The 141,151-nt window shown below is 33.8% G+C and overlaps 16 protein-coding genes, 1 long non-coding RNA gene and 1 pseudogene across 28 annotated transcripts; 10 read left to right on the plus strand and 8 right to left on the minus strand.

Annotated features, from left to right (window-relative positions):
- The first annotated feature begins 3,534 nt into the window (after positions 1 to 3,534).
- LOC107936034 (uncharacterized) lies at positions 3,535 to 4,176 on the plus strand. The gene is made up of 2 exons (XR_001694313.2): positions 3,535 to 3,743; positions 3,822 to 4,176. It is a non-coding gene; the product is annotated as an uncharacterized lncRNA (long non-coding RNA).
- A 4,107-nt stretch (positions 4,177 to 8,283) lies between these two features.
- On the plus strand, positions 8,284 to 15,124 carry LOC107936023 (glycine-rich cell wall structural protein-like). The gene is made up of 2 exons (XM_041108681.1): positions 8,284 to 8,448; positions 14,141 to 15,124. The coding sequence occupies exons 1-2, from the start codon at positions 8,284 to 8,286 to the stop codon at positions 15,122 to 15,124; spliced, it is 1,149 nt and encodes a 382-aa protein (XP_040964615.1).
- A 4,846-nt stretch (positions 15,125 to 19,970) lies between these two features.
- LOC107936019 (ABC transporter G family member 28) lies at positions 19,971 to 26,400 on the plus strand. Its single transcript, XM_016868664.2, has 14 exons — positions 19,971 to 20,297; positions 21,258 to 21,334; positions 21,437 to 21,718; positions 21,835 to 21,898; positions 21,986 to 22,132; positions 22,254 to 22,288; positions 22,543 to 22,616; positions 22,827 to 23,719; positions 23,901 to 24,197; positions 24,290 to 24,784; positions 25,088 to 25,236; positions 25,317 to 25,606; positions 25,682 to 25,815; positions 25,898 to 26,400. The coding sequence occupies exons 1-14, from the start codon at positions 20,065 to 20,067 to the stop codon at positions 26,052 to 26,054; spliced, it is 3,327 nt and encodes a 1,108-aa protein (XP_016724153.2). The 5' UTR covers positions 19,971 to 20,064; the 3' UTR covers positions 26,055 to 26,400.
- Positions 26,401 to 27,495: 1,095 nt separating this feature from the next.
- LOC107936017 (uncharacterized) lies at positions 27,496 to 31,881 on the plus strand. 3 transcript variants are annotated; one of them, XM_016868659.2, is made up of 10 exons: positions 27,497 to 27,666; positions 27,762 to 27,812; positions 28,347 to 28,463; positions 28,766 to 29,086; positions 29,488 to 29,921; positions 30,005 to 30,104; positions 30,587 to 30,646; positions 30,732 to 30,824; positions 30,905 to 31,018; positions 31,484 to 31,881. In XM_016868659.2, exons 1-10 carry the CDS (start codon positions 27,586 to 27,588, stop codon positions 31,796 to 31,798), a joined length of 1,686 nt encoding a protein of 561 aa, XP_016724148.1. In that variant the 5' UTR covers positions 27,497 to 27,585; the 3' UTR covers positions 31,799 to 31,881. The 3 variants fall into 3 exon arrangements, with proteins under 3 accessions (XP_016724152.1, XP_016724148.1, XP_016724150.1); XM_016868663.2 differs by lacking the exon at positions 31,484 to 31,881 and having other exon boundaries at positions 27,496 to 27,666; positions 30,910 to 31,018; XM_016868661.2 differs by lacking the exon at positions 27,762 to 27,812.
- A 343-nt stretch (positions 31,882 to 32,224) lies between these two features.
- On the minus strand, positions 32,225 to 34,023 carry LOC107936013 (lysM domain receptor-like kinase 3). Its single transcript, XM_016868649.2, has one exon. The coding sequence runs from the start codon at positions 33,775 to 33,777 to the stop codon at positions 32,434 to 32,436; it is 1,344 nt and encodes a 447-aa protein (XP_016724138.2). The 5' UTR covers positions 33,778 to 34,023; the 3' UTR covers positions 32,225 to 32,433.
- Positions 34,024 to 46,067: 12,044 nt separating this feature from the next.
- Positions 46,068 to 47,592, minus strand: LOC107936020 (uncharacterized). Its single transcript, XM_041109679.1, has 2 exons — positions 46,848 to 47,592; positions 46,068 to 46,760 (listed from the first exon to the last, which is right to left on the minus strand). The coding sequence occupies exons 1-2, from the start codon at positions 47,160 to 47,162 to the stop codon at positions 46,302 to 46,304; spliced, it is 774 nt and encodes a 257-aa protein (XP_040965613.1). The 5' UTR covers positions 47,163 to 47,592; the 3' UTR covers positions 46,068 to 46,301.
- Positions 47,593 to 50,865: 3,273 nt separating this feature from the next.
- On the plus strand, positions 50,866 to 55,815 carry LOC107936011 (OVARIAN TUMOR DOMAIN-containing deubiquitinating enzyme 9). Of its 7 annotated transcripts, none has more exons than XM_041109684.1 (13): positions 50,869 to 51,118; positions 51,390 to 51,743; positions 51,842 to 52,014; positions 52,106 to 52,179; positions 52,284 to 52,338; positions 52,637 to 52,711; positions 52,853 to 52,910; positions 52,992 to 53,040; positions 53,297 to 53,381; positions 53,823 to 53,880; positions 54,274 to 54,380; positions 54,478 to 54,592; positions 54,994 to 55,815. In XM_041109684.1, the coding sequence occupies exons 2-8, from the start codon at positions 51,440 to 51,442 to the stop codon at positions 53,015 to 53,017; spliced, it is 765 nt and encodes a 254-aa protein (XP_040965618.1). In that variant the 5' UTR covers positions 50,869 to 51,118; positions 51,390 to 51,439; the 3' UTR covers positions 53,018 to 53,040; positions 53,297 to 53,381; positions 53,823 to 53,880; positions 54,274 to 54,380; positions 54,478 to 54,592; positions 54,994 to 55,815. The 7 variants fall into 7 exon arrangements, with proteins under 7 accessions (XP_040965615.1, XP_040965617.1, XP_040965618.1 ...); XM_041109680.1 differs by lacking the exon at positions 54,274 to 54,380 and having other exon boundaries at positions 54,994 to 55,383; positions 55,477 to 55,815; XM_041109681.1 differs by lacking the exon at positions 54,274 to 54,380 and having other exon boundaries at positions 50,866 to 51,118; positions 51,437 to 51,743.
- A 12,452-nt stretch (positions 55,816 to 68,267) lies between these two features.
- On the minus strand, positions 68,268 to 69,437 carry LOC107892584 (uncharacterized). The gene is made up of 2 exons (XM_016817649.1): positions 68,986 to 69,437; positions 68,268 to 68,880 (listed from the first exon to the last, which is right to left on the minus strand). The coding sequence occupies exons 1-2, from the start codon at positions 69,435 to 69,437 to the stop codon at positions 68,268 to 68,270; spliced, it is 1,065 nt and encodes a 354-aa protein (XP_016673138.1).
- Positions 69,438 to 70,845: 1,408 nt separating this feature from the next.
- LOC107891665 (cyclin-D-binding Myb-like transcription factor 1) lies at positions 70,846 to 74,480 on the minus strand. Its single transcript, XM_016816516.2, has 3 exons — positions 74,326 to 74,480; positions 74,138 to 74,222; positions 70,846 to 73,227 (listed from the first exon to the last, which is right to left on the minus strand). Exon 3 carries the CDS (start codon positions 72,687 to 72,689, stop codon positions 71,085 to 71,087), a length of 1,605 nt encoding a protein of 534 aa, XP_016672005.1. The 5' UTR covers positions 72,690 to 73,227; positions 74,138 to 74,222; positions 74,326 to 74,480; the 3' UTR covers positions 70,846 to 71,084.
- On the minus strand, positions 72,753 to 73,169 carry LOC107892583 (protein PXR1-like). The gene has a single exon (XM_016817648.1). It carries the CDS (start codon positions 73,167 to 73,169, stop codon positions 72,753 to 72,755), a length of 417 nt encoding a protein of 138 aa, XP_016673137.1.
- Positions 74,481 to 76,445: 1,965 nt separating the features above from the next.
- Positions 76,446 to 79,907, plus strand: LOC107891664 (ruBisCO large subunit-binding protein subunit alpha). The gene is made up of 8 exons (XM_016816515.2): positions 76,446 to 76,787; positions 76,888 to 77,071; positions 77,759 to 77,880; positions 78,003 to 78,210; positions 78,292 to 78,437; positions 78,520 to 78,826; positions 78,915 to 79,366; positions 79,449 to 79,907. The coding sequence occupies exons 1-8, from the start codon at positions 76,734 to 76,736 to the stop codon at positions 79,734 to 79,736; spliced, it is 1,761 nt and encodes a 586-aa protein (XP_016672004.1). The 5' UTR covers positions 76,446 to 76,733; the 3' UTR covers positions 79,737 to 79,907.
- A 10,353-nt stretch (positions 79,908 to 90,260) lies between these two features.
- On the plus strand, positions 90,261 to 95,147 carry LOC107936015 (P-loop NTPase domain-containing protein LPA1 homolog 2). 2 transcript variants are annotated; one of them, XM_016868654.2, is made up of 8 exons: positions 90,261 to 90,523; positions 90,624 to 90,768; positions 91,514 to 91,842; positions 92,340 to 92,421; positions 92,519 to 92,944; positions 93,026 to 93,760; positions 93,843 to 93,953; positions 94,532 to 95,147. In XM_016868654.2, exons 2-8 carry the CDS (start codon positions 90,625 to 90,627, stop codon positions 94,841 to 94,843), a joined length of 2,139 nt encoding a protein of 712 aa, XP_016724143.2. In that variant the 5' UTR covers positions 90,261 to 90,523; position 90,624; the 3' UTR covers positions 94,844 to 95,147. The 2 variants fall into 2 exon arrangements, with proteins under 2 accessions (XP_016724143.2, XP_016724145.2); XM_016868656.2 differs by having other exon boundaries at positions 90,273 to 90,523; positions 93,843 to 93,982; positions 94,532 to 94,662.
- A 598-nt stretch (positions 95,148 to 95,745) lies between these two features.
- Positions 95,746 to 98,490, plus strand: LOC107957645 (SNF1-related protein kinase regulatory subunit beta-3). Of its 2 annotated transcripts, XM_016893193.2 has the most exons (4): positions 95,817 to 96,041; positions 96,262 to 96,289; positions 97,805 to 97,893; positions 97,979 to 98,490. In XM_016893193.2, exons 3-4 carry the CDS (start codon positions 97,867 to 97,869, stop codon positions 98,303 to 98,305), a joined length of 354 nt encoding a protein of 117 aa, XP_016748682.2. In that variant the 5' UTR covers positions 95,817 to 96,041; positions 96,262 to 96,289; positions 97,805 to 97,866; the 3' UTR covers positions 98,306 to 98,490. The 2 variants fall into 2 exon arrangements, with proteins under 2 accessions (XP_016748683.2, XP_016748682.2); XM_016893194.2 differs by lacking the exon at positions 96,262 to 96,289 and having other exon boundaries at positions 95,746 to 96,041.
- Positions 98,491 to 99,462: 972 nt separating this feature from the next.
- On the plus strand, positions 99,463 to 104,068 carry LOC107891661 (dolichol kinase EVAN). 2 transcript variants are annotated; one of them, XM_016816508.2, is made up of 14 exons: positions 99,463 to 99,746; positions 99,875 to 99,987; positions 100,087 to 100,293; positions 100,425 to 100,529; positions 100,619 to 100,689; positions 100,786 to 100,866; positions 100,942 to 101,156; positions 101,294 to 101,483; positions 101,606 to 101,671; positions 101,934 to 102,022; positions 102,107 to 102,221; positions 102,960 to 103,011; positions 103,118 to 103,218; positions 103,533 to 104,068. In XM_016816508.2, exons 1-14 carry the CDS (start codon positions 99,562 to 99,564, stop codon positions 103,644 to 103,646), a joined length of 1,704 nt encoding a protein of 567 aa, XP_016671997.1. In that variant the 5' UTR covers positions 99,463 to 99,561; the 3' UTR covers positions 103,647 to 104,068. The 2 variants fall into 2 exon arrangements, with proteins under 2 accessions (XP_016671997.1, XP_016671998.1); XM_016816509.2 differs by lacking the exon at positions 101,606 to 101,671 and having other exon boundaries at positions 99,473 to 99,746.
- Positions 104,069 to 107,214: 3,146 nt separating this feature from the next.
- On the minus strand, positions 107,215 to 108,808 carry LOC107936030 (auxin-responsive protein SAUR50). The gene has a single exon (XM_041109685.1). The coding sequence runs from the start codon at positions 107,766 to 107,768 to the stop codon at positions 107,346 to 107,348; it is 423 nt and encodes a 140-aa protein (XP_040965619.1). The 5' UTR covers positions 107,769 to 108,808; the 3' UTR covers positions 107,215 to 107,345.
- A 6,291-nt stretch (positions 108,809 to 115,099) lies between these two features.
- LOC107936018 (ABC transporter F family member 1-like) lies at positions 115,100 to 118,548 on the minus strand (annotated as a pseudogene).
- Positions 118,549 to 133,441: 14,893 nt separating this feature from the next.
- Positions 133,442 to 136,554, minus strand: LOC107936009 (4-coumarate--CoA ligase-like 7). The gene is made up of 6 exons (XM_016868641.2): positions 135,233 to 136,554; positions 134,703 to 134,892; positions 134,331 to 134,476; positions 133,964 to 134,031; positions 133,770 to 133,872; positions 133,442 to 133,700 (listed from the first exon to the last, which is right to left on the minus strand). The coding sequence occupies exons 1-6, from the start codon at positions 136,247 to 136,249 to the stop codon at positions 133,587 to 133,589; spliced, it is 1,638 nt and encodes a 545-aa protein (XP_016724130.1). The 5' UTR covers positions 136,250 to 136,554; the 3' UTR covers positions 133,442 to 133,586.
- Positions 136,555 to 137,001: 447 nt separating this feature from the next.
- On the plus strand, positions 137,002 to 140,223 carry LOC107891656 (lactoylglutathione lyase). The gene is made up of 9 exons (XM_016816503.2): positions 137,002 to 137,272; positions 137,358 to 137,480; positions 137,571 to 137,632; positions 137,787 to 137,847; positions 138,011 to 138,090; positions 138,195 to 138,265; positions 138,982 to 139,071; positions 139,184 to 139,311; positions 139,990 to 140,223. Exons 1-8 carry the CDS (start codon positions 137,150 to 137,152, stop codon positions 139,282 to 139,284), a joined length of 711 nt encoding a protein of 236 aa, XP_016671992.1. The 5' UTR covers positions 137,002 to 137,149; the 3' UTR covers positions 139,285 to 139,311; positions 139,990 to 140,223.
- Positions 140,224 to 141,151: the final 928 nt, after the last annotated feature.

Here is a 141,151-nt window from a genome sequence, read left to right on the forward strand (position 1 = left end):
AGAAACTTAAATACATTTCACCACTCCTTTATATATCATATGAATAATTTGACATCATTAGGCAACTTAAATAGAATAACCCACTCCCTCGTGTGTGTGTGTATATATATATATATATATATATATAGAGAGAGAGAGAGAGAGAGAGAGAGAGAGAGAGAGAGAGAATTGCACTAGGCATCCTTAACCTACGGCCCTAATTTTAAATTGGTCTTTAAACTTCAAAATATTCTAATTACATTATTAGATTATCAATGTTATATCAATCAGGTCCTTTCATTATTAAAACATTTAATTTAACTGTTACTACCGCTTGCTCCACTCCACATGCACCACATTTACCAGAAAAAAGAGCCGAGACCACTCCCTTTTAGTCCCTCAACACCCCTTCACAGCCCGCAACCTCCTCCACAACTACTCCAGCAACGTTAAATTTCAACCAACCCTTAGAAGGAGGATCCCAAACACAATCCCTATCCCTCCCCAATTTTCTACCCGACCTGCAATTTAATAATTAAATTAATGATTTTAATAACGAAATGACCTAATTGATATAACATATGAGAATTTAACATCACTAGACAACTTAAACAGAGTACCCCACTCCCTTATATATATAAATATATATATGCTTCATTGACGTTTGCATCGACTAAATAAATCCACTTTTTGGGTGGAACTTCCTAATTATAGCTAATACTAATATCTCGTTCAATTTCATCATTTTCTAACTTTCCAAATCAAAATTTTCATGATATAATACGATGATCCCACTAAACCTTGCCTCATTTGGTGGGGTTCCATCCCATCATCAAATATTAAAATATTATATCGATACAAGTTAATACGTATCCGTATAGATCGATATTGATAGAAACGGATTAAAACGTATTAGTATAACCGATATTGATCAAAATTTACATTGAAACGGAAACTATAATTTATTGTTTCAATTTATTATTGAAATACGTTTCGGTTGGTATAAAATTGACTTTCTCGATAAATTCTCTTTAATATCCATCCACATAAACCCTTCCCTAATCCCTTGTATATATAAGACTTAAGTACTCTTCACAATATCATTAACCCGATCCTTAAATTTCATTCTCTCAACTATAGGGTAAGTAATTTTGATTAAATTTCTAAATAACTTTGATATTTTTTGTTCCAAAGTTTTGATTAATTTGACTTATTGTAGATATAGAATGGGCGAAAAAATGAGGTTTCTGGTTCTTGTTTTGGCAATATCAATGATGGCGGCGAGATCTTGCTCGGCTGCAAATAAGCTGAAGCTCGAAGATGCCGCCATCGTTAATGGCCGTCGGTTGCTTTGACGACAGTTCAGAAAAACACGACTATCCGCCGAGCAGTGTCAACAACTACCATGTCATGCCAAGGAAGGATTTCGGCAAATATGAGAATGGGGGCGATGGACGTGGGTAAAATAATTAATGACATCATAAATAATTATCGATTGTTAATAAATAATACTTTTACTCTATGTTTAATATATTATAAATAATCAGCTTATGTATTGTAGTGTGTTCCTTTGTACGATTGTTTCTGGTTTTAGTGTTTTATATATATATATGTTGTTGTTATGTGTATGAACGATATAACGATAATTTGCATGCATGCATGGCCAGCTCCGTTGCATGAGAAAAGTTATTTTATGGCAAAACTCCATTAAACCCCGCCTTGCAGGGCAGAGCAAAGAAACTGAGAAACTAAAAAAATTTTGGTTTTAATCGATGAATTCGGTTTGGTTCGATCCAAATTTTGTATTTTTAATTTGATTTCGGGTTAGTGTATCACCAAAACTGTACAATTTGATTTGGGTTTGATTTTTCCACATATAACCCGTTTTATCTAAATCAAACCAAATGAAAACAAGTATATATTTAAAGGAATAGTCCTAATATAGAATAGTAAATTAACCATTTCAATTTAAATTTCTATATAGACTATAAAATAATATAAAATATTTAAATTTAAATTTAATTACAAAATATATAAATATTAATATAAAGTATATTTTTAATGTTTTATTAATTTTTGAACAATGAAACAGATTGATGGATAACATCGACTTAACTCGAAAACAAAACTAAGCTTAAAAACTTTTAAAACTTGATTACAATTCGATTCAATTCGTCCCATGAAATTCAAGAAACTTAAATAGATTTCACCACTCCCTTATATATCATATGAATAATTTGAATTCACTAGGCAGCTTAAATAGAATACCCCACTCCCTCGTGTGTGTATATATATATAGAGTTAATTGCACTAGGCATCCATAACTTATGGCCTTAATTCTAAATTGGTCTTTAAACTTCAAAATATTCTAATTACATCCTTAGATTATCAATGTTATATCAATTAGATCCTTTCATTATTAAAACATTTAATTTAACCGTTAAATAACACTTAAAATCTTATGTAGCTAAAATTAAAATGAAAATTCAAAGAGAAATAGAACGTTATTGTATAACATTTAAAAGTAAAAACTGAACAAAAAATAAAGAGTGGAATATAAAACTTATGTCTAAGGTTTGAAAACCTCAAAACTAAAATTTTTATTTTTTTTTAGCTCAATCAATTGATTACAAGCAAAATGGAGTAATAAAAACTCCCAGCTCATGTCTGATCGACAGAGCTGCAAAAAAACAGCAGTACAACCTAACAACAAGCAGACTGCACTAATACAAATCACCAAAAAGCTTTAAAAAAGTAGCGTTTGCCAATGAATTGGCCATACCATTCTTCTGACTATTTGTGACCACAAACTTTATCTCCACCAAATGCCGTAATCCTCCTTCAGTATCCGCAAATAATTTTCTTATCGACCATGGTCGTAAACGTCTATTCAAACTCTACAATCAGTGGAACATTTACCTTCCGCATCAAATCAATAAAAATCTCTGTTGCAACTTTAATAGCCATTACTACCGCTTGCTCTACTCCACATGCACCACATTTACCAGAAAAAAGAGCCGAGACCACTCCCTTTTCGTCCCTCAACACCCCTCCACAACTACTCCAGCCATGTTAAATTTCAACCAACCCGTAGGAGGAGGATCCCAAACACAATCCCTATCCCTCCCCAATTTTCTACCCGACCTGTAATTTAATAGTAAAATTAACTATTTTAATAACAAAGTTACCTAAATATAACAAATGATAATTTAACATCACTAGGCAACTTAAATAGAATACCCCACTCCCTTATATATATAAATATATATATGCTTCATTTACTTTTGCATCGACTGAATAAATCCACTCTTTGGGTGGAACTTCCTAATTATAGCTAATACTAATATTTCTTTCAATTTCATCATTTTCTAACTTTCCAAATCAAAATTTTCATGATATAATACGATGATCCCACTAAACCTTGCCTCATTTGGTGGGGTTCCATCCCATCATCAAATATTAAAATATTATATCGATACAAGTTAATACATATCGGTATAAATCGATATTGATCGAAATGGATCAAATTAAACGTATTGATATAATCGATACCAATCAAAATTTACATCGAAATAGAAACTATAATTTATTGTTTCGATTTACTATCGAAACACGTTTCGGTTGGTATAAAATTGACTTTCTCGATAAATTCTCTTTAATATCGACCCACATACACCCTTCCCTAATCCCTTATATATATAAGACTCAAGTACTCTTCACAATATCATTAGCCTGATCCTTAAATTCATTCTCTCAACTAGAGGGTAAGTAATTTTGATTAAATTTCTAAATAACTTTGATATTTTTTGTTCCAAAGTTTTGATTAATTTGATTTATTGTAGATATAGAATGGGTGAAAAAATGAGGTTTCTGGTTCTTGTTTTGGCAATATCAATGATGGCGGCGAGATATTGCTCGGCTGCGAATAAGCTGAAGCTCGAAGATGCCGCCATCGTTAATGGCCGTCGGTTGCTTGATGACAGTTCAGAAAAATACGACTCTCCGCCGAGCAGTGTCAACAACCACCATTACATTCCAAGGAAGGAATTCGGCAAATATGAGAATGGGGGCGATGGACGTGGGTAAACTAATTAATGGCATCATAAATAATTATCGATTGTTAATAAATAATAATTTTACTCTATGTTTAATATATTATAAATAATCAGCTTATGTATTGTAGTGTGTTCCTTTGTACGATTGTTTCTGGTTTTAGTGTTTTATATATATATATATATGTTGTTGTTATGTGTATGAACGATATAACGATAATTTGCATGCATGCATGGCCAGCTCCATTGCATGAGAAATATTATTTTAAGGCAAAACTCCATTAAACCCCGCCTTGCAGGGCAGAGCAAAGAAACTGAGAAACTAAAAAAATTCGGTTTTAATAGATGAATTCGGTTTGGTTCGATCCAAATTTTGTACTTTTTAATTTGATTTCGGGTTAGTGTTATTACCAAAACTATACAATTTGGTTTGGGTTTGATTTTTTCACATAAAACCCGTTTTATCTAAATTAAACCAAATGAAAACAAATATATATTTATAGGAGTAGTCCTAATAGAATAATAAATTAACCATTTCAATATCTATATATGGATTAATTCATTTACTTTATTATTATTATTATTATTATTATTATTATTATTATTATTAACAACAACAACAACTAGATAAGATCATGCAAAAAGATAAAGTTATGAGAATATTTCATAAAAAAAGCTATAAAAGTGTAGTTTTATATTAGAGTAAGTGAACCATTTCTCAAATATAATAATTGTTATACTATATGTCGATAATGACAATTGGAATGATCGCAAAGTAATAAAAAAAATAAGATCACATAGATTTTATGTGAAAACCCTTATCGGGAAAATCCATGGCAGAGGAGGAGAAATTCACTAATGTTGAAAAAAAACAATACAATAGGTTTTCGACTACATACATTTTAAGGATTAAACAACGCTATTATAATCAATGTCTAATAGAAGAAGTATAGTCCTATATGGATTCAACTTGTGCGCCATGGTACGTTTTATTAGTAACCCTCGGTCCTTCGCCCTTAAAGATTCCCTATTTTGCCTCTCTATTTTGTTTTTTTAACAAGTGATCAGTTGCACATCGAACTTTTCAGGTCAGATCAAACGAGACTCGAGTCACGCAACTCTAACAATAATTATAACTATAAGCATAATTATAATTTTAAGAAAATAGTTTATTCAACTTTATAATATTTTATTTATAAAAGAAACAAATTTTCGCAATTTTTATGTTTGATAATTATGAATTTAATCAATTATATGATATATTGTAATCACTCAGTTATAACTAATTAAACTAACTAAAATAATAACACATAAAAACATTAGGTATACTGATGATTTATGTATTAGCTTAACTTAAAATGACTTTTTAAATAATCTTATTGATGATTATGGTATTAATTTAATTATTTTATTAACTTTGTAAATGTATAAATGAATCTAGAGTATGTATTATGATTGTTGTGAAAAAAAAAGAAATTGCAATATTATATTTTTTTTGAGTCCAATCGAATTTGGTAAAAACTATCAAACTGAACCGCGATTACCGATTTCGGAAATATCAATTTCGGTTTCAAAAGTAGAAAACCGAATGGAGCAGGTCAATTCAATTTTTGTCCAAAAATCAAACCAAATCAAATACACCCCAAATTGCAAGCTTATCTATAATATCCAAGCTATGTATAGCCACATATCTTGGAGATTGATTTTATTTGGATTAAGAAAAATAAATTTCTAATTTCAGTGAGATTGAATTGAACAGGTAAAACCAACCTGAAAGCATATTGTTAAGCTCTTTGAATATTACATTTTTTATGCATTGTAGGGACCAAGTTTTATGTTTTATTTCAATGTATCTATTGGACCACAATTAAATAAAACCTTTGGCCCGTGGATCAGGTGACATATATGATCCCTAGATATTTTTATTCAACCTTTAAAGACAGCTACCTTAATTTCCTACTACAATAGCAGACCCCTCCATCAACTATATTGTTCTTACAAGGTGTCTCTAATACATGCATCAGTATCATCGAAGAGGTGCTGCTGGTGACCGAAAGATCGGAGCCCTAAACGATGGAGGAGCCAGGCTGTTTCCTCGGGGGTAGCACCGGCATTAGGATCATCCAAACATCTACCTCTAAGACAGAGCATTTGAGAACAAAACATGAGACAAGACAATTATGGTAATGAACATAAAAGAAAAAGAATTACGAAATATTTTTGCCATGTTTCTTTGTTTAATGTTACTTAATTATCTTGTTATATCGATCAATTTCCAAAGTGCTGCTATTTATATTTTAAATTAATTGCTGGTGATTGCAAGTTGCAGCTAAACTAATATAGGGTTTGGCAAAAAAATTTATATAGGGTTGGCAAATCTGGCTTTACCCGCCAAGGGTTTTTTATTCTATCTATTTTGTCCCTTCTTTTGCACATAAAGATTGATTTTTTCGAGGTTCGTGACTATTCCTTTCGACAAATCATTTCTAACGTTAGAACTTGTGTGAAATTAAGGTTTGTTGTGCTCTATTCAAGTGATACCATGATTGTATGTAAGAGCCTTATAAACTTCAGGTCGGTGGTTCAAGTCCTCCTTCGCACACAAGTCAAGCTATTTACATAGTTACGCTCACGCCCTATACTAACACTTATCCTGTAAGTCTTGTAGGTACTACCAACCGAAACACTCCCAGCTTTGTGAACTATGCCTTCCGGGTCACAGCTTGCTAGTTCTTGACAGAGACGGGAAACAACCCCTCGCCCCCTGGATAATACCTTTGGTTGTTGAGGAACAAGTCGACTGCCCAATAGATGACACTTCAAAGGCTTCTCCCGATAAAGTCAACCCTCGTTAACAATAAAAGTGTTACCATGGTTGCTTGTAAGTGGGCTATAAACCTCAAGTTAGTGGTTCAAGTCCTCCCTTATGCACAGGTCAGATTATTTACATAATTACTCTCACACCCTATATTAATATCTATCCCGTGAGTCTTGTAGGTACCACCAATTGAAGGGCTTCCGACTTTGTGAACCAAGCCCTCTAGGCAACTGCTCATGACATACTAGCTCTTAACAAAGTATGAGAGATAAAACTTCCATCAAAAGGCAATACCTTCAATTGTTAGGGGATTGGTTGACTACCCTGCAAACAATGTTTCAAAAACTTCTCTTTTAAAATAATTAATTAAGAATTAAATAATTTTTATAATATATATCTATAATAATATTCGTCCCAATTAATAATTTTTATGACGGAAAAAAGCATTAATATTATTATTTGCATCTATAATATAAATAAGTGTACTATTACTTACAAAATATTATTTATTTTAAGTATTATTTACATTAAATATAGTTTTTTTAATTTTTATTAATTTAATAAATAAACGTGTTTATCCACGTGTGGTCCGAAAAACTAGTCTAAAAGAAAAGAGAGGAGTTTGTTAAATTAATTAATGGAAATTAAATTTTAACTACAAACTATTAATTAGTTACCAAAAACTTTAAAACGTTTCCTTGTTAGAGGCAAGGGAACAACTTATAACGTAGGCACTTAGATGGGGACTAAACTGTAATTAATTAATTTATTTTATTAATTATCACTAGAATTTGTTGCACATTTAAAAATATATATTAATGTTGAACCCCTCCCCATGTGATGATTTGATGGTCGGGTGTTCATCGCCTCAGGTGTGGTCTGGGTTCGAATCACATTTGTTGTTCGGGTTTTACACGTTATTGTGATTCACCAAATAAATATATATATTAATATCAATTAAGTTTTAGTTCAATTTATATCTTTGTTGTTACAACAATTAAGAAGACGTGAATTTAAAGGCGTTTAAAGGGTTTTGGGTTATGAATAGTAACAGTAGAAATTGTATCCATATATATTAATTTTTATATTTAAAAATAAATTTTACATTTTGAAAAATAATAATATTTTAAAAAAGTGTAGATAATTTTTTTGTAATGACGAGGGGTTAGGGAATTTAAAACAAAAAAATTTGGGTAATTTTAATTAAGAATTTGATTTTTTCCTAGTTAGTTTTAGAGTAATGGGTAAATTTAAAAATATATAATTTTATAAAAAGCTTAGATGACATAATGATCTCTATATTCTGATTTTTCATATTTTCATAAGTTAATTGATATCATTTAACTCGTGACATTCAACTTAGTCATAGAATTTATATACATATTAATTATTATGGTCCAAAAGTCTTGATGATAAAAAGTTATTTTCAATGCGATGCTTATAGATACCATCCGTAATGGGTTTGCATCAATTAGTAACATTGCAAAAGTCCGGTTAATCCATGAATGGTGTAACAAGGATTGGAAGGTGAAGTTTAAGCATGTCTTACGAGGAAGCAACAATGTAGCTGATTGTTTGGCAAATGCGACAATAGGAAAGGTAAACCACGTAGTTCCCTTCCCAGTTCCACCACTATGTGTTATATGACTGGTTGAAGAGGATGCTCATAATTCCTTATATGAAGGGACCACTGTTTTTATTCATTCCTAGTTACTAGGAGTGTTATTTTTCTCTACAAAAAAAATATTTTAAGTTAGTAGTTTGAGATCATGTAAATGTTTTATCATTATTAAATAAAATAATATTTTTTCTCATTTTATTAAAAAATTATAAATAAAATTTTCAATCATTATATTTATTAGCAAAACTCAAAATATATAAATATTTAGGCCTAACAAAATGAATTGATTAAACTTGCCTAATAATTCATTGCTTTGTATAGTTTGATGAGAAGTAGATCATTAAGTAAAAATTATTGGGTTTTATTTCTTTCCAAAACTATTGAAAATGGAAAATATATATTATTATTTAAGTTTGTGATTGAGCTGATGTCACGAGTCAACTTGACACTAACTCAGGCAATAAAAATACTAAAAGACCACCTACATCAAGTTGTATGTACCTATAACCTATATAATTTTGTTCATATTTTGCACACTCATACGTGTGTAATATAATTATCAGTATTATTTAAGATATTATTTTAATGAGAATAAGCATTTTTAGTGACGACGAAATTGGTCACTGAAAGCAGTGGCGAATCTAAAGGGGGTTGGCATGGGCCCCGACCCCCCTAAAATGTAAAATTATTATTTAATCCCTTAAATTTTTTAAAAAATTTTAAATTAGTAAAAGTAAAATTGTACTTTGACCCTCCTAAAATTATAAAAATTCAATTTGACCCTACTAAAAGATTGTTCTGGCTTCACTCCTGATTGAAAGCATTTTATTTAGTCAAAGAATTCGCTCAAGCCATCACAAATAACATGGTTATCATTTTCAATGGTACTTTCACAAAAATGACACAATTTCTAAAACTTTTTAGTGACCACTTCTTTTACACAAAAAAGATTAATAATGGTGACAATAATATTCGTCACTATAGCATTTTTTGTAACACCCCTTACCCATATTCAATACTGGAATAGGGTACGAGGCATTACCAAAACACATGCACTTGTAAACGTATTTAACCGAGTTATAAAATTTCAACTAAATTAAAACTTTCAAAATAATTAACATGCTTCTATAACTTTTCACAGTATATCCTCAAAATGTTATAATCATAATAATTAGGGCTTACGAGACCCGATACATACTCATGCAATTCAATGCTTCATTTCCATTTCCTTCAATTAGCAATTTCTCATGCTCTTGATTTAGATCATATCACTAGCAATTTCCATTTAATTCACGTACAATTCAATGACATCAAGTTCAACACTAATACGTATTTACCATTTAACTCAATGTTTATTAATTATACCATTCAATAACACATTTATGAAATCCTCAATTTTGCAATGAAAATATCATTTTAGCTTGAATAACAACATCGTCCTGATATAAATACACTACCACTTAACCATTTACTTTAATTCTTTTGGGCCCATTTGTCACTTACCATTCTTAATCAAATTAGGGAACGGTTACGGAAAATTGAGTACTTCACTTTCACCTTGCCATAGTATAACTATGGTCTTACATATGATCACTTATCACTTGTCCCTGATCAGATAAGTGTAGCTAGGCTACCACTTATCACTTTCTCACTTGATCAGATAAGTGTAGCTAAGGCTAACACTTATCACTTTGTCACTTGATCAGATAAGTATAGCACTTATCACTTTTTCACTTGATCAGATAAGTGTAGCTAAAGCTACCACTTATCACTTTGTCTCTTGATCAGATAAGTATAGCCGAAGCTATCATTTATCACTTTTCACTTGTCACTTGATCAGATAAGTGTAGCCGAAGCTATCACTTATCACTTTCCACTTGTCACTTGATCAGATAAGTGTAGCTAAAGCTACCACTTATCACTTTGTCACTTGATCAGAAGTACTCAAATCCGGCGTTCCGCTCAATTTGATCATTTATTCATATATCAGGCTTACCAACATGTGTTAATTCATAAACCATTCATGATATTATTTCATGCCAAATCATATACTGAATATACCATACACACATACTATGAAACTTTATTTTCACACATGCCATGACCAATAATGCACAAATATAAGTATAATTCATATTTCATCTTTTATCAATTAAAATCAAGTATATGACCAATTATACACAAATCATTCATATATTTCCCAATTTTCCTCCTCCTCCTCTCCATTCCACATCCTTAATGTGTATAACACACTTAAACAATATTAGCTATAATTTCACTATTCACTCACATGTATATTCAAAACTGTTTATCCGAGTCAGAGTCACTAAATTATTTTTATCCGGAGCTCCAGAGCTCCAAATTAAGATCCGTTAATTTTCCCTGAAGCTAGACTCACATATATTCATACCATAAAATTTTCAGAATTTTTGGTTCAGCCAAATAGTACAGTTTATTCTTTAAAATTTCCCCTGTTTCGCTGTCTGATAGTTCCGACCACTCTTCACTAAAAATTAATTATCTCATTGTAAAAAATTCAGATGATGTTTTCGTTTGTTTTTTCTAAAAATAGACTCATTAAGAATTCTAACCATATAAATTATAACTCATAATAATTTTTTTACGATTTTTAATGATTTTCCAAAGTCAGAACAGGGGAACCCGAATTCATTCTGACCTTGTCTCACAAAATCTATTATATCTCATGATTTACAATTCCATTGCTCACACCATTTCTTTTATAAGAAACTAGACTCAATAAGCTTTAGTTTCATATTTTATTCATCCTCTAATTCAATCTCTACAATTTTTGGTGATTTTTAAAAGTTACACTACTGCTGCTGTCAAAAACTGCTTTAGTGCAAAATGTTGATTTCCATTTTGCCCCAAATTTCACAGTTTATACAATTCGGTCCTTTCTCAATTAACCCCTCAATTAATCTAAATTTCTCAATTAATACTTTACCTAGACATTATAAGTTGTTACTAAACTATTGAAATTCAGAATTTCCACATATAACTCTAACTTCAAACTCTTTTACTATTAGGTCCCAAACATTCACTTTCTATTTAATTCTTTCAATAAAATCAGCATATGAACAATTTAAAGCTCTAATTTCATGATAAATCATCATATAATTCCATCACATTTTCATATCAACTTTCAAATTCTTTCATAAAATCAAAAACTAATGAATTTAACAAGTGGGCCTAGTTGTAAAAGTCATAAAAATACAAAAAGTTTAAGAAATAGTCAAGAATTGAACTTACTTGTAATAAAAATATGAAGAACCAGCTTGAAGAAGCCCTTACATGGTGTTTTAGCTGACGAGAATTCAGAAAAATGAAGAGAAATCTAGATAATTCCACTTGGGTCCTAACTTTATTAAGCAAATTTTGCAATATTCCAATTTTGCCCTTAATTCTTCTCACTTTCTTGCTGATTTCATGCCTTTGCCGTCCAGCCCAAATAGACCTTGGGTCTATTTTCCTTTTAAGCCCTCTTCCTTTTATCATTTAAGCTATTTAATCATTTCCCAAAATTTTGCATTTGTTACAATTTAGTCCTTTTTGTTCAATTAATTATCGGAACTTTAAAATTTCTTAACGAAACTTTAATACTAACTTTTTAACACTCCATAAATATTTATAAAAATATTTATGGCTCGGTTTAAAATCCCCGAGGTCTTGATACCTCATTTCGATTCTAATTATTTTAATATTTATTTCTAGTGCACTATTCACTATTTCAAAAATTTTCCTAACTTCACATTTAACTTATACTTACTAAATTAATAATATTTTCTACCCATTTGTCGAATTTAGTGATCTTGAATCACCGTTCCGACACCTCTGAAAATTCAGGCCATTACATTTTTTTTTCTCGTCGGATTTGTGGTCCCGAAACCACTGTTCTGACTAGGCCTAAAATCGGGCTATTACATTTTTCTTATTATGTCACAATCAATATTATCTTCTAGCGATGCATATATTGTCACTAAAAAACTTTCAATATATGTTATAATAATTACAACTATAATATTCAAACTAAATAACATAAAAGGATGTTTGGGTTCGATCTCAAGTAGCCTCATACATAATTATATATAAAAAAAACCATAAAAGGATGTGCAAAATTAATTTCCAAATATTTCATATGTATTAGCATGACATGGCATCAAGAAGTGCAACAAATATTAATAGTTGACTTGCTTTAACAAGCCACTGTTAAAATATATTAGCATGCTCCTATTTTCGTTACCTAACTCTAAAATTTTTCGACTTTGTTACTAACATCAACGAGATTTGGTATTTTAGTCATTCCTTTGATAATGATTTAATTAATTAAAACACGTATTTAACGCTTAAATTTGACTAAATTGAAAATTTTTAGAGTTGGGTGACCAAAATAGAAATATACTAATAGTCGAGTGACTACCGATATAGTTTACCCAAAGTAATATCGTCACATGCATGGGACGCAAATGATAGTTTGTGGTTATTGGTGTGGAAATTCAAAGGGCCCCAAAGGGTTAGGCAATTTTATCATTAGTGACTAAAGCGTTATCTAAAGAAATGAATAGTCACCTGGTGTATAGAGGAATACAAGAGTTGATCCGTTATGCGATTGCCATGATGCGACAGTTATTTGGTCGAAGCTTGTACCATCCCAACTTCAACAAAAGGTTCTTTTCTATTGCCTTTATTCCTTAACTAAATAGCAAAATTAAAAATGTGCTAAACATTCTAACTGATGGTGTGAAATGGGGTAATTTGTTTGGGATGACATGTTGGAATATGCGGAAAACAAAATTGGTTTGTCTTTAGGTAGGTAGATTACTCTTTGGAGAGTGTCATTCTTAAAGCTTGAGCTCGACTAGGCATTGGTCTACTACAGAAGAGTTAGGGGTTCATGGCTTGAATAAAGATTAATAGATGGAGCCCTAAACACTACCACCATAAAGGCGTTAGTTGAAGATGTTAAGAGATGCACAAGGAGCATTGGCATTAGTATGGTTGTACAAGTAGAACTTTGGGCAATACTCATTCTACGAAAAGTTTAGAATTTTGTCTTATGGTTGATGCATCCACCATGGCTAATGAATCGGGTTTGTAATTTGGATCCTTGGTTTATTTTATGGCATGCTTAAGTTTGTGTTATGGTGTCTTTTAAGTTTTTGGATGTCTATCTTTATTTTGGCATAGGAAAAAAAAGTCTTGAGAACAAGGATCCATGCAAGTATTTTTTTTTATTTGTTAGTTGCCATATATTTTTATTTTTCAAAACTTAATTTTTATTTTTTTAAGCTAATACTTTTTTAGTATTTCCCATTTTCCAAACTTTATTCTCTAAAACCAAACACATTGTAATATTGTGATAGGATAAATACTACTTCATTATATAAATATAAATTTAAAAAGACATAAAACTCATTTACTTATTATTAGTATGTAGAAGCTTACATATGAGATTGTTACATAAGCTAGAAACTCAAATTCCATTGTCCAAATCTTACGTAGAGGTTTCCTTAAAACTATTTTAAGCATATTTAAGGATCTGTATTAATGCCATGAATACATCATGGTCTTTATTGCTGTGAACTTTAGATAGCGCGAAACCTTATTAGGTTATAGATCAAGTGACACTCATGAAGTGATTATCATCTTTAGCTAGTTTTAGCACTTCGTGGTGGTCTCTTAGGTGACGGAGGTGGAGGTGGTGGTCTCTTAGGTGACGGAGGTGGAGGTGGTGGTCTCCTAGGTGACGGGGGTGGAGGTGGTGGTCTCCTAGGTGACGGGGGTGGAGGTGGTGGTCTCTTAGGTGACGGAGGTGGAGGTGGTGGTCTCTTAGGTGACGGGGGTGGAGGTGGTGGTCTCCTTGGTGACGAAGGTGGAGGTGGTAGTCTCTTAGGTGACGGAGGTGGAGGTGGAGGTGGTGGTCTCTTAGGTGACGGAGGTGGAGGTGGTGGTCTCTTAGGTGACGGGGGTGGAGGTGGTGGTCTCTTAGGTGACGGGGGTGGAGGTGGTGGTCTCCTTGGTGACGAAGGTGGAGGTGGTGGTCTCTTAGGTGACGGAGGTGGAGGTGGTGGTCTCTTAGGTGACGGAGGTGGAGGTGGTGGTCTCCTAGGTGACGGAGGTGGAGGTGGAGGTGGTGGTCTCCTTGGTGACGGAGGTGGAGGTGATGGTCTCTTAGGTGACGGAGGTGGAGGTGGTGGTGATCCCCGTGGTGGTGGAGGTGGTGGTGTCTTTGGTGACGGAGGTGGGGGTGGTGGTCCCCTAGGTGACGGAGGTGGAGGTGGTGGTGTCCTTGGTGACGGAGGTGGAGGTGGTGGTTCCCGTGGTGACAGAGGTGGAGGTGGTGGTTCCCGTGGTGACAGAGGTGGAGGTGGTGGTCCCCTAGGTGACGGAGGTGGAGGTGGTGGTTCCCGTGGTGACAGAGGTGGAGGTGGTGGTCCCCTAGGTGACGGAGGTGGAGGTGGTGGTGATCCACGTGGTGATGGAGGTGGTGGTGTCCTTGGTGATGGAGGTGGAGGTGGTGGTCCCCTTGGTGACGGATGTAGAGGTGGTGGTGGTGGAGGTCTTCTTATCAAAGTACATAATTTGATTCTAGCGTCAGGTTTATCAACACATTGTCCATTTAAACAAAAGAGTTGACCACTGCATTCCTACTGCGTTTGACATGGCTTATAGCAATCAACGAGAGCATTAGTAGGTAATGAAGAAAATATGATTGATAACAAAGCAACAAGAATGCTAAACACCAATGCTTTTGCCATGGTGAAAATATAAGTTTATACCATCTAGATTGTTAATGGTATGCATCACACAATAACTTATGCTGCTATTTATAGACAACATCTCTCCATTAACTTAATTCACTTACCATTCAACTTCTTTTTCCTTTAAAATATAATTTATCATTAAAGTATAAATTTAATAAAACTAAATGACATGATTAATAATACAATTCATAAAATATTAATAAAAAAATTTATGTCAAGAGTCAACTTTTCTTAATAAAATTTTATTCAAATACCATTAATTTCATTTTTTTTATTATGACTTTTATGTATTTTTTAAATTGAGTTTATGTAATTTTATGTTTTATTTCGGGTACAATTTTAATGTATTTTAGTTCGTTTCGATCATTACTAATATATGTATTGGCTCATATTAGTCAATACAAAATTTTAATATTTGAAATCGAGTTTAAATATTTTTGTTAAGTGTTTTATTTTTTATAATTAAATTTAAAAATAAATTTTAATAATTTAATCAAACTTAATTAATATGTATCAATATTAGAATAAAAACAACTCATCTATTAATACGATGCTAACTATCTTATTTTTTACGCTAATTCAATTAGCTAAATTATATACGATTAGATTATGACTCACCCACAAGAAACAATTAATTGGAGTTGTTTTCACTTTAAAGTTACGTTTGTTTCAATGAAAATAGTTTTTGAAAAATGAAATGATTTTTTGAAAAAAAAAATGTTTACTTTTATTGACTTGTAAGTTGTTTTCCATTGATCAGATTTTTTTTCCATGAAACTCTACGAGTAGGATTAGAATGATGGCAATTGAATGTAAGGGTATAGTAAAAAACTAAAGAGATATCAATATATAAAATAAATGGGACACAGAATTTTTTTAACTCTGCTTATAGAGTTAAATCGAACCAATGATTTTATTGGCTACAATACTCTTATGCCTCGTTTGGTTACTAGCGTAATAACATAAGGAAAAAACTTATTTATTATATTGGTATTTCAATAATTAGACATAAAATAAAGAATAATTGGTACAGATTTAAAATTGGAATTAGAAAAAATGAGTATAAACTATTATAAGAAATAAGATCTTTTCAAAATAAACGAAATTTTTTTCTTCTATCAAACGTAGCATTATTGAGTTAGGTATCATGAGTCAAAAATGATAGGTTCTTATTATATCTACTCTTTTTTTTATAATGTCTAAAACTATCTATAGTCCCCTCTTTAATCCTTAAATAAGAGAATAATGCACTTCAGCGCAGTCGAACCCACATCCTCCTACATTGACAACAATGTTGATACCAATTAAGCTAAGACTCAATCTTTGATTAAGTTAATGTTACGAGTCAATTGAACATTAGTTTAATTGAGAAATTATTAATTTTTTTACAAAGTTATATTATTATAAAAGTATTTTATCTTTTTAAAATATTTTCTATAAAATCAATAAAATAACACAATCATAATATTTCAACCTTAGACATTGTGAATTAAAACCATTAACTTTACTCTTTTAATCAAAATTTTATTTAATTTTTGTATAATTTTTTTTCATAAAATTTTATATAAATATATTTATATATATAATTTTGAAAAAAAAATTTATAGTTTTTAGTTGACATTAATAATATGGGTTGGGCTTAAATCAATTTAAGACCTTTTTAAATTTTATAAAGCCTCAAATTAAAGGCTTTGTAGGTCCATGCATAGTTAGGTTTTGAGTTGGGCGGACATTAACAACGATTAATTGAAGCACATAACTCGAACGTATGCATGCAAAATTACGGCTATAATGATAGAATTTAATTTTTAATATTTATATTTTTATTAATTTCATCTTTAATTTTTTAAGCTAAATTCAGTCATTTGTATTTTAGTCAGTATATTTTAATTTTTTTAAAAAATTAATGATCAAATCTGACTCTTTTTAAAAAATTTAAAAATCAAATTTAATTCAAAAAAATTAAATTGGTAAAAAATATAAACCTTAAAGATTAAATTTATCGTTATTTCCAAATAAATTCGTGAATTAATAAATTTAAATGAACATTTAAATTTTAAATGAGAAAATGCCGAAACTAGAAAATTTTAAAACATACCAAATTAGGCCTATTACATTTGAACATACGTGTCATAGTACATTTGCCTAACTTGCATTAACCAGAATCCATAAAAGCCCATTCATTCATTTATTATTATTATTATTAGGATTGAATCTCAAAATATAATGAGTTTTGATTTTGTATAATTTTATATATGATATATTAATTTAAGTTAATTTTCACAAATTATCAATACAAAATTTTCGATATAGCACCATTTTGAGTATTTATATTGCAATAATACAAATAACTATATATATATCTAATATAAAATAAATTGATGTATATATTTCTTTGAATGTGTATAATTGAATCAAAATTAAAATTTCATATATTTGTACCACAACCAAAGTTCCATGCATATAATTACATAAAATCAAAGTTTATGTATTAAAATGCATATAGAATCAAAGTTCATGTGTAGTTTTGTGTTTTATTACTTATTATTGACTTAAAATGCCTGATCGAGCTAGTTTCCTAAATTAACTGTCACCAATTTATTAGGAAAACATTCAAAAATATTCTTTCATTTAAAAAGTAACAAATATTATTACGAGAGGATGCCTCTAACAGTTGGAGGAATGGATGATAGAAAGCTCAAGCCTTAAAGAAATATATTTATATTTGGTTGGTTTGTTTATTGTTTATAAATAAAAATTTAGTTGTTTGTTATCACCTTGATTTGATGTTGGTGAAAATTTTTAACGAATTCCAACACACACGAACAAAAAAATAAAAAATCAAAACAAACAAAATTATGAATAAAAATTTGTTTATTTAAGTTTGGTTTAATTTGGGTAGGAAAAACATAACTATATTAGTAATCACTTAAATATTAGTAAATTAGTTTTTTATTATGAAAAATTATAAAATAATTACTCAATTATTTAATTTTGTTTTGTAGTCACCAGCCAGTTAGCGACAGCAATTTCTAAAATTGACATAATAACAATTTTAATATTTAATATTTATATATTATATCAATTTAATCTTAATTTTAAAAATAAAATAATATGGAAGCTCAAATCCCACAGTATTTTCGTTTGTACAAATGAAATCCCGACATTTCTACTACACTCTCCTACATAAAAAGCTTAGAAAAAGTTTATAGGTTGCGGGTTAAAAAAAAAAATTTAAGGGTTTAATTTCACCAGCTTCACACCACCTTCATCCTAACCCAAACATTTTATGATTCAAATTCAGTTTCTGGCAGCTAGTCATTGCCTCTACATGTTTTCCGGTAAGTTTTAGCTCCTTTTGCCATTCACTATCACTGTGATTTTTGCTGAGTGTTTCATCTTCATGTCGTCGTCTTCCTCAGTTCCTCTATTTACCTGTACCTGGCAAAATAAAATAAAATTCTGGGTAAGAGAGCTTCGTCCATTCATCCTTTTAAACTTCTTCTGTTCTTCTACAAAAATTCCTTCTCTGTCTCTATTCTTCTCTGCTATTTTCAGGACACCATTGATTTCATTTTGGCTCGCATCAGTTCTTTTGGCGGAAAGGAAACTAATAAAAATGAAAAAAACAAAGTGATTTTTATAGTTGACTATCCATGTTAGGGATGAAAAAGCTTCAACCAATACATTTTAAATATTTATTTGACTTTAAAAAATTAAAAAATATTATAAATGACTACAAAAATTAAATTATAATAGAACGAGTAAAGTGGGAATGGATAAATTCAAAATACATGAATTTTTTTTTAAAGATTATATATTCATAGTGAAACAAGACAGATGAAAAAATAAAAGTGTGTCAACTTTAAAACAATAGTGATAGATTTCGTAACATCCACCTTTGCCTCGTTCGATCACCACCTCTAATCTACAAACTGTAGTTACTATTTTATTTTTTTATTTTTAATTTTATTTATTTTATTTTTTCCTTTTTATCCAGGATCGGAAATGCAATTGAGACTAGAAACCCTAACCTCATGAGAGAAAAATGGTGACCGTATATGTGAGGGAGAAGGATTAAATCCTGGTATTTTTAAAAATTGACATGATAAATTTATTATCGTATTTGTAATGTTATGTCAGTTTACTATTATCAAACATTATTTATAAAAGAACAAATTAAAAGATTTAACGGCGGTTGTTTACATTAAAATTGAAATTTTGAAATTAGAAAAATATGGCAACTAAAGAACATTGACTAAATATATGATTTTACGCGTAGTATAGGACTAATAACAAAATTTAACCAATTAGATTTAACTGCTACCATTTGGTTAGGACTATAATTTCAAAATTTAAAATTATACAATTCAAAAAGTAGAGGAACTAAAATTGGTCAATTTAAACTATTGAGACTAAATCTACAACTTATGCATATTATAAGGACTAAAAGGTAAATTTGACACGTATGGAACACTGATGACACAGTTTCAACGGCTTCTTCTTCAAACTTTGTTTGACTTTGACTTTGAGTTGTAAATTTTATTTTTCTTTATTTTTAACAAAAATAATAATTATATTTAAAAAATTGTTGGTGAAATTCTTCCTGTTTTAACGGTTTTAACGGTTTCATCCCACTATTTTCTCCCTACCATTTCTTCCCCTTGAAAAAATTCCAAACAAAACATATTTTCCATTTTCCCCATCTCTCTTTCATCTAAAAAATGATTGTTTATTTTTATTTTTTCAATTCATCTCATGTAAATAAATAAATATTTTTTTCTTTTTTTTTCTGCAAAATAAGTCATTGAAATGACCAAAAATAAGATCCAAACATGGAAATTTCTTTACGTTTTAATATTGATATCCAGCTTTTTGGTTCATGTTGTATGTCAAGAAGAAGATGAAGCTAGCGGTGATAAGTTCGGAAACAGCGCTGCCGCTACTGAAATGTTCTCTCAATACGCTTCTAGTCGATTTACTAATCTTTCTTCTAGCTTGAAAGACGATATACGGGCCAAATTCAGCTTTTGCATTACTGATGTGTACGCTCTAATTTCTCTATTTTTTGAAAAGTTTTCTAGTCCAGTCGATTTTGTTGTCTTTTGAATGCTTGCCGGCTCTTCATATTTGAATAATATCGATTTGTGCTCACGAAGCTGCGCTTAGAAAAGTAGTAGCTTATTTTTAGTTGTAAATTCAGCTTTTGAATTACTAATGTCTACGTTTCCTTTTTTTAAATGATCCGTCACCGCAAGTCGATATTGTTATCTTTTGAATGCTTGCCGGCTCTTCAGATTCGAACAATATCGATTTGTGCTCACGAAGGTTCGCTTAGAAAATTTGTAGTTTATTTTTAGTTGTAAATTCAGCTTTTGAATTACTGATGCGTACGTTTTGATTTCTCTGTTTTTTTCCTTCCTTTTTAATGATCCATCACCGCAAGTCGATATTGTCGTCTTTTGAATGCTTACCGGCTCTTCAGATTCGAAGAATATCGATTTGTGCTCACGAAGCTGCGCTTAGAAATATTGTAGTTTATTTTTACTTGTAAATTCAGCTTTTGCATTACTGATGTGTACGTTCTAATTTCTCTATTCTTTTTTGAAATATTTTTTCTTTTTTCTTTTTTAATGATCCGTCACCGCAAGTCGATATTGTTGTCTTTTGAATGCTTGCCGGCTCTTCAGATTCGAACAATACCGATTTGCGCTCACGAAACTGCGCCTCAAAAAGTTGTAGTTTATTTTAGTTGTAAATTCAGCTTTTGAATTACTGATGCGTACGTTGTAATTTCTCAGTTTATTATTATTATTTTTTAATGATCCGTTGCCATATTGTGCTTTTTGAATGCTCGCTACCTCCTACATTCGAGCTTAGAATATCATTTGATTACTTATGAGAGAGTATTTGAGTAGTTGCTGAGAATTAGAAAGAACAATTTGTGCTCACGATAGTTATTTTTAGTTTTGAATTCTTATTTCATTGTTTTTCTTGGATTGCAGGGAAACTGATTGGAATGCAGCATTTAATTTCTCAAAAAACCCGAAATTCTTGTCCGAATGTGCCAGATCAACTAAAGGTTGAGATCAGTAATTTAAGGGTTTTTGTTTTAAATGTTAAATCAATAAGATGAGATTATTGGATTTAATGAATTTTGTTTTGGGGTTCTTTTTTTCAATAGGAGACATGATGAAACGCGTATGTACAGCAGCAGAAGTCAAATTCTACTTTAGTAGTTTCTATCAGAGTGGAGGTGAAGCAAAGAAGTCCAGTTTTTTGAAGCCTAATAAGAACTGTAATTTAACATCTTGGGTTTCTGGGTGTGAGCCTGGATGGGCTTGTAGTGCTGGTAAACAACAGAAAATTAATCTAAAAAACTCCACTGAGATACCTTACAGGGTTCAAAATTGTTCAGCTTGTTGCGAAGGATTCTTCTGCCCTCGTGGAATTACTTGTATGATACGTAAGCGTTCGTTGTTTTGCTGCTAAGAAACCAAGGAACATGATTTTTTTTTTAATGCCTGCCAATATCTCAATAAAGATGGCTGATTTTGTTTTGTTTTTGGTTCATCACTGAAGCTTGTCCATTGGGTGCTTACTGTCCACTTGCGAACCTCAATACGAGTACCGGCGTATGTGACCCGTAAGTTCATTCTTGTTTTAAACATTGATTCCGTGGCTTTGTTCTGCTTTAGCATACACTAATATCAGTAGCAGAACTCCTTTGCAGATACCGTTATCAACTACCTCCTGATAATCCAGATCATACATGTGGAGGAGCTGATACTTGGGCCGATGTTATGAGTAGCAGTGAGGTGTTCTGTTCAGGTGGATCATACTGTCCGTCTACCATCCAAAAAATTCCTTGCAGCAAGGGGTATTGATATTATCCCACAACTTTTCATACTTATTTGTTTTTCCTTGAATGCATCAATACCATCTGCTTCATACTTTCAGAAATGCCATTATTTGTTTGTTTGATTGTTTGTTCCTTCCAGGCATTACTGTAGGACAGGTTCTACATCTGAACTCTGTAAGTTTTTCCTCAAATAATTTACTGCTAAATTGAGTCTTGTTCCTTCAAAAATAACAATGCTTTCGAGTGAAATTTACTCGATTTTCACGAGCATGGTCAATACAAAGAAACTATACCCTGTGATATATGTTCCTATGACAGTCTGACTCGTGTTACGGTTTTATCTGTCATATTCATCTGTTGCTTTCTTTTGTGTCATTTCACAACGTGTGAAAGAGGTAACCAACCTTTTTACCAACTGAACTTTGCAGTGTGCTTCCGTTTTGCAACTTGTAATCCAAAGTCAGCAAATCAAAACATCACTGCATATGGCCTCATGCTTTTTGTGAGTGAGAAGCTTACATTTTGATTATAAACAATATGGCATATCATTCATTGGAACATGTCATTCTTTTTAAAATTAAAATTTCAAAGTTCCTTTGCTCTTTCTGAATGTTATCTTCATTAGTGGCTAATTTCTTCAGTGAAGTATTAACCAAAAATCAAGCCAGACACAATGGTGAGGAATTTCTGAATCTTGAATTTGCCAATGTAGGCTGGACTAGGATTCCTAATTGTCATTATATACAACTGTTCTGATCAAGTTATTGCAACTCGAGAGAAGAAAAAAGAGCTATCCAGGGAGAAGGCAGTTCAAAGTGTAAGAGAAACTGCCCAAGCACGCGAAAAATGGACTTCGGCGAAAGAAATTGCTAAGAAGCATGCAATTGGGCTGCAAACATCGTTTTCACGTACATTTTCCAGAAGAAAGTCTCAAAAGCATCCAGCAAGCCAAGCTAAACCTGCAGCAGCAGATGCTGCTGGATTAACTGTATCTACGGGTACATCTCAGCAGCCAAAAAAGAAGGAAAAAGGGAATCTCACAAAGATGTTACATGAAATAGAAGATAACCCTGAAAGTCATGAAGGGATTAATATAGAAATTGGAGATAAACAAGGGAAGAAGAATCCACCAAAGGGCAAAGATTTGCATACCCAGAGCCAAATGTTCAGATATGCTTATGGTCAAATCGAGAAAGAGAAAGCTCTCCAGGAGCAGAACAAGAACTTGACCTTCTCAGGTGTAATTTCAATGGCTAATGAGGTTGATGACCTTATTAGGAAGAGGTTTACAATTGAGATTGTCTTCAAAGATTTAACCATCACTTTGAAAGGAAAAAACATACATCTAATGAGGAGCGTATCTGGGAAATTATCTCCCGGTCGGGTTTCAGCTGTTATGGGTCCATCTGGAGCTGGAAAAACAACTTTTCTTTCAGCTTTAACTGGAAAAGCTCCAGGTTGTGTCATGACTGGTTCGGTTCAAATAAATGGGAAGGATGAGTCTATCCAAGCTTTTAAGAAAATAATTGGTTTTGTTCCACAAGATGATATTGTGCATGGAAACTTGACAGTGGCAGAAAATTTATGGTTCAGTGCTAGGTGCAGGTATGCCACACTTATTTCAGCCATGTAGGAGACCTTTACTTTTTCATTCATTGATGGTGTTACTTTTTTTGGTGTGTGATTTTCTACTTGCGAATTGTTGCATTACATTACATAGCATTCTACACTAAAAAGCAGTTTCTTGGTTTCCCCTCATCACTAACTGGATTCCTAATTATTTTAGACTCCCTGCCGATCTGGCAAAACCAGAAAAGGTTCTAGTTGTTGAAAGAGTCATTGAGTCCTTGGGACTGCAGGCTGTGAGGGATTCTTTAGTAGGGACAGTGGAGAAGAGAGGAATCTCAGGGGGTCAAAGGAAACGAGTAAACGTTGGGCTGGAAATGGTCATGGAACCTTCTCTTTTAATATTAGATGAACCAACATCTGGTTTAGACAGTTCATCTTCCCAATTACTACTTCGAGCTCTTCGGCGTGAAGCTCTTGAAGGTGTAAACATTTGCATGGTCGTTCACCAGCCAAGGTAAGTTTATTATCATGGCAATTATGTTAGTACGCCAATATTACTCAGTAGCTGAAATTCATGGATGCCAATTTTCTTTTGTTGCATTTCAGCTATACCTTGTACAGGATGTTTGATGATTTGATACTTCTAGCAAAGGGTGGACTTACTGTATATCATGGGCCAGTGAAGAAAGCTGAAGAGTATTTTGCTGGCCTTGGAATTAATCTACCTGATCGTGCTAATCCTCCAGACTACTTCATTGACATTTTGGAAGGTATTACAAAGCTAAACACAGGCACAGGTTTAACGGTTAAACAGCTGCCGGTAAGATGGATGCTTCATAATGGCTATTCCGTTCCCATGGATATGCTGAATTCTATTGAGGGAATGTCCGGAAAATCTGCTGAAAATTCATCACATGGAGGCAGTAGTGCTCATGCCACCGGATCGGAACAAAATTCCTTTGCTGGCGAGTTGTGGCAGGATGTGAAATGTTCTGTTGAGACAAAGAAGGACCGCTTGCAACATAATATCTTCAAGTCAGCTGATTTGTCAGAAAGGAAAACGCCTGGTGTATTCACACAGTACAGATACTATCTTGGAAGGTAGATGTTCAAGTTCTTATGTGCTATGTACCTGGATGCTTCATTTTTCCTAAAAGATTCATGTCCGACACCTGTGTCCAACACATATCAGGACATTGGTCTCAAGGTATGATCGCACAAGTTTATGGCTTAAGAAAAAAAGAAGAAAAAAAGAGCATAACCCTGTCGGTACATACCTTTATCCGACACACACCCGAAGTCTGGGTTACATAGCATATATATGCTCATATCTCTTTCAAATTTGATTAAATAGTGAATACTCATGTTTTTTTTAACCTGTTATAATGTCTGGATTCTTTGCAGGCTCCTAAAGCAACGATTACGAGAAGTTAGGACACAAGTGGTAGATTATTTAATTTTATTGCTTGCTGGAATTTGCTTAGGAACACTAGCTGAAGTAAGCGATGAAACATTTGGTGCAATGGGTTATACATATACAGTTATTGGAGTTTGTAAGTTAAATTTCCCCTTTAATTCACCTTCTTAATGATTTAAACCATTTCTCACCGATCCGAAACTCGATTGCTTTCAGCTCTCCTATGCAAGATTGCAGCTTTGAGAAGCTTTGGTTTAGATAAGCTGCACTACTGGAGAGAACGTTCATCCGGTATGAGCAGCCTAGCTTACTTTCTAGCTAAGGATACGATCGACCATTTCAATACTGTTATCAAGCCTTTAGTGTATCTCTCCATGTTCTACTTCTTCAACAATCCAAGATCATCTGTTTACGACAATTACTTCGTTTTAGTCTGTCTGGTATATTGCGTAACAGGCATAGCCTATATACTCTCCATCCTTTTCGATCCAGGTCAAGCTCAACTGGTAAGAACTATGGATTATAATGTTAACATTACTACAAGGTATATGAATTCACCTCTCACATTTCTTTCAATACAGTGGTCAGTGCTTCTTCCAGTTGTTTTGACTCTAATAGCAACTCAAGGTGGTGACAGCAAGACTGTTGATTTTATAGGCGACTTATGCTACACTAAGTGGGCATTAGAAGCCTTTGTGGTCTCGAACGCTAAAATGTTAGTTTTACTCATTGAGAATGTTGCTCCGACCCTTTCATTTTTCTCGAAAGTTGATCAAACATTTCATTTCGGGTTTCAGGTATTCCGGAGTGTGGGTGATAACACGATGCGGTTCGCTTTTGCAATACGGATACGCTCTGAAGAATTTCGGTCGTTGTTTGGTCTTGCTTGTCCTAACCGGTATACTTACCCGTATTGTTGCTTTCTTTAGTATGGTAACCTTCCAAAAACGATAAACTCCATCATCAAGCTAACCTTACTTTCATACTGTATTTATCATTATTCCTTAGTTCATACATACATACATACATACATACATATATATACATTATACATATGGTAGCTTTGTGTTTTCTTCTCTCTCTTTTGTTAAAGAAACTACAGTGAGAACAGCTGAGTGGAAGCTATAGATCAGTTTTGTTTAGCTTTTTTTTTAATAATAATAATAAAAAGAAACTGCTGAGATGTGCAAAATGATTGCAGTTAGATCTTCCTTTTTTTTTAAAAAAAATTCATTGCTTGTTTATATATGTATGATTCAATTACAATGAAAATATAGTCACCACCAATTTTAGGGGGACTTGGATCAATCCCTTTTACTTTGTTATATTTTGTTTCTGTTGTGTATTTAAGCTGAGTTTCTGCTGCTAGTTCTTTGGATAATAAATAATAAATGATATAAGATAAAACAGATCTATATATATATTTGTTATACTTTATACTTGGGTTAATTCGCAATCCACAGAACTAGAGCTCATTCTATGGCGCTTGCGAGTTATGGACCCGTGCGAACGAGATTCTCTAAAAATCTCTTACCTCGCGGACCCAACAGTGAGGTGGGCACCCAGTATGAGAACCGCTTCTTTGATAGGCGTATGACGGCTGTCATGTACATGTTATATTCATCTATTATTTTAATGTGACAACTCATATTTACGAGAAAAGGACATCAGTAAATCAACTAAGGTCTCGGAGCTAATAATGAGACGACGCATGGTACCTAGGATAAGAGCGAAACAAAAGAAGGCAGGTAGTGACATTGGCACTTTAAAAATATACTAAATGATTATCCTATTTTCTATAAAAATAATTTATTTTTCAAATACATTTTAATGGCACTTTAAAAATATAATTTTCACAAAAAATATATGATATTTTCATGAGAATATTTAATACAGCTCCACGCATAAATTTCATGCATTGTCAATCAATAATAATATAATATTTCATCCTAAAAGAATAATATAATATTTGAAAATTTATAAATAAATACTAATAAATTTATTTAAGATAAATTCAAATTTTAAAATTTAAATTTAAAATTTAACACTCAATACAAACCCTAAACGCAAAATCCAATAGTGAATGGTAGAAAATTTTTTATTTCTAACCAAAAAATCACCTAAATTTTAAGCCAACAATTAAAGCAAAATGGATTAGAATGATAGCTTTGCATGAATTTATATAAAAATTATGGAAACAAATCTCAAATAGTAATTGTATAACCTCAAAGTAATCCTTAAATAGATCCCAATATTGTAAGCAACGTTAATGGCTTCTTTTTGCATGATGTCCCATTCACATACCAAGAGACGGTTAGTCCTCCCCAATACCTTTAAACCAACCTTCACCCATTGAAAGCTCCTCGCCATCTTCAATTCTTCATATTAATATGTTCTCAAATATATACAGCAACAACAAAAGAACCCAACAACCTCAACACTCTTCCTTTAGTTTTAAGCTTTGGGGGTCTCTTTTTTCTTTTAAATGTTTTCAACCATGGCATTTGATGGTGGGGTGGGTTTCAAGTTGTTCATGGACAGCCAAGCTGATTTGTCATTGGAGATTGTAAGTTCTGAAAAACCATATAATGTTTATGGTGCCTTCTGGTTTTTGGCTATGGGTTTTTTTTATATGTCAATTTTTTTTATTATAAATTCTAGAGGAAGAAGAAGCTTAGTGGATTGCAAAAGAGAGAGGCACTTGAAAAAGAGGTATCGTTTTATTACGAGTACCGTGCATTTGTAAGAATGAAGATGTGTATATGTTTTTTAACCATTGATGTTAGAAGTAACATGATATTTTATGGGTAATTGTATTAAGGAGGTGTTTATATTAGGAGTTATGTTGTATTTTATTTCTTTTTATTTAAAAAATGAGTAAATTAATCTTTATATATTAGATCAAAAAGTAAATTGGTTCTTTCTATTAAAAAAATCATCAATTTTTAGTGTTAAAGATTGACGTGGCTGATGAAATAACCAGATAGTTACATGTGACGTGCCACGTGCATCTCATGCTGATGTAAAGAGACCGGCTTTAACAGTAGAAATAAATAGAATTCTTAACACAAGGACTGATTTGCCTTTTAATATTACGTAGAATGATTAATTTATCTTTTTTTAATAGAGAACAAAATGTAATATGATTCATAATAGAAATGGTATTTTTTAATTACTTTTTGAAATTTTTATTTATGGGTTTAAAGATGATTATATGTTATATTTTTTGAATTCATTATTATATAGGTTTCCATGCTTCAAAATATGCTAAATCAAGAAGAAAAAATGCATGAGATTCTTACACAATTTCAGCTTCAAGAGGATGGCTCTTCCATCTCTATCCCAGATTTCCTCCCTCCGAAAGTAAGCCTTTTCTCTCTCATTTTATTCTCTATACATACATACATACAAGCATGCATATATATATATATATATGGAAGCAGCATATTAGCATAGTAGAATTTCTTAGGATCACTAGAAGAGATTGGGTTCTACCCTAAATTCCTTGTCACATTATTCGGATTCTTTATTTTCTTTAATTTATTGGCGCTTTAAAGATCAAGCATACTCGTATATACGATACATATTCAACGTGTTATGGACAAAAAATAACAGTGACTAACCATGCACTTGTGTTATATATCCATATTGTTTGAATATTGTAGATGAAGGAGCTATTAACAGAGCTGGCTATGGTAGAAAGTGAGATAGCTCATTTAGAAACCCAAATAAGCCAGCTTAAACATGGTCTAAACCAAGAACATGAAGTCATCATCACAAAGGAAAAGACACCATCAAAACAAAAGAATCCCATAATGCAAGATCAACAAGAAAATGTGGTTTTTGAGACCAAGGCTTTGCATTTCATTAGCAAAGCTATGAAAGGTGATTATACTCTTAGTGACTTCATGAGCCTAAATGAGACAATGGGGAATTCAGGAGCACTATTCCAAGAGAAGATCCTGAAGAAAAGTGGTTACTTCAAGGTAAGGCTTCTTACATATGAAGGTCCTTCCATTACTAAAATCATAAGCGAGACCTTAGATATTAAGTAACATAATTTAAAATAAAAAAAATAAAGAAAATGAATATTGTAAAAATCTTGGTTTTGAGATTTTCAAAACGTTTACATAAACTATAGTTCTATCTCTTTTTCTTGGAAACATTTTATTTTTCTTTAAAATTTTTATTTTAAATTATGTCACATAAGATTTCACGTGTCATTTAATGGTTAAATTAACGGTTTCAATAGTGGAAGGATCTAGTTGATATAACATCAATAGTTTAGAGATGTAATCATAACATTCAGAAGTTAAGAGGCCAACTTAGAATTAAGCCATAATTTGAAGATATCTGATGCAATTAACCCTTTTTGTTCTTTTTTCAGGCAAGGGAAAGTATTGTAGAGGCCAACTTGGACCTACCACCAAAATCACCATCTAGCGCACTTATTGTAGAAAAGAATACCCAAAATTGGCATCCCAACAAGTTATCAGAGAACATCATGAAATGTTTGCACTTCATTTTTGTGAGGTTACTTAGAACATCAAGAGCAATGGAGCTAGAGAAGTCAAGCAATGTTACTAGGTCTATGAACACTCCATTAAGCTCAAGAAGCTTTAGGGTAGAAAATACCTTGAATCCCAAATCAAATCCACAAAAGAAATTAAGGCAACAAGATCCTTATGGTATTTTCAATATGGAAGGGTCTATTCCAAGGGACATTGGTCCTTATAAGAACCTTGCCATGTTCACATCAAGCTCTATGGACCCGAACTGCATTTCGACTTCGAGTTCTATTCCTTTACTTAAAAAGCTAAGGTAATATTACTTGGACTCGAGTCCAAGTGTTTGAATTTGTGTTTTTGTTTACACAAATTTTGATATTGTTTTTCCATCTCCAGGGTCTTGATGAGCAATCTCCAGAAAGTGGATTTAAGGGTATTAACTTACCAGCAGAAACTGGCATTTTGGATCAACATGTACAACGCCTGTATTATGCATGTATAGTATGGAAATGAACCTTCCTTTTATTTATCAGTAAAAGTATCATAGAGACATTGTGACTGAGAGTTAGATTACATTTTACCCTTTTTTACTTAAAAAATAGACAAATTAATAGTTCATGTACGTTAGATCAAAGAGCAAACTAGTCATTTCTGTTAAAAAATTCATCCATCTACTATTATAAATTGACGTGACTGATGAAGTAACCTGACAGTTACATGTGGCATGCTATGTGTACCTCATACTGACATATAAAGACTGGTTTTTAACAATAAAATTTGATGAATTTTTTAATAGAAGGATCCGTTTTTTCTTTGATCTAACATATATGGACTAATTTACTCCTTTTTTAGTAAAATGGATAAAATATAATTTGACTCCTAGTACATAATTCTCTATGGTGCTTTTACCTTTGTTTATGTCATTTTGAGAGAGGTCATTGCATTATGTGTGCTTAAATGATCATTTCGTTATTATAGGGATACCTCCAATATGGTCTACCTGATACTTCTGAAGATCTCTTGGCTATGACGAACAAGGTACATCTTCCAATTTAGTTTCTTGGGGTATTAAAAGTAGTGTTATCCCACATCGGTTAAGTAATAATGTCTTATCGAATTCCAGGCAACTCTCGATGTCAGAGGTAACAAAATAAGTGCTCAAGCAATGGAACATCACATTTTGGGGAAACAATCAACAGGTTTAAAGATACAAGAGGTAATTTTTTTTAGTACTGTCTCTATACATATATAAGTTCTGGTTTTTGGCTATATCCTAAAACAAGATCATATCCAAAGGGTAGTGACAAAGAAGACGACAGAGAAGCCACCATTCGGAAGCTTTACGGACTTGAATTAACCGACCGAAACGTCATGTTCGCTCTATGTTGCGGAACTCGATCTTCACCAGCAGTAAGTTCCATGGCAAAAATCTACCTATAATCTTAAACAAACTATGCAAATAAATTGCTATATCCTCGTATTAGGACTCAATCTTTTAAGGGTTGCTCGCATATAAAGATCATATAAGGGCCTAATTTTTACAAAAATCTCAATTAAGGGCTTTTTATGCACTTTAGCCCAATTTGTAATAAAAATTAGGTGAATATTGATGTGTTTAGAACAAAATACATAACAATTGAATCAGAAAATGCTTGAAAATTAAAGAACGGCCCTTATTTGAGCAATACATTAGAAAAAGTTTGACCCTTATTTAACTATTTTGAAAGGTATAAGTTTCATTTGAACACTTGTAATGTTAAGCCTTTATACGATCATTTTAAAAGATTTAGTCCTTATATGAGCAACCTCTAAAAGGTTAGGCCCCAATTCGAGGATTTAGCCAAAATAAATCAATAAGGTAGCCCTTTTTTTCAGGTGAGAATATACACCGGTGATGGAGTTTCAGCTGAGTTAGAGAAATTAAAACAAGAGTACTTGCAAGCATCAATAGTGGTGAGCAATACAAAAAAGATTGCATTCCCAGAACTGTTGCTGAACAACATGTTTGATTTTGCTGTGGATATGAACTCATTGGTTCAATGGGTTTGCCAGCAATTACCCACTTCTGGTTCGTTAAGGAAATCAATGGTGGATTGTTATAGGAACCATAATGCTGGCAAAACATCATCTTCCATTAGTGTTGAGAAAATACCATATGACTTTGAATTCCAATATCTGCTAGCTATGTAAACAAATTTTCCTTTCGTTTGTTTGGCATGAAAGAAAATATGAGATTATTTATCTGAGAAAATTTAAGCTTCTTGTTGGCGCCATTGTTATGGAGTGGTAAGCATAGCTTTTTAGTCTCTGCTTCTTTTTCTTTCCCTTTATCTTGCAATTTAAGATATTAAACGAACCCCCCCGCGTGTGTAAAGTCTTTAGACTTTGAAATAGCCAAACCTTTTTAAGTACTTAATTATAAAAAATTATAAAATAGTCCCTAAACTATTCAATTTTATTACTTATTTAGATAATGAATACAGTTTCAGATATTTAAATCATTAATTATAAAATACTTATAACTTTGATTATATATAAAAGATTTTTTATATATTTAAATCTTGAAAATCTTGAAATTGGTTTTTTGTGGATATGAATATTTAATTCAAATATCAATTAAAAATTTGAAAATTTAACTGAGATTATGTATTTCCAATAAATTAATCACAAAAAATTACAGTAATTATGTTAAAGACTTTTTGTTGTTGCTGTTGAATACGGAGAAAAAATAATTAAAAAATTGGTAATTTTGCACTTGTTTCAAAATCAACAAAGAAATACAAATTAAAATTAAACTAAGAAAGCCGCCATTTTTCCAGCTCATCTCATCTGGGCGCCAGTGAGACAGAAATGCCTGTCGGAATATTTACATTATCCGACCACTTTTTAGATTCCAAGTAAAGTTTCGAAATTTTCCCCGCCACGCGTCCCATATCTGGCCGTTTATCTGGATCCACGTGTACGCAATCCAACGCTAGACGTACCATCTTCTGCGCCACGTCGACCGGAAATGAATCGTTCAACCGTCTATCAATCCACCTCCTCAGCCCATCACTTCCCTCCGCCGTCGCTGCCTCCGCAGTATCCATCAAAGACGTTCGTACGAAATTACCTGTCTTTTTATCGAACCGGTATTTTAACGCCTCCTCACCTGAAAACAGCTCCAAAACCACCACTCCGAAGGAGAAGACATCGGATTTCTGCGTCGCGACGCCGCTAGATCTGAACTCCGGTGACATGTAACCTCTTACGCCTTCGAATTGTCTATCTCCGCTATCAGATCTCTTCAATTTCCTTAAACTCGTGGCGTTAGCTTCTTCCGTTATTTCTTCGATTTCCGTGTCGCGTTTCGAGGTATCAGTTTCCACCGCTACTTCCTCTTCCGTTTCGCCGCAAAGCTGTGCGGTTCCAAAATGGCAAATCTTTGCATTGAAAGAGGGCTCCGTAACGATAATGCTGCTGCTTTTAATGTGATTATGAACGATACTGAGATTCAATCCGGTTTTGTTATGAACATAATCAATGCCGTGAGCGAGATCAGTAGCAATCTGCATTCTTGACATCCAATTCGAAAGAACAGTAAAGCTTGGATTTCTAGGGTTTCTCAAACAATCAACAAGATTCGATCCTTCGACGAACTCATAAACAAGGTAAATATGATCTCCGGAAACGGAAGCACCAAGGAGTTTAATTATGCTCATGTGATGGCTTCTACAAATGACGGATAATCGTTCTTTTAGCTGAGACGTTTGAATTTTGTGGCGGAACTTGCGCTGGAAAACAACGGTGTCACGGCCGCGGAGGTTGCAACGCCAACAAGCGGCGGTGGAGGCGGAAGAGGAGGAAGAGTACCGTTTGGCTAGGAAATTGTTAGTGGCAGCTCTGATTTCACTTACGTGATAGATGTGAGGGTTTTCAGGGAGGGATTCACGGAGGCTTGAAAGTGAAGTACGGCTTGAAATTGATGTTCCGGTCCCAGATGACGTCGCTTTGGTGTACGATAAAGAGGAAGTGTAAAGGTCGCTGGTGGGATTAGAAGAGGAAGGAATCGCGGAATGACTCAGGCTACTTGACTGAGCTCCAGGGGAGTGACTCGGGCGAGTTCGTTGAGATCTGGACAAAACAGGTCGAGGTTCCGACGCGTCGGTTGCCTTTTTGGTTTTGCACATAGAATTGAAGGAAGAGGACCAAATTGGAAAAAAAATCAAAAAATGGATGAATTTGGGGTTAATTAGTCGGAAATATGAACAAAGAAAACATAGCGAAACAGGCGATGATTATTTGTTATAGAGAGGGGCGCCGCCGTGAACCTGCGCAAGTGGGAACACTCCCCTGGTAGGAAACTTGTGGAAAATTCTTGGTTTAGTCCTTTTAAATATGAATTTTTTTAAAACAATTATTTAAAAGTTTAGAAATTGATATAACATGAAGACGAAATACAACGCGTTTGTCCTTTTAGGCCGAAAGAAAGGGACTGACCCTAAGCTTGTTGGACCTTTTCTTCTCCGGCAGATTAAAACAATTATCATTAGAGTGAAAATTAATCATTTATTTCATATAGTATTTTAATATTGAAATTTCAGTTAAATTTTATTATTTTTAAAATACTATATAAAATATCATCTCATCTTATTATTTCTATATGATACTCACACAAATCTCACATTATTTTAATTAATAAATTTAATAATTATCGTTTTGAGTCAAGATTGAAAATTTAGTTCAAAAAATATAGAAATTAAAAATAATTGAATTAGAAAACAAACGTTAAACTTATAATTTACGCATAATATGAGATTAATAATAGAATTTTGACTTAATAGATTTAATTGCTACCATTTGAGTCATGCTTAAAATATATGGAACTAAACTCACAATTTAGCATAGATTTGACCAAAATTATTGATTACTATTTTAAGAAAGATTTTTCATTAAATACTTGGTCAACCTTTCAAAAATAGTTTAATTGTTACTTTTTAATGAAAATAATTATTAAAATATTAAATTTTTAAGCATGACAGCCCACATGACAATCCTTGCGTACGCTATGCTATTTTTTAAAAATTTTATGAATTTCTTATATTATATATATAAAAGACAAATAATGTCCTGCCATTGTGAAGTACTCGTGGATTGACATCTAGGTTTCCACGTCAATGTCGTTAAAATCAATATTTTCATTATGCCTTTATCAATATAATATTGAGAGATTAGAAGAAACAATAATAAAATTTAACCACTCCTCATTTGCTCACACAGTAGAGTGAACTCACAGATTGTGATATTTTCAGACACTTGTATATACACACTTTTTACAGTATCTGCAAAAACTGTTAGAATGTGTTAATTTAAATATGGGTGTGGAATGATGACTTGTTAGAACGTCAAAATTTGGACAAAAACAAGAAAGCTTGTTCTTTGCGGCTGCCATTTTTGATGTCTTTCCATAATTTTGCTCTTAATCTAAGCAACAATTGTGGTATAAAACAACCTAGTTGACATTATTTTACGACTTTGTTTGAGTGGAAAAGGAAAAAAAAACATGTATGCACAAGTGGCTATATTATACTTAAGTTCTTTAAACATATATGCATTAATTATTATCTTGTTGTCTAAATATATAATTCTTTGATTATTTGAATTGTAAATTTCAAACTCCACCTCCCGCAGCAGCCCCAACAGCCTCCACCACTAGCGCTGCCCTCAACTCCCCCTGCAAAAACTACAAGTTCATCTCATCCTCCCCACAAATGCCCCATGGCTGAAACCTTCTATCGGAGTCCAGCACCAGGTGAACTGCCATTCGCCAAGGTGAATGCTTGTAGCTTACTCGCAATTTGGTCAGAATTTTTCATGCAGTTATATATAAAAAAATTCAAATACTCATTTCAACCCATTTTTTTTATATGAGAGAGAAAATGCAGAAAAGTCAAATAATCTACAACATTGAGGCAATAAAATTAATGACCTAAATCGAAGTATTTTCATACTCTTAATAAAATAAATTATACAGATGAATTCCTACATTTTCATATCATCATCATCATTGAAATAAAATCATAAAGTATCATATTGACAATAACTCAATCAGATACATTAATGCTCATATATATTTATATTAGTTTCCACTCACTTTCATGTGTTTTAAAAAGGTTTTATATTTTATTTCATTGTATCTATTGACCATAATTAAATGAAACCTTTGGCCGTGGACCAGGTGACATATACGATCCCTAGATATTTTTATTCAACCTACCCTAATTTCCTACTACAATATCAGACCCCTCCATCAATTATATTGTTCTTACAAGGTGTCTTTAATGCATACACCAGTATCATGGAAGAGGTGCTGGTGGTGGCCGAAAGATTGGAGCCCTAAACGATGGAGGAGCCGGTGCGGGCTGTTTCCTCGGGGGCAGCACTGGCGGAATGGTGGGGCGCCTGTACCTATTGCAAATCTGTGTGCCGGCATTAGGATCATCTTCACATCTACCTCTAAGACAGATAAGCTGACCAGAGCAGTCATTAGGGTTCTGGCATGGTTCATTGCAGTTGGAGACAGCATTTGAGAACAAAACATGAGACAAGACAATTATGGTAATGAACATAAAAGAAAAAGAACTACAAAATATGTTTGCCATGTTTCTTTGTTTAGTGTTACTTCTCTTGCTATATCCATCTGTTTCCAAGTGCTGCTATTTATATTTTAAATTAATTGCAATTTGCAGTCAACTATTACAGGGTCGGCAAAAATATATAGGGTTGGCAAATCTGGCTTTACAGGATAAGGTTTCTTTAATACATATGAGGAGTAATTTACTTACACAGAATTATATTTTTTTGTATTTTTTTGTACGATGAGTATTTTAACGTTGTATGGATGCGGCAGAGAGACGTAATCTCATTTTATTTGAGTGTAGTTTTTCAAAGAAGGTGTGGCAATCAATTTTGTGCATTTGCTCCATTCATAAGGTTGTGGGAATTTAGAGGCAAAAGTTAGCTTGAGCGATATTGAAACTTAAAAGGGAAGTCCTTGCTTGTTGCTATACTCAAGCTTGCTTGGAGTACTAGTGCATATTTGTATGTGATATGGAGACAAAAGAACAAGAGGTATTTTGGTGCATCTTTCTTGACTAAAGATGCTGTCTTGGTGCAGATTAAAGAGATTGTGCGGGCTCATTTAGGAAGAAAACCAACCAATAAAACTGGTCCTGTTAATGCTTCACTTTGTGTTTCTTGGGATATCATTGGTTAATTTATTTGTATAGCATAAAGATATTGTATAATATTTTTTTTGTTCTTTCGTAGCAGTTAACTGCATTCTTGAATTAATGAATTTCATCATTCATCAAAAAAAAAATTAACATTGAATTTATCGATGTAATTATATTTTTCATACATGTAAATTTTTAAACTGATCCAATATTTACATTATATTGATCTAAAATACTATATACATTAATATTTCCATTATATTACAATTTTACAAATAAAAATAAAAATAGTCAATTATAAAGGAATTTGCATAAACTAGACCTCTACTTGTTAATCTTTAAATTAATATCTTCTCAACATTAATGTCTCCACAATAATACATGACATAAATTTGAAACCATAAACACAAAATCAAATGCAAATATACACATAGGGGAAATGAGTTATATAAAACTATAAAAATTTATTTAATTATGAGTTTTTTTTTACAAAACTTGAAGACTTAGTTCTTTTACTTTAAAATGTTATCATTTGTTTCGTAATTTATAAAAATTAAAGAGTTAGTTAAATTAAGTAATATTGTTAAAATTTATCATTAAATTACTAATATGAAACATACATGTTTAAAGTCTGAACTACCTATCCAAACTCGAATATTAGCCCAAAATTTTATCATGTTTTAAGTAAAAACAACTAATTGTAATGAAATTTGTAAAATACGTAAATTTGAAACCAGAGATACAAAATTAAGTACAAATATACACAAATGATATGTACTTTATGCATACACACCATATAAGACTTTTTTTGGGGGACAATATAATTGTGGGGTGTGCCTCACGTTAATCGGACAGTTTGCAGGCACATTTTGCAGCCCGTATAGCGACACAAGGACTTCAGTATCGTAACACCAAAGTCAGCCGACGATCTCACGACGAGAAACTTCCCAATGTTGCGACGACGGACGATGTCGTGACGACGCGAATGGGGACGTTGCGACGTGTTTCCCATAAAAACCGGGTTCCTTCTCCTAGTTAAACTCTGCTATCTTTTCTCGATCGAACTCTGATCACTTTAGGGATATTTTAGTCGTTGTAGCACTTTAAACTTAGCCTATTTAAAGGGACTTTGTATCCCTATTTTGATAAAGCAATTAAAGATATAGTACTATAGGGCTTTTCTTTTGGGAACGACAAAATGTAGTCGCAGATGAGCTTTAGTGAGAGTTTTCGTGGTGGCTATGGAGAGTGTAATGGCCCAAATTCAAAATTATCGGAATAGTGGTTTCGTAACCACAAATCCGATTTAAAGAGAAATTTATTTTAATATTTTTGCATGAATATTGATATGATAGGAAAAATCGTATGAAAATATCGATAGAAAAATTTTACTGATTAAGTGGTTAGTTAGAAAAAGAAATTATTGAAGGAATTAGGTAAAAATAAGATATTGAGACTTCGATCTCGTAAAACCGAGTCAAAAATATTTTTATAAATATTTATGAAGTGTTAGTAATATGGTATTAAAATTTCGTTAGAAAATATTAATGTTTGGGTAGTCAATTAAGTGAAAAGGACTAAATTGAGAAAATGTAAAAGTTACTAGAGGGATTAAATAGCTCAATTGTGAAATGAGGAGGGACATAAATTGCAAATAACCCCAAAAGGAGATATTTTGGGCGGCATACGCTGAGAAAAATCAGGAGAATTGAAGAAATAAGGGTAAAATTAGAATATTACAAAATTTGCTTTAAAAGTTAGGACTAAAGTGGAATTATCTAGATTTCTCTTTAATTTTCTGCACTCTCATCAGCCAAAAACGTCCTAAGGGTTTCTTCAAGCTGGTTTTTCATAATTTTTGCACCAAGTGAGTTAATTCTTGCATTTTTCTTGTAATTTTTGCGTTTCTAAGACTTTTACAACTAGGTCCTATTACTTAATTCATTAGTTTTTGATTTTATGAATGATATTGAAAGTTGATATGAATATTTTCTGGAATTTTATGAGGAAATAGGATGAAATTGATGCTTTAATTTGTTTAAGAGATGATTTTATTAGGTAATTCCAATAGAAATTGATTTGTAGGACCTAATTGTGAAAAAGTTTGGAATTAAAGTTTAGTGCTGAAATTATGATTTCCAAAGGTTATAAGGTAGTTTAAAGTGATATAATAAAGTGTTGATTGAGAAAAATCAGCTCAATTGAGAGGTTAATTGAGCAGGGACGAAATTATCATTGTTGAAAGTTTAGGGGAAAAATGGTAATTAACACCATGCACTAAAACAGTTTTGGACAGCAGTAAAAATCACCAAAAATTGTATAGATTGAATTAGAGAATGAATAAAATATGAAATTAAAGCTTATTGAGTCTAGTTTCTTATAAAAGAAACGGTGTAAGCAATGGAATTGTAAATCATGAGATATAATAGATTTTGTGAGACAAGGTCAGAATGAATTCGGGTTCCCCTGTTCTGACTTTGAAAAATCATTAAAAATTGTACAAAAATGATTATGAGTTATAATTTATATGCTTAGAATACTTAATGAGTCTATTTTCTGAGTAAATAAAGGGAAGCATCATCCTAATTCTGTACAGTGAGATAATTAATTTTTAGTGAAGAGGGGTCAGAACTGTCATACAGTGAAACAGGGGAAACTTTAAAAAATAAACTGTACTTATTGGCTAAACCAAAAATTCTAAAATTTTTATGGTAAGAAGATATGTGAGTCTAGTTTTAGGGAAAATTAACGGATCTTAATTTTGAGTTCTGTAGCTCAAGATATAAATAATTTAGTGACTGTGACTCAGTGAGGCAGCTTTGAATGCACTATAAATAATAATGGAATTGTAGAGAAAGTTACATATGAACATGAAATGTATTAGATTAATGATTAAATTTATTTATTTAGATCCGGAAAATTCAAATACGAAGCAAGATCGAGGGAAAGAAAAAGTTCGGGATTAATAGATTTTTGTTTACGAACAATTGTCGAGGTAAGTTCATGTAACTTGAATTATATTCATAAATGCTTGAAATGTTTGTTATTGATGTGAATATGATTTGGATGTTTAATGTATGGTAATTGATGAAGTATTGATATTCTTGATGAAAAGAGGAAATAAATCCCGGTTGAATGAAAGGAAAAATTCGATGGATCTCTGAAAAAGGAATTGACGGTAAAAAGGATTTAGCCCGGACGGGTGATCCTATCCTGATATAGCCCTCCTGAAGAATATGTGGAAAATGGATTTAGCCCGGACGGGTAATCCGAATTAGGGTCTGAATTTAGCCTGGACTGGTAATTCAGATCCAAGCTCATTAGAGTAATTGTCGTTGCAGGGGATTTAGCCTGGATTGGTAATCCCGACAATACTCTATGAGTTTACATTACAGGGGATTTAGCCTGGACTGGTAATCCCGCTGTAAGGATGAGGTTCGCGGGAGTGTGCTCTCTGAAATGGAAATGTGCGCACATGAATATGAATTGACGGACCCGGATTTGTATACTAAAGTGTACCTCTGAAAATTCATCGAAATTCCAAGTAATTCAACGGGATAAATATGGAAAAATAACAAGGAAATGGAAATCATGGAATTGATGAGCTCATCAATCATTTATCTTTGTAATGAATTTGCATGAGGTTGAGTTTGTATGTGATAGGTATATGTTTATGTGAATTGGATGTGTGCTTGTGTTATTAAATGATGGATGTATAAGTATGGTAAGTATAATTCCTGTTGCATGAACTTACTAAGCACAAAGTGCTTACCCTGCTTCTTTTTCCCCTGTTTGTAGAGTTAAGAGCTCGGAGGTCGGATTTGGTCGGAGACACATCACACTATCAATCTCGAGATCTCGGTACATAAAGGAACTTTATTTTGGAAATCAATGGCATGTATAAGCTAGTAAATTAGATGTTAATGTGAAATGAATTTATGGTTAGCCATTGGTATGGCTAACAAATTTTGGTTTTGGTATGTGATAAAATTATCTTATGAATATGATAAATCTATCTTGAAAAAAAAATTCGGTAAAATCTGGTAATGCCTCATACTATATTTCAGCGACGAATACGGGTAGGGGGTATTACAGAGAGAACTTTGTATCCCTTTTTAGAAGACTTTATGAGAGTTAGGGCTTTGTTTTCGGAGTTTGGGTTTATACGTTTAGTACAATTAGGTTTATTTTTTCCATATTGTACTCTTGTTTGTTTACTCATTTAGTGAAAAGTTAAAGTTTCCTCTGCCCATGATTTTTATCCTCTTTGAAGGAATTTTTCACGTAAAATTTGTGTGTTTGATCTTTTCAATTTCTTCTTGTTCATTGTTTATATGAGTCGATCCCCACAATAATTGATTGAACATGTCTTATTATTTTCTCAAACATAAATAGGGCACATTAGTGGCGTTTAAACTTATCAAAGACACATTTATGCTCATAGACATGCTTTATCAATTATGCTAATTCTAAACTATTCATCAATAGGTTTGTATACTTCTCATCATATCACCATTTTATCACACATCAAACTTGATAAGGCTTTATATAATTACATCAAAATATGTCTTACACTAGCCATTCCAATGGCTAGTTACAACGAAAATATTTCATCATTATGCCTAACTTAGCTTATACATGCCATTATACCAAAAGTTAGCTTGTTTTATATATCGAGAAGTCTGAGGGTTAGTGTGATATGTCTCCTACCAGTTCCAACCTTCACAAGCTTCCGAGTACTATAAAACAGAGAAAATAAAACAAAGTAAGCATTTAATGCTTAGTAAGTTCGTATAATTGGAATTAACTTACCATTTATTTCATTAAAATAAATATATAATTGGCATCCAAGCAATTTGGCTTAAAGCCTAAAACACACAATTTCACTAATCATGTTAGTTAAGTAATTCACACAAATACCAAGAACATGAATGAGCTCATCATGTAATAACTTTCTTATACATATGCTTTTCATGACATATTTCCAGATAACATATATATTTCCATGACAAATTATCTCAAATACAATTTAACCATGGCATAACTTTGCCCATTGAATTTTTCTGAAATACCGATGAATACACATGTAGTACACTCGAAGTGTACAAAACTGTAATCCGTCAATTCATATTCAGGGGTACTCATTAGAGTACATAATCAGGAAGCACTTTCTCGAGCTATATAACAGGAAGCTCATGTAAGCCATGTAACAGGAAGCTTATCCGGGCTATAACAGGAAACTCATAAGAGTTTGAAACAGAAAGCTTATGTGAGCTTAACAGGTAACTCCGAAGAGCTATTATCAGGAAGTTTCGAATAGCCATATATCAGGAAGTTCAAGCGAGCCATATTAGGAAGCTCATTAAGAACCTTATATCAGGACGCTCATAAAGAGCTGCGGTATGTCTGCAATATATGCAAGATCAATACCAATCATATAACAGGACGCTCACAAAGAGCTGCGGTATGTCCGCAACACGTATAGGATCAATACCGATGAGGATGCTTGTAGGAACCATATAACAGGATAGGACGCTCTTCCGAGATATGGTGTGTCTGCAACATATGCAGGACCACAACCAATACGGGAAATCCTGTATCTATCGAATTTTATTTATTCAAATGGCACTCATTATTTATCAGACATAATTGGACATGTGATCAATTTCATACATAAGGCATTTATACAATTCATATATGTAACATTCAATTCAAGCATATAAATATACACAATTTAGTTAGACAAACTTACCTCGACACTTGCTCGTATATAGAAATCTACTAATCCGACACTTTTTCTTTTCTTCTATCTAGCTCCATATTTGATCTTTTCGGATCTATACAAATGAATTTAACATCAATTTAACACATTTCATATCTAATTCAATCCAATTTACATATTAGGAAAAAGTACCATTTTGCCCCTATACTTTTGATTAATTTCAATTTCGTCCCTAGGCTCGGAAAATGAAATTCATGCAATTTAATCCTTATTCCAAACCTAGAAGAATTTTTCATATAACAATAACAGTCCATGTATTTCACAAAAATTAGAAATTTTCCATAAATTTTATATCTTTTCAATTTAGTCCCTAAATCACAATTTCATGAAAATTTCCTTTACAAAATTTGTTTATCTATCAACAACCTTTCATTTTCTACCATAAATTTCAAAATTTCAGCATACCCATCCATGGAAAAATTTTAATACTTTGATAACTTTACAAATTGATCCCCAAAATAGATAGATTAGGTTATTACAATCTCGGAAATATAAAAATTACTAAAAATGAGACATGATTACTTTCCCAATTAAGCTTGCTTGAATTTCTCTCTCTTAGCTAGGGCTTCCATAGAAAAATTTGGGGAAAATGATGAAATAAGATGATATTTTTATCTTTTAATTAATTATCATCTTTTATTTTTCTCCTTTCTAATTTAGTCATTTTCTTTTCTTAAATTTCCATGGATGAATCATCATAAATATCTACTAACTTCTCTTAATGGTCTACTTGCCTTACAAGGACCTCAAATTTTGAATTTCATAGCTATTTAATCCCTCTAGCTACTAGAATTCAACTTTTGCACTTTATGCAATTTGGTCCTTACTAACAATTAAACATGAAATCGATAAAATTTTCTTATCGAAATTTTCATACATCTTTCCTATCATAATGCAGACCATGCAATAATATTACAATAAATTTTCTTTTTGACTCGGATTTGTGGTCCCAAAACTATTGTTTCGATTTAACTGAAAACGGGTTGTTACATTATTACCCTAATAATTACACTTTTATCTAATTACTCTATAGTGTCCAAACACACCCAAGGGCAGCAGCAGGGGCTGGCAGGGGCCCCGGCCCCTAAAATGAGGAATTCAAAATTTTCCCTTTAAAATTTAAAAAATTTTAAATTAGTACATGCTAAAATTACACTTTGGCCAGGGGGCTGGGAATGGAAAATTTCTCATTTAGGCCCTTTATAATTTATAAAATTTTAAATTAGTTATGGTAAATTTACACTATTAAAATGATGAAATTGAATTTTTACTACCGTAAAAATATACAATTTAATTCTGGCCCCCAAAAAAAAATTCTAACTTCTCCCCTAACTTTGGCCCCCCAAAAATGATAAAATTTTGATTTAATTCTTTAAAAATTATAAGGATATAATCTTATACGACTTAATTCTACCCAAAAAAAATCAAACTTTGCCCTAAAGCACCCCTAATACAAGTTAGGCAAAATGTAGTTTGGAACATATGTAATTGGTACAATTTGGTACTTTTTTTTAATTTCAATTTGTGGGAAATTTTAATTTTTGCCATTTTATACTATGATATGAGCCACAAGTAGATTTATAAACCTCTAATTACATGCATAAAAGTTGATTATAATTTATGTTAAGCTCTTAAACACCCTAAATGTACTTTAATATTTAATGGTTGTTAATATCCACCCAACTCAAAACCTAGCTATGCATAGACCACTACAAAAGCCTCTAATTTGAGGCTTAACTAAAATTTAAGAGTCTTAAGCCCAACCCATTTTAATAAGTTTGATTAGCAAGCTCCAAGCGACAAATCGGCAATCGATACGGTGGATCAATACCCATTAACGAGTAGAAGGATATATCTTAGATCTAGGTCGACGAACAGTGCCAGAGATCGAAAAAGAAGGCTATTTAGATTTTGGTTCGTAGATTTGTGACATTCAAACATGTTTTATGAAAAAACATAATTGTAGAAGAGAAGGGGAAAGAGAATTTTGATTGGTGCGGACAGTGCAAACAAAAAAGGCCAAACAATAGCGATTTTAACAACCTAATGACTTAAAAATAACCATTTTGTAACTTTTTTAAGTTTAATGATCAAAATGTAAATTTACTAATAGTACTAGTTTAGTAACCTTGGGTGTAGTTTATATATATAATAGGTTAAATGCTCAAATTAAGGCACAACCTTTTAGGGGTTACAAAGATAAGGGTTGAGGTGGAGCTAAGAAATTTGGGTTGTGGGGTTAAATTTTGAAAAATTAAAACCTTTATAAAAATCATATAATCTAATGTATAATATTAGTCATTGATGGATCAATGTGTACTATGGTTAAACGTAAGATTATTACAAAACTATAAAAGTTATTTACAAAGTTGTAACTGTTAGGTTGATAATGTCCTTTTTGCAAGTATGTCCTTCCTATATTATCTCTATCATTTGGATGACAATATGTAATCTTCTAGTTCTCAATCCTAAATATTGGTTGTAAGATTTTCAAGGCTAAACTCCATTTTTCGAGTTGGATTCTCGATAATCACACTAGCAACAACAATTTATAAATAAAAATGTTAAACTTCTAATCCACATTCACAAATTTAAGATTATAGAGACAATTAATCCTAATTTCTTTAAGGATTTGTATTAATCAACCAGAAAAAAATTATTAACCATCAAAATATTAAAAATCTCATACAAAAAAAAATTTCTCTTTTTTGAGGAGAAGAATTTCAAGGTTGTAGAGACAAAGATATTATAAATTGGGAGAAAAATAATAATCATATTTTATTTAATATTTTTACGTTTAAAAAAGAATAGGAAAATTTACAAGTCTCTATTTTTTGACCATTTAGTTTTTCCATATGATACACAGTGCCACGTGATACTTTTTTAGTGGTCCATGTGTCAATATATGTTTAGACCAGAGTACTAAAAGGTTGGACGAAACAAAAATAAAAATACCAAATCAAACAAATTGAAAGTACAAATACACATTGACAATTTTATTAAAGTACATTGGTAAATTTTGCACTCAATAGGTATTTTTCACTAATGTTACAAAACTCATTAAAAAGATATAAATATTTATAAGGTTATATAAGTAATTTGAACATCAAGTAACTTTTTTAACCCACTATTTTGGTGAGTAATAATCTAATAATACATAAGTTGATTGATAGAAATGGAAATTAAGAAAATTATACATAACCATAAGATTTAAGTAAAAATAATAAAATGAAATTAAGGGGATTAATAGATAAACATAAAAAGTTGACTAAATTGATGTGCTTGATTTGTAATTAATGTTGTATGAATTGCATTATTAATATTCACATTCAATTATATTAAAAAGCTTTATTTTAACAGTACCCTATATCTATACATTAATGATAAATTATATATTAAAGAAAGAACAGAAGTGGTAATGATGTGAATGTTATGTATAAATAGTAGCATAAGTTTTAGTTTGTAATGCATCCCATTCTAAATCTAAACACCTTTCATATTCCTCAGAGTTTTCATTTCTCTATGGCCAAGGCATTGGTGTTTAGTTCTTTTATTGTTTTATTAGTATTTACAATTACATCTTCTTCATTACCTACTAATGCTCTCTTGGGTTGTTTTAAACAATGTAAAAGGTGAGAAGATTGCATTACCCAACTCATTTGTTTAAATGGCATCTGTCTTGATAGTCCTTTAAGTATCAACAAAATTTGCTTAGTAATAAGGAGTCCTCCACCACCACCACGTCTAAACACACCTCCGCCAGTCTCACTTCCACCTTTGAGGGCGCCTCCACCACCTCCAATTCCCCCACCTTCAATGAACCAACCTTTACCTCCACCTCTGTCACCTCCAATGAACCAACCATTACCTCCACCTTTCTCACCTCCAACAAACCAACCTTCACCTCCACCTCTGTCACCTCCAATGAACCAACCTTCACCTCCACCCTTGCCACCTCCAATGAACCAACCTTCACCTCCACCTTTCTCACCACCAATGAACGAACCATCACCTCCACCCCTGTCACCTCCAATGAACCAACCTTCACCTCTACCCCTATCACCTCCAATGAATCAACCTTCACCTCCACCCCTGCCACCTCCAATGAACCAACCTTCATCTCCACCTTTCTCACCACCAATGAACGAACCATCACCTCCACCCCTAGCACCTCCAATGAATCAACCTTCACCTCCACATTTCTCACCACCAACGAACCAACCTTTACCTCCACCCCTGTCACCTCCAATGAACCAACCTTTACCTCCACCCTTGTCACCTCCAATAAACCAACCTTCACCTTCACCTTTCTCACCACCAATGAATGAACCATCACCTCCACCTTTCTCACCTCCAATGGACCAACCTTCACCTCCATCTTTCTCACCACCAATGAACAAACCATCACCTTCACCCTTGTCACCTCCAATGAAACAACATTCACATCGACCTCCACCTTCATCTCAATCACCAAGGAGGACACCACCACCACCGCCTCCACCTTCAACTCCATCACCAAGGAGGACACCACCACCACCACCTCCACCTTCAGCTCCATTACCAAGGAGGACACCACCACCTCCACCACCAAGGACGCATTAACTAAGGTTCATTAAAAGAAAAGTTATGTATTCATGATCGTTAGTAAAAATCCATAAATATGTCAAAAATGGTTAAAAATCTATTTGGATTAAAAATAAGGATATTCTCACTAAAAAAGTTAAGTTGGTAACAATCTCTTATGTAACCCTCTACCAAATAATAATAATTACATTTTATTAATGCAAGTTTGATATAATTCATTAATTCTCGAATTTAAAATAGAGAAGTATTCCTCTTATCACAACGTTAATCTTCTACGATATGTTGAATAATGCATTCAATTTCAATAGTTTCTACCTTTTATAATGGGATAAATCTCAAAATTATACATGAACTTTGATTTAATGTGCAATTGTATATATGAACTTTAATTTGGTGTAATTATACACGTGAAACTCTAATTGTGGTTCAAATGTATACTTGAAACTTTAATTTTGATTTAATTATATAGATTTAAAGAAATAAATACATCAATTTATTTTTATATTGGATAAATATAATTATTTATGTATGCAATATATAAACATAAAATGATGTTATATCAATAATTGTGTTAATAATTTACAAGAATTGGATTAAATCAAAATTTCATGTATAAAGTTGCACAAAATCAAAGTTCATGTGTACAATTACTCGTTAAATCATAATTCATGTATAGCTTTGAGATTTATCCCTGTCACAATGTTATTATGACTTAATTGTTGCAATAAATTATAAGGTAGTTTAATCAAATTTTTAATAAATAAGTTTTCACATATAGAAAAAATAATGGCTTTCCTTAATTCATTTTGTTAGGCTTATATATTCATCTATTTTGGGTTGCACTAACAATTACAATAAGGCATAATGTCGATTTTAACTATTAATGTGTATATTTATTGTCAATTTGACTTTTATTCTTTTTTAATTAATTTTAACTTTCAACTTTTTTTAAAAAAAAGCTACATTTTCATATCGACCTTTAAAAAATAGTTGAGTTGTTGTTTATTTAACGAAAATATTGACTAAAACTTTAAATTTTTAAACATAGCTGTCTGCATAGTAATCCGCATGTACTCCGTACTATTTTTTTTAATTTATATAAACTTTTTATATATTTTTTTTAACTTTGAATTCTTCTTAAGTTTTTTTGAATACTCTTATAATTTTTAAATTAATTTTTGGTATGACATATATAAGATAAATAGTGTCATGTGAGCAAGAAGTACACATGGATTATCATACGGGTTGCCATGCCAACATTGTTAAAAAAATTAAGGTTTTAGTCAATATTTTCGTTAAAAAAATGATTTGACTCTTTTTGTTAAAAGGTTGAGGGTCAAATTTAACCTCAAAAAATAATAAGGGCTAAATTAACAAAATATGTAAATATTAAGAGTTAAATTTAATAATATGCCTTACAATAATGGATAATTTTATTTATTATTTTTAATAATATGAGAAATGTTGTTTTAAAGATTTATAGTAAAAAAAATGACCTCAAAACACTAGTTAAACAATCTATTTATTTTTATCCACAAATTTGTTGTATGTAAGAAGAAGAAGAAGAAGAAGAAAAGCAAAATTTGGCAGGTACAACTGTTATGACGGCTTTGGGAGTTAGTGAGCCGTTGAATCATAAGCGAGACCTAGACCTCCCTTAATTGATTGGCAGAAACAAGAAGCAATGTTTTTTTTTTTTCTTTTGTGCGGGATCGCTTAAGTAAACGGCTCTATAGTTGGAAGAAGAGGCTACACTCTCGTCCTGGTAAAGAGGTACTTTTGAAAACTGTGGCTCAGTCTCTTCTTATTTTCAGCATGAGTGTTTTTCTTTTGCCTTTTAACATTTGTGTGAGCTGCAGAAAATGATGAACTCCTTCTTGTGAGGTTCTGGCACCGACGGTCAACATGGAGTTCGGTGAGCGACATGGGACAAGTTGTGTGTCCCTAAGAAGTATGGGGGTTTAGGGTTCCATAATCTAAGGTGTTTCAATTTGGCTATGCTTGGTAAACAAGTTGTGAGGTTGATCTTGCGACCAGATAGCTTGGTGAGCCGCATTTTCAAAGCTACATATTATCATGACACTAGCTTCTTTGAGGCACCTAATGGTACTAATCCGTCATATGTTTGGAAAAGCTTGCTCACTGCCTGCTCTTTATTTGCTAGAGGGTCTCGTTGGTGTCTTGGGATGGTGCTTCCATTGGGGTATTTAACGATCCCTGGTTGTGTGATGTCAGGGATGGAAGAGATGAAAGGCCGGAATTTGTTCGGTTCAGTTATTGACTAGCTATGGTCATGTATTCGAATATAGAGTCTTGCTTTGTTGAGGGACCCTGGTTGAAACTTTGGGGCTGTCAAGTGCCGCCAAAGGTTAAGGACTTCATTTGGCGATGTTTGCGGCGCTTTGTTTCTACTAAAGTTAGATTGGTTGGAAAAGGGATGATGTTGACTATCACTTGCACACGTTGTTCATCAGCAGAGGATTTGGAACATGTTTTGTTTGGGTACGAGTATGCGCAGGCTGTTTGGTCGCTGGCCAGGTATCAACTTACGGGGCTTACTGTTGCAGATTTTGTTGGAAATTTGCTTGATTTGCCTAGTGGGCGGCAATAGTATAGAGGCCTCATGTTGCTTTGGTCCCTTTGGTTCCATCGCAATCTTCTTTACTGGCAGTAGGTGCAGGCTCAAGCGGAGTGTATTGTTGCTTTTGCTCATGATTTTTTACGGGCTTGGGTGGATGCCAAAACTGTTTTTGCTGCTGTTGGGACACGGCATCATGGGGTGTGGGTGGTTCTGTTACGACTTGATCGGCCCCTCCTTTGGGGTGGCTCAAGTGTAATGTTAATGTGGTACAATTGGTTGGAGGAGGGAAGATTGGGTACGCAGTTGTTATTCGAGATTCACACGGCCTAATATGTGTCGCTTTTGCTGCATCTTAAACTGATGAGTACATGACTAATTGATAAAAGATTTTTGGTTTCAAATAAATAAATTGAGAGATACGGAACATAGATAAGCTACTTATTAAGTTTAGCCCTATTCATTTAACTTTCAGGTAAGATGTTTCTTAACATATAGAAATTATCTTATTAATGAAGTTTGATTCATGTCATTTGTTAAAGAATCATCGATTAAGATTCAGTTTTAATAATTAATTTTTGAACAAGCTCTACCCTTTTAGACCAAACAGGGAGTATTCACGCATGACGAGGATAAATATGTCGAGTACAGTAATATTTAGATGGTTATTTACAAATGTAAGAGATGATGATAGGTGCACTTTTGCCTCTAAACCCTTTGTCTAATTATTGATGTTAACTCTTACTATTTTTTATCTTAGTTCATATTCCAATTTTTCTTTCTTTTTTGATATGGATTACATGATACACTTTAACAAGTGCAGTGAAATTCAAAGGAGTCAAACAACATTCATAATGTCATCTAAAATTTTACTGAAATTTCTAATATTGTATCAATATTTTTAAAATTTCTAAATCATATACCAAATCTTAATAATTACCAAAAATTTCTAAGAATTCTCCAAAATATCTAACGGATTATCGGAATTTCTAAAGATTTGCCAAAATATCTAACAATTTATTGATTTTGGTATGGTTTTTCCAATATATCTAAGTTTACCAAAATTCTTAAAATTAAACATTTTAAGTAGGAGCGTATAGTATAGTAGAAGTGCCGAAAATTGTGTCCGTTAACTCACGGAAGAAAAGCGTGGGCTATAAACCTGGTGACGTCCATCTTTTCCCTCCGTTATTTATTTTCTTTTAAAATAAAAATTGCTTCCCACACTACACTGCACTATTCTCATTTTTGTTTTTGCGGCAATTTCTTTTTCTTTTCTCTATATTTATTACTGTTAATTTCATGTATAATTATCTTACTTAATTTTCCTCTATTCTTATTCAGCTTGTCTGGTAAGTTTGAAAATCAGTCCTTTTTTTCTTTTTCTTTTTTTAGTTATTGTTTAATGTTGTGTAATGCCATTGTTTGATCTGACATTTTAGTTTTTATGATCTCAATTTTCTTTTCTGTTTATTCATTCTTTATTTCGATGCCATTGCAATTTTATTTGATTTTTTGGGTGTAAAATCTTTGCTAATCTACTTCACCTTTTAGCTGCAAATCCAGTAACGAATCTGGGTTTTGCATTTTGTTGTTAAACAATCTATAATTGTTCATTTTCAGGAGGAAGCACATTTTGGGGGTTTTGAAGATTTTTCTTATATTTACAGATAATGATTACATATGAACAAGAACATGATTTTGTTTATTGGGGATTGATACTGTTCAATAGTGATCCTTATGCTAATTGTGGATATGATGGTGTGGTAACTCAAGAAGATGAGGAGCATTACCCTGTAAATTACTTCGCGGATCATTACGGTGCCGGAGAATGTTGTAATGTTGAAAATGATGAGGCTATTGCTCATACTGTTCAATTGCAAGAACTGTCACAACGTGCGATTATTGAATCTTCGAACAAAGTGTCTGGTTATCCACAAGATTGTGTTGATCAGTCCATTGGAGACTTTAGTTCTGGTATAACCGAAATTCTGATATTCAAGTTTAATGTTCGATATTGCTTGTGTGTTTTTTTAATGTGTTGCATTGTTGTGTTTATATTTTGTGATTTGTAGGACAGAATTGTGGTCAGGAAGTGCAAGACGATAGAGGTCCTTTGAGTTCGTGCTCTAGCCCTGAAGAAAAATTGGTATCGGAGGTGGATCGGTTATATTCATTGGAGCTAGCAGATGAGTATGCACTTGACCGTGAAGTGGGGAAAAGGCTGAATCAGATGGTTCCTGTTCCTGTAAGTGTGACTATAAGCTTTGGATCACTGATTATGACAATTCAAAAAAGGCTATAGTTTATGATTTTCTGTTTCTTCTTGTTGTGTATGGCATGTTCCGAGAATCAATGGTGAAATACCCTCGGTTGATGAAGCAACTTTAGATCATCAAAGGCTACTAGAAAGGTTCTATGGTTCTATTGTTTCTGCTTATATGGTTCTATTGTTTTCATTTTCCTCTTTGGTTGACTTATTTTTCGAATATATTGGAAATTCTTTTGCTATAATAGACTACAGGTCTATAATTTGGTGGAGCTTAAAGTTGAAGGAGATGGTATTTGTCAGGTTAGTTCTTATAGTTGAAAGTACGAAGCTAAAATGGTTAATGCGATTACATTATGGAAGTTTAATGTGTAGGCAGAATAATGCATGTTAGGAAAGTACTAGTAAGAGATGGTAAAGTAAATACTTTATGATTTCTTCATTTACGTCTGACCTTTCCCCTCGTATAATGTAGTTTATTGTAAATACACTTGCATGATATCTTACGTGGCTTTAGGCTCATGGAAGCTCATTAATTGTTAGTGCACTGCTTAATACAAATTACACATCTAATGTCTCATTCATTTCATGATGTTTCCAGTTCCGTGCTCTATCTGATCAATTTTATCGATCTCCTGAGCATCATGAATTTTTGAGACAGCAAGTCGTAAATCAGGTTGGCCTTTCAGCCTTTTTATTTTTGTTGAGCTTGTGTTATAGTCTTTCATTGAAACCATTGTGCATTGCTTTTGAATTTCAATGTTTAATGTTTCTTGTCTTGCAATATCATGCACAATCAGCTTTAAATCATATCCAGATATATACAAGGGTTACGTTCTCATGGCATATGGTGACTATCTGGAGAAGATGTCCAAGTATTTTTCTATTCCTTCACTTGAACATTATTTCTTTTGATTTCTGTTAACCTTATTTCTTCATTATGCGGATGCTTGTAGGAGTGGTGAATGGGGTGATCATGTAACTTTGCAAGCTGCTGCGGATTTGGTATGCTCCAGCTATGTCTATTTCATTTTGGTTTAAATTGTTTAATTGCCTGACCTGCATATCAAAATCATCCAGCTAGTTTGTCCTTCTAAGTAGTATGAATTTATAGATTTGAAAGACTAATCGATGCCAATATCTCCGTTCTCTGCTTTGAAGTATACACTTGTTGTTTTAGTCGGAAAAACTAGAATTGGCTATCTTAAAAATATATGATGCAAATATTGGGTGTCTAATACTTGCTAGTGACGTGTTGCAGTATGGTGTTAAAATATTTATCATAACGTCTTTCAAGGACACTTGCTACATTGAGATTCTCCCGAATGTCAAAAAGTCGAAATGAGGTACAATTACTCTCACTTCTGCTTCAATTAGTTTCATTTATAGAATCTATGAATAAATTCTTTTTGGTGGATTTAAATCAATATATTGAACGCCATTTTAAACCTTCCTTCTAGCATTTTGTCGTGTGGGTTTAAATATGTTGCTCGGATTCTTTATTTTTCTTGAAGTATCCGTGTCCCACATATAGATATGGGGTTGTGACCTTCAAGTATACTCCTAACACGTGGAAAACTTACAAAAATCTGATCATATCCGTGTTGAATACATACTTTTATCTAACACTCGTACCCATGTCCAAGTAGCATTTGGTTTGACCCTTTAGGTTATGTTATTCACTTTCCGTCTTGTCATTCTCAAGAGAAGAAAGACAAGAGTTCAATCATTACAACTCTCGGTGGACGTTTTGCATTGAATTACTCGGCTTAATTTGTCGTGTGCAGTTATTTTTTTTGAGCTTTTGGGCACAGGTGCATTACAACTCAATCTATCCATTTGGAGGTAAATATCCGTCCTTGGAAGTTACTTCTTTTGTATAACTTTTTCCGGACAGTGGACTGGTGGCGGGTTTGAGTTGGCCAGTTACTGTCTCGGGAACTTTTTCACTCATTATGTCTTAAATGCGTCGCTAGTCGACAACTTGATAAAAGACATGGAAATATATTCCATATTGCTCGAATATGGCGTCATAGTTTGCATGCTTTGAACTCTTTCTTGCCAAAGAGATTTGATGTAGTCGTTTTGCCAATGGTGAAACACAGTTTCTTTTGCAACATAGATGAACTGACATAGGTTGTCAATGTCATTACATTGAGATAATTTATCAGACAGTTTAAGTTTTGGGTTTGAGAGGATTTTAGGTGCATAGCTTGATTTGTTGACTTCCTGCATAAGTGACAATGTTCCGATGGGGATACTAGTCAACGCAAGTAAGGTCTCTGGAACGGAACGAACATTTCGTAAGTAGCGAATTGCACGTGTCACGGGCCAAGAATGGGCATGTATGCAGAAATTGAGAAACAGTCATCAAACATATCCTTTTTTATATCTCTATTCATGTTGTTGCAAATTGATAAATAATGTTGCCTTCGTTCTCAGATGTGCCGGGATTTGGGATAACGAAGAAGAAGAAGAAAAAAGGGGGAATGTTTCAGAACAAGCATTTTGAGTCACCTGATGAATATCAATGAATATCTTAGAGAAAACGTTTGGAGTGCGTATTTTCTACCATATTTGATTCAATGTTTGATTTTTAAGAGCAAAGACATTATCATCTTGATTTGTAAATTTCTTGAATCCCAAATCTTGAAATAATAAAGACATATTTTCTCAATGCAAGCTAGTCCGTTGGTTGTGCCGATGATGTTTCCAGTCGCTGTAGCGATAAAATTAAATAATAATAATAAAGTAGTGAATTTGTACACATATTCCGATATTCAGTTAAAAGAAAATCATTAACATACACACTCAAAGCCCCATTACACAAAACTTAAGATTACAGCATATCTAATGTATTTATTTAATACAACAAGCAAGTCCTTTTTTTTTTTCTTCTCTTACAATTTAGTAACTAAAAATACACTCAAATTTTCCCTTCTTTATCATGATTTGCAGCTGCTGCCACCGATTGAAACATAGCCATCTCATGAGCAGAAAATTCCAAATCAAAATCAAACTCCAAAGGTGGTAACCTTGGTTCACCCCTTGAAACATCCCCACTGTTCTTCAACAACATACGATCAGGTTCCTGAAGAAAGGTCAAACAAGGGGTATAATCCGAGGTAGCCAAAGGGGAATCTGAACCAGTTGAGAAAGGAACCAAACCAGTGTTGGTGCTGTTGTTGTTGGTCGGACCAGGTGTTGTTGATGTTTCACTTACACCAGTACCAGTAGCAGCAGTAATCGATGGTTCAGCTTGACGCAACAGCCATGCAATGGTCTCACCATCAGTTTTCAACCCAAGTTCTCTTGTGAGCTGAAAAATCCTAGCCGCGCAAACAGTTGGTAACCTGATCCGTCTGTCTCTACCATCAACCTTTGCATGGCGGTCTTTGGTGGTTGTCTTCTTGTTTTTTGAAGTACTTGCCTTGTTTGCAGAACCAGTCCTCGGTTTCTTCGTTGAAGGGTTGGTTGATAAAGCCATCTCTAACCCCATGTTCTTCGATGACGCCATTGATTCTCACACTAACACACACTCGTACACTTATGAACATGTATGTATAAATAGGCAGATATGTATGCTTTTGATGAAAAGTGAGAAACAATATGACTTTGAAAGAAGATTTCAACTGACAAAACATGCAACTTGTCTGGTTCTTTTACAAATGTAAATCAAAAACCAGAAGTTCCTTCTTTGTAACGTGCCAATGGTGATGTAAGGGTAGCAACAAGAAAACCAATATATGATTAACAGATATATACACATATTTAAGGATATTTACTGTGGTGTACTGTCTTAGGAAGGTGTTTTTTTTATATATATAATAATTAATTACTTACTGTAAATGGATTTTGGGGAATGTATAAAATGGCTATTCTTTAGAGTAATTTTTTTTACCAGAGTTCGGCTTGGTTTTGCATGAAGATGACGTCATCTGTTGAACACCAATATTATTGAGACAAATATGAAAATATGCTGTTTAGTTGTGAAATTAAATATGTATAATTATAAAAAAATTGATTTAATTGGTTTAGAAATAAATGTTAATTTAATACATGTAGTAATTCTTACAAAAACCTGTCATTTGTTTGTTTTGTTTTTCATGAGAGAATATATTGTTAAAGTAATAATGTCTTATTAATCATCCTATGAATTAAATAATTAAGGATAAAATATGTAGCAAAAAGTGTAAAAACAAAAATAAAATTACATAATTGGTAAATACAAAAAGTTAAAATTTTTAGAATCAAGATTAGGACGCGTAAATGTAGAGGGTTAAATTTTTATGTATAATTTATTTTTATATAAAAGTTAACTTGAATCAAGCTTAATATTATTATATTAATAATAAATTTTTAATTTTAATTTTAAAAATACTTAAAATATTAAAATATCAATAATTCTCAATATTATTAAACATAAACAATTAACTGCTCTTTCTAATTAATTTTTTATTAAGAAGGTCTTGTATTTCTTTTCTACAAAAACTTTGTAATGCAAATATTTTCTCAAAATTTGATATGAAATCCGGATTTTGGCAAATCCAAATAAAAGAAGAAGAAAGATATAAAACAGCATTTACTGTACCATTTGGACAATATGAATGGAATGTAATGCCTTTTGGGTTAAAAAATGCTCCATCTGAGTTCCAAAGAATAATGAATGATATTTTTTACCAATATTCTCAATTCACAATAATATACATCGATGATGTATTAATATTTTCAGAAAATTTAGAAAAACACTTTAAACATATATCAATCTTTATAAAAGTCATAAGAAATAATGGTTTAGTAGTTTCTAAATCCAAAATAAGTTTATTCCAAACCAAAGTAAGGTTTTTAGGTCATTACATTACCCAAGGAACCATTACCCCAATAGAACGATCTATAGAATTTGCTAGCAAATTCCCAGACCAAATTCTTGATAAAGTCCAATTACAAAGGTTCTTAGGAAGCCTCAATTATGTTATAGACTTTTATCCAGGTCTTAGCAAATTATGTAAACCATTATATGATAGACTCAAAAAGAATCCACAACCTTGGACAAAAAACCATACTAATATTATCACCCAAATCAAAAAACAAATCACTAAGCTTCCTTGTTTATATTTAGCTGATCCAAATGCCCCCAAGATAGTTGAAACAGATGCTTCTGAAATAAGGTATGGTGGGATCCTGAAATAAGCCTTGGTATTAACTACAGAATACATGGCTTTGAAATGGAGTCTATAAACCAAAGTTAACACTTCTGTACCTGGAAGCATTTTATAGTTATGGGTATGTATTTGAAGTGTTAAAGATTGTAAAATGTTTTTATCAGTCAAAGAAACCATAAAATTTGGATAACAATTAAAATGTATTAGGCCAGTACATAGGCTTGTTTCTATAGTTCCTAATAATGAGTCATTAAACATGATGTGTCTTTGGTCTCTTAAGACTACTAATATTGAGGTATTTTTAGTGGCTTCAACACTAAGAGGTTTGACTCCAACCTGGACTAATCCAAAATGGATGTATTTGTATCTTTGTTCTTTGAGTTTATTAATGACGACTTTATCTAATAATTGGATTGTTTCATATTCTTTTTGAATAGGTAAACTCCTTTCTTTTGTTTTTATAACATAACTGCAAAAAGTATTTAAATTTTCAAAAGTTGTTTTTTTGTAAACTTGGTTTGTTGGAACTCTTGGAAGAGTCCAATTATCAAATCTTTGGGGAATATTTTCATAATGTTCTTCTTGTTCATTAACAATATTGTTTGAGGTTTGGTCAGATTCTTGGGATTGATTAGAAACAAAGTTAGCAGAAGAATTGGTTCTTCTAAGGAAAGGAAACATTCTTTGTTTTCGTATTTCCTACAGGGGGTTCTACTATCTGAATCTCTGAATTAATTAAGTTGCCTACGGGGATACTTAGTCCTTGACACGCCTAACCCATGGCTAACTGGACACTGTATCAATTCTCAGCAAAATAATAATACGATAATAAAGATAGTTAAACCAGAACTCAGAAATAACGAAAACAAATTGAATATTTTCTTAAACTTAAGAATACCTGCTCCTCATTGGCTCTGATACCAGGAAGTCTTGAGGATCTGAGGACCGGATTGATAATGATATATTTTTAAGAAAATAGTTTAAGTTTGAAAACTTAATTTTGTAAAAGCAATTTGAGAAAATATTATTTAATTTGAAATTTTGGAAACTTAAAATGAAACTTTGTTAATTCGAAAGTTTTGAAAAACTTTGAGAAACTTTTGGGAGAAACAACTCAAATGGGTAAAATCGAGTTCTACCTTCCATTCACAAATTGATAGCCTTTTATAGAGGGCTATTCTCTCCTTACATCATCTAAATCGTTTAATCATTACATTTGAAACTTTTGAAAATAAATTTTCAGAGAATATATTCTCTGGTTACAAAATACAAATTACATAGCTATTCACTTGTCTTTTCTTGCAGGGAATATTTCCTGTTCACGCATTATTCTGTTATAGGGAATCTTTCCTGTTCACATCATTTCTTGCAGGGAATCTCTCCTGTTCACGCATTATTTTGTTGCAGGAAATCTCTCCTGTTCACGGATTATTTTGTTGCAGGGAATCTCTCCTGTTCACATCATTTCTTGCAGGGAATCTCTCCTGTTCATGTATTATTTCTTTTTGGACCTGGTGATGGTTACCGAAGTGGTATCATCTGCAAGATCCACCGTTTTGATTGAGGATGCCGGAGATTCATCTTCAGATTCGGAGTCCAATGAGCTGAGCATTTCAGCCATGAGTTTTTTGTATTCTTTTTTGGTCTTGGCTTGAGCTAACATTGCACTGGCTGTTGACTTTGCTTGAAGAAATTTTGCTGTGGTTTGATCCGGGGCTGCAGACTTACATAATCTTGGATTCTTGTTGAAAAAATTATCCAAATATTTTGAATCATATTTCTCATCATTAAATTTGTCTCACCATTTAGTCCTGTAATTGCGAACTAATAATGGAATTCCAGTGTGTTGGTCTTGCTCATAAGAATAATTCCATGAGACAATCCAGGAAATGCATAGTTTTGAGAAAAAATGGATTGTCCTGTAAATGTGTTTTTGATCTGGTTCAGGATGAAATTTGTCAAAGAATTTGGGCCATAAGTTTTGAATTTTTTTCTGGTAGTATCTCAAAGGATGATGGTCCATACCAATTCCACCACTCTTGGAACCAGTTTGGGAATTTGAATTGGGTGCCATATTTGAAATATATGAGCCACGAATGTCTCATGTGTTGGTTGTTCATTAAAAAGGCATTGTACCATGCCATTTGGTAATCCCAATATGTAAAATATGGGTAATGGTCTATTTTGGTGGTAAATTTGGCTGGGAATTTCTTTGAAGCATTTGGGTTTTCACTCCAATCTCTTGGTCGGAGAATTTTTAATATTTGGGCTGTTGAATGGGTAATAAAATTTAGATCTTTTGGATCTGTGTAATGTTTGAACAAAACAGATCCAGTTTGGACCAGTATATTTTCATAATACTGTTGGGGTTTTTGAGAATCCAATGGTTTGAAATGCCATCCATTGAAAAGCTCTTTTGCCAGTATATGTGGAGGTTTTTCTGAAAATTCTTCCTCCATAACAAGAATTTTTTCAAAATATTTGTTTGGAAAATATTGTGAAGATTTTTGTGTAGCAGTTTGTGAAGATACCGCTATCTCTTTTGGAAAAACCTCTTGGAGAGAAGTCTCTTTTAAAACATTTTTAAGAGATTTTGGTTTGTGTAAAACAATCTCTTTATTTTTTGAAACCTTTGCTGCTTCAGCAGTAATTTGTTTGAGAGGAGTTTCCTCTTTCATTTGCGAAAAGGCCAATGCTACTTCTGGAGATTGAGATAGGGACTCAATCCATTTTTTGATTTGAGAACCAATCTCATTTGAATCTTGTGCATCTTGAATTATTGTATTTTTGGAGGATTTTGACGATGATGATGATTTCTCATCTTCTTCTTGGCAAATTTCATACCATGTTTTAATTGGTTTTGATGTGATTTGGGTTTTGGATGATTCTTCTATTTTTCCTTTTCCTTTGTCTCGGAGTTTGGGGGGCATTTTTGAAGAAACTCTCTGGTGAGAAAATCAGGCAAAGAATTAGTTTCTCCTTTGATGTATTCAATATCAAAATCAAATATGCTCAAAATTGCTTGCCATCTTGCAAAAATCTGTTTTGAGGCAATGTTTTGAACATCTTTTTGTAAAACTTCTTTTGCTGATTTGCAATCGATTCGCAAAAGGAATTTTTGATTTAATAAATCACTTTGGAATTTTGTAATGCATAAAAAAATTGATAAAATTTCTTTTTTAATAGTACTATAATTTTGCTGAGTAGGATTCCAGTGTCTGGAAGTAAACTGGACTACTTGCTCTTTTCCTCCTTTAACTTGTTTTAGGATCCCACCATACCCTATTTCAGAAGCATCTGTTTCAACTATCTTGGGGGCATTTGGATCAGCTAAATATAAACAAGGAAGCTTAGTGATTTGTTTTTTGATTTGGGTGATAATATTGGTATGGTTTTTTGTCCAAGGTTGTGGATTCTTTTTGAGTCTATCATATAATGGTTTACATAATTTGCTAAGACCTGGATAAAAGTCTATAACATAATTGAGGCTTCCTAAGAACCTTTGTAATTAGACTTTATCAAGAATTTGGTCTGGGAATTTGCTAGCAAATTCTATAGATCGTTCTATTGGGGTAATGGTTCCTTGGGTAATGTAATGACCTAAAAACCTTACTTTGGTTTGGAATAAACTTATTTTGGATTTAGAAACTACTAAACCATTATTTCTTATGACTTTTATAAAGATTGATATATGTTTAAAGTGTTTTTCTAAATTTTCTGAAAATACTAATACATCATCGATGTATACTATTGTGAATTGAGAATATTGGTAAAAAATATCATTCATTATTCTTTGGAACTCAGATGGAGCATTTTTTAACCCAAAAGACATTACATTCCATTCATATTGTCCAAATGGTACAGTAAATGTTGTTTTATATCTTTCTTATTCTTTTATTTGGATTTGCCAAAATCCGGATTTCATATCAAATTTTGAGAAAATATTTGCATTACAAAGTTTTTGTAGCAAATCTTTCTTATTTGGTATTGGGTATCTAATCCATTTTAAGGCTTGATTGAGAGGTTTGTAATTAATTACTAATCTTGGCGTTCCTCTTTCAAGTTCTGCATTTTTTATTACATAAAATGCTGAACAACTCCAAGGGGAACTGCTCTTTCTAATTAATTTTTTATTAAGAAGGTCTTGTATTTCTTTTCTACAAAATTCTTCCATTTCTTTGTTCATTTGTATTGGTCTTGCTTTTGTGGTTATTTGTCTTTCATCAAAATCGTTTTCGTATGGTAATGTTACTTCATGTTTCTTTCTATTCCAAAAGGCATTAGGAATGTCAGAGCAAATTGTTGATTCTATTTCCTTTTTGATTTGATCTATTCTTTTTTGTATTTCTCTTTTTCTTAATTGTTCATTTAATTTTTTAAAACATATTTCTTCTTTTAGGAAAGAGATTTGCTTCTGTTTGTAATTAATTAAATTATTAATTTGTCCATTATGAATGGATAAAGATTTTAATAGGTTGAGGTTTCTTATTTTCGGTTTTTCTACAAAAGAAAATTCTACCTTAGTGTTTAAAACTTTAGTGGAGATAGAATTATTTGTTACTTTATAAGGTTTGAGTAAGGATATGAATGGAGTTCCTAATATGACATCTTGGGTAATATCTTTTACCATTAAAAAACATGTTTGATATTTTATACCTTTGTTGGATATTTCTGCATTGGGAATTTTATAAGTAATTTTTAATTTTTTACCATTTGCAGCCTTAAGAGATTCTGATGTTTTATTATAATATTTTGTTGGAATTATTCATTCTCTAATGCAGTTTTGGTCTGCTCCTGTATCAAAAAGGGCTATTGTTTCTAATTGAAATTCATTATTTATGACAATATTTATTTTTATTAAATATCTTTGAATAGATACTTTAGTTAGAACCATCATATATTCTTGTGTAGTTTCTTCAGGTTCAGGTTCAGTTTCTGATTAACTTTTTTCTGAGGTTTCGTCTTTTAAGGATCTAATTTGTTCCTTCATTTCTTGTTGTTCTATTTTAAGCTGAGAAAGTTCTGATTTAATCTGTTTTATTTCCAACTGTAATTCAGAGTTTGTAATTTGTCTTGGTTTTATTTTTTCATATTTATTAAATATTATATATTGTATATTATACATTTGTGATTGACTAGATATGATTTCTTTTTCTGGTTTATCTTTTAATGAGGATTTTAATTTCAAAAGGTATTCTCTTTTAAGCTCTAGGTCTTGAATTTTATCAATAACTTCTATCATAAATTCTTGATCTTTAGTTAGCATATTAATTGAAGGTTCATTCTCATCTCCAGAAGACTGGGATGTTGTATGTAATTCGTCTATTTGTAATTCATCTGTTTCAGTAGATGTATCATTTTCAGAAGAAGTTGTTTCTAATAGGATTTCATTTAATTTTTGTTCTATCTCTTCTTCTAAATTTAAGTTATTAATTTTTCTTTTGATTTTACAATATTTTGAGATATGTCCTGGTTTTCCACATCTATAACATTTTATTGTTTTGTCAATTTTGTTTTCTGTTTTTTGTTGTTTCTTCCCTTTTCTGTATTTTTTATATTTAGGTTTTTTATAATATTCTAAAATATTCTTTTTCCTATTTTTTGGCTTTTCAGGGCAACATGTTTTTGAAGAAGAAGGCTCATTCCTGATGTCAAATTGGTGGCAGAATGATCCTAATTCCTTTCTACATTGATATCTTTCTTTCTTGAGTTGTTTTTGTAATTTTAAATCTTGGCAAATTTTTAATCCTTCTTTTTGGGTGAAACTAATTAGTTCACCATATGTAAGCTTTTCATATGGAATAATACCTTTGTAATTTTCTCTTATTTGATTCCTAACTTTTTCTCTTAATAATGTGGGAAGTCCTGCTAGAAATTTTTCTTTCCAAAATGGTTGCTGGTTATCAGATCTTTGCATGACTCTAGTCATAAAGACATCTTTATACCATTTAAAATCGGTTAATTTTTTACATTTTAAATTTGATAATAATTCTGAATTTCTATCTTTAAGATGAGAATGATCTCCAATGAAGTGTTTAGAGATTGAGAAAATTAAAGTTGCTACTGCATCTTGGATTTCTCTTCCTTGTTCGTCCAAAATAATTCTATAATGGTCATCTTTTTTTATTGCTTTTAAAATTTCTTCCTGTTGGGTTTTAGTCAGTGCATGATCCCACCATCCTTTTAATTGACCAGTAAATCCAGCAACTAAAAGATTAGCTATAGCATGGTCATTGATTAATCCATTTTGATTTTGGGTTTTATAAACATTTGAAACCATTGTCATTTGTTGTAATAAACTAAGAATATTATATTCGGACATTCCATCTATATTCCATTCATAGATTGTATTAGCATTGTATTTATTTTGGAAAACAGGTTTTTCTTCTATGTTACGATCAGGTGCAGTGATTTTTGGATAATATAATCTTTTTGGTTCTTTCCAAGCCATCTTGTTAATTTGTTGTTCATCTGACTGATCCGAGTCAGATTGGGAGGATTGGTGTAATGTATTTACTGAATATTGGGTTTGTATTGGGGTATCAGGGGCGATTAATTCAGACTTATGGTTTTCTAAAGCATTAAGTCTATTTTGGATTTCTGTTAGGAAATCATTTTGGGATTTTTGGAAAGCTTTTGGAATCTCATAAGGTGTGAATATTGGTTCTTTGGAACTTTTTTCGGTTATCTCTTTTACTGGTTCTCTCTTGATTGGTTGACTTTCTACCAAATTTTCAATATAATCTAATTGTTTTCCTATTGTATGAAGATTAATATTTGTATAATTATTTTGTTCTACTATCATTTTGATATCCTTTGATGAGATTTGTTCTCCTGTATCGGGAGCTCTCATTCTTAAAGGGTTTGCTTTTATTCTAGTATTCTTATGAAGATATTGAACCTCCATTAAAGGGGGATGTCGAGATTCAACTTCTCCTTTATTAGTTTGCCATCTAGTATTATATCTTATTGTATTAACAGATCCTAAATAATATTCTTCAAACCATTCAAAGAATTTTATATGGACTTTATGAGTATTCATAAATCTATAATATTCTTGAAGAATATTTTCTTTTTTATCATTATAATTTTTAAAGTAATCTTCTCTTTTTTGCTTATTTTTGTTGGAATAGAAGTGCTTTCTACACCATTCTTTATTTATTTCAAACAATTTTTCTAAAACAAATATTTCTGAATTTTCTCTTTGTCTTGCATTATTAGTCATTGATGAATAAGTTGGTGACATGTTAGGTGAATTTTGGGGACTCTCTTCTTGTTTGGCATAAATAGGTTGAGCTATATTTGAGGAATTATCTATTCCTTGTAAATTGGTCCTAAATGTTGTTGGGATAGAAGAGACAGAGGCTCTGGCTGTCCTAAAATCTACTGTTTGTGTTTCTGGATTTGACTCTTCTTCTATATTTAACCTCCTAAAAGTTGTGCTGGTACTTCCTATTTCGAAGGAGTGTCTTGGAGGCATTCTTTGTGGCCTATTGAATTTTAATTCAACTGTGCCATCTTGGTGCTGAGAAATTTCACTTAATGAAGTGTTTCTTATGGGGGTTGGTGCCACAGGGTCAGTAACACCTTCAAGTTTCCACTTATCAGGAAGGTTTATCTCATGCCATTGTATTGTTCTGGGGATTGTAGTATGAGATCTTGTGGTGTCTGTCTCTATTAAGAGGGTTTCTCCTTTTGGGCTTTAGAGTAAAGCCTTGGTATTAACTACAGAATACATGGCTTTGAAATGGAGTCTATAAACCAAAGTTAACACTTCTGTACCTGGAAGCATTTTGTAGTTATGGGTATGTATTTGAAGTGTTAAAGATTGTAAAATGTTTTTATCAGTCAAAGAAACCATAAAATTTGGATAACAATTAAAATGTATTGGGCCAGTACATAGGCTTGTTTCTATAGTTCCTAATAATGAGTCATTAAACATGATGTGTCTTTGGTCTCTTAAGACTACTAATATTGAGGTATTTTTAGTGGCTTCAACACTAAGAGGTTTGACTCCAACCTGGACTAATCCAAAATGGATGTATTTGTATCTTTGTTCTTTGAGTTTATTAATGACGACTTTATCTAATAATTGGATTGTTTCATATTCTTTTTGAATAGGTAAACTCCTTTCTTTTGTTTTTATAACATAACTGCAAAAAGCATTTAAATTTTCAAAAGTTGTTTTTTTGTAAACTTGGTTTGTTGGAACTCTTGGAAGAGTCCAATTATCAAATCTTTGGGGAATATTTTCATAATGTTCTTCTTGTTCATTAACAGTATTGTTTGAGGTTTGGTCAGATTCTTGGGATTGATTAGAAACAAAGCTAGCAGAAGAATTGGTTCTTCTAAGGAAAGGAAACATTCTTTGTTTTCGTATTTTCTACAAGGGGTTCTACTATCTGAATCTCTGAATTAATTAAGTTGCCTACGGGGATACTTAGTCCTTGACACGCCTAACCCATGGCTAACTGGACACTGTATCAATTCTCAGCAAAATAATAATACGATAATAAAGATAGTTAAACCAGAACTCAGAAATAACGAAAACAAATTAAATATTTTCTTAAACTTAAAAATACCTGCTCCTCCTTGGCTCTAATACCAGGAAGTCTCGAGGATCTGAGGACCGAATTGATAATGATATATTTAATTGTTTATGTTTAATAATATAATAAATTATTTAATATTATAATTTTATTTTAATAATAATTTTAAAATTTAAATTATATTCTTCATATACTATTGAAAGATATTAGTTAATTATTAGGCGTAATGTTTAACGTGGACGTAAGTGGTTTTATAATAATTGTAAAAGGGATGATCATATTAATGGAGATAAATATGAGGACAAGAATTCCCAAGAGAACCCTTTAAGGAGTGAAGATAACTTATGTTATCAATGTTGTATGAAAAGTCATTAGTTGTGTACCTATTATACGCCTATTTTTTGTGGATCGCGACGCTAATTACATAATTATTAGATTTCTTACTAGTAATAATTCTTCTCATCACTAGAAGTAGAGATGTAGAGATAAATAATAGAACAAGAGTTCTCAATATAACCCTTCAAAAAAAGATAATTTATGAAAAAACATTGGCTATGTGTTGGTCGTACCCTTGAAAATTTTATTATTCAATTAATATTTTTTAAAGGAAAGGAAACATACGGCAGTGCATATTATTCTTAGGGATAAGAAGCATCTTTCTTCATGGGTGAATCTAGGGAGGCTGGCAGGGGCCCAAGCCCCCTCTAAAATGGTCTTTTAAAATTTTTAAAATTTTAAATTAGTAAAGATAAATTTGCACTTTGGCCCCCTAAAAATGATAAAATCTTGATTTAATCATTTAAAAATTACAATTTAATTTCGACCCCAAAAAATATTTTTCTAATTTCGCTTATGTATTTCTTGTTTGGTAATGAATGAACCAATTTTTGGTGGTACAAAATTAATTTAAGGCTCCAAAAGAGTTAATATATTGTTACACTATGTTCAATGTGATAATAGAACATGTTAATCTTTCATAGTACAAAATTAATTTAAGGCTCTAGAAGAGCTAATACATTGTTATCCGAAGAAGCAAAGCAATAATTAATACACTATGTTCTAGTCAGTCTTAAATAAATTATTTTGATTTTAAAGGATATACATTATAACATATATCATGTTAAAACTGTGGATGATGAGACGATTAATTTATATCTATTATATTGGGTAAGAATTTGAGATATTATGTGATGTCATCATAAGGTGAAGCAAATACGGGCTATACTATTTTTCTCTTAATCGAGATTGTCTTATTGGGTTTTCCTAGTAAGATTTTTAATAAGGCAGCATGTTATAGATATGTGTATTCTTTTTATCTTGGTAATGTTTTAACGAGACACATTATCTATCAATAGACATCCAAGAAGGAGTGTTATAAATATTTTATTATTAAGTGGATGTTTATCAAGATTAAGATAAGTTTATGTACTTTAAGACTCTAATAGTCATGTATATTTTTGAAGTCTACAAATATAGGCTTTAGAGAAATATTGTAAATACCGATCAAATTTTGCTATTAGTCTTTATACATTGCATAAATTGTTGATTTAATTAAGATTAAAATTTTAAAAATTTTAAAAATAGAATTAAAAATATAATGAGTAAATTCATAATTTTACACAAAATTTAAATGGTATATATATAATTATGATTAGAAGGTGGATTTATTTGGTTAAAAATAAATGTTAATTTAATACATATTGTAATTATGGTAATTACTACAAAACCTGCCATTTTTTTTGTCTTCTCATTTCACGAGAAAAGATTGTTAAGTAATAATAAATGATCCTATGGATTAAAAACACACACGTAAGTATCCAGTTATCATCTAGAAGGAACATAACTTTTAAAATTTTTGAATTTTTTGTTTTTTAATATTTTTATAAGTTTTTTTTAATTTTTTAACAAATTGAGAGAAATTACTAAATTTTGTAGACAACAAAACAATTGAAGAACTAAGTTATAAAAATTTATCAAATTCAAAAATTAAATGTTAATATTATAAAGATCGCAGCTGCAGATCAACCCGACGTTTGCTTTCATAGGCCTCAACCATGTCTTTGTTTGGACCTAAATGTTGAACCACTTGGCTCCACCGTTTTCGACATAAATCTCCAGGCCTGTGTTCGACAAGATTGTCCCAGTCGACTTATCTATGCAACAAGTATCCAAGCTAGAAAAAGCATCGACATCCACCCATACACCTTCACAGGAGATGAAGTTTCTGTGCAACATCTTGCCACTAATTGCAGTCCAACAGATATTGTCTCGTAACATTCCGTGCTTGGATTTCTTTTCTTCAGTCACTTTCATAGATAAATCCATATTCACTAAGTCGAATAAGCTTTGGTACTCATCTTGAGACCATCGACCTTTATTCACATTGGGTAGTCTTCTTTTACGTGATGCCTATGCTTGCCAAGTGAATCACCCAACAATCTCCAATTCGGTCCGTGTTTTTCGACTAACTTCTTCACCATCTCTAACTCTTCAGGAGTCCATGGATGTTTCTCATCCCTCTCTAAAAGAACATGAGCTCGATGGTATACGCTCCCAACTGGCCTCCAAGGAATGCTGCTTGAATTTCCTTCCAACACTTTCTCACTTCTTTGTGAGATCCACAGTTTAGAACCATGTCTAAACCTTCATCGCCTAGATTACGAGACTCGATGTATTCGGCAACAGCATTCATAACAATCTCACCTTCTTCTTTTGAGTAACAATTACCATATACTAAGCCTTCTTTGCGATCCTTCTTTGCCTCATCTGCAACATCCGTAGAAGGAAACACCTTAACCTGATCAACGAAACTCACTTTCTTATATTTCTCTTCAAGTGTAGCAGCATTTTCAACAGTTGGGGTTCTTGCATCACCGTTATGATGTCCATCCTTGGAATCATTTTCCACTGATTTTGATTTCTTCTTCTTGCGTTCATTTCCATCTTCAGCATTACCACCGATACCTCGCAACTTTTTGCATTCTAGCTCATTGCCAGCTGAATTCTCTTTACCAGTACCCTTTTTATCAGCTTTACTGCTCGTTACTGCAATATCGTCAGCAACATTACCATCCACCTTCGGCTTCTCGTATGCCTCTTCTTTTCCATGCACTACCTTATTAGTGCCGTCAGGGCTGCAGATATTTTCCATTTCAACTGGCTCTTGCGTTTTACTATGCGGTTTCAGCCACACCAATACTACCCATTACTGCAATATCATCAGAAACATTACCATTCACCTTCTCCAGCTTTTGTTCCTTGTCCTTCTTCTTCCTCTTCTCATATGCTTCTTCTTTTCCATGCACCACCTTATTAATGCTTGAGGGCTGGAAATCTTCTCTGTTTCAGTCACAGTAGCAACTTCATCAATTCGATCCCTATTCTTCTTCTTGTGTTTATCTTTCCTAACCCGTGTGGCTTCCCCATTGTTCACCAAAATCATCTTCTTGCTACTTTCTTGTTCTGCATTCCCTTTTCCACCCAAACAAGTTTCCATTGGAATCTCTTCAACTGCATCTTTACTTGTCTTATGCTTTCTATGAGCCTTACGAGATTCCTTTTTATCCGTATCAAACTCTGTTTTCCTGTTTTTTGTTGGATCCTTCTTTTCATTGTTATCTTCTTTTATCTCTATTACTTGATTCGGGAACACCAACCAAATCATCAATTTCCTTTTCAGCAAAGTTTCCATCTTCAGTCTGTTTGTTTTCCATCTTCAGTCTGTTTGTTCTCGCTCTTATGCCCATCCTTTTCACACATCTTCTTACCCACGCTCAAGCAAAGCTGAGAGCAAGACGCATGCATAAAAATATGTTGAGAAGGCAGTAGTTGAGTAAAATCCTAACTCACCTAGCTTTGATTCAAAATTTTGAAGCAAATCAATTTTAACACACTAATGCACAAGAAAACCAGGTATATTGTTACAATACTTCCAAAAGATTTATATATACATAAATTACACCAAATTTATATGTTGGTCACACCCTTTATTTTTCTTAAAGTTAAAGTGTCTGATATAAGTAGGGGTATATGACATTAGGACCCACGAAATACACGTAAAACCTTCAAAAAGAACAGCATCCGGCACTCACACCCCAAGTTGGAGTAACTTTTAGGATAAATAAAGAGAGGTTCAAGCACATCGAATCAACAATAAACACACCAGCGTTGTAATGAGATCGCGCAACTTGAACTTGAACCCAAACAAATCAAAGGTTTAAAGGAGGAGGCATGTTAAAATTCTAGGATAGTCTTTTTTACTCTGTTACTGGGGGGCTTACGCCATTGATCTTGATTTGCAAGTCAAAGAAGGGAAGGTAATGACAACCAATTTAAGATTTTTTTTGTCAAATTGTGGTCTCTTAAAATGCCATTCAAACTGGTTATGTTCCTCTGAAAAATTATGAACTCATGCCTCTCATGTGAAGTGGAAATTCAAAGAAGAATTGGATCAACTGAGACAAACTGTGTCATCTGTCATGAGGAAGATGAAAGTGTAGATCATCTATTTCTATCATGTCCTTTTGCTAAAGCAGTCTGGTTAAGATCACCGTTTGCAATTCGGGGTGATGCTATAAGAAATAACTCAGTGAAGAATTAGATCCATGATGCAGTCATGAGCATGAGATCAAATACATGGGATGAACACAAACAAGAGGATACTTTGCGCCCGATCCCAATGGCATATGTGGTGTGGGGAATTTGGGCTCACAGAAATAAGGTTGTCTTCGAAGGACAAGATCCAAACCCTGTTGCAGTATAAAACAAGTGATTGATCAACTGCAACTGGTCAAGCAAGCTTGTCTGCCAAAAGAACAAAGAAAAAGTACCAGAACTGTCCCAAGTGGAACAATCATCATCTCATATTGGAATGGAAATAATTGGAAAGTATGACTGGTGCAGTTTTTATTATTAAATCCATTACTAATGAAATGTTGTGGTTGCAGGCTGTTCATTTCGCATTAGAAGATCGTTTATTAAGCAAACTAATCATTACACGATTAGCACTTGCAAAGTTACTGGAAATGAACATCACGTCATGCATTGTATAGAGCGGGGACAGAACAGTAAGGAGATTATTGACAAATGACGAAGCTATATAATCCATTCGAAGCTTAAGTCTATAATGCATGATATAAAGGCCATGAAGACCCAATTTCAACAGATACAAAGCTCGGATCAGAAGCATATCAAGGGAGTGAATTAGCTAAAATTATGACGAGAAAAGCTTTAAATCAAGCCCACATTAACCACACTTCAAACTTAACTTTTAAATAAATGTTGTTTTGTGTATTGTGACTCACAAACAATACCTTAAAAGATACCGATAGCAGCACAGCTACGGCAGATCAACCGGTTGTTTGCTATCGAAGGTCTCTCTTGCCTCAATCATGTCTGGACGATACCGTTCGGCAAGAATATCAACTTGTTCAGCAAAAGACAAGTTTTTGTTTGAACCTAAACGTTGAACCATCTGGCTCCACCGTTTTCGACATAAATCTCCAGACCTGTGCTCGAGAATATTGTCCCAGTTGACATCTTCCATGCAACAAGCATCCAAGCTAGAAAGAGCATCCAACATGCGATAATCATCAACATCTGCCCATAAGCCTTCTGCTACCATAGGAGACGTTAAGTTTCGATACCATTTGCTGCAACACGAGACAAAGGCCCTGGTTTCCATCTTGTTGCCAATTGCAGTCCAACAGATATTGTCTCGCAACATTCCATACTTTGATTTTCTTTCTTGGGTAGCTTTCATACATAAATCCAAGTTCACTAAGTCGAACAATTTCTGGTACTCATCTTGAGACCATTGACCTTTCTTAGCATTGGCACTTATTCTACGCCACGTATCTTTTACGTGATGCCTATGCTTGCCAAGTGTATCACCCAACAATCTCCAATTGCGTCCATTTTGTTCAACAAACTTCTTGACTATCTCGTACTCTTCAGGAGTCCATGGACGCTTCTCGTCCCTTTCGAAAAGAACATGAGCTCGATTGTACACGCTCTCAACTGGCCTCCAAGGAATGGCTGCTTGAATTTCGTTCCAACACCTTCTCACTTCTTTGTGAGATCCACAGTTTAGAACCATGTTTAAACCTTCATCGCCTAGATTATGAGACTCGATGTAGTCAGCAACAGCGTTCATAACAATCTCATCTTCTTCTTTTGAGAAACGATTACCTTTCACGAAGCCTTCTTTGTCCTTCTTTGCATCATCCATAGAAGGAAAAACCTCAACCTGATCACTGAAACTCACTTTCTTAGATTTTTCTTTGAGTGTAGCATTTTCGACCTGATCGGTATCATTTTCCACTGATTTTGATTTCTTCTTCTTGCGTTTATTTCCAGCTTCGTCATCACCACCAATATCTCGCAACTTTTTGCGTTCTAGCTCATTGCCAGCAGAATTCTTTTTACCAGTACCCTTTTTATCAGTTGTACTGCTCATTGCCGCAATATCATCAGCAACATTACCATTCACTTTCTCCAGCTTTTTTTTCTTCTTCTGCTTCTCGCACACCTCAGTTTCAACAGGCTCTTGCATTTTACTATGTACAAAGGTTTCAGTCACAGTAGCAACTGCATCAATTCCGTCCTTATTCTTCCTCTTGTGTTTATCTTCCCTAACCTTTTCTGCTTCCCCATTGTTCCCCAAATTCACCACCTTACTACTTTCTTTTTCTGCATTCTCTTTTCCACCTAAACAAGTTTCCATTGAAATCTCTTCAACTACATCTTTACTTTTCTTATGCGCCTTTGGAGATTCCTTTTTACTATGTTCAAGGGTTCCGGTCACAGTACCAACTGCATTAGTCCCATCCTTGTCCTTGTGTTTATCTTTCCCGACCCTTTTTGCTTCCCCGTTGTTCTCCAAGTTCATCACCTTGCTACTTTCTTGTTCTGTGTTCTTTTTTCCACCTTTACAACTTTCCATTGAAATCTCTTTAACCTCATCTTTACTTTTCTTATGCTTTTTATGAGCCTTCTTAGAGTCCTTTTAACTATGTTTGAGGGTTTCAGTCACAGTAGCAACTGCATTGATCTCATCCCTGTTCTTCTTATGTTTGTCTTTCTTAACCCTTTTTGCTTCCCCATTGTTCTCCAAGTTCATCGCCTTGCTACTTTCTTGTTCTGCGTTCTCTTTTCCACCCAAACAAGTTTCCATTGGAATCTCTTCAACTGCATCTTTACTTGTCTTATGCTTTTTATGAGTGTTCTGAGATTCCTTTTTATCTGTATCAAACTCTGTTTTCCTCTTTTTTGTTCTATCCTTTATCTTATTCTTGTCATCGTCTCTGTTACTTGATTTGGGAACACCATTCAAAACATCAATTTCCTTTTCAATGGAGTTAACCTCTTCAGTCTGTTTGTTCTCACTCTTATGCCCATCCTTTTCACGCATCTTCTTACCCATTTTCACAAAAGCTTTCCCTGAATATTGTTTCTAGATTATCCCGAATCTTCAAGCAAAGCTGAGAGCAAGAAACATGGATAGAAATATGTTAAGAAGGCACTACTTTAGTAAAAACCTAACTTTCATTCCAAATCTTGAAGCAAATTAACATTTAAACATATATTAATAAACAAGAAAACCAGCTACAACACTTCCAAAAGATTTATATATACATAAATTACGCCAATTTCATATGTTGGTTTGACCCTTTATTTTCTTAAAGTTAACGTGGCTGAAATTAGTACTCCCACCTAATACATCTAAAAACTTCAAAAAGAGCAGAAACACTCCAACATCCAACACTCGCACACCAAGTTCGAGTAACATAGCCAGTCTAAACAAATAAACTTTGGGATTAGAAAAAGGGTGTTCAAGAAGTCAACTTCTTTAGTCCCCTCCACATATCATATCAACACTAAACATACCGGTGTAGTAACAGATACAACAATGAAGGCGTTGAACTTGAACCCAAACAAATCAAAGAAACATCAAAGTTTTACGGGAGGAGGCATCTTAAAATTCTAGGATAGCTTTCTTTACTTTGTTATTGAAGGGCAAACAAGAAAAACATTGCTAGCTGCCAGGATTCAGTTAAAATGCGAGACTCCCATTAAAAGAACTGTGATGACACTAATATCAGCTCCCAAGTCCCAATATAAAAGAACTGAGATAATAAAATCTGTTCTTTCTAACTATGAACACTCAAATAAAGCTACGAATCCGGCTACTATTCTGGCGATTCCTCATATAATCTTTCGTTCAGCGATTTCTTCCTAAATAGCACGATAAAGGCGTTCACTATTCCAATTCTAGATCCGACTCATCACTGATTTTATCAATATTTAGGCAATACTAAACAATTAACGAGGATCCAAAGCGTTTTGCTCAATAATATTTAACTCAACAATAAATTAGCAGCAGATCCTTACCGGTCAAAAACTCTGGATCGGTTCCGAAAACCTTTCTTGTAACGATTCAGATTTTAGCGCGTAAATTATAATAGCTTCACGGTCACTGCAAAGAAAAAGAAGAAGATGATTTTGATTTAAAACACTCGAAAAATATTATATTATTATCGCATAAAATTCATGAATCGAAAGGGAGCAAAGAGCAGCACCGTCAGTGGTGACGGCAAGCGGCGGCGGAGGTAAGCAGAAAGAGAGAGAGAGAAGTGAGATTAGAGAGTAGAGGAGGAGAACGAAGAGCATTAGGTTTTAGCCCGCTTTGCTACCTCTGGTCCCACATGTATAAACTGGCGCTTGATTTGTGTTGGATTTTTAGACTGAGTTTGGATAGGCGGTGCGTTTAGCTGCTGTTAGTGTAAAAACAGTAGCGGTGAGATTAAATACTGTAGTAATACTGTAGCGTGAGATAAAAAGTAAGCTAAACGCACCGCACCACACTCAATCGCCCAACCAAATAAAGCCTTAATCTCTCGGAATATTAAAATAATTTTGGGTGAGTTTTTATTCATTATTTAAGTTTATTTAATTATTATTCTCATATAAAAATTTTATTATTTTGGTAAAGGTCAATTTTGTTGCTGGTCCTTGTATTTTGATAAATTTTGAGATTTAGACTGAAAAGTTAAAAATCTAATTCAATCATTAATACTATTAGTATTTTAATTTTTCATCAAATTTTTTTTACATTATATAAGAAAATCAACGTACAAATTAGAAAATTTTGACAGGATATACCATCCATGTCCATTATTAGATTAAGGGTGGGTTTGGATGGGCGATTGGGTGAGGTGCGGTGCGTTTAGTTTACTTTTTGTCTCACGCTCCAGTATCGCTACAGTATCTAATCTCACCGCCACCGCTGTTTTTACACTAACCGCAGGTAAATTCACCGCCCATCCAAACTCACCCTAAGAGTATATGGACTAGATTTTAAAATTTACCAAAGTACAAGATGGGATGACATATTTTAACTTTATTAAAAAATATTTGGGTAAATTACACTTGATGCTAGTAAACTATTAGTAAATTTACATATTAATCATTTAACTTCAAAAAATTACAAAATAGTCACTAAAGTATTCAAATATTTTCATTTAAGTCATTGGACTGTTAAGTCTTTTTTTTAAAGTCCAATTGGCAAGCTCAAGCGATGTTTCGACAATCGGTATGATGAAACAATACCTATTGATGAGTAGAACATATCTCAAATCCAAGTTGTTCTGATATCAATGTTAAAGACCAAAGAAGAAAGGTATTTAGATTTTGGTTCGCAGATTCGTGATGTTGAAAGTTGTTTAGTGAAAAAACTAGACTATAAAAGAGAAGGAGAAGCTTACCCTTTCAATTGATGCTAGAGGTGAGGACAAAGAAGGTGATACTGTGGCGATTTTAACAATTTAGTAACTTAAATAAAAGCTTTCAATGGTTTAGTGACTGTTTTATAACTTTTTAAAGTCGAGTGGTCAAAAGGGCATTTAGTTTATTGTTTGTCTCACGCTACAGTATCGCTATAGTATCTAATATCACCACCACCGTTATTTTTACACTAAGTGCAAGTAAACTCACCGCCCATCCAAATGAGCCATTAATTATATTTTAAATAATATTTTGAATTTTTTTATAGACAATAATTTCTAATTGAGATGATATTGATATCAATTTATAATTTATTTTTCTCGATATCAATGGAATTTATTTTACCCATAAATAAAAAGGTAAATTACATCCAATATCACTAAATTAATAGTAAGTTTATATTTTGGTCACTCAACTTCAAAAAGTTACAAAATAGTTATTGAACTATTCAAATGTTTTCATTTTAGTCACTGAATTATTTGAAAGTTTTTATTCAAGTCATTGGGCTGTTAAGGTTTTTCTTTTTTAAAGCCCGACTAGTGAGTTCTAAGCAACGATTCGATGACTAATATGGTCAATATCTTAGATCATACCTTAGATCAAAGTCAATTTGATGGTCAATATCGAAGATCATAGAAGAAAGCCATTTGAATTTCGGTTTATAGATTCATGACGTTCAAAACTATTTTATGGAAAAAAAATTGAACTATAGAATAAAACTTTTGTTGGTGTCGGCAGTCTGAACATATAAGGCCATGTAACAATGATTTTAACAGTTTAGTGACTTAAATGAAAACTTTCAAATAGTTCAATGACCTTTTCTATAACATTTTGAAATTAAGTGACCAAAATATAAACATACTGATAGTTTAGTAACCTTGAGTAGAATTTAACCTAGATAACATGATACTCAATCAAGCTTAAATTGAACCCGTGGTGAGGTGTTACCAAACAAACAAAGAGCCAAACAAAAGGGTTCTACGAAATGGAAGAACGTTCTGGAAGCAGTTTAACTCTTTATATTAAAAGAACAAAAAACTAGCCCTAAAGCCCTCAACGCCTTTGCTTTAGTTCTTTCTACACACACTCTCTGCCTGCCTCCCCTTATCCACTCTTTCCCAAAAACCCAGAAACCAAAACAAAGCCTTTATCTTCTTTATTGTTTTACTTATCCTTTTTGTTCATCAAACTACAATAAAAAGAAATGGCCTCTGCAAATGCTCTTTCTTCAGCTTCTATTCTTTGCTCTCCCAACAAGGTACTTTCCTTCAATGCCTTCATTTCTTCCCCCCCCCCCTTCTTTTTTGCAAATTTGGTTTTTTTCTTTTTAGAGTTTTTATGGTTGATGATGATTTCAGGGGAGTTTAAGGAGGAAGGGAAATCAGAGACAGAACCAAAGGGTAAATTATAGGCAAGGAAACAACCGGTTTGGTGTGAAGGCTTGTGCTAAAGAAATTGCTTTTGACCAGAGTTCAAGAGCTGCAATGCAGGCTGGCATTGATAAGTTAGCTGATGCTGTTGGCCTTACACTTGGTCCTAGGGGTAACTTTAATTTTTAATTTTCTCCTTTTATCACCTTATTTTTTTGTTTCTTCATTTATGTTTTTAATTTTTGAAAATATTATCTTGGCTTTATTTTGCAATGCTTTGTAATGTATGATTAATTTTAAAGTTTAGAAATGATGCTAGTTGCGAACACAGTGGCTTATCTTGGCGTTAAGCTTGGTGGGTCTAGCTAAAATTTTGGAGGACTTGATGAAAATGTTTGATAATTTTGGCAAGTCTAATTAAAACTTTAGAAATTTTTAAATAACAAAAAATTTTGAAAAATTTAATTAGAAATTCCGAATTTTAGGGGGGGCTGCTTATTTTTTTAAAAAAATTTAAGGGTCTAAAGCAAATTTTCAAAAATTGTTCGCCTCTGAAAGAACATTTAGGGCCTTTTTTACCTTTGATGTTGAAAAGTGCGGTGGAGCTGTTTACTTGAGGTGTAAAAGTGTATTTGGAAAATTTGAATGTATTTATCATTACTTTTGAGAAGATAAAAAAGGTAATTTTAAGCTAAAATTTTTGGCTTTTTGGATTGGGTTAAAATCCCGGTTTAGAAATCAAGCTTTGGTTTGAAAAGTTACGTGTTTTTGGGTTTACAAAGCCGTAGTGTATTTGTACTTGATTTGATGGATGATCTTCGAGTATGTTAATTGCTATATGTTTTTGCTGTTCTAAAAGGGAGGAATGTTGTGTTGGATGAATTCGGAAGTCCGAAAGTAGTCAATGATGGGGTGACAATAGCTAGAGCTATTGAGCTTCCTAATGCCATGGAAAATGCTGGTGCTGCTCTTATCAGAGAGGTTGGTTCGTGCTTTAATCTTGTTTGTTGTTGTTGTTTTGGTTTGATAAGCCTTTAATCTTGCTGTGATATGGTCGTTTACGCTGACATTGTTTGTTTGTTTTTTGGCTGTTGATGATGAAGGTTGCGAGTAAAACTAATGACTCTGCAGGTGATGGGACGACTACGGCATCGGTACTTGCACGGGAAATCATCAAACTAGGACTTTTGACTGTTACTTCGGGTGCAAATCCGGTCTCAGTGAAAAGGGGTATCGATAAAACCGTACAATGTTTAATAGAAGAGTTGGAAAAGAAGGCTAGGCCTGTTAAAGGTCGTGATGATATCAAAGGTACTCTGCAGAAAAATAATAGATCGAATTAGGCAAGCTGAATTGTCCTTTAATCACAATACTTACTGTTTTACTTTGCAGCTGTGGCTTCCATTTCTGCTGGAAATGATGACCTTATTGGAACAATGGTAGCTGATGCTATTGACAAAGTCGGTCCCGATGGTGTTTTGTCAATCGAGTCATCGTCTTCATTTGAGACCACCGTTGATGTTGAGGAAGGAATGGAGGTATATGATGCTTCATTTTTTACCGTTGTTTTTTTTTTCAACACTTAAAACCTTTGTTGTTCTTATGGTTGTTTCTTTTCAGATTGACAGAGGTTACATCTCACCGCAATTCGTAACAAATCCCGAGAAATTAATTTGTGAATTCGAGAATGCAAGGGTGCTAGTAACCGATCAAAAGATTACAGCTATTAAGGACATAATTCCCCTCTTGGAGAAGACTACTCAGTTAAGAGCTCCATTGCTTATAATTGCTGAGGATGTTACCGGAGAGGCTCTTGCTACACTTGTAGTGAACAAACTCCGAGGTATCCTTAATGTTGCAGCCATTAAAGCTCCGAGTTTCGGCGAAAGAAGAAAAGCTGTCCTTCAAGATATTGCCATTCTTACTGGTATGCAAATTGTTGTCTGTTTCTTATAATTATTTTTAGAACATTCCATTATGGTTTTTTAATGATTGTTTCATTATCAAAACCATAGGTGCCGAGTTCCAAGCAAATGATCTGGGTTTGTTAATCGAGAACACCTCTGTTGAGCAGCTTGGTATAGCCAGGAAAGTTATCATCACCAAGGATTCAACCCAAATAATTGCTGATGCCGCTTCGAAGGATGAAATACAAGCTAGGGTGCAACAATTAAAGAAAGAACTAGCCGAGACAGATTCTGTTTACGACACAGAAAAACTGGCAGAAAGGATTGCCAAACTATCTGGTGGTGTTGCAGTCATTAAGGTTGGGGCTGCAACTGAGACTGAACTCGAGGATCGCAAGCTACGTATTGAAGATGCCAAGAATGCTACCTTTGCTGCCATAGAGGAAGGTATTGTACCTGGTGGTGGTGCTGCATTAGTTCATCTCTCGACTTGCGTCCCTGCAATTAAGGATAAGCTTGAAGACTCTGAAGAGCGCATAGGAGCCGACATTGTGCAGAAGGTAACTCTCCCGAACAACAATTAACCCTCGGTTCAACTATTTGTAAACTGCTGTAAACGTGATTCTTTATGTTTCCATGCAGGCTTTGGTAGCACCGGCCTCGTTGATAGCTCAAAATGCAGGAATGGAAGGTGAGGTAGTGGTGGAGAAAGTAAAGAACAGCGATTGGGAGATCGGTTACAATGCAATGACAGACACGTATGAGAACATGCTGGAAGCTGGAGTTATTGACCCGGCAAAGGTGACAAGATGTGCGTTGCAGAACGCGGCTTCGGTTGCGGGAATGGTGCTTACGACTCAAGCTATTGTCGTTGAGAAAGCCAAGCCAAAGGCTCCTGCAGCTGCTGCTCCTGAAGGTCTTACCATTTAATCACTAGGATTTTAAGAAATTTCAGGGATTGAATGAGCAATTATGTAGGTTTGGTGCCCTATTTTTGTATTGGATTTAATAAAAGAATGGTTTGTGGATGCAATGTAAGGTTAGGGATGTTGAACAATGTTTGATTAGACATTGCAGTAAAAAAAAAATGTCTTGCCACTATGACTACCATCTCTAATCTTCAGTTTCAGTTAATAATAAGGCAAATTATATTAAAAAATCCATTAAACTATTAGAAAATTTTCCTTTTGATGGTTAAATTTAAAAGAAAATTTTCCTTAAAAGAAAATTTTATTTGAATTGTTGGGTTATTAAACTATTTTTCAAAAGTTCAGTAAGCGAGTTTAACGATTCATCGACTGGGTATGATAAATAAGTCTTTAGCAATAAGTAAAAAATATATTTTAAATTCAAGTTTAATTCAAAAGAGAGAAGCTTAAAATTATTTTATGAAAAAAAACTAAACTGTAAAAAAGAGGAGAAGGAAATCTTTTGTCGATATAAGCCATGCGAAAAGAGAAATTTATACAGAAACAGTTTTAACAATTTAGTGACTTAAATGAAAATTTTCGAATAATTCATTGATCATTTTGTAATCTTTAAAAGTTGAATGATTAAAATGTAAACTTATTAATAATTTAATGGCTTAAGTGTAGAGTACCATCCTTTCCTTATTTGTAGTGAGCTATGTCACAAATTTTGTTCTTATGTAAGTTATGGATTGAGTCGATTGGTATGGACTTTGGTGTTAATGCAAGAGAATTGGGTTTATAGGTTGGGAAGGGGTTATCGGTAGTTCTAGACATTATATCAAAAAAATAAATATAATCATAATTATTAAATTTATATTTCAATCCAATTATTTTTAGTTTACATATTTTTATAATTTTAAAATTTTAATCTTAATCAAACTGTAATTACTAATTTTATTAAATTCTATTATTTTTAAAATTTGATTTTGTAAACATATTTAATAGATTTAACAACAATATTTTTATGTCAAAACTAAAATTTTAAAATTCTAAAAGTCTAAAGACAAAATGATTCAATTATATAAGATTGATTAAATGTAGACCTTTACTTATAGAACATGATTAATAATAAATTTTGATCAATTAGATTTATCTGTTACCGTTTAAGTTTAGATTAAAATTTCAAAATAAAAAGAATATAATGGCTAAAATTGATGAAATTATAATATAATAATTAAATTTACATATAAGAATTAATTGCATAAAATAATCTGTGGCCTAACTCTGATTCTAAATCATGCAGAATGGAATTTTAATCCTATTTTAAAATTATAACAAATCTTAACTCCAATTATAGATTAAAAATCACAATATATTTTTGTAATGTTATAAAAAATAGGATGGGTTTGATGTTCAATTTAAATAGTTTAACTCTTTTAGAAAGGTTGATGGTTAAATTTAACTCTTTAAAAATTTGAAACTAAATTAACAATCAATGTAAACAATTAAGGACTAAATTTGATATTATGCCTTTTCTTTTTCCTTATTTGCAGGAAGCCAATCCATCTCATTAGTTTCTATTTAGGCTAGCAATAAATTTGAAGCCGCGTATGTATTTAAGCAACAACGATTCTCCACCGTTTGTGCTTTTCTTTTTTGCCATCCAATTTAAGTGAAGGAAATTTTACAAGATTGTATGTATATTTATGGATGTTGTCCTTCAACTTGTAATTTACTTCTATCTTTCAGCTTTTTCCTTTTGCTAACAAATGATAAACACTCTTGTCTAGTCATAAAATGAAATTTTGGATGCATTAAATTGTTTTACATTTATATTTTATTTATAGATCGGGAATTATCTTAAACCCGAATTAATATTGTTATACCTCCACCTTAAACCTTTTCGTTAGGACAACCAACTACCCTAAGGACCTAATGACACAAGTTCACCATTGCTTCACCTTTGCCTAAATATCATCTTTAATGGGCTAGAAAATATATTGGAAAAAGATTCTTGATGATGCCCATCAATCCATTATATCTATCATACGCTTGTTCCTTTAAGTCGACTCTAATAATGTCTTAAACTAATATTTACCATTCTATCATGATTCTTTTATTTTGATGTTCAAGACTTATAATATTCATAAACGAACCCATAGCATAACATGATGGAAGATCATGTACATGTACATACAAACCAACAAATGAACAATCTACCTGAATTGCCCATCGGTTTAATACTAGCACCCTAGAATGGTTGCCGTTCTCTCTTCAACAATGTAATGTGACTTACATTGTATCTAATACTTTTTTTTACACAATATGATCTACAATTATCCATAATCCCTCTCAATATTTAAAAGGACAAATGCTTTTTAGCGCACGCAAATTAACGCTCTCTTGTATTGACAACAATATCAGTACCAACCGAGTTAAGACTCACTCGACCACACAATATTTATTTAACATATAATGGCAATTATTAATCAAAATAAAATATTATAAAATCTAATATTCTGGTAAATTTACACTTAAACCCTTATTTTTTATAAAATAATAATATATTCAAAAACTATTGATTAGTTAAGTTAATGAATTCTTAGAGCATTGGACCACATCTTAAAAAGAAAATAAAAATGGCCATAAAGCTATATTATCCTTCCACTCTTTTGAGATTTTATGCAAAATTATTTTATATTTATTTATTAAAAATTATTATTTAATATATTAGTTATGGAATATTTTTTTTGGTGAGAAAATGAATAACATCAACTACATAAAACAACCATTGTCTTTATCTTCTTGTAAAAAATTTATTATTTCCTTAGGAGCCTCATTAAAGACTTGTAAGCTTGATTTCCAGCTCAAGCTAAGTTTAGCTAGACGATCCACTACCAAGTTTCGATTTCTTGGAATGTGCTTAATCTTCCACATCCCTTCCGCCCTCATGATGCACTGAGTCCTTCTGAGCATAGTAATCCCAGAATCTTCCAAATCCAAATCAGTCAAGATTTGGGCGATTTCAAGATTATCAGTCAAGATAATGGCCCGTCTGTAGCCCTTATTTAGCAAAATAAGAAATCCATTAAGGATGCTCCAAACTTCAGCCTCAAACGGAGAACATACTCCTAATAAGCGAGTGAATCCCATTGTCCAATTTCCATTATGATCCCTAACCACACCTCCTGTAGCAGCGTATCCAAAATCTCTAGTCACAACTCCATCCGTGGATAAAAAAACCCATGTATCATCCGAGTTATTTGCTAAATTCGAATTGAGATTATTCCTTTTGCAGCCACCAATATGTGTTTCGTATTGTCGAGCCCAGCAGCTAGAGGCCTTAACCACTTAAGTTACTGCCCAAGAAATATTCTGAAAGATAAAAATATTTCTATTCTTCCAGATACGCCAAGCAATTAATCCAAACAAACATGACCAAGTGAGCCCACTACCTTGCAATCTTTCATGAAAACAAAGGTTAAGTAAAAGCCAATCCGGAAATGAGGTAGAGAAGAACCTTTGTTTAAGTTGTTCTAGAATGACAAGCATCCACACATCCTTTAGAAAAGGGCAGTCACGAAGAACATGCGCCAAATCCTCAGACATATGTCCACATAAGGTGTACGAATTACTGTGACTGATTCGCTTCTTACACGCTTTGAATTAGTAAGGAGTCTTTGCTTAAAAGCTAACCAAAGAAAGACTCTTACTCTCTGTGGTCCCGGATATTTCTAAATAGACTTCCAATATTCATCTCAAGAATTCCAAATGGTCTCCTTTAAAGTCCAATAAGCACTACGAACAGAGAAGGCGCCTGAAGTTGATCGAGCCCAAATCACCTTATCTGAACCAGAATCTGAATGTGGGGGAAGGATACTAGTAATCCTACAAATCACATCTTCAGGTAACCATACACGAAACAGGTCCAAGTTTCAACTCCCATCCAATTTGACAAACTCCTTAACACAACAGTCTAAATCAAGGTTAGTAAAAGATGGAATTTTTAAAGAACCCATACCTGGAATCCAAGGGTCTTTCCAACAACGGGCAGTAGCGTCATCTCCAATAGACCAAATTAAATTCTCACGGAATAACGGTCATATCTTAGAAAGAGATCTCCATAAATGGAAGCATTGGTTTCAGCTAATAGAGTTTGGAAGCGATTCTTTCCATCCATACTTAGAGCGAATGACACGAACCCAAAGCGCATTGCTTTTAAAAACAAGGCTAAAGCCAATATTCATAAGAAATGACTTATTTTGGTCATTCAAGTGTCTAAAACTAAAGCCACCTCGAGCCCGTGGCTGACATATAAAGTCCCACCCTACTAAAGACCTTTTAGGGTGACCATCTGTGCGACCCCAAACAAATTGTCTGACCAATTTCTCAATATCTGAGCACACAACTTTCGGAATCATCAAAGACTGCATAAAATGGTTAGGAATGGAGAGAAGTACTGATTGCACCAAGGTGATTCTCCTCACCATAGATAACTTCCTCGCATCCCAATTCTGAAATTTTTGCCTTACCTTATCAACAAAAAAAACTCAAAGTATTGTTGGTTACCCTTTCATGAAGAATATGAACACCTAAATAAGTGCCAAGATTCTAAACTTCCTGAAATCCGAACATTTGAGTAATTTGATCACGGGCATCAACTTCAGTAACCTTGGAAAAGAAGATATTACTCTTCCTAACACTGATTTTGTGTCCTGAAGTCTCACAAAACTGATTAATAATGGAATCTAACAACAGTGCTTGATCCAGTTGGGATTTGCAAAAGATCACCAAGTCATTAGCAAAAAATAAATGTAATACTGCAGGGCCAATACGGGATAACCGAATTGGTTCCCATTTACCGATATCTATTTCAGCCCAAATTATATGCCCCAACCATTCCATGCAAAGAATAAAGAGATAAAGCGATAAAGGACATCCTTGACAGATTCCTTTAATCGATTTAAACTTCTGAGTAGACACGCCATTCCAAAGGATTTGCATAGAAGAGGAAGATATAGTTGACATAATCACTCTTCGTAAAAAGACAAGGATCTTAGCCGTATTCAATGAGGTAGAAATAAAATCCCAACTAACTCTATCATATGCTTTCCCTAAGTCCAACTTAACAGCCATCCAATTTCTTCTTTTCCGCTTGCAACGCGTAGAATGAATGACTTTTTGTGCAATAATAATGTTATCAAATATGTTTCGGCCAGCTATGAAACCAGCTTGTTCCTGAGAGATCATTTTAGGAAAAATCACCTTAAACCAGTTTGCAATCACTTTCATCACCAACTTATAAAGCACATAACACAAGCTAATGGGCCGAAATTGACTAAAATATTCGAAACTCTCTTTTTTGGGTATTAGAACAATCAACGTGTTATTCAACTCCTGCTCGATCGACCTTCCAATAAAGATATCTTTAACCCATTGACACACATCATCGCTAAGGGTATCCCACTGACTTTGGAAGAAATGAGCATGATATCCATCACTACTAGGCGGTTTCAGAGGCACCATGTCAAATAACGCCCTTTTGATTTCTTCATTGGTGATATCAACTTCCAAAAAAGTAATCTCCGAAGAAGTAAGTCTAGGAAAACCAAAACTAGGAATGCTTCTTAAGGAAGGGGGAGCCTCACCATAAAGCCTTTCAAAGAATTTCACCACCTTAGTTTGCCAGATGTTTTGATTAGAAAACCATTCCCCGTTGTCGATATGTAAGGTTGTAATATGGTTGAATTTCTTTCTCTTAATCGTACGACTGTGATAAAAGTTTGTGTTTCTATCACCCAAGTGAAGCCAGTCACAATGAGCCTTTTGTCTCCAAAGTAAGTCTTCATGATCAAGAATGTTTTCCAACTCATCCCAAACTTCCAACTCTTTCTAAGCTAAATGACTAGAGGGGAAGTGATCTATGGTCTTTTAAATATTGTTCAGCGAACTCATAAGATGTCATTTACAGGTACCCAAAAAACCATACACATCCTATTCCAAGCTTTAACAGAAGAAGTAAAATTAGTCAATGAATCAACCATATTACCTGCAAAATTTCACTTTTCTTTGACAAAAGTGGGAAAAGTATTATGTTACGTCCATCCTACTAGAAATCTGAAAGGTCTTCCTTTAGGCATGCCAAGATCAGGTCTAGTAGACAGTAAAAGAAGACGATGGTCAGACTTAATACGAGTGAGATGTTGGACTAAAAAATGCGGGAACGTTGACATCCATTCGTCATTTGCTAAAGCCCGATCTAATCTGACAAAAGTACCACCTCGTTGCTAAGTGTAAAAGGGTCTGCTATACCCTAAATCTTGCAATTCACAAGAATCAACAAAATTACCAAATAATTCACAGCACTTACCTACAGTAAAGGGACTTCTCTTATCCGCAGGTGATAAAATGGCATTGAAATCTCCCATAATTAACCAAAGAATAGAATGAGTTGGGGAAACAGATTTTAGCCCCTCCCAAAGAAACTTTCATTTCGACCTGTCAGGATTGTCATGCACAAAAAGATAAGAAAAAACTTATTAGGAATAAAATTATTAACACAAAGAAAAATAAATTGGGGATGACTTCTATTCGAACAAAATCCTTCCATCCCACCTAGATACCACCTGAAAATCCAACAGCTTCAACCCGATGAGAATAATTAAAACCCAGTTGCTCAATAATAAAATTAGCTTTTTTACCGCTTATTCTTGGTTCTACCAAGCAAACAATATCTGGTCTATGTTCCGCGTTATATTCTTGAAAGGCTCGAATAAAATTCCTACTAGCACACCCTTGATAATTCCATGAAAAAAATTTAAGATTTAAGAAAATAAAATATAACAAACCCCAAATAACAAAAATAAAACTTATAAGGAACAATACAACCTATTAGCAACAGCCTTATTGTCAAAGGAGATTAACCCTTTCCTGTTGTTCATCATTTATGGTAGAATTCCCAGAATCAAAATTGTCTTTAAAGAAAGCCGATATACTCTTTGTTAATTGTTCCATGGATTTTTTTATTGAAACATGTTGAGATCCAGAGTTTTTAAAGCGAACATTTCTACCATGAAGAATTTTATTATGCTTATTAACAGTACTTTTGCCTCTAATTTTGTTCCTCTTTCCCGAACTGGAAAACCCCTCCTGAACCGAAACCAAAGAGTTGTTTATAGAGAGAGCGTTGTTTATATTATTGGCATTCTTGTTCCCAAGAAAGATCACTGCCAAGTGCTTGCCGGAGTCGAGACTACCCACTTCCATCACCACTTCTTCTTTGTCGTACCCCTTTAATGTCAAGGGTGGACGATATGCTGAAGGCTGACCTTTGACATGAATGACTACCCCTTTGATGGAATTGCTTGGCACTTCTTCCGCCGCTAGGGTTCGCCTGCAGCTACCAGGAGCAACAGAGCACTGCTGGGCCACTCATTCCTAATCATCCTGATCCATTAGATCAAGGGCCTATTTAACTGAAATGTCCATCAGATTCTGGGCCTGTTTAGTCGAAATGTCCCCTAGGCCCAAAATCGTGGTAAGTTCTTCTGAATTTTGTAATTTCTCATTAGCACCATTAGGGACCAAACTGGAACCCACTTTTGGTCCAGCATTCTCTTTGATGCCCGAGCCTAGACCAGTCTTAGAGCCCACCTCCTTAAGCTTGCCCTTGTTTTTTTTCTATTTAATTCTGTCTGACCGTTATGTTGAGGACCAAAATCCTTTCTTTGTTGATTTCCATTTAAAATTTCTTTCCCTTTATAACTCCGAAAGTCAGACAAATCTCCATCATAAATTCTTTTATTTAAATCCTTATTATTTAGGCCACTAAAACGGGATCCACGGCCTGTAATTCTCGTCTTTCTTCGCCAATCCTTCCACGACCAGATTTTGATTTTTCGGTATCGTTTCAGGCGAGTCAATGTTCTCCTCAACCGTGGCCATGAGTTCTAAAAGTACAAAGGTTTTCCACATGACCATACCTCTCACAGTGAAAGCATATTGTAGATAAAGATTCATATTCCACCTTTTGTGATCGACCATTGATCAAGATTTGGGAAACCAATGGCTTTTCCAAATTAACATAAACCACCATTCTAGCAAAACGTCCCATCGCCCTACTATCGGTGTTCATATCTAACTTGACCACTTTTCTAACCAGTTTCCCAATTTCTGTAATGACTTTACGGTTATACAAATAACTAGGTAAAGCAAGAAACCTGATCCATGCCATCACTACACTTGGGTAAGCCTGTGTAGGGTCGAAAGCCATTGTCCAAGGCTGAACAGTCAAATATTGACCAAATATGGTCCACGGTCATTCAAAAAGAGCCTTTTCGCAATCCAACTTGTTTTGAATTTTGATTAGGAAATAGCCAATTTTAATATCCATCATGTGCAAAGGTGCTGAGGGTCTCCACATGTTGTAAATTTTATTCTGCAAAACCGAAAATCTAATGTTACGACCTAGAAGTTTTAAGATCATAGTATTATCCATACCCTGAATGAGGATTTGGTGAATCCTATCCGAAAAAGTTATAGAAGACATGCCGTTCACAATAGTCCTCTGAATATCCCCTTCCAAAATATCAATAACTTCATTTTCTTCCGAGCTGTTGAAGACATCCTTTGAAGAATGGCCAACGAGCTTATCCCTCTAAGAGGTAGGTTGATCTGAGGACATATCAATCATCATGCCGTTACTCGTCTCCTCCTCCTTATGTCTAAATATAACCTTCTTAAGAATCAACTCCTCCACAATGAATTTTTCGAAACCAGAATTTTCATACACTAAGCAGAGTTATCAAAGTTTTATTTTTACTCCCGAAAATGACATTAAACAACGGATAAAATATCCTGACAAAGGAATTAGTCATGGAATATTTTAATTTCACAAAGGAATTAAAAAACTACTATATATTTCATTTATTTGTTTTTAAATATTAATTTTTAATCCCCATGTAAAATTTTAAACTAATATTAATAAATATATCAAATAATTATTTAAAATATTATTTAATTTCCCAACTTCGAATCACATTCATATTCGATCGGCATTTAATCCAATGATTTTAAAAACACAATTTAATTGTCGATTCCGTTTAAAGATTTAATTAATCAAGATTTTAGTTTTTATCTAACCACAACAATGAGATAAATATGGGAAAAATTAATTGCTTGTTTACGGGTTAAGATTCAAACCATTTTTTAATTAATTTCAAAAGGAAAAAAATATTTATTTTTTAAAAAATATACTCAATAATTAATAAAAAATGAAATTAATTTGTATATTTTATTTTTAAATTATTTATGTTCGAATTCAAGCTATAATTAAGCTTCACTCCATTTCTGTAAACTTAAAAAAAAAAAGAAAAAGAAAAAAAAGAGAGGAGCTAATTAGGTAATTTCATTTATATAAAGTTTAAATTAAATTGAAAATTATTAGCCACTTATATGTATTCGGATTTACTTCCCAAATTATGACCATTACTTGTTTCAACATTTTCAAGAAAAATAATAAAAAATTAATTGTACTAGATATCCTTAAACAATATCCTCATTTTAAATTGGTCCTTAAATTTTAAATTATTCTAACTCCATCCTTAAACTATTAAGATTATATCGATTAAGTAAATTCGTTACTAAAATAATTAATTTAATTGTTAAATGCATATCAAATATTATTTAACTAAATTTAAAATGAAAAATTTAAGGAAAAATTGAACATTATCGCATACATTTTAAATATATGACTATAAAACTTCTACAAAAACTTTGAAAACCTTAAAACTAAAATTTTTAAAACATCTATTTTATAAGATTAGTTTTTTTCTTAAAATTTTTATTTAAATTATGTCACGTTATAAATTCTTTAAAATTTAAAGGGTAAACTACATAAATAATCACCTAATTATATTTTTTTTCTTTTTTGGTCACTCAACTATTTTAGATTTTTGGGTGTTTTTATTTTTATGTTATCCACTGGTGATAAAAAAAGACAAATTTGAATAGTTGTGTGATCATTTTATAACTTTTCATAATTGAGTGACCAAAATAGAAAAAAAAACATATTGGGGTGACTACTAATGTATTTTATCCTTTAATATTCATTTTTCATAAATTTTTATTTTAAATTATTTCACATTATAAATTCTTCAAAATTTAAAATTACTTATAAGACAAACTTTACGAGTAAAAGTATTATAAAAACTCATGTATTAAGAGTCAAATTATATTTTACCCATTTCTATAAATTTAATTAAAGAGTAAATTGGTAGTTCTATTAAAAAAATTATTTATTTTTATTGTTAAAAATTAATCATTATATATTAACATAAATACACATAATAAATCATATGTTATTATCTGATTATTTCATAAAATTTTAATAATAAAAGTAAATAAAAATTTAACACAAAGATGGAGAATCCATGTTACTTTTTACCAGTTTTATGATTTGTCTCTTGTATTACAGTTATTCCTTGGCCAACACAAGGCGATATATGTCTTCTTATATATAATATTTCCCCCGCGATTCTTCCCTCGAGCGGTATTTCCGTAGAATTACAAGAAAAAAAGAAAACAAGAAAAGACTCGTGGAAGCTCTGCCCGTGTGATGCGTGGTATGGTGCTGACACCGCCAAGCAAAATGGTGGCTACCAATTCATTCTCTCTTCTTCTTCAGAAAAAAATGGCGTTTTATACGATAGCCAAACCCTAACGATCTTTCTCCTCTTTTACTCTTTCTAGTTTCTTTTGTTTTTTTTCCCTCTCTTTTTGGCTGATTTTCGCTGTAAATATATTCAGGTAGAATTTCTAATATCTTCTTCATTGATTCTTTTCTACATTGCCTTATTGCAAGACTTTTTTTTAACGTTTTGATTTCTGGTTTTGTTGGCGCCAAAAGGATGGGGGAGTCAGCGAAGGTGTTGTATATAGTTGTGGTGGATGAAGGTGAGAAAGGAGATGAAACGCTGTCGTTTCGATACACGCGTCCTGTTCTTCAAGGCACTCTTCAACTCATGGGATGTAAAGCTCGTCATGCCTTTAAGGTTTAAAAAAAAATCATATTCTTGTGTTTTTTTTTTGTTAGATGAATTTTGGTTTGATTTTCGCTTAATTATGAATTTGTGATTTAATCTCGATTTCTGTTTGGTTGACGCATTGATAGATCTGGATTGTTTCTAACGTGTTTTCTAAATCCTTTTTCGATATAACATCATTTTCTGCTTTAATCGCTGAGTGAATAGAATATTAGTTTTAAGAAATTGATAGTGACATTTTTCTTTTAAATTCTTTATTGTGTCGTTGTCATAGAATTTTCATTTTCTCAGTTTACCTTTAGAACGAGATGCTTGATGCTTAGTTTTTTGGACTATAGCTTCCAGATCAATGGAAATTATCGAAATCAATCAAGATGAAATTAGTTTTGATCCATTTCCATTTTCCGTTGGCACCTTTGCATTGTAAATTTTGTTCTAGCGTATGGTGATTTTATTGCCTAATAATGTTCAGTTTATCGGTTTAACTGATTAAGTTTCAGTTTGGAAACCTTTCTGTTCTTATCGGCTTATGGAGATATTAATAATTTTATTTAGGAAGAGGCTTAAGGTTAAATTAAGTGCCTTGTTTAAGAATGCATTTCGAGTTTGGGACTTGGTTTCTTTCCTCAATTAGATGCCTAACAAGAATTCATGGTACTGTCCATGGTCATGGTCATGATATGCCATTTTATATTTACTCTCATGTTTGCAATTGGATCCTTTTCCTTAATGTCCTCTCTGTATTTCTTACCAGATTAGCCAGAGGACTTTTGAATTGATTACAAGAAAATCCTCCTACAACTCTCTACTTCAAGAGGGAAGTAAGACATTGAATTCTGACGGTTTGAAAGGAAACACCAAGAAGGAAGACATCCATCCTAGTAACTTTTATAGAGCAGAGACAGGCAGTTGTTTAGTTTCTGGGGAAGATAATAGAGATAAGAGTATACCTTTTGAGTTGTACAAAAGGCGCACATCAATTGTTGTTAAAAGGAAATGTTTCTTAGATGTTGTTTGTCAGGCTCTTGATGAATATAAATATGTGGGTCCAAGCGAGAGGGCTGACTTGATTTTGGCATGCAGGTATCGTGCGACATCTTATACCTGCCAAAAAGTTTGCAATGTACATGGCATATAATTAATTGCCTGCATCTAGAATCAACACACATTCCTCTTATTTTTCATCATTTCTTGGCAATTTCTTGCTGTATTACTGGTAGCTTGGAGAATGGTAATTCACACATAGTTATTTATCTAATTTCACATGACAAATTTTCTTTTAATATTTCTAGAGATAGGCTATTCGAGTATTATTTTCTCCATGGAGGATTGTTCAATTGTCTGTCTCTTTTTTTTTTTCACTAACTTGTTGGTGCCTTTTCCAACAAAAGGACGGTTATTGTCTCAAGTACCCATAAAGTTTTAATGTAACATGTATAGACTTTCATGCCTACTCGTAACAAAGTACGTATATTTTTAGAATAGTATTTAATCTTGTTCAATATCCTCTGCTTTGGGTTCTTCAAATCAGATGGAAGTACCAACTTGTCTCTTGTAACTGTTCTTGCTCTTCACTGCAGAATCCGGGAGAGGAAGAAATCTATAACCGTGCTGTTGTGTGGCACTAGTGGTTGTGGCAAATCTACTTTGTCTGCTTTGCTGGTATTTTTGTTTTGCTTTACATATTAATGTGTGTGGCAGTAATGGTTGTAACTGCATTTCCCATAATAGCTAATCTTAGTGCTTTTGATAATGTCAGGCTAGCAGGTTGGGAATTACTACTGTAATTTCAACTGACTCTATTCGTCACATGATGAGGAGTTTTGTAGATGAAAAGGAAAATCCTTTACTTTGGGCTTCAACCTACCATGCTGGGGAGTGTTTGGATCCTGTTGCAGTTGCAGAAGCGAAGGCTAAAAAGAAGGCAAAAAAATTGGCAGGCACTGCACAATCATTTCCTAAGGGTGAGCGAGCTGATGGTTCTTCAGCTAGCAAGTGTGATGCCCAACCAATGGAGAGTGGTTCTATTTGTACTGAATTGATTGGTCCCAAACAGATAGCAGTTGAAGGATTTAAGGCACAAAGTGAGATGGTCATTGACAGTCTAGATAGATTGATTACTGCATGGGAAGAGAGAAAAGAGTCTGTAATTATTGAGGGTGTTCACTTAAGCCTTACTTTTGTTGTAAGCAGACTTTTGGTTTGTTCATTTCCCGAAGTTGACACCTTTTATTATTACACCGATTTACTTTTTCTTCGTGTGCAGATGGGGCTTATGAGGAAACACCCCTCAATTATACCATTCATGATATACATTTCGAATGAAGACAAACACTTGGAAAGATTTGCTGTTCGTGCGAAGTACATGACATTGGACCCTGCAAAAAACAAGTATGTGAAATACATAAAGAATATCAGGGCGATACAGGATTATCTATGTAAACGAGCTGACAAGCATCTGGTTCCCAAAATAAACAACACAAATGTCGACAGAAGTGTGGCAGCCATACATGCTACAGTTTTCAGTTGTTTCCGCAGGCATGAAGCTGGGGAGCCACTTTATGATCCTGTAGCAAATACAGTTGGTGTTATTTATGATGAATACAAGAAGTGTGCTGCCAATTCACTGAGCTCCAAGGGAATGTTTCAGTTGATCCAGAGGCAAGGTTCTTCTAGGCAATTGATGGCTCTTCTCAACACTGATGGGTCTGTGGCAAAAGCTTGGCCGGTTAAACCAGTTGATAGTAATGGAAGGCCCATCTCTGGCCATATGTGTCGGGGTGGAGTAGGCCTTCCATTGTATGGACCTTTACAAATTGGCAAGGCTGAACCTGTTAATCTTCAATTTGGTAACTTCGGAATCAGTGCCTGGCCTAGTGATGGTGGCACTAGTCGTGCTGGAAGCGTAGATGACTTGAGATGCGATGCAGCTGATACAGGCAGTAGACATCATTCTTCTTGTGGCAGTTCACCAAGGATGTCCGATGGTCCTGCAAAGGAGGTAGCATCTTTCTATGATTTTTTTATGAGTGCGGAAATGCTGTGCCTATTTTGGGCTTATTAATTCTCTTTCTGTCTCACAGCTAAAAGAAGAAACTTCAGAGTTTGGCAGTGACGATGAAGAAGTTGATGATCCACCCGAGGTGGACAGTGATGAAGATTTTGCCGACCGTCACAAACAGTTCCAAGAAGAGGTATGAACACCTCTTAGATTCTACAAGAGGTGAAAATATGCATCATTGTCACTTTGACTTTAGAGATCAATTTGCAACCGGCAGCTCAACCTGCCATGCAATTGGGCCCAAACAAGTTACGAGTTTTTATTATTTGTGTTGTTGTGCTTGATGTTTATGACATGGGCTTATCCATTTATCGGTGAATGTATCTGAGAGGTCCCTCTATTATAGGGACTTCATCAAATTAGTCCCTCTACTATTAAATGGATCAATTTAGTTAAAAAGAATCAAATAAGGCCAAATTGAAATAGAGTTAACATTTACCCTTTATATAAAGGAATCATTCCTGTTTGTTGTAGGTAATTGATCCAATATCGCAAGCCAAGTGATAATAACAGAGGGACTAATTTGATCCAGTCCTTATAATACAGGGACCTCCTAAGTAGTTTAACTCCATTTATCCATATTGTTAGCTTGGTTCAGTGAGATGTTGGATGATTGAAGTGGCAATAGGTTCTGCTTTCTAGTACGTCTACCTTTTCATGCTTCATGCTAATTAGACTTGAGTCTAATTTTTCTCCGTTTCTGTTTTATAGGTAGGCTCCGTTGATGAAGGCTCAACAAAGTCGGATGAAGAGTACGATGATCTGGCAATGGAGGATATGGTGGAGAATGATGACCGGTTAGAGGACGAAGACCGTTGTGGTAAGGTAATGGCAAGTTCCGAGGACCAAGCAACTCCCACAAAAGGGGATAAAGCTAGCAAGAGTGATCAGTTATCTGTGCCTAGGGAGAAAAGCGAGAAGGGGTTTGCTAGAATGAGGAAACGCTCCCTTAGCAATCCGGACATGAAGAAGCACGTATCAATAATCAACGATTGCATACTTTCCAGAACTCCTGAGCGATAGCAATACAGTTTTTTTTTTCTCTTGACGGTGGTAAACTAATACAAGTTGCTAACCAACCCTTTCCATCCTCTCTTCTCATGTATAGTGATGCTTTGGTATGGTTGGCAATACCATTATGAACAAAATACAGGGTTCTTAATTGGTCGTGTCTGAATGACCGAATTAGGGAAGTAATAAGTTATGTTTGGTCGATGAAGTCACGATTATGTCTTCTACTTCGACCCGGATGCTATCATGCTCCATACAAATTTATGGGATATGTGTTTAAAATTTTAAAGATTATGTCAACATTTATATTTTAGTATATAGTTCTCTATTAATTAGTAGATTACAATTCAGGACCTCGAGAACTGAAGGGTTGTACGCTATAGCTCGATAGAGCCGGGTGGGCGTCTAAAAATGTTTGATGATATGACTTATGTTACTGTTTGTTAATAGTATAATTATTAAAAGTTTGATCTAATTTCTTATTTTTTTAAATGAAAAAAGATAAAATATAATTTGATTGTTAGTATGATAACTTTTAAAGTATTTTACCTTAATTTTGCTTATTTAAAAAATATTTTGATTTTGGTACAAATTGATAAACAGGCGAAGAAAGAGAGATACATCATTCCCCTTAAAGAATTGATAAAGAAAATATCGTTTAATATAATTATTCATTTGTTTATAAATTGATAAAAATTAGTATATTTTTTCACATATATTTAAAATATATAAAAGCATACAGTTTACGAAAAAAGAGAGTAAATTTTAATAAATAGAAAACAATTCAACATCGACAAAGGCATTATTTTATTTTGAAAATAAACGAATTGAAATATTAGAGAAAACGAAATGAGGGGCAAAAGAAAAGTCCAAAGAAAAAAAAAGGGAGTCAAACGTCAATTTCAAAAAAGACGGGGGCATTATTCACAAAAAAGGACATGGACAATTACAAAGCAAGGACAAAAAAAGGTAACATTTAAAACATAGTAGAAAATAGCTGTGCATGGTCGTGTCTTGTTTTTTGCAATTTTGAATTCCGCCTGAAATTTGTCTCTGCCTCAATATTTCTCTTTTAAATTCTTATTGGGAATCTTTTTTCCTTTTAAATTCCTATAAATATAATTCTTTTGAAGATCTCATTAACCCTCTGAGATTCTCCCAAATTTTAACTCTTTTGATTTTTTTTGAGAGTTCTCAAAGAACAAAAAAGGTAATTTAATCATTATTCTTCTGTTTCTCTTCTTCTTCTTATGATTATTTATTTTAATTGCTTTGTTATCATCGATTCTTATGTGTAAATTGCTGGGTTCTTTCTTGGCCAAGTTTTTAATGGGTTTCGTTTGAATTAATCTGGGTTTCCTTTAGTTCTTGAAGTCATTAAAAAATTAAACTATTTTACTGTTTTGGCTTGTTTTTTTTTTTAATGATAGAATTGGAATTGAAAAGCTGGGGTTTTTGGTGAGTGAATCTTTTTTTTCATTTAACAGATTAATTTCTTTGGTTTTAATGTTGCTCTACAATTAGCTTGTATTTTATGTTGTGTTCTGCTGTTTCATTGAATGTTCTAATCTAGCTTAATTCTTTGGGTTCTAATAAGTGGGGATTATGATGCTTTGAATTGTATGCTTTAAAGCTAATTTATGTTTTTAAATGTTATGGTCACTCTTGTTATAAAGATGGGATTAATGTAGTGAATTCTAAAAAGATGCTGTATTAGTGAGTGTTAATTGTGGGGATTTTGTTGTTCATCATGCTATATAAACTGAATTTCATAAATCCCATTCTGGGTTTTGCTTGTTGATGCAAATAGCTTCTTTGTTGTTCATATATAATATCTTTCAAATGAATTATGAACTTTGATATCAATGAACATACAAGGGTATATACATGTTTAAAAATGGAGGCATTTTAGTTCAATGGTGATCTATTTTTTTGTACGGTTACCTTGGTCGAAGCATGCTTGATCCATGTTCTGTATATTGCGATGGTTGTTGATGCTAAAGTTGAATAGATGGTTGCGTGATCGAGGCCCCTTCTAATTCTACTATCTACACCATCACGAATGATTCGTCCTCATTAGAAAGTTGGGACATGGTCTTAAGCTTTTTACTGCATTTTTTGCCAATGTTACTGATATTATGCCTCGTTTATGTTTTTCCGTTTTCACAACAATTTGTTTTGCAACATGCACCATTATTTTCAAGCTTGCCCTATAATGGCACCATTCTTTGTTGCTCGTATATTCATTCTCGACCCGAGGTTTAGTTGGCTGTGGCAAACTTTCATTCATATGATAATGTTTTAGTACCGTTCTCTATTAGAAAGTCGGGACATAGTCTTGAGCTTTTTACCGCGTTTTTTGCTGGCATTTTTGATATTATGCCTCATTTTTTGTTTTCTATTTTCTCTACAACCTGTTTTGCAGCATGCAGCATTCTTTCCAAGCTTGCCCCATATTACATACTTCAAAGGATCAAAATGGCACCATTCTTTGTTGCTTATATTTTTGTACTTGACCAAGGTTTAGTGGCTGTGGCAAACTTCAGTTAATACGATAATGTTTTAGTACCACTCACCATCGCTAATGATTCGTCCTCTGCTCTCTATTAGAAAATCAGGACTTATCCTTGAGATTTTTACCGCGTTTTGGCCGATGTTACTGAAATTATGCCTCTTTTTTGTTTTTTTTTCTTATTTTCTCAACAGTCTGTTTTGCAACATGCACCATTCTTTTCGAGCTTGCCCTATAATGGCACCATTCTTTGTTGCTCATATATTTGTTTTTGACCTAGGTTTAGTTGGCTGTGGCAAACTTTTGTTCATACAATAATGTTTTAGGACGCTCATTTGCGTTTAAATTCAATCTTTCTTGGTTGTTTTTCTTTGTAGCATCAAAAGTGTTTGTTAATAATCTCCATGTTTTGTTAAGCTTTCAAATGCTTACTTACAATATGAATAATTGTCTTATTTCAGGCTCCCTGTGTATTCTTTCGGTTATGATTTAGCCCTAATAGCCTTGAGTATCACTTCTCATTATGAACAACCAATATGGTGAAGATGGAGTAAGTTACAGAATTTGGTGACTATTCCGACTGCTAAAGTTTTACCGAGTTTAAAACATTTGATCTTCCTTTCTTTCTCTTGTAGGATGAAGCCACTGTTATGGGGTTTGAAGTGCCGAGATCACCTGATTCAAGTTATAATAATGTGTACCCCGGATATGAAGACGATGCACGTGACCCGCCTGTTGTCCCTCCGCACCTACATCTTACCATGCTTAGCTGCCCTGCAAGCATAAATGCTTCTGGGAGTCTTCCTTTACCTGGGAATGTGATTTTAAACCATCTTTACATTGAAAACCGAGAGGCACCAAGATCGGTAGTGGCACTTGGATTCACTCAACGATTCCGTTCAAAGTATGTTACTGTCATACTATACAAACCGGTTCCAAGAAGAGGGAGTACTGGTACTTAAAACATACGGGAACCGGTAACAGTGCTCCCTGTCGGGTCACTCGGTTTGCCATAGTGATGAAATTAGTTTGCAATAGACTCAAATACTGAATTTAGCTGAAAGAGTATTTATTTTGTTTTCACAGCCATTGTTGAAACTGAAAGTTATGATATTTGACATGAAATTTCAGTTATGCTTTGAGGGTAGAGTTTGCTTTATACATATAAACCTTTCACTTTACTCTGTTAATCTGTATTTGTGGTGTTTTGAATATGGGTGTAATCGAGCTCGAGCCGTAGAAAGTTCGAGCTCGACTCAAAATGTGAGCTTCAAAGCTCGGTCTAAAATTTAAATTTATTTTCCACAAATTTAAATTTAAATATTTATACTTTTATTTTAGAATTTAGTCTCTTTATTTTTCTGATTTAAAAATTTAAGTCTAATTATTAATAATGTTAAATTTATTGGTGTGATATTTTGAAAAAGAAATACTCATTTGGTAGTAACGTAAGTAAAAAAGATGCGTATTAATGAACTTGAATTCAACAAAATTAAGATTAAATTTTAAATTTATGAAAAATATAGGGATTTATGTCGCATTTGCACCTAATGATTATTAGGTATTAAATATTAAATGAGAAGGATTAATGGTCTAATACAAACATCAAACAAAAAAAACCAATTAAATTACTGAAATTAGTCTAAAAGGATATAGAGTAAATTACACTAGTAGTTATCCAATTATTAGTAAATTATGAAAAGTTACAAAATGGTCATCCAACTATTAGTAAATTTCTTTTTGGTCACCCACCTATGAAAATTTACAAAGTGTTCATCCAACTATTCAACTTTAATCTAATCTATAGAGATTAATTTGCCTAATTTTCAAGTGAAGGGAGCAAAATGTGATTTGCCTCCTAATATGGGGACTTCTGTGGCACTTTTACCATTTGTTAGTTTTTTTAAATACAGAAAACTGCCGACTGCCATATTTTTAAAACACTCTCTTTTCACGTTAGTATTTAATTGTTTTTATTTTATCTAATATAAAATAATTATCATTCATGCGTAAAGCCATAAAACGTGTGGAATAAGTAAAATAAACATAAAAGAATATTCTAAGAACGCCCACACCTAACTAACTTCCGACCAAAATTGGGCTTTTGGTTTTTCGAAGCTCTTTTTTCATATATAAGGAAAAAAAAATTAAAAGTTGAAAACCTTTTCTATTTGGTCAAATCCTTCCCGCGTAAATCACCCTCTTTTCCCCGCTATCCATGGTGGCCTCGCCGTTGACGGCGATTAACGGCGAGAGAGCCGTGGTTTTCTTCTTCGTCTTCCGTGTTCTCTCTTCTCTCCCCCTTTCTCTCCTCCCTCATGCCCTTTCCCTCTCTCTCCTCTCCGTTTTTTCTCTCTTCGTCGAGATCCGCGCCGATGGTTCTCTCTCCCTCTTCAAAACCAGGTAAGTTATTCTCTCTCTCTCTCTTTTTTTCACTTTCAGTGTGAGAATTAGGATTTTAGAGAATCTTAATTCATTAAATTAAAGAATTTTGATATGAAAGTTCGATGAACCTTTGTTTGTTTTAATAGGCCAGGTGCTTCATCAGGAATTATGTTAGGTGCAGTTACGTTGCCTACTGTGATGCTGTCGAAGTTGATTCAGCTTTCAAGAGCTTTCTCTTTGCAACAAATCGAGATTGGAGGTACCTCGTTTTCGCCTTGAGGAATGTTGTTTTAGTTGGATTTAGCAAAGCAAATTATTTTATTTTTATTTTTATGTTTGTTTTAAATTTTGTTTTTAGAGCTTGAACATATGACGATGCAATTTTGGGCTGCATCGGCTTGTTGCTGCGGTGTGCTTATATTTCTCTCCATTCTTATGTGGTGCGCTGCCTACAATAAGAATCCACATTTCTCCTGTAGTGTTTGGGATGCAAAGTTTAGCTTAAGCTGTGTCATTTTATTTTCGGTGGTTTGCTGTATATCGCTTGCTACAATATCTCATACTGGTAAGTTGGTTGTTTTGTTATTATGGTATTGCTTTTTTCTTCTGTCTCGTGCATTGAGTAAGCTGTGAAGATGAAAATTTGATATATTTTTCTTGCATTTAGTAACCTTGTTTTTTCCCCTCTGCATATAGGTTTTAACACAGCATTAAAGTTACTGTGGTTGCTATGTCATGGATTTGCTGCAGTGAAATTAATTCAACATCTTCTCAATACGTTCCCTTGTTGTGCTTCAATTGGTTTGTTTCGTGCTGCAATTTCTATCTGACAATGTCTCTTACCCAACTCACTGAAAAGATTAAAATTTTTAATACCCCTCAAATTGCAGGAGAAGCACTTTTGTTGACTTCAGGCCTTGTACTCTATTTCGGTGACATGTTGGCATGTACCATTTCAAAGGTTAGTTAGGGTTGCTTTATCACACTGGACTCAGGCTGCTTTGGCTGAAAAGGTCAGCAGTTTAGCCTTTTAGTGTTAACTATATTGTTTGAACAGGTTTGTAGATTGTTGGTTTCTCCAGAGTTGGTGTCTATACGTTATGGAATTAAAAGAAGTGAGATAGGTATTATCATCCAGGTATGAATCCTCAAGTGATGAAATTATTTGGAAAATGATCTAGCTTGATTGTAAAAGTTGCTTTTTTCTATGTAGGGTGTGCTGCTTGGACTTCTTATTTTTTCAGCAGTCTTTAAATTTGTCATCCACTTATGGGAATACTTCTCGCGTGCTGACAACTCTGAGTCAAGGAAAAACAAAGAAATCAGGAGATCTCTTATATTCTTTGCTTCACTTGGATTTACCATGATTGTGGTTTCCCCATCTTGGATGATGATTGTCCTAGATTTTGATGTACATCCTATACTATGGTATATCTTTGAACAAACACTTTTTTCAATTTGATATTTATTATAATGTTGTTTATCAATATCTTGTTTTGTCGACTTTTATCTATCCTCTTTACATCTTGCAAGTGTCTTATCTTTACATCATTCATTTTTAACAGGATATTCCAGTTTGTTTTATCGGAACCATTAAAACGACTGTCACTATGTATCTATTGGTTGGGTTTGATATATGCATCTGTCTTGAGGTTCTACAACATTTCTAAGAATAGTAAGATCGAGAGGATTCTTCTTCGGAAATATTACCATCTGCTGGCTGTTTCAATGTTTCTGCCTGCTCTTATTTACCAGGTGATCTAAGTATTGCTTGAGTATCATGTATCAGTTATTTAACAATTTTTTTTCTTTTTCACCTTTAATTCTAGCAATGGCTTGCTTGGATATTATATTGACTTTGTAGTTTCCTTGTCCAGCCAAAATTTCTTGATCTAGCATTTGGTGCAGCTTTGGCAGTTTTTTTGGTATTAGAAATTATTCGAGTAAGTTCACCGAACTTGCAAATATTTGATAGATGTTGACAATTTATCAAGTAATCATGTTATTTGAAGTTTGAATTTCTGTCCAAATGTTCACTAGTTAAGGTTTTTGAAGGATGACATTTTTGCAAGTGTCACAAATTAATATTTCATATCCTTGATTTATGATTTATAAGCAAGGTCTATGTTTTCTCACATGCTGGAAAACTGATTATTTATTTTAAATTTCTTGGTTGATTTTGCATAACCTTTCCTTTGTGGCCAGGTTTGGAGAATTTGGCCTTTAGGACAACTAGTGCATCAATTCATGAGTGCCTTTACAGATCATCGTGACTCAGATATCCTTATTGTAAGGTATGGCATGTTACCATTATGTAAACTAAAATGCTTATACTTGTTGCAAGAACTTTGAAATCAGATCCCTTTTTATTTATGTAGCCATTTTTCACTTTTATTGGGATGTGCGCTTCCTATCTGGATGTCCTCTGGGTTCAATGATCGGCCTCTTATCCCTTTTGCTGGAATTTTAAGCCTTGGCATTGGAGATACGATGGTAAGTGCACCTTTTGTTTCTATTTGGGCCTTCAATTTCTTTCCATTTCAAATTTCTCACATTTGCACTTGCCTTAATTTCTAGATATTTTGAAATTGACGTTCATATATTACTAGAACATCTGTTCTCCAAAAGATTATTACCCCACTCCTTCCTGGTCCCCCTTCCCACAATTTTGCGGGCAGGCTCTTTACTTTTTCCTTTAATAAAGAAAAAAGTGTTATTACACGATTATCATGCTTGTTTATTTTGTTCCACATATCACTATGCTTACGATGTTGTCACTAGTTGCTCTTTCCTTTTTTTTGTTTGATGTCAAATTTGCTCTTGAACTAAACTAAAAATTTATGCAATTTTATACTTGGGTTTAGTTACTATCAAATAAATAGTTTTGACAGCCCATGTGAACATGGCCTAAGTTCTGAAACCTAGACAAGCATTCTACCCCAAGCCAATCCTGAAAGAGAGAGAAGAGAAAACCTTAGCCATCTTTGTTTAGGATTAAAAAGGCCATAATGACCCCTCCACCACCACTACTTACGAAGTAACCACAGGGAGTCCTACTTATTATGACTATATTACCATGTAATTTACTAATTTATTAACAATAATTTGAAACCTTGTGATTATCAACTAGTACTAGAGGTTAACTATGAAAAGGTCTACAAAGTAATCAAATCGCTGCCTTTTACTCTGTCCATGATCATAAAATTGTAATTGTTTTGCTTTTATGCTTAGGCATCTATGGTTGGCCACAAGTATGGTGTCCTTAGGTGGAGCAAAACTGGCAGTAAGAGTTTTCATTCTTTCTCATTTCTTCTTTTTATTAATTTTTAATGCTCAAGCTTTTTTGAGGAACTTTACCTGCTAACAATAACAAATTTCTTACGATTCAGAGAAAACCATTGAAGGCACTGCAGCTGGTATAGTATCTGTCCTTGCTGCTTGCTCGGTTCTGCTTCCACTTCTGGCATCCACCAGATACATTCCAACTCAGGTCTCTCTGTCTCTCTCTCTCTCACACTCTCACACACATGCGTGCGCCTGTGCACACTGATACTCCAAGATGTTGACTGATGCTTATCACAAGCACAATTGTGGCAACTTAGCTGGGAATGATTTTTGCTGAAACGTTCAATCTGGCTAAGTTGGTTTCTTTATTGAAAAAAAAGTGCTAAAGTGTTTTTGAATTGGCATCATAAATGTATACTTGACTCTCCAGGATGAGTCAGTTCAGCTAGGGACCTAATTTATTGTTCGGGTTATCAATACATCTACATATAGTGATATCTTAAATTCCAATTTCCACAGCATTGGTTCCCTCTTCTCATTGCCGTGACCACAAGTGGTTTATTGGAGGCTTACACAGCACAACTCGATAATGCTTTTATACCACTCGTCTTCTACAGCCTTCTCTGTTTGTAAATGCATACGTTAACCTTTTCCGAAAAAGATATAGTTTCTACACTGATATTTTCAAACAAAATCCTTCACAAATGCTTCCATTCATGGAGCCGAAAGAGCCTGTAATGTACCATAACGTTTGTTTGGTTGTACTTGGTAGAATTAGTTTTACACCTTGATAGGTGAGGTGAACCACAGAACATAAGGAATTGGCTAGTTGAGAGATGGTGATTGTTTAGTGTAGTTTATTACATGATGGTTAACCTGCAGAAGCCCAACCGTTAAAGCATAGGCTTTTCATCTTTGGTAGTTCACTCACTCCCAACCTAATGGGGTTTGGGCTTTTCTTAGATCCAGGTTCGACCTCTAAATCTTGCTTACAAACAAGGTTTATATTTGTCTGTACCATTTTTTTCAATGTTAATAATATGCCTGTTATGTCATACACAAATTATTGGTTGGAAATGATCGGGTTTTCAAAAATTGAAGGGAGGGGGGCCCTGAGCTTCCATTGTCTTCTGGCTAGCTCTTTTTGGCTCAATGGGTCTTGGCAGCATATCCATAATGGTAATTTCTAAGAAACCCCCAAATTCTCACTCATATGCGTGTCTGTGCTTCATATAGAATTTTATTTTCAAATTCATTAAATGTATGTTGCCATTGCCGACATATTAATATATGGAAAGAATATTGATAGTACTTAATTTTTAATCCAAATCTTAGGTGTTTTTTTTTAATGGATGTTTAGCAAAACAAAAACAAAAGGATTAAACATAAAGTAAATTAATTGAAGCTAATTGAAGTTTGTCTAATTAAGTCCAACATTAAATTCAAAATCTAAAAATAAGATTATAAAACCTGTTCATATGCTTTTTACACGACTGGTATATTAACAATATAATTGTATCCATAGTAAACCTTGGAATTTCTATTGTGACTGATAATAGTTTTTATTTGGTTAAGATTTTTTATGAAAAAAAAATGATGGTAAAATGTTTTTGTATATGGAACAAATAAGTGAATCCATATTTACCCATTGACAAGCTTCGTGGGGGTAGAAAAAAGTTACAGAAAAGGAAGTAGGAACAACTTAAAGAAAGGTTGGGGCTTGGTGTGGTAGGCAAAGGCAACGTTTGCTGCATATGCAACATTAAGTGTTGGGTGGACCATCAAACAGAGAAAAAGGGGTCCAAATTAATTTCAAATCGCCTCCAAAAATATCTGATGACAGCTATACCTAAATTCCCCCTATCAAATGTTATGTAATATTATTAATTAATCCAAATTCTCAAAGTGAGGCTGCTTAAAGCTCTGTTCCCTCCTACTGTTGGGATAGCTTTGGTCAAGGTTGGGTTTTAAAAACTTAAAAAATAAACCTTAAACCCTAATTTTTATTTTGAGTCTTCAACATGTGCATGTGAATAGGTTGATAATTAAGGTTCTTCATCTTCATAGAAAGACAAGGTAAAAGTGCTAGTCAATAGTGCAGGTTTTGAACTCATTATGCAGCCAACATACTTACACATACATATATATATATATAGTATCAGATATGATAATGAATGTCATAAGACTAAGAAGTAGCAAGGAGTCTAAATGATATGTTTTCAAATTATTTAAGTTCAACTCGAAAAGAATTCGAGTTTGATTCAATAGTTATCGAATCAAATTTAAGTTTAATAATTCTCATCTTAAACAACTCGTTTAATATATAGTTTAAATATTTTTATATTATTAACCTTTAATGTATATTATTAATATTAAGCTTAATTATCAAGTCGAGCTCTAACTTGAATATGTATGAGCTTAATTGAGCTCGAGCTTGAGTAGCTCAATTATATCTTGAACCAAGCTCAAGTTTATAATTAAATGTTCGATCAAGCTCAAGCCAAGTGTCTTTTGCAAATATTAACTTGAGTTCGAGTTCGAGCTTGAATATATACGAGCTTGAGTAGCTCAATTATATTTTGAACTAAACTCAAATTTAAAATTAAATGTTGAATCAAGCTCAAGCCAAGTATCTTTTGCAAATTTCAAATCGAGTTCGAGTTCAAGCTCGAACTTAGCTCGACTACATTCCTTACCCTAAGCAAGGCAATATTTAGTGCTTCAAAGCCCCAGCAAGTCTTGCAAAATTATATGTATTTGCTAACTGTTGACAGTCCTTGAGGGACTATTTAAAAACAGTACTAGAGATACATAAATACGAGTTATTGAGCCTTGAATATATGCTAGAAGCTAAGACTAACAGACAATGTTTGCCCCATCAAAATATCTAAATCAGATATTGATACTCGGTGGATCCCATCCCATCCCATGCATTTTCTTTTTATAAAAATGGATATGAACTTTTGCACTTTTTCCATTCCAGCTCATTTCTATATGGGGATCCAAAAGCAAAAAAATTCAAAATCTAAATCTGACCGAGTCATAATAAACAATTTCATGTGCAAAATTCTGTCGTGTGGACCTTTGCTTGTAATAATCTGCTCATTTAGTAGGATGACCCCCTCAGGGTTTCAGTCACATTCTGTTATCAAATTATAACACTCTAGAAAGCTACCTATCCCATAGAAGATGCTAGAAATGTAATTGGAAATTTATGCAGGAATTAAAATAAACAGGGTTTTCATTTAGATTGACACTTTATAGGTCTTGTTCCATCATCAATATGCTTCAACATATCACCCCTTTTTGCCTTTTTGGCTATATGTTCTTGCAAGAGAAGAATATTGGCTTTAGTGTTTTTGAAAGATTAGGGTAAATTATTTTTCTTTTTAGAATTTTTATGTCGAGTTTTATTGTCCATATTCATGGTTTAAAGTTACTTTTTTTTTAATAATATCGTCTTTAAAATTTGAATTTATGTCCTTTCCTTAAAATATATTGTCTATAGAAGCGATTTTGAACCTATGAAAAAAATATCGATCCCATTTTATACCGCAGTTATTAGCTATAATTTTGATGGTTTTAGATCAGGAAGCTGTTCTTTTAAAGCGCATATATATATGACAATGCATGGCAGACAAATTAAGGAGGTGACAGGTTTGAGGGAATTTAAAAGCTTAATATTTCCTCTTCCAGTGATTTAAGTAAAATAAGGGTATGAATTTATATATACATATATTATTTTATTGATAATTCAATTTTTATTCGTGTTGGAAAGAAATGTCTAACTAAAAAGTTGAAGTGCAATATCAATTCGGAGACTTTGGGGGTAAAGAATGATGAACTTCTCCTCCTCTTTTGCATATTTCATTAAACGAAACCCTTTTCAAAAGTGATTATATTAAGAGAGCCAATGTTATTGAGGTATCTTCCATCTTTTTTAAGGAGAAATTTGTGATGAATCTCTCGACAACTTTGATATTGCTTTCAATGGGGTGAATTTGTTCTTTCTTCAATCACTTAGAAACAAAATTTTTATCGAAAATAATATCAAACTTATTAAGAGATCGTTTTAAAAAATATATATTTTGTGCAAAATTTCTTTACATAGTAATTAGTAATTACAAAGGCATACATCTCTGCTTAGTTAATAACATTTTTTCCATTTCCAACAATTGCTAGTAACATGAAAGAATGCATATAAATAATTTCAACTAGGATTTTCTTTTTCATTTCATTTTATTGAATTAAGTAGAAAACATGAATTCAAAAAAACTACATCCACCTTTAAATTCCTAAACATAAGATATATATATAACAGTTTTAAGTGTTTCAATAGCTTTGGATCATAGCTTCATAAGAAGTAGCCCAAGTGACATTAGCATTAGGATCCTCCCTTTCTTGCCCTTGCTGCTGCTGTTCATCAGCTAATATCCTCTCGAGTTCGCTTGGGCAGCAAGGAATCGTAAGCGCTCCCTTGTGGTCGAAGCCATACTCTTCGGCCGCTTGTTCCAACAACATTAAGAACCTCGGGTGCGTCAAGTAACTCAAGGGAACCACAAATCTCCTCGGTTCTTCACCGTGCTCGGCAACCACAGCGAAGTGACCTTCTTTCACATCATCAGGCACGTTGTTTGAACCATGGCGAGCTTCGTTGTGTTTCCATTTCTTCTTTAAAGAAAGACTCTTGTGAAACATCTCTGCAACTACCTTCAGCTTCACGATCCCATTCTTCTTGTAGTTGAGCTTAGCCATTCCTGCTAGTGTTATTGCTTTACTCAAGTGTGGATGATACGGTTTCGTAGTTGAGACAGTATCTATTTATACAAGTTTAGACACGATGGTGTAGGCCAGTAGGGTGAGAGATAAAGTTTGGATGGTTGCTAAATTTTGCATTTCCATTCCAAGACCTCAAGCTAATATGGATAATAAAAATAAAAATAAAAAGAGATAAAGTAGAATTGAAAAGGACATGGTCGCTTGCTTGCTTGCTTGCTTTCTGGAGTTAATTGGAAAGACCAGTCATGTGAATAAGTGACTTCTTACCTTCAATTAAACAGTCGTTTTCAGTTACCACACTTTTGTCTGCCTTCAAATTATTGAGTGCTTCCCCCATTTTAACTGCCTTCTTTTCAGGTGGTGACTAATCTTTGGGGTTTGAATCCCATGCGTATTATCCTTACTTAATTGCTCTTACATATTTTGGTGTTAAAAAAAGGACTTATCGAGAATATTTAAAAATTTTGATAGATTTAAATAAAAATTTAATACACTTTAATGATGAATCTAAATTTTTTGGGAGCCTAACGAAGATATTGCTATACAAAATCCCTTCAAATAACCAAGAATAGGAATGAAAAACCAGAGTGTATGTACCTAATTTGGAAATATACGCAAAATGAGCAGTAGAAATCAATAAGGCAAGTACTTTTCTAGTCCTTACTATATCTGCAGTGGCAGCTACAATTATGAACTCATCATGTGATATATGGATAGGATGTGAAAGGTATTTTGGTCAGAAATTTTTAATTTTTATGCCTTAGTCACTTCATCTAATTATAAAAAACTGTTGATAATAAAGATGACCTACAGCCATTTAAAATGCCCCCAACTAAATGAAGTATACTTACTGTCTGTTATATCATTGTCGAGGGTGGCACTAAAGGAGGCATAGTTGTTGCGGAAGCGACGATAATATTAATAACAATATTATCAGAAATATTTAGATAATTATTATGCCAACAATTATACTAAGAAAATTCCCAGTTAAATTGGAGGGGTCACAAATGGTCCCGCTTAAAACCCAACAACTAGACAGAACTCACTTAGATATTTATAGCAATAATAACTAAATAAATATAACCAACATAAAGCTATTAAATATAAGCAAACAAATAAGAAATAAAATACCAGAGATTTAACGAGGTTCGGCCAATTTAGCTTACGTCCTCGGACACTACCAAATCAATATTTCTTCTAGAAATATTACAAAGGAGAAGATTTTGGGATGATACAACTAAAGGGGGAGGGGTTCTATATATAACAAACCAAACCCCCTCCCTTTCTATCTTTTCCTAATGTGGGATATTGCCAATATTCAACAAATCTCCACCTTGGCGATATTCCACATCTTCGAACATCTTCTCATAACACAAACTTCAATAGTGTCTTCAAATTTGCGCCAACGACGCCATATCAAATGTGTCGGACATTGATCAAGTCTAAACAATGTTCAAACTTGGCCCTTGTAACCACCTTAGTCAGCATATCTGCAGGATTCTCCGTAGTGTGAATCTTTTGGAGAAGTATCTCCTTTTCTTCTAGAATTTCCCGCACAAAGTGATAGCGAACGTCTATGTGCTTCGTTCGTGCATGAAAAACTTGATTCTTTGCTAAATGAATAGCACTCTGACTGTCAGAATACACCTTAAGTTGTTTTTGACCAACTTCCAAGTCTTTAAGCAATCCATGAAGCCAAATTGCTTCCTTCACAGCCTCTGTAATTGCCATATACTCTGCCTCTGTTGTAGACAAAGCCACCGTGGACTGTAAGGTAGATTTCCAACTAACTGGCGCTTTCGCTAAAGTAAACAAATAGCCAGTTGTAGACCGTCGCTTATCCAAATCACCTGCATAATTAGAATCACAATATCCAACTATGCATTGACCAAATGATTCATCCTGCTCGAATGCCAATCCGACATCTATGGTATTTTGGAGATACCGCAGAATCCATTTCACAGCTTGCCAATGACCCCTGCCCGGATCATGCATGTACCTGCTAACAACACTAACAGCCTGTGAAATATCTGGTCTCGTACATACCATTGCATACATCAAGCTTCCAACTGCATTTGCATATGGGACTTTTGCCATGTACTCTTGTTCTTCCTTAGTCGTTGGAGATAACTGGTTACTTAGTTTAAAATGAGGAGCAAGTGGGGTACTTACAGGTTTTGTACCTTCAGACATACCGAAACGTTGTAGTACCTTCTCCAAATACTGTTTTTGTGACAGCCAAAGTTTGCCCCTCTTTCTATCCCGAGTTATTTCCATGCCGAGAATCTTCTTAGCTTCCCCTAAATCCTTCATCTCAAACTCTTTACTCAACTGAGCCTTCAGTCTATCAATCTCCATTTGGCTCTTTGCTGCAATCAGCATATCATCAACATACAAGAGTAAGTAGATGTAGGAACTATCTTGAAGCTTGCGCAAATACACACAATGATCGTATTTGCTTCTTTTGTACTTCTGGTCCTTCATGAACCTGTCAAATCGTTTGTACCATTGTCTCGGAGATTGTTTCAATCCGTACAACGATTTGCTAAGTTTACACACCCAATTTTCTTTACCAGCAACCCTGTATCCATCTGGCTGAGTCATATAGATTTCCTCCTTCAAATCACCGTGTAGAAACGCGGTCTTCACATCAAGTTGAGCTAGCTCCAAATTCAACTGCGCTACCAAGGCCAACAAAATTCTAATGGAGGAATGTTTAACAACTGGAGAAAATACCTCATTATAGTCAATTCCCTCCTTCTGAGCGTAGCCTTTAGCCACTAACCTTGCCTTGTAACGAACATCTTCTTTGTCGGGAAATCCTTCTTTCTTTGCAAATACCCATTTGCAACCAATCGCTTTCTTCCCTTTTGGTAGTTGTGCCAACTTCCACGTCTTGTTTTTCTCTAGAGATTACATTTCCTCTTCCATTGCACCTAACCATCTATTATTCTCTAAACTCTGAATGGCTTCGGTGTAAGTGGATGGAATATTATCAACAACTGGAAGTGCATAAGCTACCATGTCAGTGAAACGAGCAGGTTTCTGAATTTCTCGTCTCTGCCTTCTGACTGCAATTGACTCTGATTGCTGTTGAGGTTCTTGGGTAGAAACCTCTTCCTCATCTGACTCTGTATCTGCCAATGAAGAATCACTAGTGGTACCTTTTGCTGGAATTACCACACTCTGCTCAAACTCCACCTGCTGCGGAGTACACTCCACCTGCTGCGAAGTACTACTCACTCCTTCTGGATTTACCTTATTCAACATGGCAGATTCATGAAAGGTAACATCCCTACTGATTATCGTCTTCTTTGCCTCTAGACACCACAAACGATATCCCTTGACACCAGCATTGAAGCCCATGAATAGAGCCTTCTTTGCTCTTGGATCTAACTTTGATTCTTTCACATGATAATATGCAATAGAACCAAAAATGCGCAAGGTGTCATAATCAGTAGCAGGTTTTCCATACCATTTCTCCAAAGGAGTCTTGCCATTTATAGCAGATGATGGCAAATGATTGATGAGATGTTGAGCGTACGTCACAGCCTCAGTCCAAAACTTTCTATCTAATCCAGCATTAGATAACATACATCGAACTTTCTCCACAAGCGTTCGATTCATACGCTCTGCCACCCCATTCTGTTGCGGTGTTCCACCTACGGCGAAGTGCCTTACTATGCCACAATCTTGGCATATCTTCAGGAAAGGATCGCTTTTATATTCTCCACTGTTGTCTGATCGGAGAACCTTAATCTTCCTTCCTGTCTGATTTTCAACTTTAGTTTTCCACTTAAGGAAAACTTCAAGCACCTCATCTTTGTTTTTCATAGGAAACACCCAAACTCGTCTGGAAAAATCATCAATAAAGGTGACAAAATAACGTCTTCCTCCAAGTGATGGAGTCTTGGATGGTCCCCATACATCAGAATGCACATAATCCAGAATACCTTTAGTATTGTGAATCCCAGTGCCAAATTTCACCCTTCGTTGTTTTCCCAGAACACAATGCTCGCAAAATTCAAGTTTGCAAGTCTTTGTACCTTTCAATAATCCTTGCTTGGCTAGAGTTTGCAAGGATTTTTCACCAGCATGGCCCAAACGCATATGCCACAGCTATGTTGCCTCAGCGTCCTTTTTGGTACTCGTAATTGCTGCTGCTGTTGTCCCGACCACTGTACTACCTTGGTAGTAATACAGATTGTTCTTTCTTATGCCTTTCAACATCACCAATGCTCCTGAAGTTGCTTTAAGAACTCCATCTCGTATTGTCACAACTAGGCCTTTAGATTCTAACGACCCCAAAGAGATGAGATTCTTCTTCAACTTTGGGACATATCGTACATCCCGCAAAATTCTAGTAGATCCATCATGACTCCTCAGTTTAATTGAACCTATCCCGGCTATTTTACATGTGTTATCATTACCCATGTAAACAACCCCTTCATCTAGTTTTTGAAATTCAAAGAACCATTCCCGAATGGGACACATATGATAGGAACAACCAGAATCCATGATCCACTCATCTGCATATAATGTTGAAGATGTCATACTAAGAGAAAAGTCTGACTCTGCTTCACTATTGCATTCTGCAACATTTACATCTTGCGGAGTCTTCCCTTTTTTCTTCAATTTTGGACAATCTTTCTTCCAATGTCCTTTTTCTTTGCAAAAAGAACATTCATCTTTGGCAACAGCTCGACCTTTGGACTTTCTTCTCTTCCCCTTAGACTGACTTTGCTGACGACCTCTTGTTACCAATGCTTCCACTGCTGCTTCACCTGAACCTTTCAACTTATCCTTTCGGCGTAGTTCATAGCTATACAATGCAGCAGTTACTTCATTGAAAGTTACTTCCGATTTTCCATGAAGTAGAGTAGTTTCAAGGTACTCAAACTCCTCAGGAAGCGATCCCAACAACATTAACGCCAAGTCTTCGTCTTTAAAAGTCACATCCAAATTCAACAAATCAGCCACCAGCTGATTAAAATTGGTAATGTGCTCGTTCATCGTGGTACTAGGAACATAATTGAAACGAAACAGTCTTTTCTTCATATGCAACTTATTTTGACTGTTCTTCTTCAAGAATTTCTCCTCCAATGCTTTCCACAATTTACTTGCAGAAGTCTCTTTACTGAATGTATACTTTTGCTCTCTGGAAAGACATGATCGAATTGTACCACATGCCAATCGGTTGATGGTCTTCCATTCTTTATCATCAACCCCTTCTGGTTTTTCTTCCTCAATGGCAATATCTAGACCCTGTTGAAAGAGGGCATCTAGAAGCTCACTTTGCCACATGCCGAAATGACCTGTTCCATCAAAAATTTCCACTACAAATCTCGTATTTGCAGTTCCAATCCTCGGCAAAATGTACGAAGTGGAAGTTGTTGATATGGATGGTTTTTCTTCTGTCATTTTTGCCATAGCTTCTATTTAATAGCCACCAAATGCGGAATACCCACAAGCTTTAAGAAATGTTTCTGATGTGTAAGATCAGACTAAGCTGCAAACACAGAGCATACTACAAAACCTTGGCTCTGATACCAATTGTTGCGGAAGCGACGATAATATTAATAACAATATTATCAGAAATATTTAGATAATTATTATGCCAACAATTATACTAAGAAAATTCCCAGTTAAATTGGAGGGGTCACAAATGGTCCCGCTTAAAACCCAACAACTAGACAGAACTCACTTAGATATTTATAGCAATAATAACTAAATAAATATAACCAACATAAAGCTATTAAATATAAGCAAACAAATAAGAAATAAAATACCAGAGATTTAACGAGGTTCGGCCAATTTAGCTTACGTCCTCGGACACTACCAAATCAATATTTCTTCTAGAAATATTACAAAGGAGAAGATTTTGGGATGATACAACCAAAGGGGGAGGGGTTCTATATATAACAAACCAAACCCCCTCCCTTTCTATCTTTTCCTAATGTGGGATATTGCCAATATTCAACAATAGTTACCTCGGTATTAGTTGCATTTTAATATGAGTAAATTAATTTTTACATATTAGATTAAAGAGTAAATCAAATTTTATTTATTAAAATTTTTACTTAATTCTATCGTTAAAAACTGATGTGGATGATAAAATAATCAAATAGTTACATGTAATGTGTCATATATACTTCATTTTAACATACATACAATAATTTTTAACAAATAAAAATAAATAAATTTTTTAATACAAAAAAGAACTTCTAATACTACGTTTAAGGCAGCTCTAATCTAATATAGTAAGAAATGGAGATGGGTGATGCTGAGTTTTGTGTTATGAATCTTGATTTTGGCTGAAAACAGGGATCAGACATTCATGGAACATTTTGGATGTAGACTAAACATACTTTCTTTTATAGTTCCAAAGACAAAATGGCATCTTAGGGTTTCAACATCTGACAATTCATATACATATATCGAATGACTTGCTCCATCGCCTTATACTAAATGCTTTGATTAGACACATCAGTGCAAATATAAACCTTTTCTGTGCTCCTCTTAATTCCAGGGTGCAGGGAATAGTTTTGGAACATGACAACATAGACCCTATGATATGTCCAGTAGCAATTTGTAGTTGTCCCCATCCAATTTATTTATTATTTTTCACATGCTTTATGCATTTGAAATTTTTATATATAAAAAAGATGGAATGAGAAAGTGCAAAAGGATAAGAAGACGATAAATATGGAATGGATATTAATGTGCAATGAAAATCATGTCATTTTCTTTGTCAGTTTTTGCTGAAAGTGTTAATATCCCGTTGCTTAAATTGTACAAACCCATGCCAAAGTGTTTTTATGTTCATCGTAAGGTTGGCTTCATCCTTATTTCATATCAATTTTAAATAATAATTTGACGATCGATATAGTAAATTAGTATTTATTAACGAGTAAAAATATATATATTAATCCAAGTCGATCCGAGAATTAATATTAAAAATTAGAGAAAAAATTGTTTGAATTTTGATTAGTAAATACGTGATGTTCAAAATTATTTCATAAAAGTAATTCAGTAACTATTTTTATATTTTTAAATTTAAATGACTAAAATGTAAATTTAGTATGGTACTAAACGGCTACAACTTAAACTTATGACATGAGTGTATAACGGTGAACACATTGGTCAGTGAGCAGGCAAGTCTTACAACTTGATTTTCTTTATGAGCTGGTGTTGCGACACTACAATTATAGCTTTGTTGGCTATGAGTTGCGTTACTTACCCCAAAAGAAAAAGCTGTCGAAGTGAAGAGAAGACTAATAGGGCTTGAGTGTAGCAGAATATGCCAGTTTCATTCCAATCACTTGCATCATTTCAAAACATTATGGAAGCCAAGATTCTAAGTACAACATAGTTTCATTTCATATATACATATATGATAGGGTGAATTCAAGCCTAAAACAAAATTATGGTTGAATAACCATCGGAGGATAATCAAAACCGATGGCTTCAAGCAATAACAAAGCCGTCATTCCCTCCGGGTTAAGTGCAAGTCATGGTAATTAATGGCGTTTCAACCTGACAAACCAGCTTTACTCTTGAGATGTTGCTTGGGCCTTGGAGTCCATAATGTTACCTTCCCACCGTGTTACGGTTTGATTCTCAGATACCCAAATCTCCTCTGCTACCTGGTTTATGAGCCTGAAATCATGACTAACAAGTACCAATCCACCAATATCCCACTCATTCAATGCTTCAGCCAGTGAATCGATGGTCTCGACTCGATATCCAAATGGTTTGTTGGTTCATCCAACAGCAGTAAGTGAGGTTGTCTATATGCTAACCATGCAAAGATGACCCGACTCCGTTGTCCATCAGATAGATTCTTCATTGGCATTACTTGTGCTTTACCTGTCAATCCAAACTTCCCAATTGCAGCTCTCATCCGCTCTTCCTCATTTCCAGGGTATTCCTTTATCATATACTGGAGGGCAGACATTTCCAAGTCGAGTTTTCTTTTCCTGCATCATCTTGTTAAAACCGAGACCAAATAAAATTTCAGCAGCAAGTTTCTCAGCAGTTGATGCATCCATGGCATCCAACCTCTCATAGATACGTTCGAGTTGCTCCCCACCACCATCATCCTAAAAGAGTGTTACAATGTATGTTATTGAAGAACATCGTCTAGCATAAGTATAATACTCGGTTAGCGAATAAACCTATGCTGCCAATATTTCTACTTCTTTCTCCAATTTTAACCTCTCCTCGTCACAACTTATGACAGCCTCCAATGCGGACATGTCAGAAGCTTCAATCTCCCTTGTGAGATGATAGATATCCATGTGCTCTGGAACCGGAAGTTCACGCAATTCTATAGCAGCAAGCAATGTGGATTCCCCACAACCATTTAATCCAAGCAAGCCATAGCGTCTGCATATAGATATTATGATGTAAAAAAGGGGTCTCACCATATAAAACTCCAAACGGGGATTATAGATATTCCCACCCCACGCAACATAGGTAAGGTTAACAAACCTGCCATAATTAAGGAAGTTTATCTTTTATCTACTTCTCTTGATTTGGTTTCTCTTTTTATCTTTATCTCCTGTTATTTTGATAGATTTTGATAGTAATATTGTTTATCTTTTATGTTTTGAGTATCTAAATACTATTACAATATCAATAATATTTGATGAGTTTTCTATCCCTTCATTAAAACTCTGATATGATATCAGAGCTTCTTTTTTTTTCAGAACAAAATGAAATTCAATTAAAATTAAATGTTCAAAGTTCAATGATTAAATAGTTCCTTACAACCCGATCGAAATAAAATGAACAACAATAAACTAACCAGAGCCTGTGAAAAGAAAGGAGCGGAAAGCTTCATTCTGTTTCTGTTCGCTGAGCCTGAAAACCACGAGTCCATGGTAACACCAGTCAGTGAGCTGATACTGGTAAAAGCTTGTTAGCCTTGGAGGAGTGGGTGGCTACTGTTGTTGTTGCTGTTGAGGTTCAACGGCTGGAGTAATTTCCATATGTCCGGTTCCACCTGAGCTTGATGATGGTTCGGGCTGGGGTCGCTTAGAACCAGCATGTGCACATCCTTCGATGATAGCTTGTGGTACAAGCCATTGTCAGTGAGCGATAGTGTGATACTCAGCAGCGCCGTAAAAGCGGCGGGGAGTGGCCCTTTTGTAATTTGCTACATTGAGTTGGGCAGGGAGGGCATTGCCTGCAAAGAATTGCCAATCGTCTACTTCGCATGGACTAAGTCTTGGAGTGCAGGGAATTCCAAGGATTTGGGCAGCAATGAGGTCCTCTTTGGAGAAGTGACCTTCTAGCGGGAACCAAGCATAAGCCTGATTCAGCCTCCAGTCCAGGAGCCAGAATGGACGTCCAAGTGTCTCGTGGGGTAGCGGGACAGTAGCCATTTGGAGTTCTTCGCATCCATGCAATCAAGTAGACCCTGGACTAAAGCGTCATTCATTATAAATCTAGCGATGCTGAACGGATTAGCAGCATTGTTAAAATTAACATTATTACAAATTAAAGGTATAAATAAAACATCTTCGAGTGAACCGAAGAGATGGGTGGGTTTGATGACGGAGAGGAGATGGTGAAGAAAAGGATCGCGGCGATCTTGAGAGTAATCTCGCTCAACAGAGTAGTACCGCAAGAGTGTAGTGTGGGAGAGCTTATTCACTGATTTCCGAATCGAAACGTATAAATCCCAGAAGGAGGAGGAGATATAGCATCTACTGCATACTGTAGCTGAGTGGTGACTTGGGGAGCTTCAGCTGGCACATCAAATGCTTCAATGGTGCTCTTGAAGCTGCGGTAGGTAGCTCGAAAGTGGTTGAAGTATAAGACACACAACCGGTTAAAGAGCTCGTTTGATTGTAAGACGGGGTAGCGTCGGTGGCAGCGTGGCCGGTGGCGCGTGAAGCCAATATGATACTCATCTTCGAGGGAGTCAGCGATACGCGCTAAGTCCGTTCGATTTGAAGCTTGGTTGGGTATGGCAGGAGGTGGCGCAATCTGTATTGAATCAATAATAAGATCATGTCCGTGGAAAGTAACTGGTAAGGACTCTATCTGCAACGAAGGCCAATCCACCATTACTATAAATTCTTTCTAGATGACTCATCTCTAATAACATAATCCATCGAAGATAACAAGTTCAACAATAACCTAAAACAAGCTTGATACTAACATTTCCAGCAAAAATCACTCAAAAATAAAAGAAATGCAATCACAATGAAGCTCACAAACGAAGAATCATATTCAAACTTACACGAATATCTCTCGAAACAGGATGAGAGCAAAGGTCACCAGTACATGTCCGATCAGATATCTGGAGCGCACTATCTCCGTCGGAAACATTATCCACTCCGTTATCCGCCTTCTTCTGTGCTGCTTTCTTTTTTCTGGCGTCCGACACCATCTTCAACCTTAATGGCCACAACAGATCAAGGCAAAATCATTAATAAATAAGTGAAACCTTAGAATATATATATGTATATAACAGGAATTAGCGTTACCTGAGGGAAGATGAGAGAAGATGAAGGAGGAACTAGGGTTTAGAGGTACGAAGTTTATGTGCAACAGTGTGTCACTCGAGAGAAACTCGAAAACAAAGGAGAAAAGTGAAAAAAAAAAAAGGATTGTGAGATAGAGAGCTTTCGAAACGGTGGAAGAGCGAGTTTCTAAGTAACTATTTATATGAAAGAGAGGAAACGAGGAGGTGAAACGAATATCCCATTTCTAGTCTACGAGAGAGCAAAATACACAATGAATCAAACGAAGTCGTTTAAGGTCATCAATTCCATCACCTTTTCATTTTCTTTTTTTTTGGGCGGGGGGGCGGGCGGGGAGGTGTTCTGTCTTAAATTCTGGGCTTCTGTATTAAATGCAAAGCCTATTTTGGGCCAGCCCAGCTATCAGGGTCTCTCATTGCCGATGCAATCTAGGGATAATTATGAAAGTTTACAACATATTCATTTAATTATTCAATTTTTGTTGTCACTCAATTATTTTAAACTTCTAAATATTTTTTTATACTTTTAAATTAGTACAAAAAAGACAAAATTAAATAGTTGGTAACCAAAAACTAAATTTATTAATAGTTAGATTACTATTTTATAACTTTTCATAATTAGGTGAGTTTTACCCTAATTTACCCTTAAATTTATTATTCATCTCCATAAAGGGCAGATACATCTATTTCCATCCCATCACACCTAATTTTTGCTAATTATTTCTAATATTAGAATTTTTTAATATTTTCAACTTAAACTTTAGTTTTTGAGTATATGATGGGAGAGAGACATCAAGGTCGGAGGCTCAGGTGTTTGCCACCTGTGCCAAGGTATATGTTTTAGTGCTTGCTATTTCTTCTGTGGTGTGTGGCTAATTCAAAAAAAAAATCGCAGTGACCCGAGTTGAAAACATAAGCATAAAGGCCTCATGTTATGATCTGTACTAGGAACAATATAAAGTAACCGACAATAGTTGTTTTGTCGATGGGCGGCTACGAAGTTGCATCACAATGTGTCAACTTTGTCAAACTGATGTGGACCAGAAAAAAATATAGCCAGCCTAGCTAAATATATATACTTGGAGCTTGAATATCCAACCTATATATACATGTGACTTGGATTCTAACACCATCTATCGAATCTGATCTTCTCCGAATATCTGAAATATGGTTGGTTTCCAAGATTCAGCCAAGGCCCCATCCAATCTATCATCAATGGAAAACTCGCAACCATTTTGAGTTTGATTTGAAAAGAAAAAACAATAAGAAATTTGAAAGCTTAACTTATATGGGTCAAAAAATTTAATAGTTTAAAATTGATTTGGTTCAATTAGACCCTTATTTTATCTAAAATCATTCTAGCCTCTTACACTACACCAAATGAGGCTTTTAGCGGCATATTTTGTGGCGTTTGCGCTACAAACGCCGCTAATAATCTCGCATTAGCGGCGCAAAAAATAAACCGCCGCTAAATATCAGGCATTAGCGGCACATCATGAGAAGCGCCGTAAAAGAACATCATTAGCGGCGTTTCCCGTCACACGCCGCAAGATCTGAAGACCAAAACGCATCGTTTTGGTCTTGATGTATACAAGAATTAGCGGCGTTTATAGTAAATCACCGCTAAAGCAATTATTAGCGGCGCAATGGCTAAAGCGCCGCAAAATCTAAACAAAAACGCACCGTTTTGTCTCGCTGTATATTAGCGTTAGTGGCGCTTTAACAAAACACGCCGCTAAAGTAAGTATTAGCGGCGCTTTTAGTATATGTTAACCAAAACGCACAGTTTGGCCTAGAGGTTTGTTATAATTTATGGCGCTTATGGGAAAACGCCGCAAAAATATCCTAACCAAAGTGCACCATTTTTGTCTTGGTGTATGTGACAGTTAGTGGCGCTTAATATAAAACGCCGGTAAAGTATGATATTAGCGGCGTGTTGTGGTAAGCGCCGCAAAACCTCTTAACGAAAACGCAGAGTTTGGTCTTGAGGTATACTAGAATTAGTGGCGCAGAGCGAACACGCCACTAATGTATACTATTAGCGGCGCTTTTGTATAAGCGCCGCAAAATTTGACAACAAAAAACGCAACGTTTTTGTCTCGATGTATACAGTTACTAGTGGCGCATATAAAGAAACGCCGCTAAATCATAGTATTAGCGGCGCTTGTGCAGAAGCGCCGCAAAATATACTCACCAAAACGCTGAGTTTTTACATGAGCTATATTAGAATTAGTGGCGCTTTTTGTAGACCGCCGCTAAAGTATATTATTTGCGGCGCTTATAATCCAAAAATAGTAACAAAAACACAGCGTTTAAGTCTTGATGTATACTGGAATTAGTGGCGTTCACGAGAAATCGCTGCTAAAGCATGGTATTAGCGGCGCTTTTTGATAAGCGCCGGAAAATGTATTAACCAAAACGCAGAGTTTTGGTCTTAACCATGCATTATATAATGTAGGTTATTATATATGTTTAGTTTATCGTATTTGGTCTATGGTTTATGGTTTAAAGGTTGGGGTTTAAGGTTTAAGGTTAATATGTGTTAAAGATTTATGATTTAATTTAGGGTTTATGGTTTACAATTTAGATTAACTAGTGTTTTGTAATTTATATATTAATTAATTTCTTATATAATTGTAAAAAATATAATATTAATTTCGATCTTTAAAATTGTGTGAAGATTTGGTTATTCAAAATCGATATAAGCTATATCCAGAAGGATATCCCCATCTTATCCCATCTCGGTTCAGTATTTTTAGTGCTCTGTTCAGTATAATATATATGTATATATATGATTATTAATTTAAGATTTTAGGTAGGTCATATTTAGGGCCGGGTTACTATTTTAAGGTTATTGTAATTGATCAGGAGTACTATATATTATGTAATAGCTTATCAGATTTAATGTTTAGGTGTTAGGAGCTAGGTTAGACGTTATGGGCCGGTTAGGAGTTAGGGATTTATGGTTTAGCCAGGGATTTAGGCGGGTCGGGTTAGGGTATTAGGTTTAGATCTTTTACATATGTAAATGGAATAACAAATTAAGCTTGGTGGACACTTGTATATATGAATTTAGGGTTACGGTTATAGGGTTAGGGGTTAGAAGTTAACAGTTAAGGACTTAGGGTTTAGATCTTATTTAGTTTTTTTTAATTTATATTTTAAATATGTTCTTACATTTTTGAACATAAATAAAAATTATATATTAACCAATCAAATCTGAAATAATTAATAAAACACCACATTAAAGAACGATAAAACAATAATTCTTTGAGAAATAGCAAAAAAAAATCAATTGGCTGGAATAAAAATCCGATTAATTAATTGTTTTTAAATTTACATATGTTAATGGGATAGCAATGCTTGGCGGACACTTGTATGGATTTAGGGTTTGGGATTTAAGGTTTAGGAATTTTGGGGTCAGATCAGGGTTTTGGATTTAGAGTACTAATTAGTATTTTTAAAATATATTTTAAAAATTTAATCTAAACCAATTGATGTATTTAATTAATATTAGTTTAAATGGAATTAAAAAATAAGTTAAAATTTTGGCTTAAATTAGCATTTTCTCTATATTAACTAAACGGCGCCGTTTATGTTAGTTTTTTGTGGCGTTTGTGTTTGAAACGCCGGAAAAGTGACTTGATATATTGGCTAAACGTCGACGTATAACTTAAGGAAATTAATTTTTTAAAGCGCCAGAAATGTGCAATAAATCCGAGCAAAACGGTGCTGTTTCGGATTAGAACCTTCATTATTTGTGGCGCTTGTCAAGAAACGCCGAGAAAGTGTCTTCAATTTTTTGCTAAACGGTGTCGTCTCTGTACACGCTTTTATACTTAGCATTTTCTATATATTAATTCAACGACGTCGTTTTTGTTAATTTTTTGTGGCGTTTATTGAGAAAATGCCAGAATTGTGCATTACAGCTTACTAAAACGACGCCGTTTCTGTTTTAACTTTAAAATTTAGTGGCGTTTTTTCAAAAACGCCGCAAATGTTTCTTAAAATTTCGACGAAACGTCGTCGTTTCTGTACCGTGTTTTAACTTATGCCAATTTATGTGTATCTCAGTGGCCAGAATTCTACATTGCAGAAACAAAATTGGGGGAGAAACGAAATCAGTGAAATCGAAAGAGAAAAAACGAAGGAAGAAACGGAGAGGAGAAATCTTTCTGTGGAAACGAAGGCTTCAGAGGATACTATCAAAGTTGCGTCATCTGTGTTTAAAAGGTAAGCTTTTTTCGAAACAGTGTATCTTGATTTAGGGTTTAGGTTCAGAGTAAATTGGGAATTTGGGGTTTAGGGTCCTAGTTTAGTCACAAAGCAATTCTTACAAATTTGGTTTGGAATTTGGGGAATTTGGGAATTTTTGCGTGTCTAGGGTTTGGTGGACACTTCCTGTCGAGCTTTTTTATTTCTTCTACTTTTTTCCTTACACTGTTCGATTATCATGTCTTGTTCCCCAGGAGTGAGTCTGCATTTGCCCACCTGTTGAAGGAAGGAGAACTAAAAATTGTTAGGTAAGTTTGCTGATTTGGTCATTTATCAATAGTTGAATGGATGTAAAATTTTTCCTGCATTTCTTACTGCTCGATTGCTGAAGGGTACTGCTTTTAATTCGGTTTTTTTGGAATTTTTGGTGCATTCCTTACTGCTCGTATTTACGGTAGTTTGCTGATTTGTTCAAACAATAATTTTCATTGTTTGAAAATTAGAAGCATTTTAGTAAACAAACACTATAATTAGAAATGTATATTCAATATTTGATGTTAAATTGTAATTTTAGAACTAAATTCAAAATTTGTTACTGTTAAAAGTACTCATACTTGAAATTAAAATTAGAACTAAATTCCAACTATTTTATATGTCTTTGGTGCTGGATGTAAAAAAATGGATTGGTCTAATTTACAAATTCCAGTTGGTGCTTATAAAATTTACAGTATTAAGCCTTCAGCTTTAAATTTGATTTTTAAAAAGTAAAATAAAATATATATATTTGTTTAATAAATTATTGCTGTTGTGTAGGTGTAATTCCACAATAAATTGGTAATCTACCACAGTTGAGATATCTTTATGTATCTGGTTATTCTCTAACAGGTATTATATTACATTTCTTCTCTATATATGCTCAGTTTCATGACGGTTATTTTTTTACTTTAAAGATTGAATGTTTATTAAAATATGTAATTAAAATACGTAATTAAAAATGTTTCCATGGAGGAAACTTGACAAGAGCTAGGATTCCATGCTTGTAAAACAAAGCAAAGGAAAGGGTTCATCTTTTTTCTTTTTCAAACAGTTTGTTTCATAAGTAGGGAAATTGATGGAAAAGGTTTGGATTTTGATCGAAGGAATTGGATGAGATGAGATGGGATGCAGTTCCTGTGAAAAGAGAAAAAGAAGAAAAAATTGAAGTTAAAAGTTTTATGGTTGCGTGTTTTTTTTACTTTGGGGGTGTTTGATCGATGGGACAAAAATATGGGAAAAGCATGTGCCACTTGACGGGGAGACGTGGCTCCATTGACATGTCACCATTACACCATAATTTAGGTCTTCCAATTTTCTTTGACATTCATCAGTCCTCTTCTGTATTTATTGTAAATTTTCATGTCTGTTCTAAATTTATAATTTATATAAAATTTATATTTCCGATTAAATTATTAATTTTTTATTTCATACAATTTTATTCAAAATGTAATTAAAAATGTCACATTACAGTTTGAGATTATTTACAGTAGCCAACAATTTTAATAATCCCTGTTATGACATTTAGACTAAAAATCATAATTAAGTAAATTAAATAACTTACATAAATTAAGTTAATTAAATAACTTACATAAATTAAGTAAATTAAATAACTTACATAAATTAAGTATCTTACATAACTTACATAAATTAAATATCTTACATAACTTACATAAATTAAGTAAATTAAATAACTTGCATAACTTACATAAATTAAATATCTTACATAATTTACATAAATTAAATATCTTACATAACTTACATAAATTAAATATCTTACATAACTTACATAAATTAAGTAAATTAAATAACTTGCATAACTTACGTAAATTAAATATCTTACATAATTTACATAAATTAAATATCTTACATAACTTACATAAATTAAATATCTTGCATAATTTACATAAATTAAATATCTTACATTACTTACATAGCTTACATTACTTACATGGGGCATACATAATACATAATACATAATACAGAACTTACATAACTTACATAATACATAAAAATATATCACATCAAAACTTTCTAAAATTCATTTATAGTTATAACTGGCGTTTTGACTAACCCGAGCAAATTATTGTCAACGTCAGACTTCAAAAATTAAGAAATGGACCGGTCTTGGATGAATTTGTCAATGGTTAGCAACGGTTATCGAAATGGGGTGCAGAGTTTTCTAAATTTTGCATTTCAATATGCAAGCCAAGAGAACATGATTCTTTGCCCATGTAAGAAGTGTGGCAACATAAACTGGCATTATCGTGAGGTTGTATACGAGCATCTAATTGTTGATGGGTTTGTTAAGGGTTATAAGCAATGGTTTTTTCATAGAGAATGCCCTAGAAGTACTTCTTCTTCAACGATGGAGGTATCTTATCCTGGTACTGCTTACCATCAGTCTGATAGAGGAGATGACATTGAAGGTATGTTGCGGGATGCATTTAATATGCACAATCATGGTGTGCAATAGTTCCCAGGAGATTTTATGGCATCTGATGATTGTAATATTGGTGGAACTGCTTTTACCGAACCGGGAAGTAGTGTACCTCATGAAGAGTCAAATGGAGAAGCGGCGAAGTTCTACGCTCTACTTAATGACATGAACGAAGAACTGTATGAGGGATCAAAATTTTCAAAAATGGCCTTCTGTGTTCGTCTTTTTCAGTTAAAATGTTTGGGAGGGTGGACCGGAAACTCGTTGACAATGCTATTAGAGTTTTTGAGAGAGATGTTCCCGTTTGCAAAAATCCCTCACTCATGCAAGGATATGAAGAAAATGATAAAAGATTTAGGCCTTGGGTACAACAAAATCCATAGTTGCCCAAATGACTGCATGTTGTATTGGGGCGATCGAAAAAACCAACAGTGCTGTCATGTATGCGGCCAATCCCGTTGGATAAATAGAAACACAGAAGATGGGAACGACGATGAAAATGATGCACAGTCGAGGAAGAAGCCAGTTAAGATTTTGCGGTATTTTCCGTTGATACCAAGGCTTCAAAGGCTTTTCATGTCGTCGAAGACAGCGGAGTCAATGACATGGCACCATGATGGACGAACCGATGATGGATTACTAAGGCATCCGGCAGATTCTTTAGCTTGGAAAGCATTTGACAATAAATTTCCAAGCTTTGCAAGTGATCCTAGGAGTGTAAGGCTTGGGCTAGCATCTGATGGATTTAATCCTTTCAAGATCATGAGCACTGCCTACAGTACTTGGCCAGTAGTGCTTGTTCCTTACAATCTGCCTCCGTGGATTTGCATGAAGCAATCTTCCCTTATCTTATCTATGATTATCCCTGGAGAGAAAGGGCCCGGGAATGATATCGACATTTATTTACAGCCACTTATTGAAGAGTTAAAACAATTATGGGCTGGTGTCGAGACATACGATGTGCTGAGAAAGGAGAACTTTAATTTACGTGCAGCTTTGATGTGGACCATTAATGACTTTCCCGCTTATGCCAATTTATCCGGTTAGAGTACTAAGGGTCGTTATGCGTGTCCTTGTTGTGCTGCACAAACATGCTCGTAATGGTTGTACAATGGGAAGAAGTTCTCTTACATGGGGCATCGTCGGTGGTTGCCGGAAAATCATAGATTTAGATTTCAAAGTTCTGTATTTGACGGCACTGAAGAGTTCAGAGAAGCTCCTACCCAGACCAGTGGCTCTGAAATCTTATTCATGTTGGAAGATATGAATTTCATTTATGGGAAGATGAACCAACCGCCAAACACGCAGAGAAACAGAAGATCAAATGATGAAGCCGATGAAAGCTCCGACGAAGAGGACGACCCTAATGAGGCGGACTTGTGGAAAAAAAGAAGTTTTTTTTTGAGTTGCCTTATTGGGAGCATCACCTTTTACGACACAATCTTGATGTTATGCACATTGAGAAAAATGTCTGTGAGAACATTGTGGGTACAATTTTGAACGTTGACGGAAAATCAAAAGACAATCTTCAGAGTCGACTTGATTTAGTCCAAATGGGAATTCGGCCTGATCTTCATCCTAATCCACTTCCGAATGGGAAATATCGGTTGTCGCATTCTATTTTCTCAATGTCCAAGACGGAGAAAGAACTGTTTTGCATGGTGTTGAAGGATATAAAAGTTCCGGATGCGTATGCATCAAATATATCTCGATGTGTTAGTGTTAAAGATCGAAGATTATATTCGCTAAAATCACATGACTATCACATCTTGATGCAAGATTTAATGCCAGTTGCTCTACGATGTTGTATGTCCAAGAAGGTGACGTCTTGTATCATTGAACTATCCAACATAATGAAAGCCATTTGTGGCAAAGTTTTGGATGTTCAAGAACTTCAGAAGGTACAGGATCGAGCCGCTTTGACTTTATGCAACATGGAGAAAATCTTCTCACCTTCCTTCTTCACCATTATGGCTCACTTGATAATTCATCTCCCGTACGAAGCAATTCTTGGCGGACCCGTTTCCTATCGATGGATGTATCCCATAGAAAGGTCTTAAAGAATTATTTTTAAAATTTTCATTCATTCACCTTTATGGCTTTAGTTACAACTTTTGATAATGTTGTATATTGTGTTTAGGTTCCTATCCAAATTAAAGTCTTACTGCCGCAACAAGCGATATCCAGAAGGATCGATTGCTGAAGGCTACTTGGCAGAGGAATGTATGACCTTTTGCTCGAGATATTTGGAAGATGTCGAATCAAGGTTGAACAGACCAAATAGGAATGCTGGACTCACGGACTACGACTTAGCCGATACTTATTTGTTCCAAAGTTTTGGACAACCAATCGGCAAAGTTGAAATTGTGGAATTAGATAATTTATCGTGGGTACAAGCACATCGATATGTTTTGTTTCACCATGAATCATTGGAACCTTTACGAAAGTAAGTTCTACAAATTTTATAAATATTTATCAAACTAAAAATTTTTGAAATCTAACAAAGATCACATTTTGTTTAACATAGTGAGTACAAACAAATATTGAGATCTCGTTCGCGCAACCGAAGAACACAACATCGAGATATCAATAAGTTGTTTACAGAATCTTTTTATGAATGGTTAAGCCAAACGGTATGTAGCTGGAGCTTTCGCTTACAAATTATAGTGCTTTCTCATAACATGTTTAATTACTGAGTTTACTTTCCATTCAATAGGTTTGGAATGGAAAGAGCGTAAACGACGAAGTTAAATGGCTCTCCCAAGGTCCAAATCGAGTGGTTAAAAGATATAGTGCGTTCCTCATCAACGGATTTAGATTTCATACGAAATATCGCGAGAGGTTGAGGAGAACGCAAAATTGTGGAATAGTTGTTAATTCTGCAATTACAAGTTATGCTAGCGCTAGGGACAATAATCCTGTCGAGGGAAATGTGGAATATTTCGGACAGCTTACTGACATTATTAGTTGGATTACTACGGCAAATGGAAAGTTGTCTTATTTCGAGGTGATTGGGCCGATGTTAATACAGCTCGTGGAATCAAGCAAGATCAATATGGTTTTACAATGGTGAACTTTGACCGATTGATTCACACAGGACAACAACTGATAGATGAGCCGTATGTATTCTCAAGTCAAGTCAAACAAGTTTTTTACTCAAAAGATCCAACTGATGAGGGTTGGTACGTTGTAATCCGTAACATCCCTAGAGACTTGTTTGACATGGGCAGTGGAATCAGTAGAGATAACATCGACGACAGATCAGAAACTTTGCCATTTCCAGAACAAAACTTAAACGATAATATCCCTAGTACTAGTGCACAATTTCAATGGGTTCGTCATGATACGGATGAAGATGTTTACGAATAATGATGTAGTAAGATTTTACGATTGTTTAATTATATGTAACTTACATTAGTATTAAATCTTGGCCTTATTATATAACTCAACTATTTTATATGTGCTGTTATTGTTGTAATTAGTTATTAAGTTTAATTACGTTTTATGTGTATTGCAGATAAAATGCCTAGAAGAAAAATTATAAGGGAAAGCATTGTTCAAAATGATCCAAACTCGACAGAGACAAATAGTATTGAACAACAGACAGCAATTGGATCTTCGAATGTTCCGATTACACACGAGGATCCTACGGAAGTTCAAAGTAACTTACATTAATTCCATGCGTGTTGACTTATAATTTATTTATTTTTCAAATTCTTATATTATAATATACCATTTGTAGCTGAAAATGGTGGGACGTGTAGAGGTCGAAGACGTACGATACTTAGAGAGTTATACGAGTTAGATCCAGTCGAGCGTGTCAAGGTATGCAGAAACAGTTTTGGTCAGCCTGTTGGATCAGAAGCTCGACTTTTAGCAGGATACATGGGCATTTTAGCACGAAATGGGAATATGTTGCCTATCAACTACGAGTCATGGCGTCAAATGCCCGATAGCAACAAAAACCAAGCCCTCGATAATATTAAGGTAACAAAATGTTAATGTCATCTGTAATGCTTGGGAAATAATTTCATTTATATTTACTTTATTAACTTGTGTTTATTGTAGGCGAGGTTTGCTTTAGAGGTCTCCGATGCTTATGTAAAGAAGGCATTAGGAAAAAGATGGAGAGACAATAAAAGTACTTTGAAGAAAATTTATTATAAGACAAAAACAACCCTCGATGAGAAATTGCAAAATGTCCCGCCAGGTATGTTGAGGTACCAATGGGAAGATGCGATTAGATTTTGGCATTCTCAGAAAGGCGAGGTACGATGTACTTCCAAACTATTGTAATTATTTTTGTTTATAGTATTTAATATTTACATATTAACAATTTTATAACGTAGGATCGTGAACGAGTTGGAAAAAGCAGCCGGCAGCAACAAAAATTCACTCACATAGCCGGGTCGAGAAGTTTTGCATGTGTAGCTGAGGCGGAGGTATTTTTAATTTTTTAATTCTCAAATATGTATAACTTTCTATTAAATAATATTTTTACTATTGTATTGTTGGAACGGTTGTCCGGTCAAAAAGTTGGACGCCTACAACTTTTTGAAATTACACATAAGAAGAAAGATGGATCTGCTATGACTCCTGAAGCTGGTGAAATTATGGTACGTTTACTTAATACGATTTCACTTGTTTTATTTATTTATAGTGTTTATTTTCTAATGGTTTAATTCATTGCATGTAATGCGACTATTGTTATATTGCATTTGTTTTTTTACTATTTATTGCGTTCCTAACTATGTGATTTATTTATTAGGAAAAACTAAAGGAAAAAAAGACGGAGTACGAAGCGATTGCTTCTAGTGATAGTTCGGTTCATCTTGAAGACATTGATAACCGGATTATTACTGAAGTTTTGGGTCTTGAAAAGTATGGTCGGGTTCGATTTCAAGGATCTTTTATCAGCCCAACCCAATATTTTGGATCCAACTCGCACCAATACATGGCTTCGGGGAGTCAATCTCAAGCTGAAGTTCAGAGGTTAAAAGACCAGATGGCTTAGATGCAAGCGACCACATCTGAGGTTCAAAGGAAATATGAAGAACTTCAGCAGCAACTTAAAGCAGATGCGGCAGCGAGGGAAGCAGAGGCTACAGCAAGAGAAGCAGAGGCCGCAGCGAGAGAAGCAGCGAGAGAAGCAGCAATAGAAGCAGAGGTTCAAAAGAAATATGAAGAACTACAGCTACGACTTCAAAAAGATGCGGCATCGAGAGAAGCAGAGCAGAGCAAAAAGTACGACGAACTTCAACAACAGCTTCAGATTATGATGACGATGTTTAAGCAGTCGCAACTTCCGCCGTCATAGTGTATGTTGCATAAATACTTTTAACGCTTTTGTAAAGAAAAGTATGAATTCACTTTTATTTATCAATTAATATTATTTTAGTTATTTAATTTTAAATATTATATAAATTTATTGTTTTTGTTAGTTTAGATTTGGTTGCTTTTGATTTGTGTTGCAAGAGGGCTGAAAAAATTAAAAAAATTTATTTTAAAAAAATCCCAAAATTAGTGGCATTTTTTATAAAAGCGCCGCTAAAAGTCATATCAAAACAGTGGCGTTTGTGAAATAAGCGCCGCTAAAGAACACTACTTTTAGCGGCATTTTTGAATAAGCGCCGCTATAGAACATTACTTTTAGAGGCGTTTTCTTCCAAAGTGCCGCTAAAGAACATGATCTTTAGCGGCGTTTGTTTCTAAGCGCCGCTAAAGAACATGATCTTTAGGGGTGTTTTTTTTTCTAAGCGCCGCTCTTTTCTTTAGCGGTGTTTTTTTTTCTAAGCGCCGCTAAAGAGCATGATCTTTAGCGGCGTTTTTTTCTAAGCGCCGCTAAAGAACATGATCTTTAGGGGCGTTTTTATTCTAAGCGACGCTAAAGAGCATGATCTTTAGCGGCGTTTTTTCTAAGCACCGCTAAAGAACATGATCTTTAGCGGCGTTTTTTATGTAAGCGCCGCAAAAGTTAGCGACGTTGTCGTTAGCGGCATTTTTTGTGGCGCTTCTAGAAGCGCCAGAAATGGAGTTAGTGGCGTTAAAAAGCGCCGCTAAAGACCTAAAAAAACGCCGCTAAAAACCTGTTCTGCTGTAGTGTTAGATTGAGGGATCAATTGTTTTATGGTTGTTGAGTGTTTAAATTAATATTGTACATGAATTTTAATTCTGTACAATTTTATTTTAATTTAACTTTCACAAATCACTAACCTTGTTATCGAATTAGCACAATTTTCATTGATATATTACATATACAAACATTTATTAATCTAATATAAAAATAAATGTATGTATTTATTTTTTAAAACATGTATAATTGAATCAAAATCTAAATTTTATATAATCATTTTAAATCAAAGTTGATATATAAAAACTACACGTAGATTGATGGAAAATTACAAGAGAGCTAGCTGGAATTGTACGAGGATTCAGATTATAGGCCCCACTTTCAACAATTTTCTACTTGTTTTATATACATTTCGAGAGGGGCACTAAGGGACCTTATTGGACCATAGGTCCCCTTAATTACTTTGAATTATAAAGTAAACGACACGATAATGAGTCAGTGTATGCAACAATATATGCATAACATTGTACTAGTTTAATGCATATCGCACGTTGAAATTGATCCCAAATTTTAAAAATTTACCTTTATTATCATATTTTACACTTGAATTTGATATTTTCTAATATCATGTATTATTATTTTATTAAAATATTTATATTTTGATATTTAAAAATAATAAATTTAATTTAATTAAGTTCTCAAATAACAGCTTAAATTAGATATTAATATATTTAGGTTTATATTTATTGCATGTAAAGTGATAACGGTAAAGACTATTTACGTTACTCATTTTTCTCAAGGTCCTACAAGCCCACGAGGGTAACAGTTGTCATTCAAGTGAACTACAATACGTGTCACACACGTGGCATTTGATGATTAGCAGGGAATCCCAACATCCACGTGCACTCACAGCATGCATCACGTGGCCTTAGAACAACACGCGCCCACCACAAGCACTATCTGATTCATACGACAGGCAGGACGTATAAGCATAATTCACGTCACGTCCTCGACCTTTGTTTAATGGAAGCTTTGGTCATGAATTTTTCTATATGTTAAAACGCTACAACTTGAGTATATAAATGGCAATTTAGAGACCCAAATGAAGGCCTTCCCTAAGATGTAGCTTTTATCTGCATTTGCACCTGCACCTTATTGTTTGTTTCAGCTATGTCAGAAAAACAAAACACTGTTAGATATGTTTTGTGTGGTGTGGTTGGAGACCAAACAAAGAGGTGCAGATGCAGTTGCAGGTGAATGCCATTTTAGCTATCTACCATTGTAGCTTTAGCTAGTTTGCTTGCTGATATACAGCTTTACCAGTTTTTTTTTTTGTGAAATCTTGAGAACTCCTAGGTTTCCTGTCTGTATTTCAATATTTAGAATAATTTTTATGTTTTACGAAAAATATTTTTCGAAGTTTATAATTGCCCTCTTAATCATATTTTTCTAAGATTCGAAATTATGTTTTTTTAATTTAAGAATTCAATGTATTTTACCATTGATAATTAGAAACTATATATGTATGCATGAACCCCAAACTTTTTCATGGTTATTTGCATATTGATTCAATTGGTTCTTATACAAATGTTGCAGATCCATCTTCTTTGTTGATGTCAATGTTCTTCCATGTCTTGATTTTTTTTTCTTCTCAGCTCTTCCATGTCTTGTTACAAAAATATAAAGGAGAAAAGTCAAACTATATATTGCTTTTACGTTTTCATTTTTTCTCTTAAATATTAGTATCCAAACATGGGTTTATGAGGATATGATCTTTCTTCAAAAAGTTCTCAACTTGAATTTGGAAAGTGCACATTTTGGCTGATTCTCCATCATCTTTAGGGGTATGTTTTCAGGGTGTTTGTTTTTTCAATTATGAAGCATGGCTCAACGGTTCTACTCACATTAGACCTAACGCCCATGTGGTTTGGCCAATAGTAAGCCAAGAAATCTTGAATGTTAATGTGGGTCCTATTCACATTGGACCTAGCCAACAGCAGGTCAAGAAATCTTGAATGGCAATGCAGATGGGAGTTTCCGATTTAAGGAACATCTAAAATAATTAGTGAATTACAAATCTATTATACCACAATCAGTGCTTTGGTATTTACGGCAATAATGTTATTTTTCCCAGTATCCATATTTAACATTATCCCTCGAGGCCAAGTATAATATTGGCTTTTGGTTTCTGCATCGAACTATTCACTACTGTCCAAGTTAGTAGGTTTAACCTAAGTGAATGTGATATCTTCAATGTTAATGCTGCTATGATGTGGATATATGATCATGACTGACTTGATGTCACCAGTAGCTTAGGGGGGAAATAATTAAAGCATTGCTATAATGATGTTTATATGAGATGGTCTTTTTATAATTTCCAGTTTCCAATCGGAATATTCATGTTCAAATTCACTTTTATAAATGTAATTTTAGAACAATAAGATTGCTGCCAAAAAAGAAAGATAAAAGGACAGATTCTTAACTTAACAATCACTAGTTCATGTTCGTGTTATGCTAAAAATAAACCAGAACCATAGAATCTCAGATTTTGGCTCGTACTTTCTCTATAAGTTGTCTTCTCAGGATCTTCCCCGAAGCCGATTTTGGGACACTGTTTATGAATGTCACCCTCCGTAATCTTTTGAAAGGCGCAACCTGTTAGGAAAAATTATGGCAAATGATTAAATAATCACACGAAGATAAACTCAAAAACGGCTATCTTACCTGTTCGGCAATAAATTTTTGAACATCTTCTTCTGTTAACGAACTGTTAGGGGAACGAACTACGTATGCAATTGGCACCTCACCAGCTTCAGCATCAGGGTATCTGTTTTACAAGGCAGAGCTTTGATTACGGGTATTTCCCGGATTTAAGATAATGCAAGAGTGGAAATGGGAATTTTTCGGGTATAACTTACGGGATGACAACGGCATCCGATATTTCAGGGTGAGATACTAGAAGTCCTTCAAGCTCTGCTGGTGCAATCTGGTTCAGGTAATAGGCAGATAGGCTTTTGCATTTTAGCAATATATACGGGTCAGGAAACCGAAACCTAACCGATATAGCATTTTTATGATCACCACTTTAATGACATCGAGGAGATTCCATCCCTCGATGTCAACATTTATTGATATAATAAAAAGCATTGACCCACCTACTAGAGTAGCATGAAAGCATGGACCAGATCATCAACTACATTCTAAGAAATTTTGCCAACATATGTATATGCATATATGTGTTAACATTACTGTTATTTGAGATCGAGGAACCTGTCTGTAAGTTACCTGGAAACCTTTGTACTTGATCAACTCCTTAATTCTGTCGACGACATAGAGATTCCCGTCCTCGTCAAAGTATCCAAGATCTCCTGTATGCATCCAACCTTTCTTATCTATTGTGAGTTTTGTTGCTTGTGGATTGTTGAAGTAACCTGAAAATGGTTATCGAAATTGCAGTGTCACAAAGAACAGCAGAAAATGCAAAGAGGATGCAGTATATAACACACAAAACTCGAGATAATTGACCTATAGAGCTAGTTATTTAACACAATTAGATATGGCAGCCAAGAGCTAATTAGATATTTGCTCACTTTAAACATCTTGACTATGCACATTTCTTTCATTTCCTCATGATAAAACAAGCATATATGATATTACCTTGCATCAAATTAGGACCTCGAACCCAAATTTCGCCAAATTTTTTAGGAGGAAGAGGCTTTAGACTCTGTGTACAGACTATTTGGGCTTCGACGTTTGAAACCAACATCCCCGTTGAACCAGTGTTTCGAACACCGACTGAAGTATTCTCCATCGAGACAACGCCGCACGTTTCGGTCATTCCGAAGCCCTGAAAACCACAGTGTCACATACCCTTTAAACGCCTATTCCGAAAACTCAAAAAGCATGAATTGAAACAAGTTCCAAAACTTTAAAAGCCTACTTCACATATACCAAGAGGTCAATGGATGACCTGCAACACGAATATAGGCCAGACCCAATGATGAATATGGATTGGACAGCACAGTGATTAACAGGAAACTGATATTTGGTGCAAATTTGTGAGCTTATATCGGACCATATATATATAGCAGCAGGCAAAAGTCAACCACAGTAATTGGCTAGGCCAGACCCAAAGATGAATATGGATTGAAGAATATACATCAGCAGGCAAAAGTAAACCACTGTACCTGCATGACCACAGCTTGTGGAAAATTCCTTGCACATTCCTCCATCAATTCCTTACCTAAAGGGGCAGCACCAGAACCAATTTCCCTCACTGAAGAAAGGTCAAATTTCTTAACAATACTCTGTTTAGCCATAGCAAGTACAATAGGAGGCACAACCCATAAATGGGTTGCTTTATACTTCTCTACATTCTTTAAAAGCAACCCAAAATCAAACTTTGACATTGACACCAAAGCATTCCCTTTTTGTAGTTGACTATACACAATAACAGCTAATCCAAACACGTGAAACATAGGCAATACACATAAGAAAACCCGGTGCATATCCCCAGCTAGTTCTTGATCCATAGTGACCATCAAAGCAGCTGCAATGAAATTCCCATGTGTCAAAACGACACCTTTACTGATCCCCGTCGTGCCTGAAGAGTACAAAAGAGCTGCCGTATCGGTTTGTTTGACAGAAACACGAGGAAACTCTTTTACATCACCAGCTAAATCGAGAAGATCGTGAAAAGACAGGATCTTTGGGACATTTTTAACGTCGAACGGTTGTCGGTTTCGTTTAGGACCAAGCAAGATGACGGGAAGGTTGAAATCCTTGACTTTGTCAAACAATTCAGGGACGGTGACGACAAGCTTGGGGTTTGAATCTTTAACTTGTTTCGAGAGTTCATTAATGGTATAAATTGGGTTAGCTGTTGTAGCAATGGCGCCTATGGATGTAACAGCGAAGAAACAAAGAGGGAACTGGATGGAATTTGGCGCGAAGATCAAGACACGGTCGTTTTTGTTAATACCCAGCTTGAGAAAACCATGGGAGAGCTTGATGACGGTGGATTTGGACTGAGAGAAAGTGAGTGTTTCATCGGAATCGGAATCGATGAGAGCCGGTTTTTCAGGGTAAGAACCGATGTTTCTAAATAGAAATGAAACCATTGATAAGTTTGGTTCTTTGGGAAGAAGCAAAGGAGGTCTTAAAGACCTGAAAATCCCATCGCTTCCATACCCAGATTTCTCCATTAAAGCTTTTTGCTTTTGATGATGGTCTCTTTGAGATGGTTGAAAACGAAAGGTTGGGAGTGTCAAAGAGGTGAAGGCAAGGACAAAATATGTTGGGGGGGGGGGGGGGCGACTCCGAAGTTTTTTATTTGCAATCGTTGTGCGGCTAAGATTTAATCAGATTGTTGTGTTCATGATTGGGTAGTGCTGCCACTTGCCAGTATAATTGGAAGAATAGGCTGACGATCAGCGGTGTATTTTGTTCATACTCCGGTTAATATTCCATTCGGTACCTATATTTAGCTTTAATGTTCAATTTAGTACTTAAAGTTATTTCTCAATTTGATATCTAAGTTTGGGTTCAATGTTCAATTTGATACCTCAACTAAACAATATCATGTGGCCCAATAAATATTTGACATGTGTACTTTATTAAAATTATATATATAAGTGCTTAACTGGGACAAAAGCAAAACTCAAGTACTAAATTAACATTAAAGTTAAACTTATGTACTTGTATGAGACAAAGGAAAACTCAAGTATGAATTTGAAAAAAAACTAAACTCAAGTACCAAGTTAGGACAAAAAATACTCAAGTACTAAATTAAACATTTAAACCAAATATAGGTAGCGAATAGTATATTAACCCTTTTATTATTATTCTTTTAATAATTATAGAGTTGATAAGGTTTTGAGCTAATACTACTAAAGGTAAATTTTATTTTGTTTTCTCTATTAAAGAATAGATAAATTAGTAGGATAACAATCAACTAAGAGTCAATCCGCATAATCCATTTTTAAATATTATTTGTGAAATATTATGTGTATTATTTACATTGGTGTTGATAATAATCCAAATATCTGCCTAGCCATTGCTTCACTGCCATCTCTTAAAAATTTTCCTATTTATTTATCCAAAAAATGGCTTCATTTTCATTCTCCGCCGCTTTATCTCGTCTCTCTCTCTTTCACCTCTCTAGAAAACCCTGCATTTCACCTTCTTCACTCCCATTTTCTTATATCTCGAAACCCCATAAACCAAAGGTTTATCCATTAATATTAAGACCCAATTCTCACATCATTTTCCTTTGAGGAATTTAATCGAAAAGTTTGGATTTCTTTTTTGTAGGATCGAACCCATTTCAGATTGTATTCAATGGCATCATCGGACTTGAAAGAATCAGCTGCCAATAACCCTGGGCTTCATACTACCCCTGATGAAGCTACCAAAGACTACATCATGCAGCAAACTGTAATTTCTTTTGTTCTTTTTTAAATTTGGGTTTATGTTTATTTTAAAGGATTTTATGTTAATAATTATATATATATATATTTTTTGTAGATGTTTCGAATTAAGGATCCAAAAGCCAGTCTTGATTTTTACTCTCGTGTGTTGGGCATGTCGTAAGTTAATTATATAATTTATTGGTTATTTTTTTCTTATTTGGTTATCTATTTTGATTAATTAGCTGTTTATTTATTAAGTGAACCAAAGCTTTCTTCTAGCATTTTCCAATTGAATTTAAAGCTTACTGCTACTAATTTTACTGTTCTTTAGGCTGCTTAAGAGAGTGGATGTTCCAGAATTGAAGTTTACCTTGTACTTTATGGGCTATGAGGTAAAATCCTTATAATTACATTGCTTCAAGTAATTTTGTAGTATTAGTCATTGGCTCGTCGCTTGTAACGGAGTATTGTAGCATCTCGGTGTTCAGTTCTCGGTTTTACGGGTCACCGTTTAGCTGATATGTTCATTCTAGATGTATATTTGGTTTGATGTAGGATGTTTCCAAAGCTCCAAGTGATCCATACGGTAGAACAGTTTGGACCTTTGGAAGGGCAGCTACCATTGAATTAACACAGTAAGAATTCATTATTATTTTTATTAAATCCAACCCTTCCTTTGTATTTACCAAGTCATAGGTCTTGTCTCCGAGCATGTCTAACAGTTTAATGTTTGTTACAGTAATTGGGGTACTGAAAGTGACCCTGAGTTCAAAGGATATCACACCGGGAATTCAGAACCTCGTGGCTTTGGTACGAATACATTTGTCTCATTTTTGTTGAACTTTATAAACCCCGAATACCTTGATGTTGGTGTCCATCCCATGTTGCTGTTATTGCGATAGTGGTTTTTAGTATTTACTGAATTTATTCACTAATGATAGTGGGAAAGGCTTGGTTTCATGTTTGTTATTCCGTAGTTTAGCTTGAATTTTCACCGTTTCTTTTCGATTAACCTTCTAGTTTATCTTGAAAACTATGCTGTAATTGATCAAACCAATAGCTACTTTGGGGTGGATTCATTTCCACATTGAAGTTCATAGAAGAAAACCGGTTAAAGTACCATGGAGGCTCATGTACTAAGTATCAGGCTGCATTTTGCCCTCTGTACTCAAAAAATGAGCAAATTAGTTGCTATAAATTAAATCAAAGAGCAAAATAGTCATTTTAGTTAAAATTTTCATCCACTGTTAAAAACTGACCTGGCTGACTGTATAACCAAGCAGTTACGCATAGCATGCCACTGTACCTCATGTCAACATACAGGGACTTGTTTTTAACAGTAGAAATGGATAATTTTTTTAACAAAATGATCAGTTTGCTCTTTGATCTAACGTACAAGAACTAATTTGCTTATTTTTTTAGTAGAGAATGCAATCTAACTTCTAATACAATGATACTTTTACTGAAAAAAATCTTGTTTACGTGAACTTTTGAAATGCCAACCTTTCCTTTTTTGTGCTTTTAAGGTCATATTGGCATCACGGTGGATGATGTGAATAAGGCATGCGAGAGATTTGAACGCCTGGGAGTAGAATTTGTCAAGAAATTAGATGCAGGTTAGCTAATCTCACTTAGAATATTTATCATGAATGATATGATGCTTGAGTGGATGGTTCGATTTCCGTTTATGTATGGGAATATTTGTAATCTATTGAATCATATTTGCAGGCAAGATGAAAGGGATTGCATTCATTAAGGATCCCGATGGTTACTGGATTGAAATCTTTGATTTGAAAACCATTGGAGATGTTATTAGCCGTTGTTCCTGAGTTAAGCACATCTTGAAGCTTGCTCAGGTAGCTTTTTGAGCTTATATGTTGCTAATCTTGTATCGAAACTAGTTTCTTTTGCGATTGAATTTTTTATCTCAATGAAAGTTATATGTCTAAATTCGGTAAAAGTACCATGGAGGCCCCTGTACTAGGAATGGATTGCGTTCTTCGCTCTTTACTCAAAAAATAGCAAATTAGTCCCTGGATGTTAGATTAAAATGCAAATTAATCCTTCTATTAAAAATTGGTCCTTGTACGACCAGTTTGCTGTTTGATCTAACTACAGGGACAAACTTGCTCATTTTTTGAGTAAAAGGGGCAAAATGCAATCTGACTTCTAGTACAAGATTCTTCTTTTACTGTTTGAATCCTTAGTATCAGATTATATTTCCAGATCCAGAGAGTTCTTCGATATGCTGGAATACGTATTTCAGCAACTTGTAGACATAGATTTATGTTAAAAGAGAACTATAGGATCTCACACCGGGAAATCAACAGTCATGGCCTCATGACAATTCACCTTACTATCTCCCCTCCCCACCAGTGTTTCCATTTCTTGAACTCAAAGTTTGTAGTCTCTGTAAGTATAAGTAGAGGAAACGGGGATGGTGAGCAGGTAATGAAGGTTAGTTCTAATTTCTTTCATATCTCGATTTGGAACATTGCAAACCAAACTGATAGATGTTTGGTGTTTTGGAACAGGAAACAAGGATGGCATGTGAAGGTTTTATCTCATTGTCTTGGTTTCAGAGTATGGTCTATATTGGTCGTAGTCGAGACAGAAATTAGGCATATGGAGTTTTAGACCAAACAAAAAAAGGCCTGTGGAGTTTTTGTTAAAGCATATTGTATTGCTGTGTGTGTTTCTTATGATATTTCAAACAGTCATGCGGATTGTTGTCATGGTAATGGACATTATCATTTATCTCTGCTCCATTTTCTCCAGGCTTTTGTAGTTTTGGATAGGCTATGCCTTTATTTTTGGTAAGATAAAAAAACAACAATCACAGTAAAAGAAAAAAATAGTGACATGACACTTAGTGAAAGAAAAAAAGATGTAAAAATGTTGTCCAAGAGTAAGTTGGATAAAACGAAAAAGAAGATATGATGAGAGAGTGAGTGGGGCTGGGGCACCAAACTCTTTTGACCTTCACAAGAACAGTCCTTGAAATGCTTTCCATTGTCTTAAATTTTTTGGGAAAAACAAGATTTGCATCTTCCTGAGATTAATTTAATTGTACAAGATTTTAACTTCTGTTTAAATAGGGTTTCAAAAAAGTGTTAATCAAACTGTTTTGTTTTGATGAATATATTAAAAAGAAAGTTGAGTATCGGAAAACAAGGGTGGATCTCTGACAGATATTTTGATCATGCAATTTTTGGAGGAGAGAAGCTGTTTCCCTTTTCCCAATGGGGATTCCCTCTCTGTTCTCACCTTACAATCTCTAAACATACACTTTTTTTTAATATAAACTTCAATCTTTCTTCATTTCATTTTCCATCCCAATTTATTTTTAACAAAATATGTGTTATCAGTGAAGCACATGACTTTTTTTTCATGCATAGAAGAATGTGTGTTCCACAGGCAAATCCTGCATAATATATTTGGATTTAAACTAGACTTGTATGTGTAAGTCACTGACAACAAATCCACGAAAATGATTAATGTATACATATAATGGCTGGCTAAGTATGTTGTTGTCTCTCTTACTATCCATCAAATTGACCAAATTTAGTCAACAAAACATGCTAAATTATGTCATTGTTAACAAGACTTGAGTATTAATTAATGGTTTAATTATTACTTTTGATTGATGCAACATGGGAAAGGTAGATGAGAGTTTGGGAGTAGAGAGAGAAAAAG

The sequence above is a fragment of the Gossypium hirsutum genome, chromosome D13 (assembly GCF_007990345.1).
Source record: "Gossypium hirsutum isolate 1008001.06 chromosome D13, Gossypium_hirsutum_v2.1, whole genome shotgun sequence".
NCBI classification, from domain to species: domain Eukaryota; kingdom Viridiplantae; phylum Streptophyta; class Magnoliopsida; order Malvales; family Malvaceae; genus Gossypium; species Gossypium hirsutum.

Bases quoted from the DNA above. Each gene is read 5' to 3' on its own strand.
- LOC107892584 (XM_016817649.1), bottom strand. From the start codon at position 69,437: ATGGAAACTTTGCTGAAAAGGAAATTGATGATTTGGTTGGTGTTCCCG. The intron at 68,881-68,985 runs GTGAATGGTAAT...AAATATCTGCAG, and splicing joins AGGAACAAAAGCTGGAGAAG to CCCTGACGGCACTAATAAGG.
- LOC107936015 (XM_016868654.2), top strand. From the start codon at position 90,625: ATGGGGGAGTCAGCGAAGGTGTTGTATATAGTTGTGGTGGATGAAGGT. The intron at 91,843-92,339 runs GTATCGTGCGAC...TCTTCACTGCAG, and splicing joins GACTTGATTTTGGCATGCAG to AATCCGGGAGAGGAAGAAAT. The intron at 92,945-93,025 runs GTAAGCAGACTT...CTTCGTGTGCAG, and splicing joins ACTTAAGCCTTACTTTTGTT to ATGGGGCTTATGAGGAAACA.
- LOC107936009 (XM_016868641.2), bottom strand. From the start codon at position 136,249: ATGGAGAAATCTGGGTATGGAAGCGATGGGATTTTCAGGTCTTTAAGA. The intron at 134,032-134,330 runs GTAACTTACAGA...TACCTGAACCAG, and splicing joins TCAAGTACAAAGGTTTCCAG to ATTGCACCAGCAGAGCTTGA. The intron at 133,701-133,769 runs GTAAGATAGCCG...TTTTCCTAACAG, and splicing joins AAAAATTTATTGCCGAACAG to GTTGCGCCTTTCAAAAGATT.
- LOC107936023 (XM_041108681.1), top strand. From the start codon at position 8,284: ATGCTTATAGATACCATCCGTAATGGGTTTGCATCAATTAGTAACATT. The intron at 8,449-14,140 runs GTAAACCACGTA...TATCATCTTTAG, and splicing joins CAAATGCGACAATAGGAAAG to CTAGTTTTAGCACTTCGTGG.
- LOC107891656 (XM_016816503.2), top strand. From the start codon at position 137,150: ATGGCTTCATTTTCATTCTCCGCCGCTTTATCTCGTCTCTCTCTCTTT. The intron at 137,273-137,357 runs GTTTATCCATTA...TCTTTTTTGTAG, and splicing joins CGAAACCCCATAAACCAAAG to GATCGAACCCATTTCAGATT. The intron at 137,848-138,010 runs GTAAAATCCTTA...GGTTTGATGTAG, and splicing joins TGTACTTTATGGGCTATGAG to GATGTTTCCAAAGCTCCAAG.
- LOC107936020 (XM_041109679.1), bottom strand. From the start codon at position 47,162: ATGGAGCTGAAGGTGGAGGTGGTGGTGGTGGTGTCCTCCTTGGTGATG. The intron at 46,761-46,847 runs GTGACAGGGGTG...CTAGGGGTGGAG, and splicing joins TAAAGGTTGGTTCATTGGAG to GTGATGGTTCGTTCATTGGT.
- LOC107936011 (XM_041109681.1), top strand. From the start codon at position 51,440: ATGATTACATATGAACAAGAACATGATTTTGTTTATTGGGGATTGATA. The intron at 52,339-52,636 runs GTTAGTTCTTAT...TGATGTTTCCAG, and splicing joins AAGGAGATGGTATTTGTCAG to TTCCGTGCTCTATCTGATCA. The intron at 52,911-52,991 runs GTATTTTTCTAT...GGATGCTTGTAG, and splicing joins TATCTGGAGAAGATGTCCAA to GAGTGGTGAATGGGGTGATC.
- LOC107936019 (XM_016868664.2), top strand. From the start codon at position 20,065: ATGACCAAAAATAAGATCCAAACATGGAAATTTCTTTACGTTTTAATA. The intron at 21,899-21,985 runs GTAAGTTCATTC...ACTCCTTTGCAG, and splicing joins AGTACCGGCGTATGTGACCC to ATACCGTTATCAACTACCTC. The intron at 23,720-23,900 runs GTATGCCACACT...TAATTATTTTAG, and splicing joins TGGTTCAGTGCTAGGTGCAG to ACTCCCTGCCGATCTGGCAA.
- LOC107891664 (XM_016816515.2), top strand. From the start codon at position 76,734: ATGGCCTCTGCAAATGCTCTTTCTTCAGCTTCTATTCTTTGCTCTCCC. The intron at 77,881-78,002 runs GTTGGTTCGTGC...TTGATGATGAAG, and splicing joins GTGCTGCTCTTATCAGAGAG to GTTGCGAGTAAAACTAATGA. The intron at 78,827-78,914 runs GTATGCAAATTG...TCAAAACCATAG, and splicing joins AGATATTGCCATTCTTACTG to GTGCCGAGTTCCAAGCAAAT.
- LOC107936030 (XM_041109685.1), bottom strand. From the start codon at position 107,768: ATGGCTAAGCTCAACTACAAGAAGAATGGGATCGTGAAGCTGAAGGTA.
- LOC107936013 (XM_016868649.2), bottom strand. From the start codon at position 33,777: ATGTGCAAAACCAAAAAGGCAACCGACGCGTCGGAACCTCGACCTGTT.
- LOC107936017 (XM_016868659.2), top strand. From the start codon at position 27,586: ATGTTTTCAACCATGGCATTTGATGGTGGGGTGGGTTTCAAGTTGTTC. The intron at 27,667-27,761 runs GTAAGTTCTGAA...TATAAATTCTAG, and splicing joins CTGATTTGTCATTGGAGATT to AGGAAGAAGAAGCTTAGTGG. The intron at 29,087-29,487 runs GTAAGGCTTCTT...TTCTTTTTTCAG, and splicing joins AGAAAAGTGGTTACTTCAAG to GCAAGGGAAAGTATTGTAGA.
- LOC107957645 (XM_016893194.2), top strand. From the start codon at position 97,867: ATGAACAACCAATATGGTGAAGATGGA. The intron at 97,894-97,978 runs GTAAGTTACAGA...TTTCTCTTGTAG, and splicing joins ACCAATATGGTGAAGATGGA to GATGAAGCCACTGTTATGGG.
- LOC107892583 (XM_016817648.1), bottom strand. From the start codon at position 73,169: ATGGGTAAGAAGATGCGTGAAAAGGATGGGCATAAGAGTGAGAACAAA.
- LOC107891665 (XM_016816516.2), bottom strand. From the start codon at position 72,689: ATGGAAAGTTGTAAAGGTGGAAAAAAGAACACAGAACAAGAAAGTAGC.
- LOC107891661 (XM_016816508.2), top strand. From the start codon at position 99,562: ATGGTGGCCTCGCCGTTGACGGCGATTAACGGCGAGAGAGCCGTGGTT. The intron at 100,294-100,424 runs GTAAGTTGGTTG...CTCTGCATATAG, and splicing joins TGCTACAATATCTCATACTG to GTTTTAACACAGCATTAAAG. The intron at 101,157-101,293 runs GTATATCTTTGA...CATTTTTAACAG, and splicing joins GATGTACATCCTATACTATG to GATATTCCAGTTTGTTTTAT.